Here is a 138,675-nt window from a genome sequence, read left to right as displayed (position 1 = left end):
TTCGCGCTTTTTTTCAAACTTGGGTGTTCGCAGGCTTTTTCAGCTTTCCCTGATAGGCTCCCTTTTGTTTGCTAGGCGTATATTGATTGGCTGGCTCCAGGTGGCCTGATAATCATGTTACCCCGGGAAACCAGGCCTACTCCTAATCTAGGCTGCCTGTCATGGCGCAGCCTCACAGTGGTCTGCCAGTTAGCACTCTGCTGGTTAGTGGCATGCCGGTTAGCACTCTGCTGGTTAGTGCTCTGTGAGTTAGCACTCTGCTGGTTAGTGGCATGCCGGTTAGCACTCTGCTGGTTAGTGCTCTGTGAGTTAGCACTCTGCTGGTTAGTGGCATGCCGGTTAGACTCTGCTGGTTAGTGCTCTGTGAGTTAGCGTTCTGCCGGTTAGTGGTCTGCCGGTTAGCGCTCTGCTGGTTAGTGCTCTGTGAGTTAGCGTTCTGCCGGTTAGTGGTCTGCCGGTTAGCACTCTGCTGGTTAGTGCTCTGTGAGTTAGCGTTCTGCCGGTTAGTGGTCTGCTGGTTAGAGCTCTGCTGGTTAGTGCTCTGTGAGTTAGCGTTCTGCCGGTTAGTGGTCTGCCGGTTAGCGCTCTGCTGGTTAGTGCTCTGTGAGTTAGCGTTCTGCTGGTTAGTGGTCTGCCGGTTAGCGCTCTGCTAGTTAGTGCTCTGTGAGTTAGTGCTCTGTGAGTTAGCGTTCTGCCGGTTAGTGGTCTGCCGGTTAGTGCTCTGCTGGTTAGTGCTCTGTGAGTTAGCGTTCTGCCGGTTAGTGGTCTGCTGGTTAGCGCTCTGCTAGTTAGTGCTCTGTGAGTTAGCGTTCTGCCGGTTAGTGGTCTGCCGGTTAGCGCTCTGCTGGTTAGTGCTCTGTGAGTTAGCGTTCTGCTGGTTAGTGGTCTGCCGGTTAGCGCTCTGCTGGTTAGTACTCTGTGAGTTAGCGTTCTGCCGGTTAGTGGTCTGCCGGTTAGCGCTCTGCTAGTTAGTGCTCTGTTAGTTAGTGCTCTGTGAGTTAGTGCTCTGTGAGTTAGCGTTCTGCCGGTTAGTGGTCTGCCGGTTAGTGCTCTGTGAGTTAGTGCTCTGTGAGTTAGCATTCTGCCGGTTAGTGGTCTGCCGGTTAGTGCTCTGCTGGTTAGTGCTCTGTGAGTTAGCGTTCTGCCGGTTAGTGGTCTGCCGGTTAGCGCTCTGCTGGTTAGTGCTCTGTGAGTTAGCGTTCTGCTGGTTAGTGGTCTGCCAGTTAGCGCTCTGCTAGTTAGTGCTCTGTGAGTTAGTGCTCTGTGAGTTAGTGCTCTGTGAGTTAGCGTTCTGCCGGTTAGTGGTCTGCCGGTTAGTGCTCTGCTGGTTAGTGCTCTGTGAGTTAGCGTTCTGCCGGTTAGTGGTCTGCCGGTTAGCGCTCTGCTGGTTAGTGCTCTGTGAGTTAGCGTTCTGCTGGTTAGTGGTCTGCCGGTTAGCGCTCTGCTAGTTAGTGCTCTGTGAGTTAGTGCTCTGTGAGTTAGTGCTCTGTGAGTTAGCGTTCTGCCGGTTAGTGGTCTGCCGGTTAGTGCTCTGCTGGTTAGTGCTCTGTGAGTTAGCGTTCTGCCGGTTAGTGGTCTGCCGGTTAGCGCTCTGCTAGTTAGTGCTCTGTGAGTTAGCGTTCTGCCGGTTAGTGGTCTGCCGGTTAGCGCTCTGCTGGTTAGTGCTCTGTGAGTTAGCGTTCTGCTGGTTAGTGGTCTGCCGGTTAGCGCTCTGCTGGTTAGTACTCTGTGAGTTAGCGTTCTGCCGGTTAGTGGTCTGCCGGTTAGCGCTCTGCTAGTTAGTGCTCTGCTGGTTAGTGCTCTGTGAGTTAGCGTTCTGCCGGTTAGTGGTCTGCCGGTTAGTGCTCTGTGAGTTAGTGCTCTGTGAGTTAGCGTTCTGCCGGTTAGTGGTCTGCCGGTTAGTGCTCTCCTGGTTAGTGCTCTGTGAGTTAGCGTTCTGCCGGTTAGTGGTCTGCCGGTTAGTGCTCTGCTAGTTAGTGCTCTGTGAGTTAGCGTTCTGCCGGTTAGTGGTCTGCCGGTTAGTGCTCTGCTAGTTAGTGCTCTGTGAGTTAGTGCTCTGTGAGTTAGCGTTCTGCCGGTTAGTGGTCTGCCGGTTAGTGCTCTGCTGGTTAGTGCTCTGTGAGTTAGTGCTCTGTTAGCGTTCTGCCGGTTAGTGCTCTGCCGGTTAGTGCTCTGCTGGTTAGTGCTCTGTGAGTTAGCGTTCTGCCGGTTAGTGGTCTGCCGGTTAGCGCTCTGCTGGTTAGTGCTCTGTGAGTTAGTGCTCTGTGAGTTAGCGTTCTGCCGGTTAGTGGTCTGCCGGTTAGCGCTCTGCTGGTTAGTGCTCTGTGAGTTAGCGTTCTGCCGGTTAGTGGTCTGCCGGTTAGTGCTCTGCTGGTTAGTGCTCTGTGAGTTAGCATTCTGCCGGTTAGTGGTCTGCCGGTTAGCGCTCTGCTAGTTAGTGCTCTGTGAGTTAGCGTTCTGCCGGTTAGTGGTCTGCCGGTTAGTGCTCTGCTAGTTAGTGCTCTGCTAGTTAGTGCTCTGTGAGTTAGCGTTCTGCTGGTTAGTGGTCTGCCGGTTAGTGCTCTGCTGGTTAGTGCTCTGTGAGTTAGCGTTCTGCCGGTTAGTGGTCTGCCGGTTAGCGCTCTGCTAGTTAGTGCTCTGTGAGTTAGCGTTCTGCCGGTTAGTGGTCTGCCGGTTAGCGCTCTGCTGGTTAGTGCTCTGTGAGTTAGCGTTCTGCCGGTTAGTGGTCTGCCGGTTAGTGCTCTGCTGGTTAGTGCTCTGTGAGTTAGCGTTCTGCCGGTTAGTGGTCTGCCGGTTAGCGCTCTGCTAGTTAGTGCTCTGTGAGTTAGCGTTCTGCCGGTTAGTGGTCTGCCGGTTAGCGCTCTGCTGGTTAGTGCTCTGTGAGTTAGCGTTCTGCCGGTTAGTGGTCTGCCGGTTAGTGCTCTGCTGGTTAGTGCTCTGTGAGTTAGCGTTCTGCCGGTTAGTGGTCTGCCGGTTAGCGCTCTGCTAGTTAGTGCTCTGCTGGTTAGTGCTCTGTGAGTTAGCGTTCTGCCGGTTAGTGGTCTGCCGGTTAGTGCTCTGTGAGTTAGTGCTCTGTGAGTTAGCGTTCTGCCGGTTAGTGGTCTGCCGGTTAGTGCTCTCCTGGTTAGTGCTCTGTGAGTTAGCGTTCTGCCGGTTAGTGGTCTGCCGGTTAGTGCTCTGCTAGTTAGTGCTCTGTGAGTTAGCGTTCTGCCGGTTAGTGGTCTGCCGGTTAGTGCTCTGCTAGTTAGTGCTCTGTGAGTTAGTGCTCTGTGAGTTAGCGTTCTGCCGGTTAGTGGTCTGCCGGTTAGTGCTCTGCTGGTTAGTGCTCTGTGAGTTAGTGCTCTGTTAGCGTTCTGCCGGTTAGTGCTCTGCCGGTTAGTGCTCTGCTGGTTAGTGCTCTGTGAGTTAGCGTTCTGCCGGTTAGTGGTCTGCCGGTTAGCGCTCTGCTGGTTAGTGCTCTGTGAGTTAGTGCTCTGTGAGTTAGCGTTCTGCCGGTTAGTGGTCTGCCGGTTAGCGCTCTGCTGGTTAGTGCTCTGTGAGTTAGCGTTCTGCCGGTTAGTGGTCTGCCGGTTAGTGCTCTGCTGGTTAGTGCTCTGTGAGTTAGCATTCTGCCGGTTAGTGGTCTGCCGGTTAGCGCTCTGCTAGTTAGTGCTCTGTGAGTTAGCGTTCTGCCGGTTAGTGGTCTGCCGGTTAGTGCTCTGCTAGTTAGTGCTCTGCTAGTTAGTGCTCTGTGAGTTAGCGTTCTGCTGGTTAGTGGTCTGCCGGTTAGTGCTCTGCTGGTTAGTGCTCTGTGAGTTAGCGTTCTGCCGGTTAGTGGTCTGCCGGTTAGCGCTCTGCTAGTTAGTGCTCTGTGAGTTAGCGTTCTGCCGGTTAGTGGTCTGCCGGTTAGCGCTCTGCTGGTTAGTGCTCTGTGAGTTAGCGTTCTGCCGGTTAGTGGTCTGCCGGTTAGTGCTCTGCTGGTTAGTGCTCTGTGAGTTAGCGTTCTGCCGGTTAGTGGTCTGCCGGTTAGCGCTCTGCTAGTTAGTGCTCTGTGAGTTAGCGTTCTGCCGGTTAGTGGTCTGCCGGTTAGCGCTCTGCTGGTTAGTGCTCTGTGAGTTAGCGTTCTGCCGGTTAGTGGTCTGCCGGTTAGTGCTCTGCTGGTTAGTGCTCTGTGAGTTAGCGTTCTGCCGGTTAGTGGTCTGCCGGTTAGCGCTCTGCTGGTTAGTGCTCTGTGAGTTAGCGTTCTGCCGGTTAGTGGTCTGCCGGTTAGCGCTCTGCTAGTTAGTGCTCTGTGAGTTAGCGTTCTGCCGGTTAGTGGTCTGCCGGTTAGCGCTCTGCTAGTTAGTGCTCTGTGAGTTAGCATTCTGCCGGTTAGTGGTCTGCCGGTTAGCGCTCTGCTAGTTAGTGCTCTGTGAGTTAGCGTTCTGCCGGTTAGTGGTCTGCCGGTTAGCGCTCTGCTGGTTAGTGCTCTGTGAGTTAGCATTCTGCCGGTTAGTGGTCTGTCGGTTAGCGCTCTGCTGGTTAGTGCTCTGTGAGTTAGCGTTCTGCCGGTTAGTGGTCTGCCGGTTAGCGCTCTGCTAGTTAGTGCTCTGTGAGTTAGCGTTCTGCCGGTTAGTGGTCTGCCGGTTAGTGCTCTGCTAGGTAGTGCTCTGTGAGTTAGTGCTCTGTGAGTTAGCGTTCTGCCGGTTAGTGGTCTGCCGGTTAGTGCTCTGCTGGTTAGTGCTCTGTGAGTTAGTGCTCTGTTAGCGTTCTGCCGGTTAGTGCTCTGCTGGTTAGTGCTCTGTGAGTTAGCGTTCTGCCGGTTAGTGGTCTGCCGGTTAGCGCTCTGCTGGTTAGTGCTCTGTGAGTTAGTGCTCTGTGAGTTAGCGTTCTGCCGGTTAGTGGTCTGCCGGTTAGCACTCTGCTGGTTAGTGCTCTGTGAGTTAGCGTTCTGCCGGTTAGTGGTCTGCCGGTTAGTGCTCTGCTAGTTAGTGCTCTGTGAGTTAGCATTCTGCCGGTTAGTGGTCTGCCGGTTAGCGCTCTGCTAGTTAGTGCTCTGTGAGTTAGCGTTCTGCCGGTTAGTGGTCTGCCAGTTAGTGCTCTGCTAGTTAGTGCTCTGCTAGTTAGTGCTCTGTGAGTTAGCGTTCTGCTGGTTAGTGGTCTGCCGGTTAGTGCTCTGCTGGTTAGTGCTCTGTGAGTTAGCGTTCTGCCGGTTAGTGGTCTGCCGGTTAGCGCTCTGCTAGTTAGTGCTCTGTGAGTTAGCGTTCTGCCGGTTAATGGTCTGCCTGTTAGCGCTCTGCTGGATAGTGCTCTGTGAGTTAGCGTTCTGCCGGTTAGTGGTCTGCCGGTTAGTGCTCTGCTGGTTAGTGCTCTGTGAGTTAGCGTTCTGCCGGTTAGTGGTCTGCCGGTTAGTGCTCTGCTGGTTAGTGCTCTGTGAGTTAGCATTCTGCCGGTTAGTGGTCTGCCGGTTAGTGCTCTGCTAGTTAGTGCTCTGTGAGTTAGCGTTCTGCCGGTTAGTGGTCTGCCGATTAGCGCTCTGCTAGTTAGTGCTCTGTGAGTTAGTGCTCTGTGAGTTAGCGTTCTGCTGGTTAGTGGTCTGCCGGTTAGCGCTCTGCTAGTTAGTGCTCTGTGAGTTAGCGTTCTGCCGGTTAGTGGTCTGCCAGTTAGTGCTCTGCTAGTTAGTGCTCTGCTAGTTAGTGCTCTGTGAGTTAGCGTTCTGCTGGTTAGTGGTCTGCCGGTTAGTGCTCTGCTGGTTAGTGCTCTGTGAGTTAGCGTTCTGCCGGTTAGTGGTCTGCCAGTTAGTGCTCTGCTAGTTAGTGCTCTGCTAGTTAGTGCTCTGTGAGTTAGCGTTCTGCTGGTTAGTGGTCTGCCGGTTAGTGCTCTGCTGGTTAGTGCTCTGTGAGTTAGCGTTCTGCCGGTTAGTGGTCTGCCGGTTAGCGCTCTGCTAGTTAGTGCTCTGTGAGTTAGCGTTCTGCCGGTTAGTGGTCTGCCGGTTAGCGCTCTGCTGGATAGTGCTCTGTGAGTTAGCGTTCTGCCGGTTAGTGGTCTGCCGGTTAGTGCTCTGCTGGTTAGTGCTCTGTGAGTTAGCGTTCTGCCGGTTAGTGGTCTGCCGGTTAGTGCTCTGCTGGTTAGTGCTCTGTGAGTTAGCATTCTGCCGGTTAGTGGTCTGCCGGTTAGTGCTCTGCTAGTTAGTGCTCTGTGAGTTAGCGTTCTGCCGGTTAGTGGTCTGCCGATTAGCGCTCTGCTAGTTAGTGCTCTGTGAGTTAGTGCTCTGTGAGTTAGCGTTCTGCCGGTTAGTGGTCTGCCGGTTAGCGCTCTGCTAGTTAGCGCTCTGTGAGTTAGTGCTCTGTGAGTTAGCGTTCTGCCGGTTAGTGGTCTGCCGGTTAGTGCTCTGCCGGTTAGTGCTCTGCTGGTTAGTGCTCTGTGAGTTAGCGTTCTGCCGGTTAGTGGTCTGCCGGTTAGTGCTCTGCCGGTTAGTGCTCTGCTGGTTAGTGCTCTGTGAGTTAGCGTTCTGCCGGTTAGTGGTCTGCCGGTTAGTGCTCTGCTGGTTAGTGCTCTGTGAGTTAGCGTTCTGCCGGTTAGTGGTCTGCCGGTTAGCGCTCTGCTAGTTAGCGCTCTGTGAGTTAGTGCTCTGTGAGTTAGCATTCTGCCGGTTAGTGGTCTGCCGGTTAGTGCTCTGCCGGTTAGTGCTCTGCTGGTTAGTGCTCTGTGAGTTAGCGTTCTGCCGGTTAGTGGTCTGCCGGTTAGTGCTCTGCTGGTTAGTGCTCTGTGAGTTAGCGTTCTGCCGGTTAGTGGTCTGCCGGTTAGTGCTCTGCCGGTTAGTGCTCTGCTGGTTAGTGCTCTGTGAGTTAGCGTTCTGCCGGTTAGTGGTCTGCCGGTTAGCGCTCTGCTGGTTAGTGCTCTGTGAGTTAGCGTTCTGCCGGTTAGTGGTCTGCCGGTTAGCGCTCTGCTGGTTAGTGCTCTGTGAGTTAGCGTTCTGCCGGTTAGTGGTCTGCCGGTTAGCGCTCTGCTGGTTAGTGCTCTGTGAGTTAGCGTTCTGCCGGTTAGTGGTCTGCCGGTTAGCACTCTGCTGGTTAGTGCTCTGTGAGTTAGCGTTCTGCCGGTTAGTGGTCTGCCGGTTAGCGCTCTGCTGGTTAGTGCTCTGTGAGTTAGCGTTCTGCTGGTTAGTGGTCTGCCGGTTAGCACTCTACTGGTCAGCGCTCTGCTGGTTAGTGGCACGCTGGTTAGCACTCTGCTGGTTAATGCTCTGTGAGCTGGCATTCTTCTAGTTAGTGCTCTGCTGGTTAGCACTCTGCTGGTTAGTGGCATGCCGGTTAGCACTCTGTTGCTTAGAGCTCTCCCCGTTAGCGCTTGGCCGGTTAGTGCTCTGGTAGTAAGTCTTTTCCTTTCTCACAAGTTGCTTTGAAAGACAATTAAGAAATGAAGTTTTTGTTACGAGAAACAGATTTTGGCAAATAATCCACACTCCTTTGTCTCCCTGAGACAAAGAGTCAAAGGTCCGTTTCCCCGCTGATTCTAGGCTTGGCCATGTAAATTGGTTTGACCACTGGGATACAAGCACGGGCTTGAAATGTGCACAGATCCTGGAGTTTGCTGCGCATGCTGTGGGAAACCCCTTGATGCTGAGCTAACAAGGCTGGTTTGCTGCCGTGAGAATGAGTGATCAAATGTGGGGAAACAAGGCCACCCCTGCACTGGCAAATGAGGCCACCCTAGAGCACCCGTCCCACCACCAGGAGAACTGCCCACCAACCCCAGAACCAGAGGGTGGTGCCACTTTAAGCCACAAGGTGTCTGTTTGATGGTTGCTATATAACCGACAGAAATGTTGCTACATGTTAGTTCAGTTCAGTTGCTCAGTCGTGTCCGACTCTTTGCGACCCCATGAATCGCAGCACGCCAGGCCTCCCTGTCCATCACCAACTCCTGGAGTTTACTCAAACTCAAGTTCATCAAGTCGGTGATGCCATCCAGCAATCTGATCTTCTGTCGCCCCCTTCTCCTCCTGCCCCCAATCCCTCCCAGCATCAGGGTCTTTTCCAATGAGTTAACTCTTCGCATGAGGTGGCCAAAGTATTGGAGTTTCAGCTTCAGCATCAGTCCTTCCAATGAACACCCAGGACTGATCTCCTTTAGGATGGACTGGTTGGATCTCCTTGCAGTCCAAGGGACTCTCGAGAGTCTTCTCCAACACCACAGTTCAAAAGCATCAATTCTTCGGTGCTCAGCTTTCTTCACAGTCCAACTCTCACATCCATACATGACCACTGGAAACACCATAGCCTTGACCAGACGGACCTTTGTTGACAAAGTAATGTCTCTGCTTTTTAATATGCTATCTAGGTTGGTCATAACTTTCCTTCTAAGGAGTAAGCGTCTTTTAATTTCATGGCTGCAATCACCATCTGTAGTGATTTTGGAGCCCCCCAAAAATAAAGTCTGACGCTGTTTCCACTGTTTCCCCATCTATTTCCCATGAAGTGACGGGACCAGATGCCATGATCTTAGTTTTCGGAATGTTAGTAGATGTAGCTAAAGCTGCTTCATGCATAAAATGAAGATATGGAAATGAACCTATGCACTATATTAGAAAAGAACATAACACTTTATAAAGTTCAGAGCTGAGACCTAAAGAAGTGAAGTATATAAAATTCATCTTTAGTTTAGATGCACAATGGCTGAAAGTTTTTTCCCCTATTTGAATGGTTACTTCTTTCAAAGTTCCTCTTTATAAGAGAAAACTTCTTGTAAACAAATCCAGATTAGGTGTTTTGAGGCTTGTTCTGTGATCTTGCTGATGTGTTTACTCCTCAGGAGGACGTCTTCCAGGAACGCACCGCGAGCTAGTCACAGAACCCCACCCCTGGGGGGCTTTGGTCGGGGTCGCAGAGGGCCATCACAGGCTCCCCGGACACTCCAGTTTTAACTGGAGTCCTAAGGACCCCCTTTGTCTAGGGCAGACTGGGGCTGCTGGCTACTCTTTTCCAGAAACAACAGTGCAGCATCCTTCAGGATCAGAGGAAAGGCCAATTCTGGGCCTGCCTTGAACTGCTGAGTCAGAACCTCAGGATGGTTCTGCTTTTAAAAAGCAGCTACTTTTAATGGGCCCCTCAGGTCGTGCTGATGGTATGAACTGGCTCTGGGAGAGGCGAGGCCCAGGTTTGTCTGGTGGAGGCCCAGAGAGGCTTGTTTAACAGAGGAACCTTAGGATCCCAGTGGCTGGGGAAGATCTGGAGGAAGTCCAGTCAGCAGAGGACCTGTGGTCTGACCACCGACCCTCAGCAGCCCCACAAGTGCTGACAGGCTCCTGGGTTTGCCCAATGGCTCCAGGCCACGTTCCAGGAGTCCTTGTCACTTGGGGACATTGTCGATGTTTCCAGCAGGTGGCACATGCTAATCACCCCTTCAGAAATCTGAGTAAACCCAGCAGTTGACTTAGCTGCTGAATCAGACGTCTCACTCACAACGCACGCACGGTCAATCATGCCATCAGCAGTGATAAAGAGAAATGTATAATTGGCGTTATTAAGCACTTCAGGATCGTTGTGTGCGATGAAAAAGAACACTCTTTCGGCTCTAGTCACACTGAGGCTGGTAAGCACAGACTTCTAAGGAAAAGAATAAAGGATGATGCTCTGAATTTCAGCCCCTGTTCACTTAAACACATCTTAGCTTTCACTGTGCTTTGTAGGTGACGTGGCAATGTTGCCAGTTCTGGTAAAAATCTATGGGAGAGAAGAAAGTAAGATGGTTTAGCAATGTGTGTGACCAAAGATGCAATCGTGTTTTTATTTCCTAAGGAGGAAGTTGGGCAAAGATAATAGTTCTATAAATTTTTGTACTATTCCCATTGCTTCACAGTTGGCTTAAAATAAAAATCATCTAGTGTAGGTTATTTCTGTTACCTGAGAAGTCACCCCATGTCACAGTGATTTTGGTGACTGATGTCTACATGTGGTTGTCTGCCGTCTAGGCGTGGCACCCCCTGCCACGGCCGCAGAGGAAATTTGGTGGGTCCCAGCAGCCCACTGGGGCCACAGTAGGGATGTGGCTGAGAAACTCAGTGACAGGTGTGCATGGAAGATTCTGGGAGAAAAGTTAGCTTTGGCATCAGCTGTGACATCGGCCTTCTGAGTTTTGAATAGACAGTCTGGTGACCTAACCAGGGATTGAGCATTTCAGCACGGTGCTGAGGAGGCAGATGTGGCTGGCGACGCTTGACGTTCTGGGCTGAGCTGGGCTCTGCTGACTGGCTCTGAAAGGCTCAAAGAGAAATCAAGCCATCAAGGGTGTTATGCACAAGCCGGGAGTTTGTAAAAACTTGTTAGTACAAAAGCCTCTGAATATCTGAGTCCGTCTTGAGAGAGCCTCGTGCTGGTGATTACACAATGTTGTCTATCTATATATAGAGCAGATGCTGGCATCCAGTTTAGAGAACAAAATACTGTGAAAGCAAAGATGAAACAAAAGTACAAGGTCCCTTCCAAAAAGAAGAACAAAACCCAGTCCTTTCAAACAAAGATTTCGAAATACCATGCAGCCATCTTTTTGTTTTTTTTGTATTTCTGATTATTTTATGGGGAGACTGATACACATGTGAAATTAACACACACCTAGCAGCTGAGGCTAAAGCCAAGAAACAGCGGGTCAAAGCTCGATTCTCATCATGAGCTGGGACAGTTGTTTCTGCTTCCTTTTCTCAACTCTTTGCCTTAACCCCACTTAAGAGTTAAAGAAATTAGATCTGTGTGTGCTTCTGGCCCTGGGACTTCTCAGCTGCCTTTGTAAACTCAGCATTGAGGGCTAGAAAGGAATTCGGGGAAACCCGCCGACAAGGCGCGCTGGCTTGCTTGGCGGTCCCGAAGTCCTGCTGGCCGTTTCCCATCTGGACACCTGATGGGGCCCAGCAAACCTCAACTCCTGGGTCCTTGAAAGTCAGAACGGTGGCCACATCAGAAACATCTTCAGTTACAACAACAAAGATGATGACGCCACAGATCCTATTTCTCTTGTTAATCCACCTTTTAAATTCCCTCCAGGCTGAGTAACATGTGTATGAGGGGAGATCGGACCAGGGCACAGGCCACAGGTCCAGCAGGAGACCTGGTCACAGTCTGCGCGGGCTGTGGGGAGCTGGCGGCAGTGATTCTCGCCTCCTTGTGGGAAGGCCCCCTCCAGGAGCAGGAAGGAAGTGACTGGTGGGGAGTGAGTCACCGACTCCAGCTGAGAATCCTCCGGCAAGAGTGTGGATTAGCTCTGGAGGCTGGACAGATTTGACCACCCCTGGGCCTCAGCCCCCACCCCCCAGCCATCATAAAATGTAATGCACACGGTTTAGACACAGCAGTGGATGGGGTTCGGGGTGCCCGACAGACAATCACGGATTAGCCAACTCCTGGGGTGCTGCCTGGCCCGCTTCCACTGGGACGTTAGCTGTAAAATGAACACGTGAGTCTTAGGAGAGGCACTTTTAAAAGGTAACTTTCTATTTTACCTGTTAGGAATTGGGGGTGAAGTAGAGCATGGTCGCTGAGATCCCCCTGCATAAACACCTATTCCTCACTTGGCCGTGAGAGCGACCCCCTGGAAGCTGACTCATCACTGCTGCTCTGTGCAGACCCCGGGCTGGGGGCCCCGTCATCTCAGGCCCAATGTGGTCAGGTGCTGTTCCTGCTGCCCTGGCCTCCGGGCTCCTAGCTCTTCCATCCGGCAGCCACATACATTGTGTTCTGAGTCCTTTCCACCAAGTGAGCTGGAATTATGAGACCAGACCAGCTGCGAGCAATGTGGCTTCCTGCCTGCCTGGCCCCCAAACGTGGAGCTTCAGCCCAAAGCCCCTGCCAGTCCCCGGCTCCTCCTGTGGCCTCTCCCTCCTTCTGCTTTGGGAAGCTGCTCTACTGTTTGGCGGGGTGGGGGAACAGTGAAGGGGGGACCTCGGGGACCTCTGGGCACTCGGGGGCTCACTGGCGCTCAGGCCCAGGGCTGTGCGGGGCCCTCCTGCTACCTTGTCACGCGCGCAGCCCTGCCACCCCCTTCCCTGGCCCCTGACGACCACAGTCGGTTCTCCGTCTCTACAGTTTCTTGTTTTTAAGTCGTGTGAGTGGCCTCGTGAGGTGAGTGTGGCAGGCTCTCCTCCTTCTTAAGGTCGCCCAGCTCTGGCACCAGCTCAGCCATCTGCTCCTTTTTGCTGCTGAGCAGTGTCGGTTTAAGATCCACCCGCGGAAGGATGGGTGGAGGTTGTCTCTGGTTTGGGTGTCAGTGAACAGTGTGGTTTTGTGAGCGTCCTGTCTTCTGAAGATTTCTTCCTCCAGGGGAGGGTCTGGGGTGAGTGCGAGGCCTTTGTCTGCACTGGATGCAGGCTCATCCTGGGAGGCCGCGGCAGGGAGAGCTGACTCCTCGGGGCGGGTACCTGCGGGGGCTGCGACCCGAGGTCCCAGGGCGGAGCGGCTGACCGCCTCCCCCAGGTCTCCCAGGTCTGGTGCGGGTGCTGTGGGACAGCAGGTGTCTCCCAGGTGCTGGGGCGGGTGGGGGAGGAGAGGAAAGTGCCCCACCCTCACCCTGAAACCGCCAAATTGTCCTGAGTACCGAACGCCAGCAAAACCCCTCGTGGTCCTCAGAGCCTCTCTCTGGGAGGGCAGTGTTGGCCCATTTTCACAGACCAAAAAACTTAGAGATAGTGAGGGGAGAAGAGTTCTGTTCACATCAAACCATTTGGAAGGGATAGAAGGTAACTGAAGAGGGTGTCAGGGCCCCGTGTTAATATAAGCAGCATCCGCCCCTCACAGTCACACAAAGTTGACGGACTTGGGTTCATGCTCCCAGATGCCACACTTGCTCCTGACCCTGCCTGCTCTCCCTGCCTCTATGGGATGCACGATCTGGCCAGTGGCCCCCGTCCGCTCCCTTCTGTGCCGCCTGAGGCCCTGAAGCTGGGAGTGATGACCTCTGTGATGGGTGAGAGGCAGTTCCGGCTGGGCCGGCCACCGAGCGAGAACAACCTCAGAAACGGGCTTCCAGTCTTCACCAAGTGCTGGCACTGTGATCACAGCTTCGAGGCCATGTCCACCTCCGGGGTCACCTCCTCTGCTCGCTTCCCCCACCTCTCCAGGCTGAGCCTGCCCAAGGGGTGCCCAAGGCAGCAGGCAGCCACCTGCCTGGGGCAATGGGTGTAGCTCCTGCTCTTCCCGCGGGACCCGCGGCCTCCAGACACAGGCCCTGTGCCCAGTAAAGGAATCTCTAAACAGTAAATACTCGTGCAAAACTGCACAGCACTGTGTGAGACTGCCTGTAAATAACAATAAAACCTTGAAGGAAGTATAATGGGCACGCAGGTGCCCGTTTTGCTCCTTTCAAGTTTCTTTACTACGATGTTGCGTCTTCCAATCCAGTGTTTCACAAAAGCTCCTTCTGACCACTGATGAAGTCTGTTTTGCTCGATTGTTAACAACCTACAGAGCATTTTGGGCTGAGGCTGCTTTATTGCTGGATTTCTGCAGCCCAGCTCTCTATATGGGAAGAGTCTGTGGTCAGAGGCAAGGGTTTCCAGAGCTCCTGGGATCTCTCCTTTGCAGCCTGTGCTGTGGTTCTATTGTGAGGAAACATCGACAGCAAGTCTCCACCCCAAGTGGTCTGTGCCAGGTACCCACACCTCTCCTTTTAGCTTCTTCTGGGATGCTTTGATGAAGATTTTAGAGGAAAAAAAAACTCATACCCTCCTGCCATAGCTAAGAAGGCAAAGCTTGGGGCCTAGTTAGCTGCTGATTTCAGGGGTTTCCTCAAAGAATTTCTTGATATTTGGCAAATTAGGTAAAAAAAATAACAAGTTAAACTTTTTTATGATAAAAGCATAGATATCTTGAGCAAATATTCTTCGTAATACGCAATCATGGCATTACCTAACTCTATATAACAGGCAAATTTATTAGATACCTGCAGTTACACTTTACTGTTACTCAAATTGACAGGTGCGTTGATATTGATCAACAGCATCCCACGTAAACTGTTAGGGTTTCTGCTCATGAGGCTGGGCCAGGCCTGGGCTGCCCCGGTGACCCCTAAATCTCGCTGGCTTTACACAACAGGCAATGTTTCCCACAGCTGCTCACCAAGGCGGCTCCAGGGCAGCTGTCTCCCCACAGGGACAGGCAGCCCCGGCCACTTCCATCTTATGTCTGAGGCTCAAAGCGAGGCCTCCCGCTCACTGCGGAGGGAGAAGAGAAGGACAGAGCTGATCGGCGGCTTTTCCCAGCTTCCAACCAGAGGTGCTGTGGCTTTTTGGGCACTGGACCCTGCGACGAGCTGCCAGGATGGGAGGCAGCGTGGACCCCCTCCCAGGAGCAGCTCCCGGGCCGGCAGTGGCCCAGCCCTGCTCTCCTCGCAGGCGGCCGAGCCGGGCCCCCCCTCCACCAGCAACTCAGGACACCTGGGCTTGGAGCATCTGACAGGAAGCTCAGTGCAGACACCTTTGCTCGACGCTGTTCTCCTTGGTGTGGGGCAAACAACAAATGCTAGAGGAAGATTATTCAAGGGTGTTATTCCTCTTTTCTCTGGATTCTCCAAATGCTTTCTCTTGCACCTATCAGGCCACCAGAGACACTTCCTTTGACTCCTAAGAGCCTGAGTAAACTACCAGAGAATTAGGCTGAACATTATGAAATTTGGAAAGCTCAGCAGTGGCCACAGGACTGGAAAAGGTCAGTTTTCATTCCAATCCCAAAGACAGGCAATGCCAAAAATGTTCAGACTACCGCACAATTGCACTTATCTCACACACTAGCAAAGTAATGCTCAAAATTCTCCAAGCCAGGCTTCAACAGGACATGAACTGAGAACTTCCAGATGTTCAAGCTGGATTTAGAAAAGGCAGAGGAACCAGAGATCAAATTGCCAATGTCTGTTGGATCATCAAAAAAGCAAGAGAATCCCACGAAAATATCTACTTCTGCTTTATTGATTACACTGAAGCCTTTGACTATGTGGAACACAACAAACTGTTGAAAATTCTTCAAGAGATGGGAATACCAGACCACCTGACCTGCCTCCTGAGAAATCTGTTTACAGGTCAAGAAGCAACAGTTAGGACTGGATGTGGAAGTTATGGTACATATACACAATGGAATATTACTCAGCCATTAAAAAGAATTCATTTGAATCAGTTCTAATGAGATGGATGAAACTGGAGCCCATTATACAGAGTGAAGTAAGCCAGAAAGATAAAGACCAATACAGTATACTAATGCATATATATGGAATTTAAAAAGATGGTAAGTAACGATAACCCTATATGCAAAACAGAAAAAGAGACACAGATGTATAGAACAAACTTTTGGACTCTGTGGGAGAAGACGAGAGTGGGATATTCTGAGAGAATAGCATTGAAACAAGTATACTATCAAGGGTGAAACAGACCACCAGCCCAGGTTGGATGCATGAGACAAGTGCTCGGGGCTGGTGCACTGGCAAGACCCAAAGGGATGGGATGGGGAGGGAGGCGGAAGGGGGGATCGGGATGGGGCACACATGTAAATCCATGGCTGATTCATGTCAACGTATGGCAAAAACCACTACAATATTGTAAAGCAATTAGCCTCCAACTAATAAAAATAAATGGAAAAAAAAAGAACTGGACGTGGGACAATGAACTGGTTCCAAATTGGGAAAGGAGTACATCAAGGCTGTATATGGTCACCCTGCTTATTTAACTTATATGCAGAGTACATGATGCAAAATGGCAGTCTAGATGAAGCACAAGCTGGAATCAAGATTGCTGGGAGAAACATCAATAACCTCAGCTATGCAGATGACACCACCCTTATGGCAGAAAGCAAAGAAGAACTAAAGAGCCTCTTGATAAAAGTGAAAGAGGAGAGTGAAAAAGCTGGCTTAAAGCTCAACATTCAAAAAACTAAGGTCATGGCATCGGGTCCCATCACTTCATGGCAAATAGATGGAGAAACAATGGAAACAGTGACAGATTTTATTTTCTTGGGCTCCAAAATCACTGCAGATGGTGACTGCAGCCATAAAATTAAGAGACTCTTGCTCTTTGGAAGAAAAGCTATGACCAACCTGGACAACATATTAAAAAGTAGAGACGTTACTTTGCCAACAAAGGTCCATCTAGTCAAAACTCTGGTTTTTCCGGTAGTCATGTATGGATGTGAGAGTTAGACTATAATCTGGACTATAAGAAAGCTGAGCGCCAAAGAATTGATGCTTTTGAACTGTGGTGTTGGAGAAGACTCTTGAGAGTCACTTGGACTATAAGGAGATCAAACCAGGCAATCCTAAAGGAAATCAATCCTGAATATTCATTGGAAGGACTGATGCTGAAGTTGAAGCTCCAAGATGTTGGCCACCTGATGTGAAGAGCTCACTCATTAGAAAAGACCCTGATGCTGGGAAAGATTGAAGGCAGAAGGAGAAGGGTATGACAGGGGATGAGATGGTTGGATGGCATCAGCAACATAATGGACAAGAGTTTCAGCAAGCTCTGGGAGATAGTGAAGGACAGAGAAGCCTGGTGTGCTGCAGTCTATGGGATTGCAAAGAATCGGACATGACTGAGCAACTGAAAAAAAATTATGTTCCCAATTTTTTTTCATGTGACAGTGGAAGGAACTATTACAGTCATTCAACAAGTACCAGTTGGGCTTTTACTATGTTCCAGACACTGTTATGAGCAAAGCAGCAAACTCCATTGTTAAAGATGGAAAGTCACTCCCTGACTCACTGAATATCCCTTATGGAAAAAAATTATCTTAAAAATTCCTCCAAAATGTTGTCTTTTCTGAAAAATGAGCACACTTCCTTTCATGAGGTAACAGAGCTTACATGAGATAGTGCGTTCCATCTTTCCCTTTTCACCTTGACTGTCAGGAAACTCAGAGCTGAGCTCTACGTTCATTGCAGTAGCTGCTTTCACTACACAAGTTAGAAACAACAATTTCTTCCTTCAATACATTTTTGATACCCTTTTAATTATGCATTATATACTGGTCATTCATTTTATGTCACTTCAAATCCTTTGAAAGTAGATTGAGAAGATATGAAAATAAATTAATTATGCTATTTTGTGTGTGTGTATGTTAGTCACTCAGTCATGTCTGACTCTTTGTGACCCCATGGACTGTGGCCCACCAGGCTCCTCTGTCCCTGGGATTCTCCAGGCAAGAATACTAGAGTGAGTAGCCATTCCCTTCTCCAGAGGATCTTCCTGACCCAGGGATCAAATTCAGGTCTCCTGCCTTGCAGGCAGATTCTTCACTGTCTGAGCTACAGGGAAGATCCACAATGCTATTTTAGCCATACACAAATATCCATTTGTTGATAGATTGGTGCTTCGCAGTAAATATTTTGGTCGGGTGCAATAGAGGGCTCTATGGAAGAGGGAACATGGCAACAGTGAGTCATAAACAGAAGAGAGCACAGGTGTTTTCTGTGATTCATCACTTCTCCCTTTGATCCCTCTTTGTCTTCTTGTCTCTTACAAGCACAGGTACAAGGGAACAGATTCTAGTTTAGGAAAGAAGGATCAATCCCTTTGGGCAGAACACAGATCTGAGGAGGCATGGTACTTGCATGGTCTGTGGGGGCGAGTCTTCTCAGAGAAGGAGTCAAGAAAGGATGGTGTATGCATCTCCATGCTTCTTGGATGGAAAGTGAGGTGCTCAACAACATCTGGCCCCACGGATGTGGGAACCCCTGCATCTCCAATAAACTTATTTCTGACGCTCTGAGCACATGTGTCTCAGAGCACACATATCTTCTGATGAACTGCCAACTTCTTGCTCCTCTGATCTGATTAAAGTGATGTCATCAGTATGGCAAACCAAACTGATGCTGTGCAGCCCGCCCAGATCTCTTTGGGCTCTGTTACAACAGAGACCAGGAAAGCCTGAGGATACAGAGACAGTCCAGGGTGTGCTAGAGTCTGTGCCATGTGATATAACCTGCTTCTGATTCTCCCCCTTGTTTGGGGTCAGAAGAGGGCTTCCCCAGCCCTGAGGCCACGCACCACAGTTCAGAGGTCTGGCTGGGCACCACCTCTGGCCCAGCAGTTGCAACCATGTGGGGTGACCGTGTGCTAGAGATTTTGGTAGTTCAGTGTCATTGTCTGGAACCTGTCTGACTTCAGACATGGGACTGTGAACTAAACGATCCATCAGGTCTTTTCTCCGTGTTCCCTCCAGCATGTGTCATCATTTTTGATCTCCCATCTTGGCCTTCTTGCTGGGATAGCTCTTAACCCGCACAACAAGGAGCCAAGGTGGGTGCTCTGACAACTGTCACAAACATCCCTACCAGTCCCTCATCTGTCGTGTGGGGAAATGATTGCCTGGGGGCTCGCTGCGAGCTGCTCCTGGCCCCAGGCTCCATGTTATCCTGGGCCTCACAGACTTCACTCTAACAGGGGCGCGACGATCTTTCAACTCAGAACCCAGCTCAGCAGCTCTTCAAACATCTAGGTGTTTCCCTCTCCAAGTGGAGTTACTGGCATAAATGGCCACAGGCCCCTCTAGGGGAAGTCCCGGGGGATGGAGTCCTCTCCTCAAGTCAGCAGTCCCTGGGATAAGAACGGGCTCACGCCTGGAAGCTGGGTAAGGGGCTGTGACATTTTACTGAAGCAACTTTCCTGGGCCCCCGAGCTCTGACTTCAGCTTTATCTGGTTGCGTACACTGCGTAGTTCTCCGGCTGGCTGGCTTCTGTCCTGCCCCTGATGCCATGTCCGACTGACCGTCACTGTGGTTCTTCCAGCTCAGCACGTCAGGGCCGCCACTGCAGTCTCGCTGCAGTAACTGCCCGCAGTTACTTCTGAAGTTAAAGTCGCCATCTGGCCTCTATCATGTTGCCGCCTCGCCATGCTCACTGCTATTAGGGAGCCCAGTGCTCCCTGTAATGACGTCTCCGCCCTCCACCCCATCCTGCACAGCCAGCACGGCCCTCATCGCGTTTGGAAATGGAGGGTCTCCTGGGCTTTCCTAGGCACTGACTAGGTTTTCTGGGCTCCTGGAGCTTATCTCCTCTCCTGTTCCACGACTCTAAGCACCGGGATGCTGTTCCCAGCTGTCTGCCACAACCATTGGGCATTTCCACTTCACTTCATGTGGGATGCTGCTCTTTACAAGCTTGCAAAGGCGCTACAAGCAGTCTGGGGTCCTGGCCAGGGTGCTGAATCCTGTATCATGGTTCAGTGACGCTGTGTCAGGGGACTCTAACCTGGTCTCCCGTGATGGCAGTCCTCTCCTGGGTCCAGCGTTCTTTGGCTCTGCTCCTGATTTTGCTCCCCTGGTCCCTCCAGCATGTTTCCCATGTTTGCAGATCCAGCACTTTCCCAGCTGGGAGATGCTGCTGTGCTGGGGAGTGGAGATGGATGCACAGCACAGGCACCATCCCACAATCATCTCCAAGCACAGAGGGTGTATTCGCCTGTGACAGGGGAAGACAGGGGAAGGGGCACACCTCTTCAAGTGCAAAAGATTTAGGAAGGCTGGGATTCAAGGTTCTGAGTGCATTAATCCAGATGACACTCCCCCAAACCTCTGGATCACAGCAACCTTCCTTGGGTTGGGCCTGCAGGTGGACCTGGAGCACCGCGACTTTTGTGATTAAGTCCTCACTCTGATCCACAGCTTTTTTTTGGTTCTCTGGCGGTAGGAGAGTTATATGGTGACAAAGAAACCTTTTTGTCACATTTTCCGTAAATGGGTGATCTTCTCTTTACCTTGCCCTCAGCAAGAACCTTCTGGTTCCAAAGCCCAGGTGATTCCTGCTTTTCCCAACCTCCCTAGTGCCTGAAACACTGCATCCACTGTGCCCCCCATGCTCAGCTCGGCCCCAGTCACTGGCAGGTAGGGGGCTCCCAGCTCTCAAACCCCATCACAGAGGCCACTCCTAGAACACTCCTGGCCCCAACTGTCTTATGCTGGTTTCTCTGGAAACAGACTCTGAAGCAGAGATCAGAGTGTACAGGCCTTTTTTCGAAGTGTTCTCAGAAGGGGAGTCCTGAGAGGGAGTGAGGGAAGGAAGACTGCATTGGCGAGCAGCTTGTCATCAAGGCATCTACTCCCGGGGCTCAAGCAGATCCTCTGAGAAACTTGGGAGGAGGCAAAGCCCTCCCAGGTCAGATCAAAAGAAGGCTGGCTTACTGCAGGAGCCCCCAAGGTCTGGAGTAGGATGCAGCAGCTATCACTGGGGGTTGGACCAAGGAGGGGCTGCTGCCCTAACCTTCCTGTTAAACCCCAGTAAACACCTCCTGTGAAGGTCTTGAGAAGATAAACTCCAGGAGATGACTGAGGACCTGGAAGGAGGCTCGAGTAGTCTGGGTGAAGAGGGTCATTAACTTTTCTCAATACACACGTCAACATTTCTTTAAGGAAGTGAGGAAAAGTAACAAAGAGAACAGGCCTCTCTCTTTATTATGCTTGTATTCTGGTGTGTGTATGTGCTTGTGTGGTGCTGGGCGCTCTGAAGCCAGAGGAAGGGAAGAGGATGTGAAGTTAGTAGACACAGAAGATGCTCTGAGGATGGTAGCCTGGGGGCAGGGAGGGCAGACAGGAGTGCACTTGGCCTTGTGAGAAGCTAGGAGCCAGGGTGGCCGAGGTCTGGGACCAGCAGGTTGGCAGCTGGAGGGATTGGGTCTCACCAGGACTGCCCGCCCCTCCAGATCCCAGGTCCCCTGCAGAGCCTACACTGAGGGGGCTGAGTTGGGCCAGGGAGTTCTTTTCCTTTTCCATCTTTAGCTTTGCGTTTCTTAAATCCCTGTGCATGTGTCTTCCCTCCCACGCCCCCGCCTGGTCCCCACACCCAGCACTCGCCGCCCCCCGCACACCCGGCTGCTCGGCCTGGTTCCCCTGCAGCAACCATCCCGGTCGCCCCTCCGGTTGCTTCCCAATGGACTCCCTTCCTGCTCCCGCCGCCGGCCTGTACCCCGCACTCCCCGCCGGTTCCTCCCTGCCCGGCCAGGAGTCCGGTGCGGTCCCTGGGATGCTTCGCGGATACAGAACCTGCCCCTCGGGCCTGGGATGTGGGCGGAGGCCCCCCGCCCTCTTCGCCCTGAACCAATGGGCGGCTGGGATCGCGCCTATGGCCGGACGGTGACGCCTCCGCCCCGCGGCGGGCTTTGGGCGACCGGGGCAGGGGGCGTGGCCTCCCCGCCCCCGCCAGCTTCCCCGGCCAATGGGCGGGGTGTGGGCGGGGCCGGAGGCGGAGCGCAGCGGGCGCGCGGGCGCGGGGTCTGGCCCGGAGCGCGGGGACTGCGCCGCCGCTCGGGCTCCGGCTGCTCCGCGGGGCTCGGCTCGCGGATCCCGGCGGACCCAGCATGGCGGTGGAGGAAGAGGGGCTCCGGGTCTTCCAGAGCGTGAAGATCAAGATCGGTGAGCTCCCAGGAACAGGCGGGGCGGCGGAGTCTTCGGAGGGCTCGCGGCGGGCTCCCCCGGTCCCCAACCCCTTCGCTGGGGTCTACGGCCCTGGCGCTTCCCGGCGATGCGCGCTCCCCGGTTGCGGCCCCCTCCTCACCCCGGGAGAGCCTACCCGCGGCCCCCTCCCCAGCACCAGAGACGCCCAGAGGCGGCCCTCTCCCCGCCTGCCCCGAGGGCGGCCTGGGCCGAGGGGGCCGGTGGCCCTGGGGGACTCAGCTCCCCGCCGCTGGCGTCCCCTAGTCCCCGGAGGCAGGGTCGACTGCAGCAGGGGGAGGTGCTCCGCCGGACCTGGGTCTGGTCCCCAGGGACTGCGTATCTGCGTGTGCACGAGCGCGCGCACGGGGGCTCTCCGGATGCGAGAATCTTAGGTGCCAGAAACACCCAGCTTGGGGTTCCGCGCCTCGCTGAGTGCGGCACCCAGACACTTCCTTTGCTGGGGACGTGGGAGCTCTTTCACCTTCCCTCCGGGGCGAGGGGCCGAGCGGGTGGCTGACCGGAGCCTGGGTGTGCGGGCGGCTGTGTAGGTGGATGTGTCTGTGTGTGTGTCTGCCTGTGACTGTGTGCCGGCGCTCTGGGCCAGGGCTCCCTCAGGGCAGGGCGCCAGGACAGCCACCCCCTCCCCCTTCCATTGAGAACTGGCGGAGGGAGCTCTTGGCCACCAGGGCCTGCCATTCAGGTCGTGTCCCCAGAGCCGCCAGCCGCTCACTGGACCCAGGAGCTGGGGGAGGGGCTGGGAGGCTGTGTCTGGACTTCCTGGGTTTATGTGGAGAGACTTGCTTTTTCTGACTGGGAAGGGTGATGTACAAGCTCCCCCAAAACAAGACCGGTGCCTGGAGTGACCGTTACCCGTCATTGCCATCGGCGTGCCAGCTGAGAGGACAGCTCTCGCTGGAGAGAGCTTCTAAGGCCCACCAGAGCTGCCCTCTCAGGGTCCTTCTTGCTCACTGAACCCCCGGGTCCTCCACATTCCCATGTGAAAAAGGGCCTCTGGGAACCATGCCAGGCCCACAGTGACTGCTGGAGCGTCAGTTGTTGATGACATCTGATGCTGCTTAGGAATTCCAGCCACCCCAAATCAGCGTGTTGTTTCCTGTCTGCTTTATTTTGGTTTATGGATCATCGCTGAGACGCTGTTGATATTTGGCTCAGAAGCACTGCAGATTGGATGGGGCCACACTTCAGCCCTGAGGAGCTTGCCTGGAGAGGGTTTCTCTTGTTTACTTGGTTAAAATTTGCTGTCACTTTCTGCCGAGAGGTTCAGCATGGCCCTCCACCTGAAGTGAGGCAGGGAAAGTGCCTCTCAGGCCCAGGGCCAGTGAGCATGAGGGGGATTCACACCAGAGGCCTTGAGCTGCTTCCTTAATCAGGGGACAGGAAGGGGTGGGGCACGGCCGTGGGGGTGTGCCAGGCTTCTGGGTGCAGCAGGCAGGAGGGGGTCTGGGGACTTTGGAGTTCAAGCCCCGCACGGCCAGCCTGGACTTGTGTCAGGAAGCCGAGAAAATTGACTTCTTTCCAGAATGGCCCAGTCTGAGAAGCAGAGGGTGAGCAGGCCCCCGCAGGTCCAGGAGAGGGACTCTGCTGGCCTGGCAGGACGCCCTCGGGGAGGCTCTGGACCCACACAGATGGGCCAGGCCTGGAGGGAAGGGGCTTGGAGATGCTGCTTGGTTAAGCTCTCTCTCTTCTGTGTGTGTCACTTTAAACAAGTGAGAGGAGCGCCCGGCTCAGTGGGGGGTTAGTGCAGCCACTGAACATCTGCTGCTCCAACCCACTGGGGACTGGTATTATTAGAGCTGTTGGAGACCCCCCTCCCTGATGTTTGGGGATTGCAGCAGACAGGATGAGCAGAAACGCCTGTCCATAGTGGTCCCGATCCCTGGGCATGGTTTCAGTTCTCAGAAGCCCCTGCCTTCTCCTGCCTTTGAGGGTCTTCACCCGCCGTGTAGGGTTGTCCCCTTTGTCGCTGGGGCTTGCAGGGAGCACAGGTAGGGCCTCCTCCTGTGCTGGAGCGAAGAGGCGGTCTGGGCCTTGCCGCTGACTTCGAACCTGGGCCTGGCCCCAGAGGGGGAGTGCAGGAGCTGGTCAAGGGGCTTAGTCTCGTTCCACTGTGAGTAGGAGAGCCTGGCGGGCGGTGCCCCGAGCTTTCCACTTCTTTCCTGCTTCCCCTGCTGTGGCCAGTCTTGACTCTGACTTGCCTGAGTGCTGGGCCATGGAGGCAGGCCGGTGAGGAGGGACACCAGCATTGACCCGGAGGAGGGGCGGCTATGCAGGCAGACCCGCCTCCTGGCTCTGGGGGACCCTGGCCGATCTGCCATTCATTCTGAACCCTGTCTTGGGGCTGGCTGGCAGCATGCCCCAGTCTGCTGGTGGCCTGCTGGCTGGAAGAAGCAGGGCAAGCACCCCCCACCCCCCCCCACCCCCCGCCCCTTTCATGGCCTCATTTTTCCATTTGCAAAATGCCGACAGTCATTGTCTGCAGCATCCTGTGGGAGCTTCCCTACCCCACCCCCGCCCCCCCAGAAGGAGACTGAGGAATTCTCCCTCCAGTTATACCGTCAGCAACATCACTTTTCCTAGTGCTGAGAGGAAAGGCAGAATGTTTTGGGGAGCTGAAGAGCTTTTCGGGGTGGAGCTGTAGTCCTCAGTCTGGAATATGTAGTGGTGCTTGGTCATTGAGAGGCTAACTATGGGGAAAATGGGAAGAATCTCTTCCTTTTTTCCTCTTCCCCTTTCTTTTTCCTTCCACCTTTTGCAAATGAGATAATACATGAGAAAGTGCTGGGAAAAAGTAAGGTATTTTTATTGTAACTATTTCAAGTCCTTGTCTTAAAGAACCTGTGTCTTTCCCCACTTAAATCTCGCAGTTATTTTGGATGGTTCTTCTGCACACTTGGCTATCTTACCCATGGTCTATCTTTGGTAACAGCAGTGTCTCATGTCAAGTAAGACTGAGCACACTTCCTATGAGGCTACTTTGAGGAAGTGTGCTCTTCTGACTTTCCGTGAGTCAGGGCTTTAGCCCTGGGAGGGAAGCGACTGCGGGCAGGATGGGTGTAGACCCCCATCGGGAGCCCCCTGCCCCGCGCTACCGTTTGTGCCTGGCGCTCTTCTGGGACTTGTGACACGACTTGACTTTCCAGTGATGTTTCCCTTTTCCGTGATAGCTACTCCTTGTTTTTAAAAGTGTCGTCTCAATAAATGTGTTCAGTTAAAAGCAATACAGAGGGGTTTCTCTCAAGCTAAAAAACAGATAATCCTGGCCTTGCACTTGAGGATAAGAAAAGCCCCCTTAGCCCAGCCTGTGGTTGGACTGTTGTTGGGTTTGAGGGCATCTGGGATCTGTGGTGAGTGTCAGGTTTGAGGGCATCTAGGATCTGTGGTGAGTCCTGAGTGAGGCCACGGGAAGGCCTTCCTTCTTGGGTCCAGAAGTGGCCCCCTTCTCCCAGGCGCTTAGAGCACCCGCCCCTGTTCCTTCTCCATCTCCTGTCTCCTCGGTGACAGCTGAGGCCCTGTCACCGCCAAGGGCAAGGGCGGCCTGGGTGCAGCACGGGCGTAGCAGGGAACCTCCGCGCCTCCTTGGCTGGCTGTGGGCCTGCCCACCGGCAAATACATCCTCCGAGAAGCAGGAGTCCCCTTGGGCCAGGAGGGAGCGGGGAGGGACCCTGGGTGGCCTGGCGAAGAAGCCCTGGACCCCAGGGGTTGAGAGTTCAGGATTCCAGGTCTAAGAGTGACTTTCAACCTGATTTCCACCGTGGGAAGCAGTGGTATGCCCATCACAGGGTCTGCGAGGCTCAGATGAGGGCTTGTAATTTGAAATGGTTTTTAATAGAAGGGCTTCACAGGGCTCAGTCGGAGGACACGGTCTGTGAACATGATGGGTGATGTCACAGTGTGTGTGTGTGTGTGTGTGTGTGTGTGTGTGTGTGTGTGATAGAGAGAGAGAGAGACAGTGGGAGGAGGGGCTGTGCTGGCCACACACGGTTCTTGGCGTCGGGGGTTTTATATTCTCCGGAGCTCTCTGATTCTAAAATTAACCTGGATATTCTATTAACCGAGCTAGGCTCTCAAGCTATTTTCAGCCCCTGAGGACCAGTGTGCAGGCTGGCTCTGCCTGGGGCAGTGAGGTCGGTCCTAACCCAGCCTGTGGCTCTGGGCTTCCCAGGAAGGGGAGTGTGCTGGCGTGTGGGTTGGGGCGGGGTGCACACCTCAGGGTCTGGGGTGCACGTTCTCTCGCTTCACCTGTGTTCTCACAAGCCCGCGGTGTTGCTGTTGCCACCAAGGGAGGGAGGTGAAGTCACCCACCACAGTCCCAGCCTGCCAGCTAGTGGGGGCCCTGTGCTGCCTCCTCGCCGTGCAGTGAGCCTGGACAGCAGGGCCACCCATTCCCACCGGAGGGGACAGGCCTGTGTGAGGACGGGGCGCGAGGTCCCTGGGCGCAGGCGCTGGGACAAAGGTGGGGGACAGAACTCGTGCAGGTGGGGTTGGACAGGAGCAGGGACCGAGTCGGCCGCCCCCATGGAGCCCGGCTCGCAGGGAGCAGGGCCTCGGGGGCAGGGCCCTGGGGACGGGGTCGGCACTTGGCAGGAAATGTCTGGACTTCTCCTCTCAAGCTAACGAGGCGCATGCTCGAGTCCACACTCGCACCCTCCCGAGGGCATTTGGGAGTCAGCGCATCACACTATGGAAACAACCCGAGTGGGAGCAGCGAAGCTGAGAAGCGGCGCTTGGAAGTCGCACCTGAAAGTGGAGGCTGCAGGCACCCCTCCTGCTTCCAAGGGAGGAGGGTCCACTGGGTTCTGGTGGCTCAGGAAGGGCGGGCGGCCAGAGACGGAGTACTGGGCAGTTGCTGGCTGACTGCAGCTTCAGGCACGGCCAGGCGGGCTCAGCATCCGCCTGCTCTGCCGCAGGGAGAGGAGGAGCGGCCCCGGGCACGGCCCTTTGTGTGCTGCTCAGTGAGCCAGTGTGAACAAAGGCGCCTGCGGTGCTCTGGTCTTGATGGCGAGGTGTCAGCTGGTGCAATTGGAAGCTGCTTGTTCAGTCAGTCCTGTAACAGGTTAGGGCTCCTGCCGAGTCAGGAGAGGAAGGCGAGGTGGGGAGGTGGGGTCCTTGCCAGCTGCCTGTCCTCTGCACCCTACCGTCAGGATGGGGGTCTGTGTTCCAGCTGCTGTCGGTTGCTGGTGATGCTCAGAGGACTGAGAAATGCCAGTTGAAGGGGTGATTACATGATGAGCCAGGAGGGTTCTGCAGCTTTCAGAGAAATGAGCTGGAGCCCAGCTGGGCCATGTGACCTGCAGAAAGCCACGGGTGCGACTGGACAGACAGCGGCGTGAAGAGCCCGCTCGCCTCTGACGGTCCCCCAGAAGAGCAGGGAGACAAACACCTGTGGAAACGACCCCACGCACGTCTGTCCACTGGACCCCAGCTGGGGTGTGTGGAGACACATCTGTAGGAAGAGAAAATAGATCTGTTGGAAGAAGCAAGACCATTACTGTTGTGTATATAGATGGCTAAACGAAGAGTTAAAAATCACAGCCACTTAAAATGTGAAGGGAACAATGCTCTGCGGAGGATACCAGGGCCCAGGAAGATGACTTCCTGGACTGCAGAGGCTCACGCAGGCAGGACAGGTGGGGGGCAGCCACCTAGCACAGGGTGCATGAGGCAGGGGCCTCGAATGGACGCGGACACGCAGGTATCTTGGGCTGCAGCCCTGTGGTTAGGAAACTCTAACCCGGATGACAGGGAACTTGGAGTCCCGCCGTCCACACAGAGAACCCTGTGCTTTTCTTTAAGTGTGAGGCAGCTTCCAAAATTCAACAGCTTTACACATTCAGGTTGCAGGGTAATCGCACGCTCTGTGATCAAGTCTCCCGACTCCATGTGCAGCTCGTGCCAGGGGTGGACCCACATGTATTCCCACACGGTGCTGCTGGGGGGCTCAGAGCGGCTCGGCATCAGTGTCCAGGACGCTTCTCTGCTGGATGTGATGGATCAACAGGAGAATGGGGACCAGGTGGTGGCCCTAGTCCTCTGAGTGTCTGCAATCACTCGTGTGTTTCTGTACACAGGGTGGCTCCCGGCCGGCCAGGTCTGTCCTAGGATTTGGCCTTGTCCGTTTTGGTCTTTGAGCAAGCCTGTAGCCTGTAGCGGGAATGGTCAGTATCCCACAAGGACCCCTTCAGTGAGGCTGCCTGTCTACCCTGAGGCCCGCCTGCTCTGGGGGTCTGGAACCCCCCTCAGGTTCGATCTGCACTGTGCCCTTCACCCCTAAGTCAGACCAGGGGTGTCTCTGGGGCCTGTGTTTTCCTCTGCATAGTTTCTGCTCCTGTTAACTGAATGGTTTCCAAAGCGTAAGAAGTGGCTGTCTCAGCCCCATTGCCAGCAGGATGGAACCCGAAGGTACACAAAGTCGCCGCAAAGGACTCAGGGTGACTGGGCGTCTGGAGCCTCAATCAGTCGGGGCTGTGCTCCGCTAGCCTTGCTGCCCCGGCGCTGCTCCAGAGACAGTCCCGCTCTCTTGGTGGCCGCTGGTTCCTCCACAGGACCAGGACCAGGACCAGGACCAGGGCCTGGGCGCCAGCTTCTCCTGGGACTGGTTCCCCTTCGGCCGCTCGCCAGAGCTGGTGGGATCCCAGGAAGGGGCCTGGGCTTCTGGATTTTCAGCACATTTGAGGGAGGGATGCTGACAATTAACCTTGTCTGGAGCTTTGTTTTGAACTTGACAGTGGATCCGGTTGGGTATGATCTGTGTGTAGAGTCAGTTCAGTTCAGTTCAGTTGCTCAGTCATGTCCGACTCTTTGCGACCCCATGGACTGCAGCACACCAGGCCTCCCTGTCCATCACTAACTCCCGGAGCTTGCTCAAACTCATGTCCATCGAGTCAGTGATGCCATCCAACCATCTCATTCTCTGTCGTCCCCTTCGCCTCCCACCTTCAATCTTTCCCAGCATCAGGGTCTTTTCCAATGAGTCAGTTCTTCGCATGAGGTGGCCAAAGTATTGGAGTTTCAGCTTCAGCATCAGTCCTTCCAATGAACACCCAGGACTGATTTCCTTTAGGATGGACTGGTTGGATCTCCTTGCAGTCCAAGGGACTCTCAAGAGTCTTCTCCAACACCACAGTTCAAAAGCATCAATTCTTTGGCGCTCAGTTTTCTTTATGGTCCAACTCTCACATCCATACGTGACTACTGGAAAAACCGTAGCCTTGACTAGGTGGACCTTTGTTGGCAGAGTAATGTCTCTGCTTTTTAATATACTGTCTAGGTTGGTCATAACTTTTCTTCCAAGGAGCAAGTGTCTTTTAATTTCATGGCTGCAGTCACCATCTGCAGTGATTTTGGAGCCCAAAAAAATAAAGTCTCTCAGTGTTTCTATTGTTTCCCCATCTATTTCCCATGAAGGGATGGGACCGGATGCCATGATCTTTGTTTTTTGAATGTTGAGTTTTAAGCCAACTTTTTCACTGTCCTCTTTTACTTTCATCAAGAGGCTTAGTTCCTCTTTGCTTTCTGCCATAAGGGTGGTGTCATCTGCATATCTGAGGTTACTGATGTTTCTCCCAGCAATCTTGATTCCAGCTTGTGCTTCATCCAGCCCAGCATTTCACATGATGTACTCTGCATATAAGTTAAATAAGCAGGGTGACAATATACAGCCTTGATGTACTCCTTTTCCTGTTTGGAACCAGTCCATTGTTCCATGTCCAGTTCTAACTGTTGCTTCTTGACCGGCATACAGATTTCTCAGGAGGCAGGTCAGGTGGTCTGGTATTCCTATCTCTTGAAGAATTTTCCACAATATGTTGTGATCCACACAGTCAAAGACTTTGGCGTAGTCAATAAAGCAGAAGTAGATTTTTTTTAGAACTCTCTTGCTTTTTCAATGATCCAACGGATGTTGGCAATTTGATCTCTAGTTCCTCTGCCTTTTATAAATCCAACTTGAATATCTGGAAGTTCACAATTCATATATTGTTGAAGCCTGGCTTGGAGAATTTTGAACTTTACTTTGCTAGTGTGTGAGATGAGTGCAATTGTGCGGTAGTTTGAACATTCTTTAGCATTGCCTTTCTTTAGGATTGGGATGAAAACTGACCTTTTCCAGTCCTGTGGCCACTGCTGAGTTTTCCAAGTTTGCTGGAATATTGAATGCAGCACTTTCACAGCAGAGTCAGGGCCTTTATTTCTGTGTGACTCTCCTGTCCAGAGGCCACACAGAGTGGTCCCCCAGGACCTCCTCACACTGGTGGCTGAGGATAGCTGCTTGTGCCCCTGGGTCTTCTTGTAGCTTTGTCTCGTGTTTTTTTCTTTTAAGGAAAAGATGTCATTTTCCTTTTTCACTCTGTGGGAGGGACTGGAACGACCAGTTGACCTGAGTTTGTGCTCCGGCCTTTTTCACGCTGCTGGACCTGCCTGCAGGGCCCTGGACATGCCGGGGAGCAGCAGGTGTCCTTGTGGACACGGTCGCGTCCAAGTCTGGTCGCGACTCTGTGCCGTGTGCAAGCACATGTTTTCTCTGGCCCCTCCCCCAAGGCTCAGAGAGGCCAGGTCACTTTCCCAAAGTCACACAGTGAGAGAGGGGACTGCCTCAGTTGTCTGATGATGAACTTGTAATTACCCAGGTCAATGAGGAACAGCCTCTAGGGTGTGTTGTCAAGTCACTTCCTCAGCAGACAGCTGACTTCCCTCCAGGGCCTCCCCTTCCCTGAGAATCTTGGAAAGAGCATTTGGGGACATTCTCAGCCAAGCGACACCTGTGAGGTCAGGACAGCGAGGTCAGGGCCTGCTGACCACCTCCCAGCCAAGGTGCTGGACAACTGAGCAACTTCACCTGAGATCACGCTTCAGATGCGGGACTGGGCTCCGCGGGGACAGAGCCGGGGGCTGGGCTCCGCGGGGACAGAGCCGGGGGCTGGGCTCCGCGGGGACAGAGCCGGGGGCTGGGCTCCCCGTGGACAACCTGCAGGCTGCTGTGTGGTGAGAGCAGCACTGTTTCTTCCCGACGCCTGCCCTCTGGCTTCTGACCATCCCTTCCTCCTGCTGGCTCAGGGGTGGCCTCGTGCAGGAAAAGCTCCCAGACTGGGTAGGCAACAAGTGGTGGCCAGGGCGGGGGGTGGGGGGGAGGGGGGCGGGGCTGTTGAACTTGGGGGTGGGGGTGGGGGAGGAAGTTCCGTCCCAGCCTCGAGCCACTGGACCTCTGGTTGTTTGGGCCCAGCTGAATGGGGGCTTTCCAGGGAGAGCTCAGATGGAGCACAGAGCTGTCAGCAGAAATGCAGGAGCACGACCTGGTTCCAGGAATCCCGCCAGTGTGCAGACCCCAGGGGCTGCTGCTGCACCGACTCCTTGTGGAAGACTGCAGTGGGCTGCTGTGATGGGTGGGTTTTCCCATGGCCTCTGGGGTGCGGGCGGGCTGGGGATTTCCAGATCGTTCAGGCCTGTGGCTGGCAAGCTCAGCCTCCTCCGACCGCCCTGCTGGCCTGTCCTGGGGCTGACCGCCATAAACAGTTTTTAACTTAAGATCAGACAATTGGGTATTTTATCTGCTTTGTAGGGGTGACTTTCAAGGGCAGAGAGCTCTTTGTATATGATGTTCACATAGAGGACACACCCCACCCAGGTGCAGCGTGTCCAGGGCCTTCTGGCAGCGTGCAGGGTCCCAAGGCTCCCCCAGAGAGGGCTATGCCCCTGAGGCCAAGGGCTTGGCTGGGAGCAGGAATTGTTTGCCTTTAGCACCTCACGGGGGCTCCTCTTGTCAGAGCATGATTGTGCGTGCGCACACACCCGGGGGCTGTCTGGGGGCAGTGGCACCAGGGAAGCAGCCTTGTCTGTGCAGCAGGTGCGTGAAGTTTAGAAAAGGTTCCAGTTCCTCAAGCAATTCTCACTCTTGTTTCTTCCGCCGGGCGTGGTGACGGCTGCAGACAGGGCTCATGTGGGCCGAACCCGGGGGTCTGTGGGGGGTGTGCTTGGGGGCACCTGCCATCTGAGAGCCCTGAGGGTAGCTTGGCCAGGTCCCAGCCTGCTGGGACCTCGCTACTGGGACACCTGCCTTTGCCGTTTCTGTGACTTGAGTGTTTTTTCAGCAGTTGTTTTTGATTTCTTCATGTTTTGTGTTTGTATCAGAAACCGTTGGCATTTTTGGTCTACAAGCCAGGCTCTTCCTGTAGCTTCTTTACTGCCTGTGTCTGGCTGCTCTCTCTCCTGGCTCTGCTCAGGTGGGAGCCCCCAGCCCTTGGCGAGCTCCTAGGACTCCGGGCAGGGCCGGGCTGCCAGGAGACCACGGGATCAAGTGAGAGGACTTGGTTAAGGCGAGGGAAGCACCGTGAGCAGGGCGCATGAGCCGTGGTGGGTGGGGAGCTGGGGCTCCCCAGTGTGAGGCTCCTGTTTCCTGCCTGCCTGCCCTCGTGCGGAGCCCAGCTCCCTGGAAGCGGGCACCCTGCCTGGTGGGATCCGAGCCCCAAGCTGGGTGGGCTGCAGCTGCCTGACCACCCCGGCTCTCCTGGCTGTGCCCTGAGACCTGGCGACTCCTCTGTGATGCCTCCCAGGCATCGGGAGGGGCGGCCAGAGGACCCTGCGCCTCCTGAGCCCAGCTGGCCCCATCCGTCTGGAGTCCATGGCTTTCCTTTTTCTGTTCATCATTTCCTGCTCCGCTCGGCTCCGCCTCCGTATCTGGAGAAGGAGTTTCTCAGCGTTTGGACCCGAGCATGTGCTTGTGCGCGTCCTGACCGGAAGGAAAGGATCTCGGGGGCAGAAAACCCCTGTGCCCGTGGTTTTCTTCAGTCTCCTGACTTTCTGTTTGCTCGTTTCGTGGCGGGTGTTCCGGCCTTCTCCGCAGGGCCTTTCCCTCTCCGCCAGCGTCTTTCCCAACAGGCCAGCCTTCCCGGCAGGAGTGACGAGGAGGGGCAGGCCGAGCTGCCCGAGTGGGAGCTTCTGCGTCTTTTTCGCCGGCACCTGATTCAGTGTGATTGTGACAACTTAGGTCTGTCTGTTCCGAAAGCGCTCCTGCCGGCCAAGCTGACTCTGCTACGGCTAACTGGGTTAGGACCCCAGTCTGGTTTCATGAAGTAGGAGTTTCTGCGGCCAGAAGGAGCTGTTGGCCCGAGCACATGGATCGCTTCAGCCCCCTCGTGCTGGAGGCCAGTCTGGATTTAGTCCAGATTTAGTGTAACAGGGCCTGAAAGTGATCAAGGCGTCCTTTTGGACAGAAGATATCAGGACAGCTGGGAAGTTGCTGCGTGTCTGATCTGGGACATGTTAGAGGCCTGAATACACGTGCTGGTTCTGAGTCAGGGATGGGGTGGCTTGGTGGGCAGCACGTGGAGGTCAGTGTAAGGCACTGGCTTTTCAGGGTCACTCCCAAGCAGCAGCGGGAACTTTGAGCTTGGCCTGATGTAATCACAAGGACTGGTTGCGGGAAAATTAGTTTTCAGGATCTCTTTTCCCTGCACATGGTGCTCAGAGGTTGTCTCAGGGGTGATTCCGAATCCCCTGGACTGACCTTTAGGTGAAGTTGGCCCAAAGGGTGGGGTGACATTTGCCTCCCTGCCTGTCCCACAGTAGCTGGACACCACCTTCACACAGGCCTGTGGAGTCATAAACCGGGCATTTCTCAGGCCTTGCCTTCCAAGGGTTTACAGACTGAATGGTAAATGAGACAAACCCATCTGCACACTCATGCGTTCTGGGAGTAACAGTAAATGGGGTTTTCAGGCCTTGGGGGGCACTGAGGAAGACTGGAGGGATCTGCCTGCTCCTCCTGTTCCCCCAGGAATGGGCGCCTAGGTGTGCACACACATGCACGAGCGCACACACAGACCCGTGAGATGTGTGCACGGCACGCACTGCACACAGCATGCTTTCCAAACCTGGAGAATTCTCAGAAATGATAGAAACTGTGTGCACAAAGATTTCTAAAGACAGTGACCCCCGTGGAACAAGAGCAGTGCCTACTTTTGTCATTAAGAATATGCTAAATGTCAGCACATTGCCTTCTGTTGTAAGGCGCGGCTTGTCCGAAGGTGTCCCTGCCCTGGACCCACAGCCCCGGGGGGTGCTCCCCACGGCAGACGGGCAGACGACAGAGCTGTCTCGTCCCGGAGGCGTCTAAGGCTCCTTGCAGAGCAGAGGCCGGAGGGCAGCGGGACAGGATACTGCTTGTAGGTCCCCTTTAGTGCGTCTGTGTTTCCAAGGTGCGAGCCTCCTCAGGTAAAGTAGAGCCTGGACGGGGAGCCTGCTCGGGACCCGGCTGTGGTCCCACACTTTGGTCTTCTGTCTCTTCCTCCTCAGGGTCCCTCGTCACCTGTGCGGTCCTCGTAGCGAGGGCGCAGGGTGGGGGACAGAAGAGGAATGGCCGTGGAGAACACGAGTTGCAGGTGAGGCTCTTGACGGGGGCAACGTGAGGGATCGGTCTTCTGGGAGGCCCCTACCTGGGGCGTTGCCTGGCTCAGGGAGCTGAGTGACTCAGACGACACCCAGGAGCAGGGCGGAACCAGCAGGAGGCCCGCTTGTTCCTGCCTCGAGAGCAGACATCTGGGGATGGGCGATAGCCTCCCGTCAGTGCTCCGAGGGACCGCTGCAGGCTCATGGTCCCCACGGGTGCCTGGGCCAGTGTGTCTAGACCTTCTGCTTTCCTTCAGAGCCCAGTTCTAGCCAGGCAACCACCCCATGGGGACAGGTGGCTATGCTCAGGGACTTTTTGTTCGTCACGCTGGTGGACCCGGTGGGTGGAGGCCCTCCCCTGCAGTGCAGCGCCTGACTGTGCATGGGCGAGTCCAGGAGAAGGGGATGTGGTGGACCCCCGTGAACACCCGGTGGGTCCTTCACACTCTCCACCTCGCCTCAGGAGTGTGGGGGCAAGGAGCAGCTAGATCCCGTGCTTGCCTGATGGAGAGACGCCCGCAGTTGGACCAGCAGGTGCTGCCTGATGGCTCGGGGTGTGGGTGAGGAGGGCAGGGCCCTGGGTCCTGGGTCCTCCCCTGGGGCAGGGACCCTGTGGCCAGGCAGCTGGGGACACTTCTACTCTGTATCCTATGGCAAGTCATGACCTCTGTGTGCCTCGGCTTTAGCGTCTAAAATGAGGGCACTAAAAGCTATTTCACAGGATTGTTACAGGGTTGAGTGTAACTGTCATCTCTTTCCCCTCCCTCCCTTCACTGGGAGGAGAGGACTCAGAAGGGTTCAGACCTGTTGGAATCACAGCATTGGGTTCTTGAGCCAAAGGTGTTTTCGTGAGCAGTAGACACAGGGCTGGGCTGCGGATTCTGGGGGCAGATGTGGCCACGTTGGGAGGGCCGGGCTGGAGAGGGTGGGCTCGTGTCTGCACAGGGGCCTGGCCACACCTCCCCAGCCGCGTGGCGCCCCCACGAGGGAACCCCAGGGTGCCATCAGCTCGGCCGTGGTCCTGGGCCCGCGCGTTCTCTTTGGAGTGCGGGTGCTTCTGTGGGCCGCCAACTGTGACTTCAAGGCGAAGAGCCCCCTGAGGAGCACAAGCTCACAGTCGGCTAGGACCCGCGGGAGCTGGTGCTGCGGCATCGCCAGGAGGCGGTTTCCGAGGCGGCAGCGGCCGGAGGAAGTGGGATGGGCTTCTGACTTCTGAGTGTGTCCCGGGGCACTTGGTGTGGTCGGAAGGTTCACACGAGGCTGCGTGTGTTTGGGGAGAAACAGGAAGAACAGTCCCCGTTAGGGACTTTAGGTGACAGTTGATGTTATTTACCATGTGTGGAATTCTGTAACTTTTTTTCTGGATCATTCTGTGGTTTTATCTCTGTGGCTCGATGTTCTCATGACGAGAAGTGGGTGTTAATGACTCAGTTAGCTATTTTGTAAACCTGGGGTGCTGTCTGCGGTCTCTGCAGCCCCCGCTGGGTGTGGACGGTGGCCCCCGTGCTGACTCTGCCCGGAGATGCTGGGACGCTGCCCTGTCTCTCGTCTCACATGGGGACGAGGTGAAGGCGTCACCCACCAGCGAGGGGAGCCCTCGGTGGGCTGGGGCGTTCTGCTGTCGCTGAGCCCCTGCAATCACGGCCTCTCCACGGGCTGGGCTCCTCTGTGCAGGTGGACACTGGCCAAGGGGGCGTCCAGCTTCAGTCTCCAGTCCTTGGTGAGTGGGGGTCATTCGCGGGTGACTTCGGGGGATCTGCTTCTCTTGCACTTGGAAATGGGACTACTGAGGCGTCAACACCAGACAGGGTGGAGGACGTGTTCAACCCCCTCTCAGCTCATTCCAGAAACTTGCCCCAACTTTATTAATGGGTAAGAGAAAACAAAGGCTAGTGAAGAGTGAAGCAAAACAAGTTGCTTTGATAAATATAACCAAATGTATAATAAGGTTCCACTCATTTGGGCCATGAAGTTTGAAGACCAACCAAGAGCAAGGCATTTTTTAGAGGTGGGATGAGGCCCTGGCCCGTTGTGCAGCATAAGCTGTTTTGTGGCCCTTCCCCGAGGGCCCCAGAGTGGGACACGCCCACTTCCACGGTTCCTCTGCCTTTAACTGTCCTCCCTTATATGAGAAAGGCTGAGGTGACCCAGAGTCCTTTCCAAGATAGACGTGGGCTCAAGTCTAATAAAGGAAACCCCAGGAAATCCAGAACAGACGTCAGCACGTGATCAGGGGAAATTGATTTTAAGCTCCTCAGATAAACTGCGGTTTGGCCTCCTCGTGCGGTAGCAAACGGCAAGTCATGCAGAGTCCCCAGGCCTCGGTGTCTGCTGGGCGTCTTGGGTAAGTTCAGGAATAGCGTGCTAGCCAGCAAGTCTCTAGTAGACAATCGTAGTCCTGAATTGTGGGCGACACGGGCTACAACCTGGCTTTCTCACTCGTCTATTTCTCTCTTGGAAGTTTGTTAAAAGCAACGTGGTTTTTCCCGATGGGCGGCAGGGATTCTGGTGTCTTTCAGGCTGGTTTGATGTTCCTTTCGTTTGTCACCCCTCAGCAGATGGAGGGAAGGTGCTGGGGCTTTGAGGGGACACCGCCTAGCCATAGCTGCTGGGTAGAGTGTGGGGAATGAGGCGAGGCTGTTGAGGGGGAGACCCCCTTAGGAGACCTGACGCTGAATAAGCCCCACCTATGCACTGCAGCGCGTGGGACGCACAGCCTCTGGGTCCTGTGGGTGTACCATCCAAGCCAGTGCTGCTCAGCCCGCTGCCCAGGACCACGGTCAGGAGAGGCTTCTCAGGGCCTCCAGCTTCTGTCGGCCTCTGGCCCTGGTGCCCCTGCTCTCTGCCACCCCTGCCCATCCACCTGCCGTGTCCCCTTGCACGCCCTGCCCCGAGGCGAACCTCTGCCTCCCCAAGGGGCAGGGCCGCCTTTTGAAACCCTTTGCTCTGAGACCCTCAGCCTCTGCTGCCCCCAAGGATGAGAAGGCTCCGGGCCCCCTGGAGGTGGGAGAAGACAGGGACCTTCACCCGCTCCTCCAGTTTCTGCCCCTCGACCCGCGTGGATCCACGCAGGGCAGTGGCTCCGGAATGGGGCCCCGTGGTCGTGTTTTGAGGGTCCCAAGGCCTGAGATTTGCTCACTTCCTTGGTCAAAGCTGAGCCGGCCCCCGCGGTGCGCCCTGCACGGTCGTCTGCAGGCCGGCTGCCCTCAGCACTGGGGGGCAGCTGTCCTCCTCCCCCGCAGCCAGGCTCCTGAGGGTCAGAGGCTGTCACTCTCCAGGCGGAGTCCCCCCGCCCTGCTGCAGCCCACAGCATGGAGCTGACGCCCAGGAGACACGGGGTGCCCCCCTGTATTTGCACCAGCTAGTCCTATCCCGCAGAGGCACCCCATCCACGGAAGCCGGGACCCCAGGAGCTGGTCTCTCTTGGCTTCTGCGGCTTCCACACTCCCACCCCCCACTTTGGAATTGGAGGGAGGGGGAGTCTGTCAGCAGAAGTGAGGCCAGGCGTGTTCTGTGTTGAGTCACCGCTACTGCACGAAGTGACCTGGCCATAGCTCCCCGGGGTCGACAGCCCCCAGACTGCCCCAGGGAGGCCCTGATGCCCGGCCAGGCACGGAGGCTCAGCACACTCTGCTGTTAGTTCGGAGGGGCTTTGAGCAGCTTGTGTGGTTACAGGCCACTTTGGGAAGGAGCGTGTCACGTATGTACTTGAAGTGCTGAGTCTTTTTATGGTGTTGCTGGGAGGCCGGTCCTGCGTGCAGGCGTGGGGACGGGCCGTGCAGCCGCATCTTTCCTGGAGACACCAGCCCCCTGGAATTTTCCCCAAGCACATTGGTGGCATCCACAGGGTTCTGTAGTTCTAGCTGTTCCACCTGGAGCAGCCATAAGTGGGGACAATGTCAGCCCCGTGTCCTTGGGCCCACACGCCTAGAGGTTGAGAGTCAGTGAGGAGCCCCGTGCAGACAGGCTGAGCTCTGAGAGAGTCAAGACAGAGGTGGCTGTGAACGAGCCATGAGGGCCTGGCCTGGCCTGGTGTCCAGGCTGATGGGAGGAGCCTGTAATGAGTGGGGTGGGGCAGTGGACAGAGAGCAAGGTGGCAGCACTGCAGAGCGCCTGCTGTCTACCCAGACCTCGGCGCTGCAGAGCGCCTGCTGTCTACCCAGACCTCGGCGCTGCAGAGCGCCTGCTGTCTACCCAGACCTCGGCGCTGCAGAGCGCCTGCTGTCTACCCAGACCTCGGCGCTGCAGAGCGCCTGCTGTCTACCCAGACCTCGGCGCTGCAGAGCGCCAGCTGTCTACCCAGACCTCGGCGCTGCAGAGCGCCTGCTGTCTACCCAGACCTCGGCGCTGCAGAGCGCCTGCTGTCTACCCAGACCTCGGCGCTGCAGAGCGCCTGCTGTCTACCCAGACCTCGGCGCTGCAGAGCGCCAGCTGTCTACCCAGACCTCGGCGCTGCAGAGCGCCTGCTGTCTACCCAGACCTCGGCGCTGCAGAGCGCCTGCTGTCTACCCAGACCTCGGCGCTGCAGAGCGCCTGCTGTCTACCCAGACCTCTGCGCTGCAGAGCGCCTGCTGTCTACCGAGACCTCGGCGCTGCAGAGCGCCTGCTGTCTACCCAGACCTCTGCGCTGCAGAGCGCCTGCTGTCTACCGAGACCTCGGCGCTGCAGAGCGCCTGCTGTCTACCCAGACCTCAGTGCTGGAGGTTTGGACCAAAGAGAAGCCGCCAGACGTCCTGCGGCCACTCACAGAGCCAGGAGTCTGGCCGGCCATGGGCTCTGCAGAGGCATGTCCCTGGGAGCGCCCTGGGATTCTGACCCTGTCAGGCTGTGGGCGCCATGCTCCGCGTCTGAATCCGGGTCTGCCCTGACCATACATGCAGCTCTGAAGGCAATGGTGACCTGCCCACTCGCTGCCGCTTCAGTGTGCTGGACGCCTCCCTGTGATGGAGTGGACCTTCCCTGTGATGATTGTGGAACCAGGATTTTGTGCAAGGACTCTGACTTACATCGGACCTTTGGGGTGGCTCAGGAATGCACACGCTGAAGGGCTTTCATTGTCACTGGGGGTCATGACACCCGCTGTGGACCCAGTGGGAGTGGACGCTCGGCAGGCGCCTCTCCCCGAGGTTCCAGCCCCAGGAGAGCCATGGTGTGGTGACCATGTCAGCCCCCACGTTGGGAGGGCTGAGCGGGAGCAAGAGGCTCAGGTGGCATGCAGGCGACAGGAGCCAGCATCTTGCGGGTGGCGGGTACCGGCTTCCCGACGGGGATGCGGGGTGGCAGCACCTGAACTCTGACCTGGCACTTGGGGTCCCCAGGAGGGTGAGGGTGGGGCCTCCAGGGACAGGAGTGGGGACCCTTCCACGGGCAGTGACGGGCTTGGCGGTGGCACGAGGGCCGCTCGGGGAGGGGGCACGGGACAAGCCGCCAGGTCTGCCAGGCTCCGCTGTGGGTGCTCGGGATGTGCGTGGGCCGTGGGCTTCTGCTTCTTTGGCGCCCTTTCTCTGTGTTTCAGGAGTTCTGGGTGGTCGTTCTGCTGTTTTGACAGCTCACACCATGCTAGCTGCTTCCTGTGTTATTAATTCAGGGACATGCCCTCTGCCCTCTGCCTTCCCAGCCTTCATCCCCGTCTCCCTGCCTGGCCTGACCTCTGCGCTCTCTGGTCTTCTGGCCCGGTCCCCAGCCCTGTGGCTGGAAGCACCCCACCTTTCTCAGAAGCGGTGATGGGTGTTAGGCAGGGCTCTTCTGTGAATGCAGGTCATTTCAATTCATGAAAAGTGGTGAATTGGGCCATGGTTGATTAGCAAGCAGGCAGGCTAGGCCAGCCAAGGGCTCAGATTCTGGAGCTAAAAATATGAGTGCTGAGAGGAGTGGCTCCAGGGACGGGGGGTTGGTGCTGGGCCTGGATGGCACGCGGCCGGCCAGTGGCATGGCCGGAGGAGTTTCTGTAAAGTCCCGTGTTTTGCTCGGGCACAGTACACCGTGAATGGGCAGTGGGTGGTTTAATTCAGATAAGAATAAATTAAAGAGTAAATGTGGAGCATTCAGTTTATTAGGTGTCGTGAGATTTAAGCCGGGAAAGACTGTGTAGGAGGTGAAGGGCTGTGTGCCTGCTGTCTGCATGGAGGCCCTGTTCTCTGGGGTGGGCGAGCTGTGCGTGGAAGTGAGTCATGGAAGTGTGCTGTCCCCTTGGGTGGATGAGGGGTGGAAGTGTTAGCTTGCGTGTGTGTCTCCTTTAGTGGACAGATGTGATCGACTCTAAAATGTTGGGTAGATATTCCTAGGTTCCTAATAGATAAGACAGTATTGCAGAGGACATGGAGCAAATCAGAACACATATGAGCACCTAATTCATAACAGACACACTGTGGTTCCCTGGAGAATGTGACGTTGCCTTCTTTGGCCGTCTGGCTTGAAATAAGTTACATCCTAACTCTAACCATAATAGACAAATTCCGGATGGATTATAAAGCTGCTGTGGGTCTAGGCACGACACAGCCGTCCTCCACGGAGTGTGCACCTGCTCCACATGGGCACAGGGCTGAGGACTCACCCCGCACCCCACCCCCTCTCCCAGCTGCCGGGCGTGAGGAAAATTTTGGAAACTATTGTAAATAACCTGCAGAATGCGGGAGGACTTCTAAGCTGTCAGTGAACTAAACAAACGACAGATGTGATTATGTACGAACACTGATCTCTGTCTGAGTGACGGCGGCTGCGTGCTCGCGCCCTGGACAGCCAGCAGGCCTTCGCTGCTGGAGGCACAGCCATGCCGCCCTCTCTGACGTGGAACCTGATCTCGCTCTTGGCTGGTCTTTCCAGTAATGAATGAGAAAGGAAAAACCAAAGTCTTAAATTTACTGTTTCCTCCTGTCCTAAAACTGCCACGAAGACTCAGACCCGGTGGCTGGCTTGGGCTTGGCTTGCGGCTCTCTGCAAGCAGCAGATTACAGGCCGTCTCTGCGGGTGGGTCGCTGGAGTGGGCACGGCACTCCTGGAGGTTGCCAGCATCCCCGACGGCCGGGGTCCAGGGAGGCGCTTCTGCGAGGCTCTCAGCCTGTGCTCACGGAAGCTGGGCGGGCAGCAGGTGGGCCCGGGGTTCTGAGGCTGCACTGTGGGGCTCCTGGCCCATCTTGGCTGCATGTGGCAGGAGCCCACCCCTGGGCTGGGTCCGTGAGCCCAGCTCCCATGGGAGAAGCGAGGTCTTTGGAACAGACCTACCGGGCCTGGATCCCGGGATTCTTCGTGCTTGTTGGCGCCTGCAGGCCTCTCAGACCCTCACGCTCTGATGGGATGAGAACCACCTGGAGGAGGCCTCGGTTCTGGACACACCCCCGCCCAGCACTCAGCCTGCAGCCTGGTCGGTGCCCAGGGACAGAGCAGGGGCCACGACCTGGGGCCTGGGTCCTGCTGCATGTGCGCTGGTCAGCCTGCTCTGCACCTGCTGGCTCCCGCAGCGGTGGGCACGCTGATTGGTGAGCTCTGCGGGGCCCTGACCCGGCCGCTGCTCTGGGCAGGGCCGTTGACCCGTGATGACCCGGAGCCGCATACACCTTCTGGGCAGCCAGTCCACAGCCTTGCCCTCTGCTGTCTGTGTGTTTCTCGGGACCTCTAGTCATCCACAGAGACTCTGCTCCCCGAACCAAAAGGGATGACGACGGGGCTTCTCGGGGGAGCGGCTGTGTCAGGCCTCCGGGGCGCTGCATGGAGCCCTGAGGGCAAGAATGAGGGTGAGTCCCTGGCAGGCTCCACCCCTGCTGCGGCCAGCGCCTGTCCGTCCCCGGTGACTGGCGAACCTGCAGTGGGAGTGACCGGGCTCGGGAGCTGCACTGCGGAGGCTCGGCCCGGCATGGAGCTCAGCATCCTGGCCTGGAGGCCTGCCCTGCTGGTCGGGGATGCCGCCGTGATCGGGACCGTCCTGGACCTCGCTTCGGTGGCCTCTCGTGCCCAGGGGCGCACACTGGGCTCTTTCTCGGGAAGCCTCCACCAGCCGGCGAGCAGCCGTTGTCAGAGGAATGGAGTCACATCGGAAAGCCCCGGCTTGGCAGCCACTGCCCGGAAGACGCTGAGTACCCAGTCCTCCAGCTCCAGAGGAGGTGGACTCAGCTCGCGTCTCAGACACGCGGCCTTCTGACTAAGAGGCACCTGCAACGTGGGCAGCAGCCCAGACGTCCCTTGGTTCAAATCTACCTGGTGGCTCTGGGCCTTGGTTCCCTGGCAAGTGGGTGTTGGGTGGCTGCGCCCGGAGAGGCTGTGAGGCAGGCAGTGGCTATCAGGTCATTTGACTCTGCTGGTCAGTGATGGATCCTCCAACCCCCGAGGCACACGGGCCCCCTTCCCCACCCTGGGGGCACACACACACTCACCCCCTCCCCTCTTGCCAGGGGACACGTGGTCCCAGCTGGCTGGTGGGTCTCGGACCCTGCTGCTGCCCTCCCGCCCAGGAGACACTTCCTGCCCAGGAGACACTCGTGTGGATGAATCACGGCTGAGCACAGAGCCTGCAACCCTTTAGAAGTAGTTCTGAAGCTTTTATTACTTCATTCTGTGAACCCCTGGCGAGGTCCCGCCTCCCCCGCCCCTGACCTGTGTGTCTTCCAGCTGCTTCCCTTCTTGTGGCCTCAGGCACAGTGAAGCCTGTGTTCCGGAATGTTCCCTGGGGTGTCCCGCCTCCTCTGGCTCAGCCAGCCTCCAGCCTCTCCTGGCCTGCTCCTCCTGCGCCCCTCGCCGCCTGCAGGGGTCCCGCCTCCGGGGCGCCCTCTGCCTCCCAGCCTTCCCACCTCCATGGCTCCAAGGAGCTGCCCCCTGGTCTCTGGGTGCGGAGCCCCGGCTGCAGTCCAGCTGCCTCTTCCCGCTTTCAGGGTGCCCTCTTCCGCCTCCTGATTCCTCTGCGAGGCGGTGCATGTGGCTGGCCACAGGGATCCCGCTCATCCAAGAAAAGACGGGTAATGAGCCCAAGGTCCTCCTGCAGGCCCAGGCCCCCTGACCTCTGAGTGGGCCCATTAGTATCAAGCATATTCCTTGCTCGCCTGTTTGCTGAGAGTCGCCTGGCGTCTTGACAGGTGCCCTCCGTGAAATGGCAGAGGCTTGAGGACCAGGGCTGTGGGCCTCAGGAGTCCTCAGGGGCCCAGCTGAGGGCTGTGCCTCGTTGCGGCAGGTCTGCTGTGAGAACGAGACGCCTGCCAGGGTTCTGGTCAGTGCTGCTCCTGTGGAGCTGCCGCGGCCAGCGTGCAACACGTGCGCTCACGCAGGTCCCGCGTGCCTGCTGGAGGTCACGCGAGTGAGCAGACCGGCTGTGTCGTGGCTGTCGTCCTTCCCAGAGACGTCCCAACTGGAACAGGAGCTGCTGCGGATGCGGGGGGTGGGGTGTGCTGAGCGCAGAGGGTGTGGGGTTCAGGCCCTCCACAGCCCCCACACTCCGGAGGTAAGCAGAGAGACAGCTGACCTGGGTGAGGTCTGGCCGGTGTCTCGGACCTCGGGGTCCCCCTGTCTGAAAGGGTCTGGGCAGTGGCCCCCCCAGGCTAGGCTCAAAGGGTGAAGGAACACCTTGCACTTAAAATTCTTTCCAAAACTTTGTGTTTTATACCAGATGTACTAGTGCAAGTTCTGAATTTATAAGAAAGAAAATAGTTTTTCTAATCTTTTGTTAACATCTAAGAACTTTTCTTTCTCAACTTCTAGCCAGGACTATTTCAGAGAAAGGTGTGGGAAAAAAAGAAAAGCAAAAGTAGCACCAGAGTAGACACGGTGGGGTCATCTTTGGATCACTTCTGGAAAACAAACCTGGATCCTCCCTCTGCGGATGGAGGCCAGGTGCCCGCCCCTGCTTGCCGAGCCTGGCGGGCCCACGGCCACAGTGCCCTTGGCGACTTTCCCCAAAATCATATTTTCCAGATTGTCTTCCCTCCTGGAATCCAAAATAACGCTAATGCCAACTTTTAGGAATGTTCTGGTGTCAGAATCCAGGAACCTGCACCCCGGCTGGCGGACCACTGGCAGCTTCTGGCCGTGGGGTCCTCAGCCCCTCCGGGCCGCACCCCACAGGGTGTTGGAGCTAGTCAGGAGCGTAGGTGCATACACACTTGGAAAGGTCAGAACTTGACAGCCGAGATCTCAGCTCCCTGCACCTCGTCTTCACGGTTCCGTCAGAATTGGGGTGCCAGCTCAGCAGGGTGGGTGTGGGGGAACTTGTCCTGCTGAGGAGGGGGAAGAGGGACAGGAGAGAGGCTGGGAGCGGCTTTGAGCCCCGAATAAATGGAATGGAATCGGGTCCTACAATAAGAGCCTTTTGTAACAAATGGACAGCAGAGCGCACAGCATTTTTACCTCTCAGACTGGACAGGTGCACAGTTTTGATGACTTGGTTCTAGCAAGAATCTGGGAAGGAGCGTTTTCAAATGCAGTGGTCGGCCTGGCAGTTCGATAGATGTGTGTGAAAGTTACAAACTGTGGACCAGTGAACACACTTGAGCAGTGAAAATGGGATGGGACCTGCTGATGTGAGGGGGGGACTTGAGCCCTGAACTGACACCCAGTCAGACCACAGGGGCCCCTGGGCAGAACAAAGTTGCCTGGACCGGGGTAGGGGGAGGGAGGGGGTGTGAGGGGTGACTTGCTTAGTTGCTCAGTCATGTCTGACTCTTTGCACCCCGTGGACTGAAGCCCACCAGGCTCCTCTGTCCATGAGATTTTCCAGGCAAGGATACTGGAGTGGGTTGCCATTTCCTTCTCCAGAGGATCTTCCTAACCCAGGGATCAAATCCAGGTCTCCTGCACTGCAGTCAGATTCTTTACCGACTGAGCTAGTTGCACACAAACCTGTGAATGTGCTAGAAACATTAAATCGTTCATTTTAAATGGGTGAATTTTGTGGTCTGTTGACCCTATCTCAATACATTTTTCTGTTAAAAAACAAAAATCAAAGCATGCAGGTACACACCTGTAGACCCTCGCACCTGTAAGACGGCTGTGGGGGGACGGCCAGCTGTGGGGTGTCTCGTCCGTGTCCACTGCCAGGCGTTGGACCCCTTTCCTGGCTCTTCTTGGGTCCCCTCCCCGTCTGAGGTCGTGGAGGCCTGTCTTGTGGACTGTTTTCTGTTCTGCACTGTCTGTGTCCCGGCACCTCCTGATCCTGCCCAGAGGCTCAGGAACCCCAGGGGGTGGCCTCCCTGCCCTTGGGGAGCTCGAGTCCAGGAGGCCTCATTCTTCCGGAAGTTTCCATGCTGTCTTCATCTTAGTTTGTTGCATTAAAACAGCATCTTGTGATACCCCTGCCATCTCTTTTATCTCCTTCTCCCTCTCAGCTACCTTGACTCCTTATCCCATGCCATTTCCTTATAACCTCCTGGAAATCCCCGTGCAGTTAGTAACGCATGAAGGACTAGAGGGTGGAGGGTCTGTGGAGCCGAGCTGGGGGGCCCTGACTTGGGATGAAGCTGCAACAATCTGGCTTCAACTCCTGTTTCAGTTGTCACGGTGTCTCACATAAGGGCATTCTCGACCCTATTGACTTAAGTAGCTTCCTTAGTTTGTTTTCCAGAAGCTTCTTTTTGAGCTTGGTATGTGAAAATTAATTGGGGGATTTGCAGTTTACAGATGTGTTCAGGCCTGTCGAAGCAGGCGGTCACAGTACGCGGTTTCTGGGAGGACACCCAGCTATTGCAGTCCCTGCTCCTTCTTTGAGGGGCCCAGATGAGGCGTGGGTGCCAGGGATGCCAGTGACGGGTGTCACTCGCTGAGGCTGGTCCAGGCCAGGGTGTGGGCGGAGGCCCCCGTGTGACCCCCACACCTGTCAGATGGTGTGGGAGGATGTGGGGGCCTGTGACAGGGCTGTGGCCTGACTGAGCATATGTGCCAGCCCTCTCCCGTGTGTCCTGCCCCCGAGGGACCCTGAAGGGCGGGGCCCGCGTGCCCCCACGCCCCTCACATGCCTGCTGGGCTCCTGATGCCCGACGGCAGGTCCAGCTCCAGGTCCCGTCATCCGGGCAGGCTCGTCAGGAGGCTGCCCAGGTGTGTCCCCAGGCTGGGGAGACAGCCATAAACACCCTCCTCTTTGCTGGTCTTAGCAGCCCTTAGAAATGCAGCATTAGGTGAAAAAGTATTTCCTAAACAGAGGCACAAAATTTCAGTTTCCAGGGAGTCAGAAATACCTGTTCACCACAACGTTATAAAATAAAGGAGATGCGTGGTTTCTTTTTCCCCTGACTTAATTTCACAGCTTTTATTTCAGGACTGAGTTGTTGTCCAAGAACACTATTTTTATTTCTGGCTTAATTAGAAAAGCACAAGAAAATAATAGCGTACCCTTTTTTTTCTCATTGGGAAAAGACCAGCATCTAAGCGAAAGCAAAGTTACCTAACATTTTGTGTTTCAGGTGCTGAATATGTTGAATTCAGTTCAGATAGAAGATCTAAGTGATTCTGGGGGTGTGTTGTCCACAAAACCGGCCTGAGCGTGACCCCCACCCAGCTACTTTGTGCCTGTGGCTCTTTTCCTCCGGAGCCTCAGTGACACTTGCCTTTTGACCCCGAGGCCCCCTTGCCGGCAGCCCAGAGAGAGCAGCGCTCAGGGTGGGCAGGTGGTCTGCGGGCTCTTCCAGGAGTGGCTACGTGAGGTGCTTCGAAGGGCAGCAGGGTGGGGGGCCCTCACCCGCCCCTGCAGCCCATGTGTTCCCGCTGGCTCAGACGCTGGGGGCTTCTGCAGGTGTGGGGGCACTGGGCCGGGGAGCCTGGAGGGTGGTGCCCGCTCCGCACCCTGTACTTGCAGGGGTGCGCGGACCTGTGCCCCAGATTCCCCTCCCTCGGCCCCACGGGACCGTCTATTCAGCCGGAGATGCCCAGCACTCAAGGTGACCCGTGCCTGGGCCATGGGGGAGACGGAAGCTTCTGGGGTGGGAGGAGGCCTCAGGCAGGAGGGGCGCCCCCACATGGCCTGGGCTCGTGCTTGTACTTGGGTGATGCTTCCGCAAGGCCTAGGTGGTGATGAGATAAACTCCGCTGGTCTCAGCACAGGAGGGCAGGCAGGGCCCCTGGGCGGGGCCGCCCCGACCTGGCCGGTGACCATCATGGTGGAGACGTGGCCCAGCACGACTGACCTTCTGAGTTCGCAAAAGGCGTGAGAGTTGGGAATTAGAAACGTGTGAAACCACCAGTGTTAAACAGCGTCAGGTAATTCAGAATTGAAGTCACCGCGTGGGGACAGCCGGCCCGAGGGTCGCCCACTGCAGTGTGCCCATGCCCTGGCCCAGCTGCCCATGGCCCGCTGGAGCCCTCGTTTCCCCGCCGCACGGTCATCATTCTCAAGTCGGAGGGCCTTTGCGTCAGAGTCAGATGCACCAGGAGCGCAGGGCAGGGTCTCCTCACCTGGGGGGACGCCCAGGGCCTCCTGGGTGCACTGCAGCCGGCGCATCGCACCTTTGGGTCGTCACCGTGGGTGGGGTGGGGAGGTGCCACTTTGCCCGAGCACCTGAGCATCTGAGCGCTGCACCATCACCTCTCAGGACGTCAGGGCAGCGTACGGGCTGGACATGCAGCCGGGAGGGAGCTCTGGTGGGCAGCTGGTGGGCAGGCTGCCCTGCGGGCTCTTGAAGCCTCTGTCACCGTGTGGGGTGCTGGAAGGTCAGGCCAGCCAGGGCTTCCTGGGTCACCTGCATGGTAGCGGGGCCTGGCCTGTGGCTCCAGGCACAGAGCACCAGGGTCCAGCGGCCAGGGTGGAGGCTCGTGGCTCTGACCTTCCCCAGGAAGCCCTGCAGCTGCCACTGGTCTGTCAGGGCCCTGAGGCCAGCCCAGACCAGAGGAAGGGACATGGGAGTCCCCCCAGGAGGGGCGGCACAGGAGCTATGACGCCCCGTGCTGTGTGTCTGGGGAGAGGCTGCCGCGTGGTCAGTGCCCAGCAGACCAGGTCATCACGGGTTCGCTCCTTGACTCACTGGAACACAGGTTTCGGGAGTGCTCCCCATCTGCCCAGCCGTGCTGGATGCAGAGAGGAAGTGGGAGCAGGCGTGACTGTGGCTCACGGTGAGGAGCGGGTGACCAGAGGCTCTGGGGTCCCTCTGCCTCGTGGCCCAGAGTCCAAGGGGCGACTCTGTGGTGTCCGTGCAGGGAACAGAGCCCCGTCGGTCTCTTCCCGGGGCCCCTGGCTGCCTGGGGGGCCGTCACTGGCCCCTCCTGTGCTGCGTGCTCGTCACAGGTCGTCACTTGCGTCCCCACACGAGTGCAGAGAAGAGCCCCGGAGGGCGTTTCTGCATCTTCTATAACAGTTTCTCGGAAGACATGCCTGCCTGTCTTTTCATAGTGTTTCCTCTTGGAGAGCTGGTGTGTTTCATTTTTAGGTAAATCTTGAGAATTGTGTGTTCTGCCGTTTCCACGTGTTCATTAGCTCCTGGGGACTCAGCGCCCGGGTGTGTCTTTGACCCACTCACAGTGGGCTGGAAGGTGTAGCTCTCCTCTCTCCTACCATATGTTAGACTTTAATTTCCTTCTAGCAGCCTTATTTTATTCTTGTCTTTCATGTTGTCACCGGTTCTTTTTGGAAATTGGGGGAGATCTGAGATGCAGGTTTGCAAGGCTTCCTGCGTCCTGGATATGCCCCCCCACCCCAGTACCTGGAGCTGACCTTGCTGCTCTGGGTCAGCACCTTGGTCGTGTGCTCTGGGTTAGGCAGCTCAGCCCGGAGCCCTCCTGGCTGGTAAATCAGTCTGCACTAGAGGAGGCTGCCTGTAGCTTGATTCAGAAATCTAGCCTCATCTGATTGTGGGGATGTTCGTTCTTTTAATGTGTGTGTGTGCTTGGTCGCCCAGTCATCCAACTCTTTGCGACCCCATGGACTGTGGCCCACCAGGCTCTTCTGTCCATGGAGTATCCCAGGCAGGAATACTGGAGTGGGGGCTGTTTCCTCCTCCAGGGCATCTTCCTGACCCAGGGACCAACCTGCGTCTGTTGTGTGTGTCTACTGCGTTGGCAGGCGGGGTCTTTTTACCCCTGAACCATCTGAGAAGCTGTTCTATTTAATATCAAGTGTTAAAAGAAAATAGCAAGGCAGTTAAAAACATATTCAAGGAAAGAGAATGAAACTGATCTCTGGCGGGAAATGGGCTTTTATGTAGTTACAACGAGCTACACTGGCCACCAGACTCCGCAGCCCCATAGGTACTTGGAGAGAGAGACGGGAGCCTGGGGGCTGTGTCTCCCTCACCGGGTCCTGCCCCTGTGCATGGGGAGGGCTGGGGAGGGCTGTCTCCAAACGACAAGGGTCTGGGGCTCCTGTGGCTGGTCACGTGTGGTTACAGACTTTGGCCTGTAGCTGAGCTGAGGACCAGCCTGCGTAGTAGGGCAGAGCAGAGGTCCCGTGCTTCGTGGACACGGCAGATCTGAGGCCCCGGCTCACTGCTGGGCGTCTTCCCGGGGGCGGGTGAGGGCAGCAGCCGAGGTCAGAGCCGCTCGGAGGGGAGCCTGTGGACGTGGGGGCTGGGCCGGCTGGACCAGCAACAGTCTCTTGGGGTGCAGACCACACTGCTGCCCCTGCAGGGCAGTGGGCTTCCTGGTCTGGGTTGAACCTGGTGGAGCTGTGGAGACCACCCACGGCCCACAGGAGGCCCGCCCCTCTGCCAGGTCAAGCTGGAGACTAGTGGTCTGCGGGGCTGGGTCTTTCTGGCTGTGATCACCTGGAGTGTGCGGGGAGCGTGGCCAGCAGTGGCCAGGAACCACGGCCTGATGCCTTAATTAGAAACAGGTTTGCTGCTTCAGCGCTGATTTATTACTGGCTTTTAGGTGCCGCCTTTTATGTCTGTCAGTAAATTCAGCATTCAGAGATGATACTTGGCACAAATTTGCTGTCTGGATCAAAGCCACCAGCAGACAGTCATTCTGGGTGAACAGTATACATTTTGGAGTCGTGGTTAACAGGAGGAACACGTTTGGTAATGTGACTTATTTGGCTCTTAGAATGAAACCAGAGTTTACTTTCCTTTTTCTTTGCAGGCATTTATCCATCCATTCATTTATCAAATAGTCAGCACCTACTGAATACCAGGAGTGGCTTTGCCTTCTTAGGCAAACAGCTCCACACATGAGAAAAAAGAACACATCTATCTTCTCATTTGAGGGGCGAAAAGGCCCCATAATCTGTAGTCAGGAGGAAAACGACCTCCAGCCTGTGGTATAAGGGACGCACGTGGAAGAGACCTCCTCTGATCCAGTGAGGCCGGGACCCGCCCCTGCCCTGTGGCCATGGCAGGGTCCCCAGGTGCAGGGCCAGGCGGACGACGTGGCCAGACGGGGTACGGGCCTCCTCCCAGCCCTCCTGGCCTGAGTCACTTGTTAACATTGGCTCAGGTGCCTGGCTGGTCTCTGATGTTGCCATCGTCATAGCAACCAGGATGTTTCTGTAACCATGGGGGTGGGAGGCCATGTTCAGCATCTCACCGTTTTAACTGGTTGTTCAGAGAAGGCACTTCCATCTCTTCTGTTCTTGAAGAGAAGCGTCAACTGCTGCTGCTTGTGTTTTGAGGTTCTTAGGAGAATAAACAGGAAAAATCCCCACCCTGTGTTTTCCACTAGAGGCCATCTCCAGTAAAACTTTTTAAAAAAGATTTAATTCTACTTTTAAGAAACACAGGCACTTGCAGCTAAATATCTCATTTCTTGCAAAAAAAAAAAAAAAATTCCAACAGGAAGTGCAGTCACATCCTAGCAGTGTCAGCAGGGAAGTCAGAGTGGTTTCAGGGGAAGGTTTGTGAGCACCAGTTCGGGAAGCGGGCAGGAAGTCTATGGGCCCCTTCGGATGCGTTTCGTCACGGTCTGCATGCACCTGCGTGAGTACATGTGAGTGCTTGCGTCTGCTGGGAGCCTATGGAAAATCTGTCTCTAGACACTTCATGACGGGGCTGGAAGCTGCCTGGAATCACGCGCCCTTCTCAGCTTGTCTGTGTTTCTATGCCCAACTCCCCTAGAGTGGCCTGGTGTCCAGGGCCTTGCAGCATTGAGGTGTCATGGGGGTAATCATAGGAAAACATTCATTGGTTATTTCTTTTTCTTCACCATCTGAGTCACTGATGATTCCCTGACGATTCCCACAGGAAAACCCCACAGAAGCTTTTGAGTTAGAGGAACCTGGGACGTGTGTCCTCACGCCTCATGGTTGAGAAGCTGAGGCCCAGAGGGGAGGCCTGGGGTCCCAGGCACGTGTGTGGCAGGTCCCGGAGTGCAGCAGGTGTGTGTGTTCAGGTTGCAGCCGGGGCTGCTAGGAAGCCTCAGAACACTCGATTTATTGGCACAGAAAACATCCACTTGGTTATTGCATGACTTCTTTACCCTGTTGCTCTCCTCCGTCCCAAGTGATGACATTAATGAGAAGCTTGAAAGAGAGGCTTCGGGCTCGCAAACTCGCCTCTGCCCGTCAGAGGCTGCGGCAGGAAGCTGCAAACTGCGTGTTTCCCCGAGAGCAGAGTCAAGTGTGTTTGTGGGGTGTAGGTGTGGCCGTTCTGGGTGCCGAGCTCTGAGGAACTTCTGCTCTGGTTTCGGTTTGGTTTCTGTTGTTGTTGTTTTTCCTTCAGCTCTAACCAGGGGTGGGCGTGCGGCCCCTGGGTGGTGCTGGCAGGTGTCGCCGCCTGGGACTGCTCCGGTGGTGCTGGGTGCTCAGACCCAGCCCCCTTCCTGGCCCTGCATCTGGGGAACAGGAGGCCCCTGGGAGGCAGGAGCTCCTTGAGGGGCTTCCTTCCTTCTTACCTAGGAGGAGAAGCCCCCTCTGCTCCCACCTGGTCCACAAGCAAAGGGCTGCGGTGGCCCGCAGCAAGCTCACCCCGGCTCCTGGCAGAGGGCCCAGCAGGTGGGACTTTGCCAGCGGTCTCCAGTCAGACCCAGGGTCAAAGGCACCATGGGCTGATGGCACCAGGCTGCCTGCAGCTCATGCCTTTTCTCCCAGCACGCAGGGGAGGCAGGGGCACAGCTGGTCCCCTGGACTTCTCGCTGGCGCTGTTGTTTGTGTGTGCACGCCGAGTTACTTCAGTCGTTCCCGACTCTGTGATCCTTGGTTATTGCCCCAACTTTGACCTAATACTATCAAATTAATCAGAATAAAAAGAGACCTGGGGATTAATAGATAAGCAAAGTGTCAGCCTCGAATACTGAGTCAGGCCAGGACGTGGGTGAGCCTTGAGGACCTGGCACTGAGTGACATTAGCTGGACCCAGAAGGGCAAACATGGTAATCCTACTTCTGTGAGGTCCCTGGATCGTCAGGGTCACAGAGACATAAGCTGGAAGGTGGGCTGCAGGAGGGGAAATGGGGCTTGTTGTCTCATGGATGAAGAGTTTCAGTTTTGTGAGATGAAAGAGTTCTTGAGGTTGATTGTGCAAGTGTGCTGTAGTTAACGGAGGATGCTGCTGAGCTGTATTCTTAAAGGTGACTGAAATTTTAAAATTTCTGAGTATCTTAATAATTTAAGGTCTTCCCTGGTGGCTCAGATGGTAAAGAATCTGCCTGCAATGCAGGAGATGCAGGTTCAATCCCTGGGTTGGGAAGATCCCCTGGAGAAGGAAATGGCAACCCACTCCACTATTCTTGCCTGGAGAATTCCATAGACAGAGGAGCCTGGTTGGCTACAGTCCATGTGGTCGCAAAGAGTTGGACACGACTGAGTGATTAACACACACAATGATTTAAACATTAAAAATATTAAAGGGACTAATCACTGATTCAATGGATATGAGTTTGAGTAAACTCCGGGAATTGGTGATGGACAGGGAGGCCTGGCATGCTGCAAGAGAGTTGGACACGACTGAGCGACTGAACTGAACTGACTGAATGTGGGTAAAAGGAAGCAATCGTTAATTTCTGATGGATCCCTACTTTTACAGGAATCCATTGTTTTAGAGGTTAATGTATGTCACCTTCATGTAACAGTACAAATGGTTTTTTCTTCAGCACTTTGACTGGTGGTGACAAGAAAATGTACAGAATATACAGAAGTGAGCAGGTGCCTTGCTGTGGAATAAACCCATCATTGGGAAAGATGTCTGAGATTAACTAGGAGACTAAGTAATTCCATGCAAAACTGATGGTAGATTTACATTTACTTTTAGGTGAAGCCAAAAATCTTCCCACATACCCGGGGCCAAACAAGATGCGTGATTGTTACTGCACCGTGAACCTAGACCAGGAGGAGGTTTTCAGGACCAAAATCGTGGAGAAATCACTCTGGTAATGTTTGCTGCTGCTCTGTTTCATGCTGATGATCCCTCATCTTACGTCTCCTTGTCTCTTGGCTCGCTGGGCGGTTATGATGATGGTCCCTGAATGCTTCTAGTGTCCAGTACTGGGTGGGAGGATGGATCAGAGGCTGTTTGTCTGCTGGGAGGTGGGTAGGAACTTCCTAAGTCCAGATGAACTGGTGCAATAAGAGGGCAGATTAAGGATTTCAGAGCATAAACATTTGGGAAGCTTTTTTAACCATCTTCCTTTTCCTAAAGAGGCTCAAGATGAGTGTAGAAGTCACTGCCCACAGAGATCAGAGGCCTCGAGAGCATTTGCTGATGGAATTTGAGGTAGGGGGAGGTGAGAAAGGGAGCATTCAGGCCTGGAGACAGAGGAGTTTGCAGCAGAAGAAACAGGTCAGCTTGTGTAGGAATCCCCCGAGAGCCTGTTCAAGCCCCGTTGGTTCCCCGTTGGTTGGTTCTGGTGAGGTGTGATTCGCATTTCCCACCAGCTCCAGGCCCCCTGGCCCTAACCCCACCCTAGGGACCCCACCCTAGGGTAGGAAGTGTAACGCCTGTGGTCACAGCATGCTGGGGGCGGTGCCTTGCTGCCCCGCAGGTGGGTGGGGCAGGGGTGTGGGTCTGGAGAAACAGCAGAGCCGGGTGGGGTCCTGATTAGCACAAGAGAGAGGTTCTGGCTGCGGCCCCACCCTTGGGCTTAGAACTGTGGGTTGTGTGGGTCCATCCACAGAGCTATTTTGGGCTTGAGAACATTTTTAGCGGATGAATTATATCCTTGCTTATTGCTGCTTCTAAGTGGGAACAAACAGCACGTTCTGATGACTTAATGAACCTAAGTTTTAGAAACCACTCAGATCTCCTGCCCCCGAATGTGGAGACTCTTCCCTTCACCATCTGCCCTGTCGCTGCCCACACTGGCAGGGCGGCTCCCGAGGCCCTGTGTTATTTCAGTCCACACTCCAGATCCTCTGAAGGAATTTGTTGAAGCAAAAGAAGACTGAGGAATTTGTCAAGAGTCAAGTGTGGCTTTGGGATAACCTGCAAGGGTTATTTCCGTGAGCTCCCCAGAAGAGGAGTCCTTCTGTGTTTAAATAGTCTCTGTTAGAGGATCATAAACCTAGAGAATTAGCATCGATCCCTGTGAAACTGAGCTCCCTGCAGACCTGCTGGGTGAGGGTCTCTGGGAAGCGAATCTGTTGAGGAACCTCTGCCTCAGGTGAGGGCGAGAAGTGAGGACCAGTCCTAAAAATATTTCTTATGGGTTTAGAAATAGAAACCATACTTTCTGGTTTTAGTGGCACAAGACACTGTGCTCTGGGGGCAGAGAGGGGAGACTGCGGGCTGCACAGAAGCCGGGCTGCGGCGGTGTCGTCCGGGTGGTGCGGCCAGAACCAGGGCAGCCCTGGAAGCTGGCCCAGGGGCCGGGTAGCTCAGGAGGGCCGGGTAGCTCAGGAGGGCCGGGTAGCTCAGGAGGGCCGGGTAGCTCCAGGAGGGCCGGGTACCTCAGGAGGGCCAGGTAACTCCAGGGGGCCTGGGTAGCTCCAGGAGGGCCAGGTAACTCCAGGGGGGCCTGGGTAAATCCAGGGGGGCTGGGTAGCTCCAGGAGGGCCCAGAGCACACGCTCCTTCTGACCCTCACTCACCATTCATGCTTCCCGCACAGGCAGTGTTAATATGCTAGCTTTTAAGGTTAATGTATTCATTAGCTCAAGTAATATTTATTGAGTGCTGATCTAATATACAAGATAAGGCCAGGAGTGCTGAAAGCAGAAAGTTAAAGCTGATAGCAAATAGACACATTTGCGCAAAATAATTCCAAGAGCCTAAAAATATACGAAACAATAAGCAAATGGGACCTAACTAAAGTTAAACACTTTTGCATAGTTTTTGATTCCTTTTTTAAGGAAACCATAAGCAAAATGAAAAGACAACTTATGGAATTAAGAGAAAGTATTTGCAAATGACACTACTGACAAATGATTCATTTCCAGAATATATAAACAGCTCATATAGCTTAATATCAAAAAACCAAATAACCCAATCAGAAAATGGGCAGAAGACCTAGACATTTCTCCAAAGACATACAGATAGCCAACAGGCACATGAAAAGATGTTCAACATTGCTAATTATTAGAGGAAAGCAAATCAAAACTAAACTATGCAAGACACAAGTTGTTTTTTTAGTTAAAAAACTAAAAACAGAACTACTGTGTGATCCAGTAGGCCCAGTCCTGAGTGTCTATCCAGAGAAAGCCATAGTTCAATAAGATGCATGCATGCCAGTCTTCACTGCAGCTCTGTTTACAATAGTAAAAACGTCCAGACAACCGAAATGTGCATCAACAGATAAATAAAGAAGGTGTGGTACACACACACACACACACACACACACACGCGCGCGCGCGTGCAATGAGATACTACTCAGCCATAAAAAAGAATGAAAGAATGCCATTTGCAGCAACATGGATGGACCGAGAGATTGTCACACTGAGTGACGTCAGTCAGACAGAAAAATGAATATCATGTGGTATTGCTGACATGTGGAATCTTAAAAAAAAAAGATACAAATGAACTTACTTACAAACCAGAAATAGACAGATAGAAAACAAGCTGATGGTTACCAAAGGGCATGACAGGGGAGGGCAGAGAGGGATTAACATATACACACCACTATATGTAAAACAGATAAACAGCAAAGATCTCTTGTAAGCACAGAGAACTATATTCAATATCTTGCAATAGCCTATAATGGGAGAAAATCTGAAAAAGAATATGTGTGTGTGTGTGTGTGTGTGTGTGTGTGTGTGTGAATCACTTTGCTGTGAACCTGAAACTAACACGTTGTCAATTAACTATACTTCAGTTTAAAAAATGGTTTATAATATGACTGTGTTTAGCATTGAGGCAAAAATCTTATTCACACTGGTGGGGGCCAAGCTGGTCTCCCCAGACCTTGATTCTGCAGTGTGAGGGCAAAAGCAAGTAACCTGCTCTATTAAAGAAGTTAGCAAGGGAAACTGCCTCCACTCGGTGCCCAACGCTTGAAATCAGAGCTGGCTCTTGTGAGTGTGTAGCCTGAATCCATACCACATCTGTGGTCTGGAAACCACAGTCCACGCATGTATATTAATACAGTCCAGGGTTAGTGGCTTGTAACACCCGCTGAGGCAATGATGAGCCAGTCGAAAGCAAATCCAGTCTTCTCCTTCAACCCACGTCTCCGGATTCTGCAGTATAACGTTCCAGGGAATTTGTGCTCAGAGGAGAAAATGCACAGAGGACACAGGAATAAAGCATCATGTGCATTTCCCAAGAGAAGCAATAGATAGCAGAAATAGACTTGCAGAGTTTGCAGAATGTCAGCTAGCAAAGTTTAGCGAACACAGATACCTGGACTCACATGTCCTGGGGGACTCTCAGGGTCGGATGCCTCGGGGGAAACCAGCCTCTGTCCATCCCGGGCCACCTCCAGCAGGTGATTCGGGAATAGTTTCTGTCCTCCCAAGCGCAGCATCTTCCTGATGTTGCAAGTGGACTGATTCACATTTAACTTCTTACAGCCATACTTTTTAATCATTTAAATGACAAATCATCATTTATTTACCTTTAATTTAAATGTTAAGGCTCTATGAACCTTGGCCGTCAGGGTTGGGGCTGGATGGCTCCCTGCTTGGGGCCATGGTGTGCCTGCAGAGGCATCCTGGGGTCCCCGGGCTGGGGCAGATGGGACTGAAGGCTGCCCGTGGAGGAACCCATCACCTTATCCAGTAAAAGGAGCATGTTGATACCACGGGCACACACACAAAGTAAAACAGAACTCTTGAGGGTCTTCCCTCATAGCCCAGTTGGTAAAGAATCCGCCTACAATGCGGGAGACCCGGGTCTGAACCCTGGGTTGGGAAGATCCCTTGAAAAAGGGAAAGGCTACGCACTCCAGTATTCTGGCCTGGAGAATTCCATGAACGGTGTAGTCCATGCGGTTGCAAAGAGTCGGCCACGACCGCGCAACTCTCACTTCAGTGCTGGGTTGGTCTAGTCCTTTGCAGGAGTATTCCACAAAGTGGCAGATCTTTATTTCCATTGGTCCACATAAGTGATCATTTTGAGGATGTCGCTGTCCGCTTTTCCCCAGGGCGGGTCGGAAGGGGCTCCTGCTCCGACCCTCGCCTCCCCCAGGGGCGCCTGTGTTAGGTGTGCTGTGCCTCCTCGCCCATCCCTCCAGGCCTCGGCTGTGTGACCTTGTGGGCCTGCAGCCCTGACCCCGGGCCCTGCCGAGTGCAAGGCGGGCACATCCTGCCCCCATGTTTGGTTGTGTCTGTCAAGCAAGGAAGGCAGGTTACAAAGTTGTGTTAATAGTAAGAGGCCTTTTTGCTTAAACCTTGGGATGCTCTAAAAATGGCCTGGAGTGTGAGGAGGTAAAGGCCAGTGTGGTTATCGTTTCTGAGTAGTGGGATCACAGGTGGTGTTTTGTTCTTTTGTTTGTAGGTATTGTCCATTTACGTAATTAGAAGTTTCTTAAATAACCGCTTTCTGGACCGCAGGGAGGAGGAGCTAGAGCATCGATTGGGCTGTAATTACAGAATCTCGGTCGGCCGCTCTTGCCAAGGACTTTCCCAAATGAAAGGCTGTTCCCTAGTGGATGGGCGCGAGCTTCCGGTTTGCAGCCAGAGGGAGCATGAGGGTCAGTGACTTGAGAGGGTCCTTCTGTTCCTTCCAAGAGATGCAAATTGCTCGGAAAATAGAGCTTTGTGTGATGGGAGTGACTAGACCCAGAAAGGCCTCCGCAGTCTTCCGAGGGAGAAGCTGTTTGGGGTTAGGGTGTGACAGGGGAGAGGAAGTCTGTGGTTTGAGGGGAAAGACGTCATTTTCTCAGATGTTTTTAATGAAAACCAAGTTGTTGACTAGAAAACAGCAACTGACATTATGAGACTGTACAAATAGCATCTTCTTTGCTTACATTTTTCTCTCTAATTTCTCAAGTTAAAGCTTAAAATATTTTTGACATCAATGCAGGTCTCAGGTCCAGACGTTCCATATCACCTGGAGTGGGTATACCCCCCACAGTCCCGAGAGCTCTGAGAGGACCCTCCTCCCACAGTCCCAGGGGCTCTAGGGGGACCCTCCCCACCATCCGAGGACTCTGAGGGGACCCCCCCCACAGTCCTGGGGCCTCTGAGGGGGACCCTCCCCCCACAGTCCCGGGGGCTCTAGGGGGACCCTCCCCTTGTGGTCCTGGGGGCTGTCTGGTCCAGGGCGGGCCTGCAGCTCAGAGCATCCCCCAGCAGCTTCTCCACCCTCCCTGAGCCCCTGAGTCTCAGGGTGGGGGACTTCTCTCTGAGCTCCCGGATGCCTTGCTGACCACGGTGTCCAGGCTCCAACCAGGCCAGGACCCTGCAGGAGAGACCGTGGCTGGACCCCATCCATCCCTCTGAGGGGTCAGTCTGTCCCCGTGGGCCTGCAGGCCGGGCAGTCTGGGCGTCAGTTAATGGGACCCCTGGGCTCCCCCAGGGCTTCCCAGGCTGCTGCCCCCTCGCCCTCAGGGGTCTCGCCGATACCCTCCTTCCCTCGGGGCCTTTCTGAAGCTTCTGGGGTCTGGTGGCTTCAGTTGCTTTAGGGAAGAGGGCCATCCAGGTGTGACTTGTTGGTGAGGAGACATGATTTCCCTGGGGGGTGTGGGGGGCCCCTTGTGGAGTGTGAGCTGGGTGGTAGACCCCACGTGAGCAGGGGCTTCCAGGCGGGAAGACAGTGTGGGAGGGGAGAGGAGCTGCCCTGGCCACGGGCCCTGCCCACAGTCTCATGCAGATGTGAGCGGTGGCCAGAGAGATGCGGCTGACTGTCCACACCCTTGTGTGGATGGAGCGGCTTTCTCTCCGGAAGCTGGCCTGCCCTGCGCTCTGGCCGTGACCCCTGACTGGGGGAACCTGAGCTTCTGGAGAGGATCTGGTAGCCTCAAACAGAAGCTGTCATAATGCAGGCTCACAGGCGCCGAGGGCCATGCTGCCTGGTGATTTTAAAGGAGTTTAAAACCGTTTAGAGGAAGTGCGAGAGGGACTCTGAAGAAGCTAGAAGGGGTTTCTGCTGCCTCTGGGAGCTGAGCAAGATCATGCCCGGGGTGGCCGGGTGTCCCAGCCCTGGGGCGGCTGTGGGTGAGGTGAGACCACCCCCCGTAGCACTGGCCCTGTGGATGCAGGCCCCGCCCTTCTTGACCCGTCTCCTGTGGACGCTTAGATACGGTGTTTGGCTTAATGAATTTCACTCCAGGTTTTAGGGAATGGCTTAACCAACGTGCAGTTATTAGCCAGACGCTGAGCTGTTTGATCTGGCCGGCGCCCTTTCTGGAGGCCTGGCCCTGCCTGCCTGGCCTCCGGCTCTCACTGCGCTGCAGCGTGGTCCTGAGCCCACTTCTGGACCCCGGGCTCTGTGTGGGCTGCCCTGTGGCACATCTGGGGCTCATGGGAGGCTCCCCTCTATTCCGTGGCTCCTGCCCTCCCCTCCCTGAGACCTGGGAAACCGATGCCCGTGTTTGGACATAGGACAGCAAGAAAGGGGAAAACCGGGTTCTTTTTTCAAGGCTGGCCCTGGTGGGGGCGGGGCGGTGCCAGCCTGGCATGGTGTTGGAGGGTGGGGAGTGGGAAATGACTGCTGGCAGAGGGAGGTGTTTGCACATCTAGGCTCAGGGAAAGGGGAATCTGCTTTTGAACTTCTCCCTTTAATTAGCAAGGAAGGCCCTCTGGCTGACCTCAGGGCAGGGCACTGCTGGTATTAAACCCTTGTCATACAGCTGTAGTTCAGGCCAGCTGGTCCCTGGGCTGCATGTTCCCTTTATCTGGAGAAGCCTGCAACCGTGCCTCTATGAACTGTGTGTAGAGATGCCTGGGCAAAGGTGCCAACAGGGGGGGCTGGAGCTGTGTGGCCCCCCTGGGTCCCCCAGAAAGGAGAGACCGTCTGACAGGCACATGAGGGAGTCTCACCCTGCTCCCCACCATCCACAGCTTCCTTTATCTTGGAAAAATGCTTCCGACTCTGTCCCCATGAAGAGACACTGTGGGCTTTCCCTTGACCAAGAGGGAGTGGCCTGGACCGTGATGGCCCAACCTTGTGCTCCCCCCGCCGAGGACTGATCTCCCTAGGATGGCACCCCCAGGACTGACACCCCCAGGGCTGGTCCCTTCCAGGACTGACACCCCCAGGGCTGACACCCCCAGGACTAGTCCCCTCCAGGACTGACACCCCAGGATGGTCTCCCCCAGCCCCGGTACCCCCCAGGACTGGGGACGTGGCTCACAGAGTCTAACAGTGTCCCTCTGTCTCTGTCTAGCCCCTTCTATGGAGAGGACTTCTACTGCGAGATTCCGCGGAGTTTCCGTCACCTGTCCTTTTATATTTTTGATCGAGACGTTTTCCGGAGGGATTCCATCATAGGTAGGTCCCGACCAACCAGCCAGGTGTATTCTTCATTTTCTCTGCCTCTTCTGAATGGGGACTTGTTCTGGAGGAACTGGGGCATCTCCTGGACATCCCATCTGAGCCAGAGAACTGCACCAGCGTCTCACCTGCCCTTGCTGGCTGTCCCCGGCTGGCCGTCAGCGGGTGCGGGGCAACACCCCACGAGCTCATGGAAACACACCCGGAGCCGTCCCTCAGGGCTAGAGTGGGGTCCCTGGACCTGCCCCCAGATGATTCCCAAGGGCTCCTCCAACGACCCCAGCCCCTGCCTCTCCCTGACGCCCAGCACCCACCTATGGGGGGCTGTTGTCAAGGTGTTGGGTGCTCTCAGAGGTGTTAGGGTGCTCTCAGGGGTGTGGGGTGCTCTCAGAGATGTGGGGTGTTCTCAGGTGTTGGGGTGCTCTCAGAGGTGTTGGGGTGCTCTCAGGGGTGTTGGGGTGTTCTCAGAGGTGTGGGGTGCTCTCAGAGGTGTGGGGTGCTCTCAGGGGTGTTGGGGTGCTCTCAGGGGTGTTGGGTGTTCTCAGAGGTGTGGGGTGCTCTCAGGGGTGTTGGGGTGCTCTCAGGGGTGTTGGGTGTTCTCAGAGGTGTGGGGTGCTCTCAGGGGTGTTGGGGTGCTCTCAGAGGAGTTGGGGTGTTCTCAGAGGTGTGGGGTGCTCTCAGAGGTGTGGGGTGCTCTCAGGGGTGTGGGGTGCTCTCAGGGGTGTTGGGGTGCTCTCAGAGGTGTTGGGTGCTCTCAGAGGTATTGGGGTGCTCAGTGGTGTTGGGGTGCTCTCAGAGGTGTTGCGTGTTCTCAGAGGTGTTGGGGTCCTCTCAGTGCTGTTGGGTGCTCCCAGGGGTGTTGGGGTGCTCTCAGAGGTATTGGGGTGCTCAGTGGTGTTGGGGTGCTCTCAGAGGTGTTGCGTGTTCTCAGAGGTGTTGGGGTCCTCTCAGTGCTGTTGGGTGCTCCCAGGGGTGTTGGGGTGCTCTCAGAGGTGTTGGGGTGCTCTCAGATGTGTTGAGGTGCTCTCAGAGGTGTGGGGTGCTCTCAGAGGTATTGGGGTGCTCAGTGGTATTGGGGTGCTCTCAGAGGTGTTGCGTGCTCTCAGACGTGTTGGGGTGCTCTCAGAGGTGTGGGGTGCTCCCAGGGGTGTTGGGGTGCTCTCAGAGGTGTTGGGGTGCTCTCAGAGGTATTGGGGTGCTCAGTGGTGTTGGGGTGCTCTCAGGGGTGTTGAGGTGCTCTCATAGGTGTTGGGGTGCTCTCAGGGGGTGTTGGGGACTCTCAAAGATGTTCAGGCACTCTCAGAGGTGTCAGAGCCCCAGATGCGCCAGCGTCCTGGAGAGAGTGAAGCCCACCTTAAAGGGCAGCGGCCCAGAGCTGCCCTTTGGTGGGTGCACCTTTGTCCCAGCAAAGCCCCATCAGTTCCCTTGGCCCCAGAGACCCAAGCCCCCAAAACGGGCTCAGCTGTAGCCTCGGGATCCAGCTGATCGTTGGTGGCCTGGCTGCTCCTGGCGGGAGCAGTCTCAGTCCTTGCTCTGGGGCAGAGCAGTTGACTCTGACAGCCCCTGACCCTGCAGCCTCCCACCCACTCCTGGGGCGTCTGGCTCACTCCACTTACCACTCACACGTGACTGGTCAAGGGTGTTTGTGTCCAGGCCAGCAGCCCTCAGAAAAAGTCTGAAGGCAGTGCTGGCGCTGAGGTCCTTTGAGGAAGCGTCTAGCAGAGTTCCCAGCACATGGATCAGAGGTTCCCACACTTGTCAAGATGCAGATGCTGGTTGCTGGGTCTGGACAACAAGTAGCATTCTTGGAAACTGCTGAGTTTTAAGTAGAGGTCACCAGGGTTTGTTTGACAAGTGCATGGCCTGGATCACACAGGAACTCAGGCAATTCATAACTTGACTTGTTTAAGATGGAGCTGTGGTTGGGCTGCCAGCGGGACCTTTAACTCTCGATCCGGAAGGTTTTCCATGTGGGGGAGGCGGGGGACACTTTCATGCCACTCACCCTGTAGGCCTGGCCACCTTTGCCCTCAGGATGGTGCCCGAACGAACCCTTAGCAGCTGTCAAGCCCTGGTGATTCCTCCTCGAGGCCAGACATGGGCTCCAGCCTCTACTGAGAGGCGCCTTTGTCTGGTGCCTCCCGACCTGGAGCCCACCTCAGGCCCTTCCGTGTGGCCACCACCGTTGGCCAAGACCCTGGTCAGCAAGAGGCTGCCCCTCAGTGCATGCTATGTTCACCGTCACTGTGGGAGCGGCTCTTTTGTGTCCACTGGACCTCACTTCCCGTGGCCTTGGGCTCCCTGCGCAGTGCCGAGGGTGTCTCTGTCCAGCTGATGCTGGACACACCAGGGTTTGTTCAAGGAGCAAAGCGAACAGAGCAGTGGGTTTGGAATGTGACGTGTTACCTGATGGAGCAAAATGCCAGGCTGGATGAAGCACAATCTGGAATCAGGTTTGGTGGGAGAAACATCAATAACCTCAGGTATGCAGTAACACACCCTTATTCCAGAAAGCAAAGAGGGACGAGAGAGCCTCTTGATGAAAGTGAAAGAGGAGGGTGAAAAAGCTGGCTTAAAATTCAGCAAATTCAAAAAACAAAGATCATGGCATCACTTCGTGGCAAATAGATGGGGAAACAATGGAAACAGTGACAGACTATTTTCTTGGGGTCCAAAATCACTGCAGATGGTGACTGCAGCCATGAAATTAAAAGACACTTGCTCCTTGGAAGAAAAGCTATGGCCAATCTAGACAGCATATTAAAAAGCAGAGACATTACTTTGCCAACAAAGTTCTAGCTAGTCAAAGCTATGGATTTTCCTGTAGTCATGTATGGATGTGAGAGTTGGACCATAAAGAAGGCTGAGTGTCAAAGAATTGATGCTTTTGAACTGTGGTGTTGGAGAAGACTCTTGAGAGTCCCTTGGACTGCAAGAAGATCCAACCAGTCCATCCTAAAGGAAATCAGTTCTGAATGTTCATTGGAAGGACTGATGCTGAAGTGGAAACTCCAATACTTTGGTCACCTGATGCAAAGAATTGACTCATTGGGAAAGACCCTGACGCTGGGAAAGATTGAAGGCAGGAGGAGAAAGGGACAACAGAGGACGAGATGGTTGGATGGCATCACCGACTCGATGGACATGAGCTTGAGCAAGCTCCGGGAGACAGCGAAGGACAGAGAAGCCTGGCGTGCTGCAGTCCATATGGTCACAAAGAGTTAGACATGACTGAGTGAGTTGAACAACAAAGATGTTTATTAATCATTCTGTTTAAGGCACCTGCTATTTTTAAAGATAACTAGCAAAATCATGGTTTAGCAATTCCTGGTGGCTTTAAAATTGGGATGTGTCAGGGTGCAACCAGATTTAGAGTTTTCAAAATCGTTCTCACAGCCATAAAAATAAGAGGCTGTCTGATCTCCAGGGGTAATTTAAAGTTATGACTAGCAATTATGTTGTTACCAGGACGAGAAACCACATTCTAGGGTATAAATTTGTGTCACAGAAACAAGCACAGTGTCACCGGCTTCTCACGTCTGCCGTGTGATCTGATGGCACGGCGCCCGGTTCTGCCCGTGCGGCCCCCATGTGGGCCCCCCCACTGGCCGGGTTCCAGGTGCCCAGGGAGGCTGCAGAGATGCTCGTGCCAGTGTGGTCAGGGCCGCCGGCTCTGGCAGGGTGGCTGGTGGGGCTGGCCGTGCTGGGCCGGGCTCCTCCCACCATCCCCCACTTTTGTCAGGATGGGAGGGGCATCCTGCAGTTTCTCTGAAAGGCGGGGGCTTGCTGTGAGTCCTTGGGCCCCTTGTCTGCAGGCCGGTTTATTGAGCTGCAGTCTGTGCACTGTGCTCGTCGCAGGGAAGTCCGCTTCTGCCCACTCATCACCAGATGGGGGTGGGGTTGCGTCCCGTTTTTTGTGACTGTAAACAAAGCTGCCCTCAACTTTCTTGTCTAGGTGTTTGTGTTGACAAATGGTTTTATTTCTCTTAGAAAATACCTAGAAGTGAGATTGCTGGGGCATTCTGTAGGCTTTAGAAGACAGCAGAATTTGCCATCTCGAATAGGCCATTTTGGTATAAGGAATTGTTTGAGCTGAAGGAGTTGAGAAGAAGCGGACACATGGAAATCTCTCTGCCCTGCAACCCGGGACAACTCTAGACCCTGATCAGCCTGGAAGCGACCCCCGAGGAGCCCACGTAGCGAGCCCTCTGGACCTCTCGTTCCCTGAAGCTCTTCCTCTGTGTCATCACTCCTCTGAAAATCCGTGACTGTTGTTTTAGGTGGAGATGCTCTGAGTTGCTGCTGCCTCCTGGAGTTACTCATCGTCAGGATTCCCCTCATGTATCTGAGATACATGTTAATAACCCTGTCTGTTTTCCCTTGTTAATTTTTCTTTCGTTACAGAGGCCAGAGACCCTGAGAGAGTAGGAGGAGAAAGATTTTCATGCCCTGCAGTGTGTTTCCCTCTGTTAGAAACTGACTCTGCTTTCCTAATGCGCCATCTTCAGTTCTTTCCAGCACTGTGTCATCTTCCTTTATTTTCAGTTCGGTTTTGCCATTCTGATGTGTGTGTAGTATCTTACTGTCGTTTTTACTGTTTTTTCATAATGAAGAATTATTTGGGCATCTTTTCATGTGCTGATTTACCATCTATATCTCTCCTTTGGTAAATTGTTCACATCTTTGCCCTTCTAACTGGGCTCTTGCTGAGATTTTCAAAGTTTTTAAACTGTATTCTGGATACAAGTCCTTTATCAGATGTGTATTTGCAGATATTTTCTTCTAGCTTGTGGCTTGTCTTTTCATTTTCTTACTAGTGTCTTTTAAAGAGCAGAAGTTTTTAATTTTGATGAACTCCACTTTATAAAAACATTTTTATAGTTTGTATTTTTGGTGTCATATCTAAGAATTCTTTTCCTACCGCAGGGTTATGAAGATCTTCTGTTTTTTTCTTCTAGAAAGTTTTTGTTTTTAGTTCTTATATTTAGATCTATTTCAAGTATATTTTACATATAACAAGATTTGTTTTTCTCCTTATAGATGTCCAGTTGAATTTCCGTAGCATCTTTTGAGAATCAGTTGACTTTACACGCGTGGGTCTGCCTGTGGCTTCTGTGTTCTGTTCCCCTGATGTGCACTCCTTTCCTCACACCAACATCACACTGTCTCAATTCCTGTATTTTCACAGTAAGTCTTAAATCAGTCCTCTGAGCTCATCAGCTTTGTCCTTTTCCAAACTTGTTTTGCTATTTTAGGTCCTTTGAATTGTCATTTACATTTTTGATCTGCTTCTCAATTTCCAAGATAATTGAGATTACATTGATCTGTAGATTAATTTGGGGAGAATTAACACTTTAAGAAAATTGAGTCTCAGACCATCCAGCATGGCATGTCTCTCCACGTCCTTGGGTCTTTAATTTCTTTCATCAGGATTTTGTGATGTGTTTTCAGCATACACATCTTGCATGCACACACACATATATTGGGGAGTGTGTGTGTATGTACATGTGTGTGTGTATATTTATATGTACATATATTCCTATATTTATGTTTATACATATGTGTGTGTATATTTATATATACATGTATCCCTATATTTATGTTTTTGATGCTGTAGACAAAGATTTCTCATGTAGTACACCAAAAGCTCAAGCCATAAAACCATCACTTTATGGGTGTGTGTTAGTGTCTTTTCAATTTCAGTTTCCACTGCCATTGCTTCTGTGCACAAATAACACTTGATTTTTATGTACTGACTTTGTATTCTGTGGTTTGCTGAACACAGCTACTCTACCAGCTTTTCCTGTAGATTCTGTAAGTAAAGGCTTATTTCTTCCCTTCGAGTCTGCAGGCCCTTGTTTCTCTCTCTGCCTCCGTGCACCTGCTGGACGCCAGGGTAACAAGAGTGCCGAGTGTCTCTGCCCCCGCCTGTCTTGGGGGGGCGTCCAGCTGTCCTTCCTTAGCTGCCATCCTGAAGGTGTCACCCTTGGCTGCCCCCTTCCCCCGCCCTTGTGCTGTACCTGCCCCCGTCACATGCCGCTTCTTGAACCACCTGACACGCTGTCTCTTCTGAGTAGATCCCAGCAGGTATAGTACCACCAGAGGAAGTAACACATGGGACTTTTAGTGGTGGGACGGCTGTGCGCCTTTCCTCCTGAGTGGGTCCTGAGTCTGTCCTCCTGAGTGGGTGAGGCCCAGGGGACATAGTGACCTGATGTCACCCAGATCAATCAGGGAAGCGACGGATTATGACACGCTGGGCACATTTAAGTGGTTTGCAGGTCAGTGCTCCCCAGGACAGCCTGTGGAAGCACTGCCTCTCACATGTAAAGAGTGCACGTCCATATGTTGTTGACGTGGTCAGCCTCTAGAAGGACAGGCTGGCAACTGGTGACAGAGGTGACCCCAAGGTGGAATCTCTGTAGCAGGGGAGAGACAGACTTATTCTTGGCTGTATTTTATATCCTTTTGGGTGTTTCAGATTTTATTCTCTGTTTCTGTATTACCCACTTAAATTTGAATTAAGTACTTCCAAAAATAGAGTAGTACTGATGTGTAAGTTGTAGAAGTCGTTTGAGTATTAAATATGTGACTCCTCCCTACTCCGGTAAAAAAAATCCTGAAAACACTGTGGTTACTTAAAATCTCAAACTTCAAATGTAGCCCTCCTATCCAGCTGAACTAATCATGGAGTCAGAAAATTTCTTTATCCCTTTTCAATGAAATGTGTTGCCCAATTCAGTTCCAAGAAATGTTTGTTTCTTGTGGCTTTATGCCTGCAAGACTCAAAGTCATATTCCCATCAGGGAAAAGGGTAGAGTTTTGTAGGAGCCAAGCAGAGAAGCAGCAGTCTTCTCCTGGGGGCTCTGCCTGCTGACAGGAGGTCAGAGGTGGGGGAGCCCACGTCAGGCCCTGGCGAGATGCCCCCCGAAACCAGGCGTGGTGGTGGGGGAGGAGCCTGAGTGGGTCGCTGGTGCTGACTGGAGGAAGGCCCTCCTGGCTGTGACCGGTTCCTCTGCCCTCCTGCGGCCTGTTCTCTGCGGCAGCCTGTGCTGCTGTGTGACAGGCGCCCTCTGCCTCCTCGCTGGCACGGGCTCTGCATCTGACCCTGTGTGCTGTGCCCTGTGAGGCCCATGGTGGGCAGGATTCGGCTCTGCATGGCCAGAGCTGAGCCAACGAGGTCGACGTGAGCAGGGTTGGGGCTGACCCTTGGAGCCAGGTGTGGTGCGTCCACTGTGCACAGAGGCTGGCCTTGAGCCACCGCGTGTGACGGTGGGAGGTGAGCGGAGGCCTGTGGTGGACGTGCCGACGTGCTTCAGGGACAGCGGGCAGGGGAACGAAGGTGAGGCAGGGGACGGCACCGCAGCCCCCAGCTCTCGGGATGGCATGTCCCTGTTTCATTTCTAACTTCCCACTGTGCCCGGCAGGTGCATCTGTCGAAGTCTGGAGTCCAGGGTGTGAAAACTGCAGGGCAGAGACCTTGTCTCACCCACCTGGGTACTCCAACTGCCCTTGCAAAACTAGACAGAAGACAGACTAACAAGAAGAAACAAGCATTTTCAATTCCTCTTAAAGCACATGTGGCGGGGAGATACCTCAGCAATGAGGAGGAGCTGGTGACGTGGGTTAGCAGCGCATCTTAGTGAAGGGACAGCAGGTTTCGGAGGAGGGTCGAGACAAAGGAGGGGCTGGAGGGTGCGGGTTGTGCGGGGCCCTCGGGGCTGATGCCTGCTCACTGCTGGGCTCTGATATCACCGCCTGTCTTGTGGGTGCGTGTCCTGAGCCCCCGGAGCCAGCAGCAGGGCATCCTTCTCCTCAAACCTCCCCACTCCTGGCAGACAGGGCCAGGCCCCAGCGAGGCCGCCTGCAGGTCCCAGGGTAGCCATAGAGGGGGGTGCATCGTGGGAAAGCCTGGTGGGACAGCGTCTGGGAGAAGCACGAGGCAGAAAGACAGGAAGGGAAGGTGCCTGATGAGGCAGGAGACCCAGAGCCTCCCAGGACAGGCCATCTGTTCAGCGACCTGCCGCCTGCCCCCAGACGGCTGCTGGATGAAGTGAGAGGACAGAAGGTTTGGGGACCCGCGGGGCAGGCCTCCCTGTGAGGCTGCCAGTGCTCCTGTCTCGTGGGAGCCGGCATGTACCTTTGCGGAAGCCCAAGATGGAGCACTCCTCCTGGGAGAGGAGGACTGTATGTCCTGGGTGAGGCCCCGCTAGCTCCGGGCTCTTCACTAGTGTTGCCTGTGGTGACGAGACTGTGGTCCTGAGTTAGACTATGTGTTCTGAGCTCCAAAAGGAAACAACTGAATTTAAAAAGCGTGTAATCGTATGTTGTCCTTTCTTGTTCCCATTTCTGCATGTGATTTACTGTGTGTTTAAGACGCGTGTACATGTGTATCATGTGCACTCACACGTGTACAGGGGTGCCTACATGGCCAGGCTCCCACCTCCCCTCCCGTGGTGGGCAGTGTGGTCCCCATGCTCGAGGCCACGGAGTGTGGGGACATGTGGGCAGCCTGGTGTCCTCTGTCCCCCCAAGCCATAGGCATGCATCTGCTAAGTGCCCATGTGCTTTTTTGGAAAGAAAAAGGTGAATGAACGATGCATGATGGTTGTAGATATATATTTAAATACTCAATTCTGTGCCAGGTAATATACATCACACACGTGTATTTATGTATATGTTTTCACTGACGTTCCGACTCCTCAGTACCAAGCCTGCGTCAGGAATGTAAAACTGTTGAGAGTGGGCATCCTCAAACTTTGGGACCCCAGGAGTTCCCTGGGGACTTTGTGGAAATGCAGATTCCAGGAGGAATTCCTCTGGAGATTGCTCCACCCCGGAAGCTGCTTTCTCATCTGGAACAAGCCCGGGAACTTGCATTAGGAAGCCCTGCAGCTGTTTCAATGCAGGGGGCCCATGATCACATGTCGAGAAACACTGATTCATAGACCCAGTAGGGTGATAACCAGCTCATCCCGCAGGCCTGACAGGAACATGTGTGCACGCATGCTATATAAGCTAAATGCACACACGTGCACAGTGTGTGAACCAACTGTGCATGCTCCCATGAGCTAGGTGTGCACACGCATGAGTTCTCAGCTGTGGCTCAGGCAAGCACACACACTAGGTGTGCACACGTGTGAGTTCTCAGCCGTGGCTCAGGCAAGCACACACACTAGGTGTGCACACATGTGAGTTCTCAGCCGTGGCTCACGCAAGCACACACACACTAGGTGTGCACACGCGTGAGTTCTCAGCCATGGCTCACGCAAGCACACACACACTAGGTGTGCACACGCGTGAGTTCTCAGCCATGGCTCAGGCAAGCACACACACTAGGTGTGCACACGCGTGAGTTCTCAGCCGTGGCTCAGGCAAGCACACACAGTAGGTGTGCACACGCGTGAGTTCTCAGCTGTGGCTCAGGCAAGCACACACAGTAGGTGTGCACACACGTGAGTTCTCAGCCGTGTCTCAGGCAAGCACACACACTAGGTGTGCACACGCGTGAGTTCTCAGCCGTGGCTCGGGCAAGCACACACATTTCCAGGGGATGTGCGCTAAAGTCCTCAACAGACACCACCCACCATGTGCCACAGCATGGATGTTGGGGCAGGAGGGGCTGTGACGTGGCTGTCTTGGGTTCCTGCCCCCTCACGCCATCCCACACATCCCGCCCCAGGCCCAGGCAGCACTCCTGGCAGAGCCGCCCCTCCGATCTGTAGGATTTCCACCAGGTGCCCCTGAGCCACAGTCTGGGTGACATGGGATGAGGAGCCTGCCCAGGTTCAGGCTGTGGACGCCATGGCAGTGACAGGCTGTGTTTGGGTGGATGTGGCACTTCCAAGACAAAATGTGGCCTCTGTGACCTTACTGCATTGTCCATCTCCCGATGCACTATTCTGGGTTTCCATCTGAGATGACTGACGCTGACTGTGGAGATCCCGCTGGCAGGTAAGGTTGGGTGGGCAGATCGGCCCCTCGTGACTGGTCTCCTCTGCGTTGGTCTTCCAGGAAAGGTGGCCATCCAGAAGGAAGACCTGCAGAAGTACCACAACAGGGACACGTGGTTCCAGCTGCAGCACGTGGATGCCGACTCCGAAGTGCAGGTGAGGCTCGCGGAGTCCACGGGACCAGGTGCCTCGGGTGGAGGCGATTGTGGCCAGAGAAACAGACGCAGGATTCTGGTCTTCAGCGGAAACAAGGGTTAGCAGACTGCCCCCTTGGCGTGTCCTTCTGGGTGGTTCATTTTGTTTGTTCATCAGTTGCTGTCAGACTTGGTTGTGTAGCTTAAAAATGTAAAATGCAAAAGACCGTAACAGATAATTGAAGATAAAAAGAGAATAAGGTGAGAAAACCTAGGGCTGTGGGCCTCTGTCTCCTGGAGGCACCCGCGCGTGTTCCTGGCTCCCTGCCCCAGGAAGGACTGAAGGGGTGATGAGGGCCCATGCCCTGAGTGTCCCGAGGGCCCACCCAGTGCCCCAGCCATGTGTTAACTGGGAGTGCCACCTTGACCAGGCCCGAGGCTTCTCCCCCAGCAGGGCCACTGCCCGGGCCCAGGGTCCAGGAGACGCTCGTCGGGGGGACTGCTTGCGTCTTCTCTTCCCCGGTGACCCTGCCTGTGCTCCTTGTCAGCCTGTCCCCGAGCCCAGGCTGTGCCTGGAGTTCCAGGACCAGAGCCTCTGCAGGCAGTGTGGCAGCCCTGGGCCAGTGCTGCGCTCAGGGGAGCGTGGCCCTGGTGCTTTAGGCCTTGGCATCCTCACCATAATGCAGGGTTTTGTAAGCAGCAGGGTCACAGGCCACATCCTCTAGGGGGCCCCACGAGGCCTTCCCGGGGGTCAAACAGCAGGGTCACGGACCACATCCTCTAGGGGGCCCCACGAGGCCTTCCCAGAGTTCAGACAGCAGGGTCATGGACCACATCCTCTAGGGGGCCCCACGAGGCCTTCCCAGAGTTCAAACAGCAGGGTCATGGACCACATCCTCTAGGGGGCCCCACGAGGCCTTCCCAGAGTTCAGACAGCAGGGTCATGGACCACATCCTCTAGGGGGGCCCACGAGGCCTTCCCAGAGTTCAAACAGCAGGGTCATGGACCGAATCCTCTAGGGGGGCCCACGAGGCCTTCCCAGAGTTCAAACAGCAGGGTCATGGACCACATCCTCTAGGGGGCCCCACGAGGCCTTCCCAGAGTTCAAACAGCAGGGTCATGGACCACATCCTCTAGGGGGGCCCACGAGGCCTTCCCAGAGTTCAGACAGCAGGGTCATGGACCACATCCTCTAGGGGGGCCCACGAGGCCTTCCCGGGGGTCAAACAGCAGGGTCATGGACCACATCCTCTAGGGGGGCCCACGAGGCCTTCCCGGGGGTCAAACAGCAGGGTCATGGACCACATCCTCTAGGGGGCCCCACAAGGCCTTCCCAGAGTTCAAACAGCAGGGTCATGGACCGAATCCTCTAGGGGGGCCCACGAGGCCTTCCCGAAGTTCAAACAGCAGGGTCATGGTCTGAATCCTCTGGGGGCCCAGGAGGCCTTCCCAGAGTTCAAACAGCAGGGTCACGGACCGAATCCTCTAGGGGGGCTCACGAGACCTTCCCGGGGGTCAAACAGCAGGGTCAAGGACCACATCCTCTAGGGGGGCCCACGAGGCCTTCCCAGGGGTCAAACAGCAGGGTCATGGACCACATCCTCTAGGGGACCCCACGAGGCCTTCCCAGAGTTCAGACAGCAGGGTCATGGACCGAATCCTCTAGGGGGGCCCACAAAGCCTTCCCGGGGGTCAAACAGCAGGGTCACGGACCACATCCTCTAGGGGGGCCCACGAGGCCTTCCCGGGGGTCAAACAGCAGGGTCATGGACCGAATCCTCTAGGGGGGCCCACAAGGCCTTCCCGGGGGTCAAACAGCAGGGTCATGGACCACATCCTCTAGGGGGCCCCACGAGGCCTTCCCAGAGTTCAAACAGCAGGGTCACGGACCGAATCCTCTAGGGGGGCTCACGAGACCTTCCCGGGGGTCAAACAGCAGGGTCACGGACCACATCCTCTAGGGGGGCCCACAAGGCCTTCCCAGGGGTCAAACAGCAGGGTCATGGACCACATCCTCTAGGGGGCCCCACGAGACCTTCCCAGGGGTCAAACAGCAGGGTCACGGACCGAATCCTCTAGGGGGGCTCACGAGACCTTCCCGGGGGTCAAACAGCAGGGTCACGGACCACATCCTCTAGGGGGGCCCACGAGGCCTTCCCAGGGGTCAAACAGCAGGGTCACGGACCGAATCCTCTAGGGGGGCTCACGAGACCTTCCCGGGGGTCAAACAGCAGGGTCACGGACCACATCCTCTAGGGGGGCCCACGAGGCCTTCCCAGGGGTCAAACAGCAGGGTCACGGACCGAATCCTCTAGGGGGGCTCACGAGACCTTCCCGGGGGTCAAACAGCAGGGTCATGGACCAAATCCTCTAGGGGGGGCCCACGAGGCCTTCCCAGGGGTCAAACAACAGAGTCATGGACTGAATCCTCTAGGAGGGCCCACGAGGCCTTCCTGGGCTCCTGGCCCAGTGTCCACATGCCTCCTCGTGGGCCCAAGGCCTCCGCTCAGCTTGCAGCTGCGTGCTGGGGCTCAGGATTTCTGCTGCGGACGCCTCGTGGCCGCTGGGGCAATGCCCAGACTGTGACAAGGAAATGGCACACAGGTGCGTTGAGACGCCCAAGGTGTGGTGAGGGTGCTCACGCTTGGTCGATCTGACTGAGGCCCATGTGCTGCGGGAAGCGGAGGGGCCTGTGATCACTCAGAACGAGGGGTGGTGCCCGAGTCCAGGGGCAGTCCTGACTGTGACGCCGATGCTGGTGGAGGACAGAGGCCGCTGCTGCTCGGGTGCCCAGGAGGCCCCTCCTCAGGAGGGTTCAGACGCGTGTGCTGCATGAGCTTCACTCTCATCCCCGCTGTTCTGAAGAGACTCCACCTGCAGCCGCGACAGACCCACTGCTTAGTCCCCAGACTTAATGCTGCTCTGGTGGCGAGTGCAGGTTTCCCTTATTCTTGCCTTTTTGAAAAAGCTTAGCTTTTAGTTCTGAAGGTGTTATCGAGTCGTAGGAAGTCACAGGAAATGCTGCCCAGGACGTGCTGGTTAGCCTGTTTACACTCAGAGACACATTGAGACGAGGCCCTGTCCCTCCCCAGACCCCGCCTGGCGACGTCTGTGCACCTGGGCAGGGCCCCCGACACCACTCGGGTCCCGCCAGTCCTGGGTGTGCCTGCGTGTGCCCTCGTGGGCTGACGTGAGCACGCGTGGCACCTTCTGAGGATCTCAGCCACACTATCTGAACCACAGCTGGTTTCCTGGAGCCAGCAGCGATGCCTCACTTTCATTTCTGGTTTTAGTAACTTGTATCTTCTTTCTCTTTTTTTAGCATGGCTAGAAGTTTACCAATTTTACTGTTGTTTTTTTAAAATCACTTTGGTTTATGTATTTTCTCTATTGATTTCCTGTTTTCAGTTTCATTGATTGCTGCTTTGATTCAAGTTATTTGTTTTCTTCTGGCACTTTAGATTTAATTTCTCTTCTCTATCCTAGTTTCCTAAGGTGGAAGCTTAGATTATTGATTTTTAGACCTTCCATCTTTTCCAATATCTGGATTCACTGCTTTGAATTTCCCGCTAAATGTTGCTTTGGCTACATCTCATAAATCTTGATGCTTTATTTCATGTCAACTTATGAAAAGAAACAAATTCAGTGTTTTTTTTCCTGAAACTTCTGCTTTGGCCTTCTTGTTATTTGGAAATGTGTTGTTTAATCTCCATATATTTTGTTATTTTTAGCTATCTATCAGTGAGTTCTAGTTCAGCTTCCAGTGTGGTCTGAGAGTGGCTGTGATGCTTTCTAGACTAGCTAACGTGTATTTAAAGCCAGGTTGGTCTGTCCCAGTGGACGTTTCGTGTGGGTCTGTGATGCTGTTCAGTCATTATTCCCCTTAAGTAAGACTGGGAAGTCTATGAAGTCAGCATTTTCAACGCTCTGCCCTGAGTCTCTCTTCTCTCAGACCAGCATAACGCAAGAACCCTTGCCGAAGTCTTAGTACGTCTTGCCTGGGCTCACAGCTAATTAGCAGGATTCAGCTGACCCTCCTGTGGGAGGGGGACCACCCCAGCCCTCAGCCTGGCAGGGGTTCTGGAGCCACCTCCCTGGAGAGGTGAGGGCCTGGCTCCCGTTGGGGTCAGAGCAAGCCCAGGGGACACTTGCATGTGCCCCCAAGCAGCCAGTGGCCCCTGTGTCTGTGGGAGGTTTTGGAAAGGAACTTGGAGACAGTGACCCAGTGCCGCTGTCTTCTAAGGAGAGCCAGTCTAGTTTAACGTCACGCTCACTCCCAGAAGCACCCGCACCGCACTCCTCCTGTTGGACTTTTGGTGACTGGTCTTACCCGCTCTGTCTGCAGCCCTGATAATGCCCTGGCTGTGTCCACCTGTCCGTCCTGCCCACTTGCTGTTCTCAGCCAGGGGCCTTTTGCACACACAGCCCCAGCCCAGCTGCGTTCCTCCAGCCTGCCCCCTCCTCCCAGAGCATCCGTGAGCCCTGACTTCATTCCTGAAGAGCAGGGCTGAGGCTCCTGACCTCTGACCAGCCTCGCGGCAGACACCAAGATGGCAGCAGGGCTGCCCTTGCTGCCCACGGCCCCCAACGTGCCGTGAGCTCAGCCCAAGCGGCAGCCGGACATGCTGCAGACACTGCGCCCTCAGGGCCTTTCCTTTTCTTTCTTCTGAAGCAGCGCTTGCTGTTAGCAGCCTGCCCAACATAAAGCAGGAGGGCTGGAGGAGTAAACTCTGGGATCTGAGCTGGGCAGGTAGACGGGCCGTGGATGCCTTGCAGGGTCAGGTGTCAGGTGTCGCCAGTCCTTGATGGGAGCCTGCGAGCTCCCGCTGCTTATGGCCCCTGTGACCCCTGTCCTTGTGCCTTCCAGGGCAAGGTCCACCTGGAGCTGAGGCTGAGTGAGGTCATCACCGATTCGGGCGTCGTCTGCCACAAGCTGGCCACGCGGTAAGACCCGGGACGGCCCCACGGCCAGTCTGCTCGGCCCTGAACCTGACCGCTGGCAGTGGGTCAGGATTCCCAGAAGCGGGGCTTCCCCAGAGACGGTCTGAACATCCTCGCGAGGCACATGCTTACCCTGGGGGCGGGTAAGCATGTTTGGTTTTTGCAAATAACCAGTCACTCAGGGTGACGTTTAGCAGAGGTTGGGGTCACGCCCCTGGCTTTATACCCAAGGAAATGGTGAGTTGGGGGCAGAGTTGAGGTTTGACCTCTGACCTCAACCCCCATATCTCAGCTGCTTCTACCCATAATGTTTGGTGAGTGTGCATGTGTGCATGTGTGCATCTCTTTGTGTGCAGGTGTGTAGGAATGAGTGTGCACACCTGTGTGATTGTGTGCATGCAAATGTGTAGGAGTGAGTGTGCACCTGTCAGTTTGTGCTTGCAGGTGTGTAGTGGTGAGTGTATACACTTGTGTGAGTGTGTGTGCAAGTGTGAAGGCATGTGCACCTGTGGGTGTGTGCCTGCAAGTGTGCAGGAGTGAGTGTGCACCTGTTGGGTCTGTGCCTGCAGGTCTGTAGGGGTGAGTGTGCATGTGTGTGTACAAGTGTGCAGGAGTGAGTGTGCACCCGTGGGTGTGTGCCTGCAGGTCTGTAGGGGTGAGTGTGCACCCGTGGGTGTGTGCCTGCAGGTCTGTAGGGGTGAGTGTGCACCTGCGTGTGTGGGGTCAGCTCAGGCGCATACCCCAGTGGGAATGTACCTTTTCCACTAAGACGGGCTCTGGGCAGATGGGCTCTGAACAGGCTCGAGCGCCAGGTTGTGCAGTGATGTCCCTGGGAGGAGGGCTGATGAGCCCACGACGCATCTCCCGTGTGCATGTTGCATCCTGGGAGGCAGCATGTCAGGTTTCCTTGTTCTCTGAGATGTTTGGGTGGCTGCAGTCAGGCTGGTCCCTTGCTGCTTGGAGCCTTCCGAGTGCTGGTCAGTGAGGAGGGGCGGAGCCGGCTGGCAAGTGGCTGTCTGGCGAGCGGCTGTCCCGGCGTCCAGACACATCTCCAAGACGCCAGGTGTGGGAGGAACTGCTCCCTGACTAAGCTGCTGCCAGGAAACCTTTGTCCCTGAGGCTCCAAAGTGAACCTACCATCCTGCCTTCTTCCTGATTTACAACTGGATGTGATAAAAATCCTTTAGCCTTGAACTTGGGCCTTTGGCAGAGTGTGGGGCAAGTGAGTCCCTCCTCCTGCTTCCAGCCCCAGGGCCGCAGCTCCCCGCCCCCCCGACTGAGGACCTCCTCCCACCCTCCCACCCGGCGGATCACCCTGTGTGCTCCTCCCAGGGAGGCGCACCCACTGTCCCCCTGCGGCTGCTGGGCTACCGAGCCCCCTGCTTCTCAGGGTGTCAGCCCCTCACACAAGCCCCTCCCCAGGCCTTTAGGGGTGTCAGCCTCATAGAAGCCCCCTCCACGAGCCTCTCGGGGTGTCAGCCCCTCACACAAACCCCCTCCCCGGGCCTCTCGGGGTATCAGCCCCTAACACAAACCCCCTCATCAGGCCTCTTGGGGTGTCAACCCCTCACACAAACCCCTCCCCGGGGCTCTCGGGGTGTCAGCCCCTCACACAAGCCCATCCCCAGGCCTTTAGGGGTGTCAGCCCCTCACACAAACACATCCCCAGACCTTTAGGGGTGTCAGCCTCACACAAACCCCTCCCCGGGCCTCTCACAGGAGCCCTTGACTAGCTCACGGCTTCACGCCCATCCCTGGAAATGTGCCTGAGAGCCTTGTTTAGTGAGAAGTTAGTTCACGGAGGCAGGAGGATGACCCCAGACCAGGTCTGTAGCAGGGAGAGAAGTGAGACATTCCAGAAGAAGCATGGAAGGGAAAGACCTGAAGGCTCTCGCTGATGTTCCTAAGGCCCAGCCTGTCCAGTGGGCAGAGGAACGGAGAGAGGCCGCCACTTGCAGAGCGGGAACAGAGGAGCTCTGACCGGAGAGAGGCGGTCCCGTAAAGGGTCAGGACCGCCAGGCCCCTCGAGGGGCAGAAGCCACCCAGGTGCCCACCTGCAGGAGTGAGCGGAACCTCGGTCTCCCCGAGGCAGGAAGGTGGGACACTCAGACCCTCGGCGTCTGAGTGGGGTTAGGGCTCTGCTTCCAGCCAGAATGGGACGGTGGGACGTGTGCCCTCTCTCACCTCAAAGGACCAAAGAGCTGACGCCATCTGCACCAGGGGGACGGGGGCGGCCCCCACAGGAGGAAGCAGACGAGGTCACCGCAGGCCCACTCTTGTCCTGGACGTGCGTTGGTGACGCACGCGAGCTCCCCCAGCAGAGCCCAAGGCGAGTGAGAAGAGACGCGGGGCAGGGCGCTTGGTGGCCCTCCCTGGACCTGCATGAATGGGCAGGGTGGAGCCCCTCAGGGCCAGGTGGGCACGAGGGCTGAGGGCAAAGGGGCCGCAGAGCTGGGGGTCATTCAAGTCTCCCAGCCCAGTGGAGAGCACGCTCTCACTCAGACACTCAGCAGACTCGGGGCCACGCCGGGCAGTGGGGCCAGACTGTCCCCAGACGAGGCCACCAGTGCCTCCCGGACAGAGCTGCAGAGCAGTCTCTCCAAACAAGAGACCACAACCTCTGACGGCACAGAGGAGCGCAGAACCGGGCACCGACAGTGTGAGGTTCACAGCATCCAGCATCCGGCCAGGAGCTCAAACAGAAGCAAGGCCTGCCCCGCAGCAGAGCCGGGTGACAGGTGATGGACAAGGGCGGTCCAAGAGCTGGTGTGACCACGATCCAGACCCAAAGGGAGCCAGGAGCCAGGGCACTTGATGGAGCAAAGCCCGAGATGGGGTTTCCCTGTCCGAGGAGCACGCTGGAGGCAGCACACGGGCCAGGGCTGGGAGCCCCTGCTGTGCTGGGCCCTCAGGCCCCCCGAGAGCACAGACCGAGTCCCGCTTCCTGCCTGACAGGGCTGCATAGACCTCTCGAGCTCCTGGGGATGGAAGGCAGGGGCTTCGCTCAGGGAACTCGGCGCTGTGGACAAAGGACGTCACCTGCCGTACTGTAAACAGAGGGCCTTGCACCGCCAAGCCAGCAGCCACTGCAGCCGCCCCCAGCAGCGCCCCCACCCCGAGGGTCTCAGGGTGGACAGTCCAGGGCTCTGGCCTCAGGGAGCCGAGGTGCCCATCAGAGGGATAATGTCAGTGAGCCCAGACTCCCGCCCGTATCTTCCCATGTGTGGAAAAGCACTAAACTCCTTAACCCAAGGTGTCTGGGTTTAATTATCAGTGACCTTTTGATGTTCCGACCACTGGTCTTTGTTGCAGGAACTCCTTTGTACCCTGGCACCTCTCACCTGTTCAGAGCCATCTGAGAGGCTGCCTCCTGGGTCAGGTCCTCAGAAAGTTCCACGTAAACATGACCCTCAGCCCTTACACTGTGCCGTTTTCAGCCAACACTGGAAGCATGTCTGTCCTTCCCGTGGGTGCACACACACCTCCTCTTGCCCCCAGGTGTTTGCTGCCCGCTGACCAGGGTGTCCATCTCTGTTCACTAGATGGAAGCCCAGGGAGCGCTTTGCAGGGACTTGTGGCTCTTGGCCTGAGCTACTGAGACATCTGCCCTCGCAGACCTCAGGGCGGCTGTGAGAGACGGCCCCTGGGCCTCAGGCGCCCTCCTGACCCCCGCTTCTCTCCTCAGCATCCGCGAGTGCCAGGGCCTCCCCATCGTGAATGGGCAGTGTGACCCCTACGCCACAGTGACCCTGGCGGGACCGTGCAGGCAAGTACCGCCTTGGCTACAGGGTGGGCGAGGTCACTGAGGCGGGGCTTTCCTCAGAAAGCAGGTGGGCCAGGCAGGCTGTGTAGGTCTCACTTCCTTCTGTTTCCTTCATGGCCTAAAGTTTGTAAGAAGAAAGCCTTCCTGTTCTTCACGTGGGTGTCTCTGGCTCAGTAAAGGGTCCTGATTTGCATACCATCAGGTGCTGGAGACACAACCGCGTGTGGTCTGTGCCCTGGAGGGCCGGGTGGCCTGTGCCCTGGAGGGCCCAGCCTTGGTGGAATCAGCATCAAGTGTTTTCCATCCGATCCTTCTCCTCAAACGCAGGTCAGAAGCGAAGAAGACGAAGGTGAAGAAGAAGACCAACAACCCGCAGTTTGACGAAGTGTTTTACTTTGAGGTCAGTGTTTCAGTGGCACAAACACGATCGATACCCACAGCCCAGGGTCTTTGGCAAAAGGGCCCTCGGTCACTGCTGCAGAGAGTTCTGGGGTGCTGTCCCTCATCTGGAGTCCCTCCCACCCTGCAGTGTGAACTCCCAGGAGCTCCTTCCTTCCCTGGGCAGAAAGGCTGTTTGCTGCTTCCAGCTTGACCTGGTTTTGTGTTGAATGATGACAAATCAATACTTTCCAAATTACCAAGACTTTGGGGTTTTTTGGCTGGCTTGGTTTGGGTTTTTTTTGCTCCACCCAGTCTCCCTTGAGCAGCAGAGGGAAACTTGTTTCACCACAAGTAGTGAGGGTTTTGGGGTGGAAGTAGTGCATTCAAACGAGAGCCCCCAACTGCCCCTTAGAACCAGAACCACCAGTTGGCTGGTGGGTGAGGGCCAGACTGACACAGAACTGCCAACCACTGGCTCAGAGGTGCCAGCCCCAGTAACGCTCAAGGGGCCATTGTCCCCCCACAAAGGTCACCATAGGTGAGCGTGAGGATCTCACTGCCATCTCCGTGGTTCACTGCCCAGCGCAGAGAGGGCGGAGCAGCCGTGCCCTCATGCGGCGATATGGCATCGGGGCTCCCGGAGCAGAGTGGCTGCACCACCGTCCAAGGGGCAGTGGGCAGGGCTTCCGGAGTGGGGCTTGGAAAGTGCGTGGAGCACTGGAGCTGTAGGAAACTGGAGACGCTAGGGTGGGAAGGTGGAAGGGGACTTTGCAAATGAACTTGGAGGGGTGGGTCAGGATGTGCAGGGGTCACTGGCCTCTTCCGCCTGGGCCCTCAAGAGGATGGGCAATGTTGGCCTCATTGGGTGCCTGTTGGGGGCTAGGGGCACAGCCTGAAAGCCTGGATGAAGAACCAGTGCCATCCTGGGATGCGCTTGTTGTAGCCAGGAGAAGGTGGCCAGCCCTCCCTCACGGGGTGCATGTGCAGGGGTGAGCAGGGGGCCAGGGGCAGGGAGGCCTGACGTGCTCTCGTCCCCACAGGTGACCAGGCCCTGCAGCTACAGCCGCAAGTCCCACTTCGACTTTGAGGATGAGGACGTGGACAAGCTGGAGATCCGGTGAGTGGGGGTTCGGGGCTGTTTCCCAGGCGGTGTGCCTGGGCTGCTGTCTCCTGGATCCCTGTTCTGTCTATAGAAACTGGGCAACATCTGTGATACCTTATGGTGAACCATGTTGGATCGCAACCTCCAAAGATTTAGCTTCGGGCCAGGGGCCAGGCTTGATCACTCTGCCCCTTGTGTGGCAGAAGTTTTATTACAGTGAAAAAGGAGAGAGAAAGCTTCTGACACAGACATCAGAAGGGGAATGGGGAGTGCCCCCCTCACTAGTCTGAGCAAGGCTTTATGTACTTTTGCCAGACCCACTCCCACAGCATACTCTTAAGATAGCAAGGTTAGTCAGAGGGTTCCTGTTAAGAGGAAAAAACGTGTCCTTGAGCAAGATATTGTTATATAATCATTAGTACAGAGCTTTAGGGAAAACATACCCTGGAGCAAGATGAATTGTTTTGTTGTATTGTTGTGTAATCATTAGCTCTAGGCTTAAAGAAAGTTAGTCTTAAAGACTGTTGTTATAACAACTCAGAGTTTAAGATAAAATGTCTTAGTTACTAAGATAAAGCAATGTAGGAAAAAATGTTTGTCCCTTTCTCCTCCTAGAAGGCCCTGGACTCCTTATCAACCTACCTAAGATTTAACTCTCTCATCTATAGATAGGAACATCAGTTTTCTGGATCATTTTAACACGAGGATGCCAGGTGGTGGCTGGAGGCCACATGGTCTGTGTTCACCTTGCAGTGTCTTCCCAGACGCAGAGCAAAGGTTCCTAGTCCCTCTGTGTGTGAGGCCTGGCCTGGCACACGGTTCCACTGCTTCGGGGCCCCGCGGTGGGGCCTCTAGTGCACAGCCCAGCATCCCTCTGGGCCTCGCCAGCCCTCTTGCCTCCCTGGCTGCCGCACCACCCCCGTGTCTGGGGACAGATCATAAGCCTGAGTCTGGGGTGGCCACAGTGGGTCTGACCACCATGCTCGTGAGAACCATAGGGCTTCTCCAGATGTGACACCGTGTAAGCTTGCACTCCTGTTGGTCAGGATTTCCCTTGAAGCCCGAGGTTCTGACACTCAGTCGGGGACAGGCTGGGGCCTGTCCTGCTCCAGCTCTGGGCTTCGGGGTTCCAGTTGCCTGGCCACCTGGTCAGAGGCCTCATGCTTTCTGCCTTCCAGGGTGGACCTGTGGAACGCCAGCAACCTGAAGTTTGGGGATGAGTTCCTCGGGGAGCTGAGGGTCCCGCTGAAGGTGCTGCGGCAGTCCAGCCCCCACGAAGCCTGGTGAGGTCCCCGCTGTCTGGCAGCGTCTGTGCTCATGGCCCTGGGTGCCAGCAGGCGGGCCCTCAGGTGTCCTGAGACCAGGACCCCGCCCCCTGCCTCCTGCCTAGACTCCAGGCTCCTGGGCCCACGGGTTGCGTCACCATGTCACAGGGAGGGAGCAGACCCCAGGTTCGCAGGCTGAGCCCTGACAGTGGCTTCCCCGCCCCGGCCCACCACTGGGGTGGGGGCAGGCGTAGATCACTCGCCTCACGCCTCACCCCAGAGCCTACTCACCTGCCAACACGTGGGCAGACGTTGGTGCTGTGCCCCAGGGAGCGTCCGCCCCAGGAAACTGGAATTCCTATTTCAGTTCCCAGGCAGCCCTGCTTGAACAACATCCTGCCCTTGGGATGGGGCTGGACGGGAGGCCAGCAGACGGTCAGTGCCTCAGTTGCTCGTACCTCAGGCTGCCTGGCATGGGAGCTCAGGGCAGCTGGGTGCTGCAAGGCCATGGGTGGACCGGGAGTGCAAGGGTGTCCGTCAGGAGCACCGCTGGGTGCCCTGTGCCTGGGGCCACCCAGCCCATAGTACGAGCCCTTCCTCCCCACTAATGTCCATTTCTGAGCATCTTTCCACCCGGCGCTGCTCAGGGATGGCTGTTCTCAGGGGTCATTCTCCAGGGTAAATGGTTTTACTGCAGAGTCTCCTGCACTGCTCATGGCCATGTCTGTTCCTCCCACCCCACACCCCTGCTTCTGAGTCTGTGGCTCTGTGATCAGCCCAAAGTGAGCGACCGTGGGGGCCACCCCCAATACAGACCCTTTGGGGGGATCGGGTGGGGGCCGCCCCAGGTGCAGGGACTCTGTGGGAGGGGTCGGGGTGGCTCCTGGGAGGTGGGTCCTGCAGTATCTGCGAGCCCTCTCGCCTCAGACGCTGACCCAGCCCATGTCAGGAGGACCACTGCAACAGGGTCCCTGGGGAGCGGCAGCCTCATGCCACCCGTCTGTGTGTCCTGCACCAGGTACTTCCTTCAGCCTCGGGACAGTGGCAGCAAGAGCTTGAAGCCAGGGGATCTGGGCTCCCTGCGCTTGAATGTGGTCTACACGGAAGACCACGTTTTCTCCTCTGACTACTACAGCCCCCTGCGGGACCTGCTGCTGAGGTCTGCGGACGTGGAGGTACCTGCGTGGCCCCCATGGCCCTGCCCACCTCCACCCGGCACCTGGCAGCCTGCCCCCACTCCCAGCCCTCAGCCCGGATCTCCCAGCCTGCCTAGTGCTCAGGACTGTCTGTGTCTCCCTTTACTGGGGGTGGGGACCCCACAGCCCTACAGGAGAGCCACGGGAACCCCAAAACCCCACAGGAGAGCCACGGGAACCCCCATAGTCCACAGGAGAGCCTTGGGAACCCCCACACCTACAGGACAGCCTCGGGAACCCCCACACCCCACAGGACAATCACAGGAACCCCCACACCCCACAGGACATCCACGGGAACCCCCACACCACACACGAGAGCCACGGGAACCCACACACCCCGCAGGACAGCCACGGGAACCCTCACACCCCACAGGACAGCCTCGGGAACCCCCACACCCCACAGGAGAGCCACGGGAACCCCCACACCCCGCAGGACAGCCACGGGAACCCCCACACCCCGCAGGACAGCCTCGGGAACCCCCACACCCCGCAGGACAGCCACAGGAACCCACACACCCCACAGGACAGCCACGGGAACCCCCACACCCCGCAGGACAGCCACGGGAACCCTCACACCCCACAGGACAGCCTCGGGAACCCACACACCCCACAGGACAGCCACGGGAACCCCCACACCCCACAGGACAGCCTCGGGAACCCCCACACCCCGCAGGACAGCCACGGGAACCCACACACCCTGCAGGACAGCCACGGGAACCCTCACACCCCGCAGGACAGCCACGGGAACCCTCCCACCCCACAGGAGAGCCACGGGAACCCCCATACCACACACGAGAGCCACGGGAACCCCCACACCCCACAGGACAGCCACGGGAACCCCCACACCCCGCAGGACAGCCTCGAGAACCCCCACACCCCGCAGGACAGCCACAGGAACCCACACACCCCACAGGACAGCCACGGCAACCCCCACACCCCGCAGGACAGCCACGGGAACCCTCACACCCCGCAGGACAGCCTCGGGAACCCACACACCCCACAGGACAGCCACGGGAACCCCCACACCCCACAGGACAGCCTCGGGAACCCCCACACCCCACAGGAGAGCCACGGGAACCCCACACCCCACAGGAGAGTCACGGGAACCCAGCAGGCCAGGTGTCTCTGACTGTGGCCCCAGGGTCGCGGGTGGGCCCTCTGCACAGCGGCTGGTACTGCTGTGGGCAGTGGGCGGGGCACCGGGAGCGGGCTGGGCGGGCGGGGGCTCACTTCCCGCACCCTGCCCCAGCCTGTCTCCGCGTCGGCGGCTCACATCCTGGGCGAGGTCTGCAGGGAGAAGCAGGAGGCGGCCATCCCGCTGGTGCGGCTCTTCCTGCACTACGGCCGGGTGGTGCCGTTCATCAGTGCCATCGCCAGCGCCGAGGTCCGCAGGACCCAGTGAGTGCCAGCCGGGCCCGAGGCCCTCTGGGGTCCCGGCCTGATGCGGGGCTGGGCGGGGCCCAGGCAGCTGCAGGCAGCCACGCGGACTTCACCAACACGCTGGCTCTTCTAAAACTTTGCCTCTTCTCCTGGAAACGAGTTGGGGGGGCAGGAGAGCGGGGAGCCGGGTGCCTGGGGGCAGCTCAGTTCTGAGGTTGGGACTGCAGGGTGAGCAAGAAGCCCGGGTCAGGGGCCAGGTCCCTGCTCCCCAGGGCCTGCAGCTGTTCTAGGAGGCGGGCTCTGCTGGGACCAACGTCTCAGAAAGACCCACACGTGTCTGTGGCGTTGTGGCAAGGCCACCCTCTGCCCCTGGTGCTGTCCTGTGTCCCTAAAGACCAGATGCGGCTCTTGAAGTGCAGGGCCCGGGGGGCCCCGTGGTGGCCCTAGTGGTGGGGGGTTAGTTACACAGCAGGCAGGCCTGGACCCCTGGCTGCTGCAAGGTGTTCATTGGTCAGGGCAGCCCCCCACTCCCTGGACGCCTCCCTATCCGTGCTGTTTTCTAGGGACCCCAACACCATCTTCCGAGGAAACTCGCTGACATCCAAGTGCATCGATGAGACGATGAAGCTGGCGGGCATGCAGTACCTACACGTCACCCTGAAACCCACCATAGAGGAGGTGAGGGCCAGCGGGAGGGGAGGCCGGGCGCCCCCGGAGCCCAGAGCTGTTGCCGCCGCGCCGGCCTCCCCCGCCTCCCAAGGGGGCCTTTGAGCATCCCAGAGCCTCCCTCATTTTCTCAAATTGGAAAAATACTTCCGAAAGTCCATCATTCCGCTCAGACAGGAGGGCGCTCGGGAGGACGCCCCCTTCCCCAGTCCTAGAGGCCGCTCCTCCGGGCCCCCTTTCCCGGACGGGCGTTTCCTCAGAACCGCTTCACAGGAAACGGGTCCTTTGCCGTTGCCAGGACTGAGACTAGATTCCGGTTTGCTCTGTGAGCCGAGCCCTGTGGGTGCCTTGGGGTGACCCGGGAGTGAGCCCCGGGAGCTCACCGCCGTGAGCCGGCGCTCCGTGGCCTGGCCAGGCCTGCCGGGACCGCCGCCCGCCTGGGCCCCAGGTCAGCTCACGCGTGGCTTGCCCAAACGCTCTTTGTAGATTTGCCAGAGTCACAAGCCCTGTGAGATCGACCCCGTGAGGCTGAAGGACGGTGACAGCCTGGAGAGCAACATGGTGAGGCCCGTGCGCCCTGCGCGCGCTCGGGACGGGCAGGGCGTGGGGCCAGGGCGCCCGGCCTGCAGCGCTGCGGGGGCCACTCAGCCGCCAGCCGCCACACTGCTGCAGGCCCGGCCCGCGGCTCACGCCGTCTGTGCCTCTGAAGAGCCCAGAGGGGCCCTGGCCTTGGAGGTCACATCCCGTGGCCATCTATGGGCCCTTGGTCTGCAGGGGAGGGGCCACAACGTGCCCCTCCGCCCTCCCTGGCTGGATGCAGGGTCTGGACTCCACAGCACGCTGGTCCTGACCCGTGACGGGAAGTCTTGCCTGAGGGTCCCGGGGGCCGCGGGGCTCTGAGCAGCCAGCTCCGCAGCCCCGGGATGGCTGGGTGCAGCCGGCACTGCCCTGTGCCTTTGCAGGAGAACCTGCGGCAGTTCGTGGACCGCGTGTTCAGCGTCATCACCAAATCGGGGGTGAGCTGCCCCACCGTCATGTGTGACATCTTCTTCTCCTTGCGGGAGGCGGCCGCCAAGCGCTTCCAGGGTGAGTGCTCGTGGGCCCCTCACGGAGAGGCCTCCAGGCCCCGTCAGGGTTAGGGCTCCGGCTGTTGCTGCTGGGAGGGGTCGGGCACCAGCGTGGAGGGCCCCCTGTTTGCACCCCCAGCTCTCCCCCCGCTGTCTACTCTCCCCTGTCTATACCCGCCCCTGGGGGAGTCAGACCCCAGCCCGGCCCAGGGAGTCGCAGCTCTCAGCCGAGCTTTGTCCCCGTGGCTCCTGTTTTCTTCCCCGCCCTGGTTTCTCCCTGTGGCTCCAGAAGCCCAGGCAAGTCTGTCTGTCTGTCTCCACCACAGATGACCTGGATGTACGGTACACAGCTGTGAGCAGCTTCATTTTCCTGCGGTTCTTCGCTCCAGCCATCCTGTCCCCCAACCTCTTCCAGCTCACGCCCCACCACACGGTGAGGCTCAGGCACAGCACACGGGGACTAGTCAACCAGACCCGTCCAGCCGCCCTGACCCGCCCAGCCCTCCTGACCCGCCCAGCTGCCCTGACCCACCCAGCTGCCCTGACCCACCCAGCCGCCCTGACCCGTCCAGCCGCCCTGACCCACCCAGCTGCCCTGACCCGCCCAACTTCCCTGACCCGTCCAGCTGCCCTGACCCGCCCAGCCCTCCTGACCCATCCAGCCCTCCTGACCCGTCCAGCCCCCTGGACCCACAGGGGTTAGGGAAGGTGCTGCTAGCCGAGTTGGGGAAGGTGCCGAGTTGGGGAAGGTGCAGAGACAGCTCCACGTGGTAACTGAGTTATGGATGAGCCACAGGCCCTCAAGTCCTTATCTCCGGAAGGTGCTGAGACATTCTGATCTAAGTCATGTCATTAAAACCGTCGGATGGTGTGACCAGGGCTTCAGCTGAGGGCTGACGCCACCCCACCCACCATGGGAAGACAGAGTGTCCCTGACCTTGGGCATATTCAGTCATATTCAGGCCAGGTGGTCAGCATGGACTTTTGGTGAGCATGTGCACTCCCGCCATGACCCTGAGCGAGGCCCACATCCTCATGCACAATGTGCCAGGCGGCCCCAGTGCTTGGTGGAAAGCCCAGGATGGTGGCCCATTCCTGGGTTTGAGTTCAGCCTGTGAGCGGTGTGGAGGGCGAGGGGCCCCTGGGCAGGTCCTGGGAGATGTGGCCAGAGACCGGCCCCTTGGCTGGCAGCGCTGGGCGTGAGTGGCCCGAGGGCCCGCCTTTTCAGCAGTTTCCAGCTGTACAGGTGGAGGGTCTGCAGGGACCTGTGAATCCAGCAAGCTTGTGTTTAGCTGCTCCCTCACGGATGACAGGCGTGACGGGACCACTTTTAGGGGTGCGCTTTCTTTTATTGGTGGCAGTGCTGGGCTCAGCACAACTCGTCTGAGAGACCGTCACCTTCTCGTCTCTGGCAGGACCCACAGACATCGAGGACGCTGACACTTGTTTCGAAGACCATTCAGACTCTAGGCAGTCTGTCCAAGTCCAAGTCTGTGAGTCACTGACTTTAATTCTCTTTTCAATACAAAGGAGGACGTGGAATAACAGGATGAGGAGAGTCACCACCTGGCCTCCCCATATGAGGCTGTAAGAGCGCCTTTTGGGAGGAACAGAGTAACAGCAGGTGGTGGTGGCATCCCCTGAAGGTGTGACGTCACCCATGGGTGGTGATGTCATGTCACCTATACACGGTGACTGTCCCGTTGGGCAGTGATGTCACCTGTACATGGCGACTGTCCCTGCAGGTGGTGACATCTCTCATGGGTGGTGACATCACCTGTACGTGGCGACTGTCCCTGCAGGTGGTGACTGTCCCCCATGGGCCGTGATGTCACCTGTACATGGCGACTGTCCCTGCAGGTGGTGACGTCCTCCATGGGTGGTGACATCACCTGTACGTGGCGACTGTCCCTGTAGGTGGTGACATCCCTCATGGGTGGGGATATCACCTGTACGTGGCGACTGTCCCTACAGGTTGTGATGTTGCCCGTGGGTGGTGATGTCTCCTGTGCATGATGACTGTCCCTGTAGGTGGTGACATCACCTGTATGTGGTGCCTGTCCCTGTAGGTGGTGACCGTCCCCCATGGGCCATGATGTCACCTGTACGTCAAGACTGTCCCTGTAGGTGGTGACATCCCTCATGGGTGGTGACATCACCTGTACGTGGTGACTGTCCCTGTAGGTGGTGACATCCCTCATGGGTGGGGACATCACCTGTACATGGCGACTATCCCTGCAGGTCGTGACGTCCTCCATGGGTGGTGATATCACCTGTATATGGCGACTGTCCCTGTAGGTGGTGACATCCCTCCTGGGTGGTGACATCACCTGTATGTGGTGACTGTCCCTCTAGGTGGTGACCAAACCCCATGGACCATGATGTCTCCTGTACATGGTGACTGTCCCTGTAGGTGGTGACATCCCTCATGAGTGGGGACATCTCACCTGTACGTGGCGACTGTCCCTGCAGGTGGTGACATCCCTCATGGGTGGGGACATCACCTGTACGTGGTGACTGTCCCTGCAGGTGGTGACATCCCTCATGGGTGGGGACATCACCTTCTACGTGGCGCCTGTCCCTGCAGGTGGTGACATCCCTCATGGGTGGCGACATCACCTGTATGTGGCGCCTGTCCCTGCAGGTGGTGACATCCCTCATGGGTGGGGACATCACCTGTACGTGGCGACTGTCCCTGCAGGTGGTGACATCCCTCATGGGTGGGGACATCACCTGTACGTGGCGACTGTCCCTGCAGGTGGTGACATCCCTCATGGGTGGGGACATCACCTGTACGTGGCGACTGTCCCTGCAGGTGGTGACATCCCTCATGGGTGGGGACATCACCTGTACGTGGCGACTGTCCCTGCAGGTGGTGACATCCCTCATGAATGGTGACATCACCTGTACATGGTGACTGTCCCTACAGGTTGTGATGTTGCCCGTGGGTGGTGATGTCTCTTGTGCATGATGACTGTCCCTGTAGGTGGTGACATCACCTGTACGTGGCGACTGTCCCTGTAGGTGGTGACATCCCTCATGGGTGGGGACATCACCTGTACGTGCTGACTGTCCCTGTAGTTGGTGACCGTCCCCTGTGGACTGTGGTGTCGCCTGTGCATGGTAACTGTCCCCTGTAAGTGGCTGGCACTTCCACTGCTGTATGTGGATCCGCAGACGTGAGCCCTTGGCGGCAGACACTACCCAGCCCCACTGCACAGCTGGGCATTCTCAGCCTGAGCACTTTAAGGAAGTTGAGGCGCCGCCAGTGACCAAAGCCTTCACACACAGCCAGAGGCAGCCCCTCCTTCCCCAGGCCCGAGCTCATTTGTCTCCCCTTCACGGGGGCTCCTTGAGACTGACTGCGGGGCCCTGAGGTCCACACATGAAGGCCGTGGTGTGGGTGCTGGGTCCTCCATGCATGGGCTGTGACGTGGCCTGCTCCTCAGAGGTGGGCCCATCAGGCTTTGTCGGGAAAAGGTAGAGCCGCGACCCACAGGGGCCCCCGCCCCTGCCCTTCTCCTATGTCCACAGCCCCGCGTGACCCCAGCCCCCAGCCCTGCAGACAGTGGCCCCTGCCCCCCTACTGTGTTCATAGCCCCACGTGCCCCACCCCAGCCCTGCAGACAGCAGCCCCTGCAGGCCAAATGCTCAGCTTTCTCAGAACCTAAGTGACACACACAGAAGCAGGCCCAAGCCCCATGCTCCGTCTGTCCATCAGCCCAGCATCTGTCAGCCGAAGCAATGAGCGGGCCCCTGACGGGCTGAGGTCCACACAGATCCCCTTGTAATAAAGTGACTCATGTGGACAGAGACCCCCAGGTTCCTCCTGCCGTTGACCTGACTCCTGAAAGTGAGGACCCCCCCATCCCAGCAACGCATCTGGGAGCCACATGCCTGCGAAGGGTGTTGAATCGTGCGTGACAGGTCTCACCCAGGACCAGGACCCTGTGTAGTTGGCATTTTAAGCACAGCTTGAGTGGAGCCCCTCCTGTGGCGTGCGGCAGGCCTCTGCAGCAGGGGCGTGCCTGCGCTCCGCACTGCTGGAAAGAGATGCCGGCCTCTTGTTCTCAGCCCCGAGCTGAGGCTTGTTGCGTCCACACTCCAGGTCTTTCAGGCTTGGGCCAAGCGACCTCAGGCTTCGTTTAAGTGACCTTTTCTGTTTTAGGCCAGTTTTAAGGAGTCCTACATGGCTGCGTTCTACGAATTCTTCAATGAGCAGAAGTACGCTGACGCGGTGAAAAACGTAAGTCTCAGCATCAGTTACACAGACTCCCAGAGGCGGAGGTGGGTGACTGGTGGGAGGCTGAGCTGAGCGGGGAGGCCGTGAGGGGCCAAACCTGGAGGTGGGGAGCTGGGAGGGAGCTGGGGTGGCTTCGAGCTCCGGGAAAGGGGAGGGTGAACCTCCACGAGTCACCTGGGGCCTGGCGGCTCTCAGGAGCAGGAGCAGCTCTGGGTGCAGAGAGACCTTCCCGGGAGGGGCAGGCTCAGGTGGGGCCCAGCCTCTGCGGTTCCTTGAGGGGCTCTGCCTGCACCTGTGCTCAGACCCGCCTCTCCTGTGGCTGCAGGAGACGTAGGGTGCCCAGGCAGTTCTTGCAGTTTCCCCATAACTGTCTGCTTTCCATCCCACTTCAGTTCCTGGATTTGATCTCATCCTCCGGGAGAAGAGACCCCAAGAGCGTGCAGCAGCCCATCCTGCTTAAGGAAGGGTGAGGCAGCAGGAAGGAGGCTCGGGGCCAGGGGGCCTGCCCGCGGGGCCAGGGGTGTCCAGAGCTGCCTGGGGCTTTGGTCTGTGGCTCTGAGACACCTCAGAGCTGCACCCCTGTGCTTGTTCTCTGCTGAGGCTGCAAGGGGAGAAACACCCATCTGCAGGGCGGGGGTTGGGGGGAGACTGAATGGCCCCCAAGTAGTCAGAGGCTTCTGCCTGGTGGCTCCCTCAGCAGAGTGAGGGCCCCTGCCCTCCATCAGCCCCCCATGCAGGAGCGTCCCCCGCCGGGGCCAGAGCGCAGGACGCAGCCCAGAGCCCCTGGCTTCCTACTGTCTTTGCCTCCAGTACATGCTTACAGGGCCGGGACCTACTGCCGCACTGGCTCTGGGAGCACCTTCAGCCCACGTTTTGAGGGCAGGAGGTGGGCTCCTTGTTGGAGCTCTGGGAGACCAGGGTTGTCAGCAACTTGCAACCTGAGGTTGACAGTTGACACCAGCCCAGGGGCTAAATTTTTCACAAGTAGAGGCCTTCATCTTTTGATTGTTAAATCCTGTCCCTTGGAAATAAGATACTGAAACCCCATAATCCGTATCAAATGTCACAGGAGTGGAAGTGGCGAGCTATTCTGATTTTGTGACTCTGGCCTGCGGGGGTGGGCAGGCAGGTGCCCTGGCCCCAGCCCTCGGCCACTCACCCACCAAACTGGCCTGTTCACGGCAGGTTCATGATTAAGAGGGCACAAGGGAGAAAACGATTTGGGATGAAGAATTTTAAGAAAAGATGGTTCCGCCTGACAAACCATGAATTTACCTACCAGAAAAGCAAAGGTAACAAGACAAGGTCACTTTTTACTTGTTTTCACATATTTTATTCCAAGGGATCAGAGCCTCACCTTGGGCCCCGTGGGGCTCCAGGTTGCTTTTGGGGTGAGCACTTCCTTACATGGGAGGTGGTGGCTCTGAGAGGGTGGCCTGGGTGGCGTGTCTTGGGCTGGACACCCTTGTCCCGTATGGGTGGCCTGGTCTGGATGGTGGGCATCCCCAGGGGGACTCGAGGCCCGTGGGAGCCTGCGGGGGCGCTCATGGCGTGCTCTGCCGCAGGGGACCTGCCTCTCTACAGTATCCCCATCGAGAACATCCTGGCCGTGGAGCCGCTGGAGGAGGAGTCCTTCAAGATGAAGAATGTGAGTCCCGCACCCACCCCACCCCACCCCAGGCCCTGGTCTGCTCCTGGACCTGTGAAGCAGAGAGCCCACCCTGCCCATCGGGTCGGCCAGGACCCATGGGGTTTCCCCCAAAGTCAGCTTTGGGCAGAGGCTGTGGGGCCCTCCATCCTGATGGGCCTCCCACAGGCCCACCTCTGCTGACCATCCGGGCGCTGGCACACAGCTTGGGGACCCCCGCTTTGCCTTTGCTCCCCTGACACTGTGGGGACCGTGGGGGTGGAGGACAGTGCCTGGCTTCTGCCTGGCGAGCAGCGCCACACGCTGGGGAGGAGGAAACACGGCCACCCTGCCCCTCCTGTCCCCCTGCAAGCTCCGAGGGGGTCACAGGGGCCACACTGGGCGCCAGGACGACCCGCTTTCCGAGGGGCTCGTCTCCGGGCGGCAGGTCCCTGCAGCCTCGTGTGGGCACCGTGGGGTCCTGGCCCTGCATCCCACCTCCCTCAGCTGTCTTCCCAGAGCCCGATCCGAGGGCTTTTCTGGGTTGTCTGTTTTTCTCAGAAAATCTGCGCACTTAGGTCCTGTTTATCCTGAGTCTGCTGCCATTTCTCTTTTCTAATTCTGTTTCTAATTTTTAAAATATTTTTTATATTTTTTCAGTTTCATTAGATGCATTTTGTGTAAGTCATGTGCAGTCTTTTTTGAAGGCAGATGGGGTGTAAATACTGATAGATAAAACTTGAAATCCTACACACGGTTCACTGGTCTTCCTAAGAGACCCTGACTGTGACCGGGAGGGTGGCGGACAGCGTGGGCCCCGCTGTCCAGCCGTCAGTGGGCGAAGCCCCGTCGGGAGTGTAGGCATCTGCTCAGCGGCCCCAGACTGAGCCTCTCTTCTCTGTGGCTTGTCTCCGTGTCCCGAGGGCTGGGTGGAAGGAGAGATGGCCCCACTGGGTCTCCCTGAGGACGGTGGTGGCCAGGACACCCCTTCATCAGGTGGATGGAGCGGGCAGGAACCACCTGGCCAGGCGGTCAGCGCCTTGTGCTCTCCTCTGCCAGACAGTCGTCATCCTCAGGGTGCTCACAGGCCAAGTGGATGGCAAGCGGAGCTCAGCAAGGGGCCTCCGCATAGTCGGTTCCTCTTTATGTGTTGAGTCGTCATGGTTTATGATTCTGGGGATGTTCCAGTTGAGCAGGATCCTGAGGAGGCCTGACTGAGGATGGTCATCTGGAGCCCTTTGCACAAGGGACCCTCCCGTGAGGAGGGGTTTCATTTCAGTGTTCAGACAAGTTGCCTCCCATGCCCTTCGGGGCTCAGCGGGGTGCCCTCTAGGCTCTGGGCATCTGCGTCCTGTGTCCTCCGAGGTCACTGAGCACCCTCGTGTCTCGGGACCACTCCCCCATGACCATGCCAAGGAGGAGGACCTGGAGCTGGCTGGGAGCTGACCCCCTTGCGTGGGGGCAGGACCGGCCTGGGCCGACCGCGGCGCCCCAGACCCGCCTCCCCGCCTCCCCATTGTTGCCCCAAGCTGCTGCTGCAGCCCCTCCAGGCCCGAGCGTCCAGTGTCCACCAGTCCCTCTCCCGGCTTAGAGACCCCGGCCAAGTCTGGTCCTCCCACCCCACGTCTGTCTGCCCCCCACGCTGGACCCCTGCAGGAGGTCTGGTTTGCGTAGCTGCCTCCAGCTGCACGGGGTGGGTCTGCCTGGCCTCTGTCTGGTCTGAGGCCAGCCCCGTGGCCACAGAGGGTTAGTGCTGGCTAGGCGGATGGTCAGAGGCAGCTGCCCTCATCCCGCGCTGGCTCCTGACCTTGGCTTCCTCCCTGCCCCCAGGGCGATCTGAGGTGATGTCTTGGGCTGGGAGGTGGCCCCGTGGCAGGTGCGAGGGTGGTCCGCGCCCTTGTCCTGCCCTGTGTGTGTCTGCACAGCATCGCGGCACCCCCCCAGGCCGGTGACAGGTGCCCCCAGGATGGGGCTGGGGGCAGCCCACTCCCAACGACCAGGGAGGGACATGGTGTGGAACCGTACCCTGAAGCAGCCAGAGTCGCTCATTCTATCAGGTGTAGAGTGATTCCTTAATGATAATAATTAGAAGAATTAGTGTGAGAAGTATTAGAGGAAATTCCTAATTTCAGAGTTCTTTTCTCTTGCTGCCTCCCCAGAGGTGTTCCCACGAGCTAACTGTAGGCCAGCGTCCTCCTCCACTTGCGAGACGTTTTCGAAGGCCTGGGGAGTGCAGGCCCTGTCGGAGGGCCCAGCCCATGGGGGGATTGGAACAGAGTGCCTTCCTCCAGGGTGTTGCCTCTGTCCAGCTGTACACAGATTGTGCAGTCTGCGGCCTGTGCAACAGTGCTTGTGTGGGTAGGGCCGGCCAGAGGAGCCTTGGCTATTCTCTCAGGAAGCTGAACTCCAGCTCCTCCGGGAATCCTTCAAATCCTGTTCTGTCTTTCCTCTCTGAGCACACCTCCCCACCTTGCAAAGGCCACCTTGGACTTTGACACCCTAACTCTTGGCCCCCGGCGCCGTCTGACAAGTCCAGCCTGACAGCCCTCCCGGGGCCAAGCCTGCTGACCTCCCTGCTCTTCTGTGGGCGGCCTGGCTGTGTCTGCTGGGAGTGCCCAGCCCTGGCTGCCCCAGGGCCTTTGCCCCTGCTGCACACTGCCCCCACTCAGCTCAGTTAACTCCAGGTGGCCCATCCGATCGCAGCTGGAGGACCATTTACCTAGAGGTTCTCTCCTGACCCTCGCTAGCCCTCCTCCCTCACACAGCCCCTGTGCCCTGGGTTCACTCTTGTCTTTGGCTGGCTAGACGCTCACAAGAGCAGAAACTCCGTTTGGGCAACTGAGTCCCCAGAGCTTTGGACAATGCCTTGGACGCAGGAGTGTTTGTTGAGTGAATAATAAACAGCAAAGGCAACAGAGGCTCTGAGAAGCCTCAGGGGGGACATAGCATCTGCCTGGAGGGCAGAGGAGGGGCCCCTGGCATGGCAGGCTGAGAGGGGCACCTCTCAGATGGACAACAGCACGTGCACCAGTCCTGAAGCCGGTCTGGGGATGCAGATAGGAGGCTGGACAGGTCTGCTGGGGCATGTCTTGCACAAAGTCCGTCTCACTCAAGGAAGAAGGAGGCCCAGGGAAGCTGGCACTTTTGTGTAACGGCCACGTCCACTTCGGCCATCCTGGGGGCAGGCTGGCGGTGCACCTGGGGCCCAGGAAAGGCAGCGCCCGACCCAGCTGAGCAGGGCTGAGCCAGCCAAGCCTTGCCGCCTCACCGTGCCCCCGCGCAGCCCGGACAGGTTGGCATGGCCAGCGGCGGCCCTCGTGGTGCAGGCCGGGGGCTCTGCCGTGCGCCCCCCTGAGCCCTCCTGCTCTCAGATGTTCCAGGTCATCCAGCCTGAGCGGGCGCTGTACATCCAGGCCAACAACTGCGTGGAGGCCAGAGCCTGGACTGACATCCTCACCAAGGTGAGCCAGCGCAACCAGAAGCGCCTGGCCGTCTACCACCCGTCGGCCTACCTGAACGGCCACTGGCTGTGCTGCAGGGCCTCCTCGGACACGGCCGCGGGCTGCTCCCCCTGCACTGGGTAGGTCGTGACCAGTCAGCGCCCCAGCCCCAGCAGGGGTCAGTGAGGGGCCGGGTCCTCCATCCTTAGGGGCCGCTAAGTGACCGACATCACAACTGACCCTCCTCCTCTCCACCGCTCTCATGTGTCTGTGCAGCGGCCTCCCAGCAAACATCCAGCTGGACATCGACGGGGACCGAGAGACCGAACGTATCTACTCCCTCTTCAGCTCGTACATGAGCAAACTCGAGAAGATGCAAGGTGAGGCGGGGCTGGGGGGAGCCAGCGTTACAGCGCTGGAGTGGAGGAGGCTTCTGCAGGCTGGTGGCTGTTCTGGAAAGTTACTTTAGTAACAGTTTCTGTGGGTAATTTTAAGATGGGATTTAGCTTGCAGCCTCTGAACTGCAAAATTCTTGAGAAGGTCCTATGTCTTAGTAACTCCCATGCCCCCAGAGGGTTTCATTTTCCAGAGAGACATGAGCATGTGTGTGTGTGTGTGTGCATGAGTATGGACCTTTTATGTTGTGTGCATAAGTGTGGACACTTGTGAGCGCATGTGTACATGAATGGACTGTGAATGGACAGTTGTGAGTGTGTGTATACATGTGTGTGGACCTGTGTGAGTGTGTGCACATGAGTGTGGACCCGTGTGTGAGCGTGTGTGCATGAATGGACAGTTGTGAGTGTGTGTATACATGTGTGTGGACCCATGTGAGTGTGTGCACATGAGTGTGGACCCGTGTGTGAGCGAGTGTGCCTGCCCAGCAGCTCCAGGCGTGTCGATGCAGCTGCGTCTCTCTGGGTGTTTGTTGCTCTTCTTGCCCTACTGAACTAAGCAGTGTAGGGGGGACAAGTCAGGAGGCCCAGGGGCTTGGCTGGGCTGCATCATGAGAGGCAGATGCAGGACGGATCCCCCAGCCATGCCCCGGGGCCGGTGCTTCTCAGAGCTGGGGTCGGACAGTCTGAAGTGGGCCCTGAAGCCCCCCAGAAGGAGCCTGCAAACAAGACTGTCAGACTCTTGTTGTCCGCTGGTCTGGCCTGCAATTGTCCGTGTGGCCTGCTTTGACAGGCATGCAGCTGCCTGTCCGTGAGCTCCGCCTGCTGTTCTTAGGCCCACCTCCCTCTATGCACAGCGCCACACAGCGACCCCTGTGCCCTTGCCCCTGACGCACCCACAGTCTCACACCCCCGTGGCCTGCAGGTTCCCCTCCGCCCAACAGCCTGTGCTCGCCTCTGTCTTTGCGATGATAGTCGTCTCAGAGCACTTCACCTGTGATGCACATGAGCCTTGAGAAGCAAGTCTGGTGTGACTCATCCCCACACCCGGAACTCAGGAGGCACTCGGCATCTGTTTGCTGGACGGGTGGATGGACGTCCAGCAGAGGGAAAGGGGTCTTGAGCACCTCGCCTCCCTCCTGGGTAGCAGTGATCTTGACAAGCAGGGTACACAGGATGTCAGTAGGATTGGGGACCGTGTCCCCCACTTCACAGAGGCACCGAAGCACTGAGTCACTTTCCACAGTCTTCAGGCCTCTGCCTGGAACCTCAGTGCTTCCTTGAGGCCGACAGTCTGCCTTCAGAGGCTCTCATCCCTTTGGGATCTTGTCTGTGTTCGCCAGACTGCCCTGAGCACTCAGCCTGTGGGCTCCTGTCGTACCAAGGCCGCTCCCCTGGAGAAGCAGCCTCTCGGGGCTTGGAGGTGGCTGTGTCGCTGTCACCCGTCCCCAACCCTCACGCACGGACCCTGCTCAGTGCTCCCCGGGAGCTTGGTGATGGTGCAGCTGGGGCCTCGGGCGGGCGGGCCCAGAGCAGGGCTGGAAGGATCCCTGCGGAGGGGCTGGCGTGGGGCCCCGGCTGCCATCAGAGCCGTGCAGCCGGGGTCCTGGTGATGGTGACTGGCCACCCTTTCTGTGCCCCGGGCACAGACCCGGTCATCTGGGCCTGGGGAGGGCTCGGAGTGACTCCAGACGCAAAGCAGCGCTGCACGCAGGCCCAGGGCCGCCGTCCGCCCTGCGATCGGGTGGGCCTGACCTTCCGTCTCGGGGTGCAGACACTGATTTGTGGCTGGGCCTGTGGGTCTTTGTGTCCTGCATCACCTGGCCCTTGGGTGTCCTCCCGACTTCGAGTACCTTACCTCCGTTGTCACCTGGCAGAGTCCACCTCGCCGCCCTCTGGTCCTCAGGATGTGGCTGGCCCATCGGCAAGTCCGCAAGTCGACCTGTCCATGTCTGCCCTGTGCTTCTCCTTGTTCCTGGAGCTGTTTCATAAAACCATGCCCGCTGCCGGCGGGCATCAGCACGAAATCCAGCACTGCCAGGCTCGCTTTTGGGAGCCTGTTAAAGAGGAGTGGGTGAGCTTCCTGGCCTCCGGATGCTCGGGGTCTGTTTTTGGTCCAGTCACAAGTCTGGTGTCTGACATCGGGCTCAGAATTAAGACCTGCTCCCCCAGCCTAATCTTGGGCCCTCCTCCCAGCCTCTCCCAGCGTGCTCCCGTCACCCTGGCCGTGCTCCCTGACGCCCTGGGACGGTGCACGGCGCTGCCGCTGCCGCTCCATCACTTGAATCGTGTCTGACTCTGGGCGACCCCGAGGACTGCAGCCCGCCAGGCCCCTCTGTCCGTGGGAGTCTCTAGGCAAGAATACTGGAGTGGGCTGCCATGCCCTCCTCCAGGGAATCTTCCCGACCCAGGGGTCGAGCCTGAGTCCTCTGCACTGCAGGCAGGTTCTTTATCGCTGAGCCACCCGGGGAGCCCCGATGCTCAGCACACAGACCCTAATTCAGAGCCACGTTGGCATCCCCTGCGAGACCAGCTGGCACATCACCCACCAGGCAGCGCCGACTTCCTCCTCCAGGAAGAGGCCCACCGACCACCCTGTGAAGCAGTTCACGCAGCCCCATCCTAAAGCAGCCTGGGTCTCCCTGCCTGCGCCCTGTCCCCACCCCCGCCCCCCACCCTCGGGTCTCCCTGCCTGCACCCTGTCTCCACCCCGTCCACCTCCCCAGTGTGGTCCTTCCGTGATTCCCATCCTGCTCTCAGCAGCCCCGTCTCCCAACGGGGCTCACTGAGGCTCGGCGCTTCAGTGACTTGCTCCAGGCCAAGCAGTTAGCACAGCAGGGCTTCGGGGAACAGATGCAGGCTGACGCAGGCTCGTCAGCCGGTGTGTCCCCCCAACCGTGGTGCCCCCAGGTCTCTCCTTCTTTATCTCTTACGTGTGGAACCGTCATCTTCCTCACACCGTGTTCCCTTTTCCCTTGAAAGTTTAAATCTCAGTTTCCCTTTGCACAGACTCGTGGTTTTTCAGTAAGAATTAGGAGATTCCTTCTGAGTCAGTAAAGGCAGTGAAGCTTTCTGTGACAATGGTGATGACAGTAATGGTGATGATGGAGGTGGTGATGGTGATGTGATGGTAATGAAGGTGATGGTGGTGATGAGGGTGACGATGGTGATGATGTTGGCGATGGAAGAGATGAGGTGATGAGGGTGATGATGCTGGTGATGAGGAGATGAGGTGATGAGGGTGATGATGCTGGTGATGATGAGATGAGGTGATGAGGGTGATGATGCTGGTGATGAGGAGATGAGGTGATGAGGGTGATGATGCTGGTGATGAGGAGATGAGGTGATGAGGGTGATGATGCTGGTGATGAGATGAGACGATGAGGGTGACAGTGGTGGTGATGATGGTGATGTTGATGATGAAGTTTATGATGGTGCTATCAGTGGTGATGATGATGATGGTGGTGATGCTCTGCATCCCAGACCAGGGTGAGGGGCCTCATGCTGGCTCACCTGGGCCAAGCAGCGGGAGTGTAGGACTCAGCTCAGGTGTCTGGGGTCAGATGGGGTCCTGGAGGCCACAGTGTGGTCTTCAGCAGGAGTGAGGTGGTGTTAGAAGTTACCTGTTGAGCAGGTGGGGCAGTGTTTCCTAGAAAGCTGCCAGCAGCAGGCTCTCCTGACCGCCCTGGGGCTTGTGCGTGCCCCTCGTGGGGCATCCTCGTAAAAGGGGGTGGAACCCAGCACCCCTCCTCAGGTGGGGCTTCCTTGAGCACATCTCCCCAGACTAACCGACCCTGGCTGGCCCAGGCTAGGACAGAGCCAGCTCGCCCCAGAGAGGGTCTGGGGCCTGGTACTCAGCGTCGGACCCTCGGGCTGAGGTCCCTGGCTGCTTCCAGCCCACGGGCGTCTCCGAAGTTCAGGGGCGACCTGGCTCTTGGCAGCTTCTGTTTCGTGTGCATTTGCACGAGCGGTTGGTCCTTCCTGACGTGCTCCAGGGGTGGCGTGTCTGGGCCCCCCACACTGACCTCAGCCCTCCCTGGTGCTGCAGAGGCCTGCGGAAGCAGATCCGTGTACGACGGGCCAGAGCAGGAGGAGTACTCCACGTTCATCATCGACGACCCCCAGGAGACCTACAAGACGCTGAAGCAGGTCATCGCCGGGGTCGGGGCCCTGGAGCAAGAGCATGCCCAGTACAAAAGGGACAAGTTCAAGAAGACCAAGTACGGAAGCCAGTGAGTATGGGGTCTCGGTGGTGCGGGGAGCCCGGGGGCGCTGCCTTGGACCACCTGCCTGTGGGCAGGGCAGGCTTCCTGCCTCCTTCAGAGCAGGTCCCTCTGGACTGTGTCCCAGAGCAGTGCCTTCTACCCCCACCCACAGACCCTCAGGCCCCCAGACCCCCTGCCTCCTGAACCATTTGCTTCTGAAGTTAGGCTTCCTTGGGCCAGCGGCCCTGCCTCCAGGAGCCACCTTCAGCCTCTCTCCAGGCTGGCCGTGGACCCCACCCCACATCCTGGAAGGGACGGACGGCAGAGATGCAGACTGAGCCAGGGCACCTGCGCTCCGCGCCACTGGCTGCAGGCGGCTCAGCCAAGGGTCCCTGTCCTCCTGCTCTGAGTGTGCGGTGATGAGAGTCCATAAGCATTGGAGCCCACAGACCCATGCAGAACTCACCCAGCACACACCTGGCATGGGCCCAGCCCCCCTCCCTGCTCCCCCTTCCTTCCAGGGAGCGCGTGGGTTTGGTTTGGGAAGGGAAGGGGGCCTCTGGAAGAGACCCCAACTCTGGCCAGGCTGCGAGGGTGCCCAGCGTCTCCGGGGATGCCGACCGTGTCTGCTCCCTGCTCCACAGACACTTGCATCACCTTCCAGGCCCTCTAACACCCTCTGTCAGAGCCCATGCCAGCCGTGTGAAGATGCTGCCTTTTCCTAAACGTGGCAGACCTGCCATGTTGGAAACAGCCGTGACTCACAGCTGTGCCAGCATCCGTAGCCAACGGGGCGCGGCACCGCATGGCCGCTCCCAGAGCTCACAGTCCGCACACGCCTGCACGACAAGCCCCACCCTCTGGGACTGGGCTCACGGTGGGCGCGTCCCTGGGTGGTTTCAGGCTGATCGCTTCCCTTGCTGGTCTGCATTTTCTGTGCATGTTACGAGGGTTGTGCATCACAAGCCAAGGTAGGAGCAGGCAGTGAGAGCTCAGAAGTATGCACGGGGCGGCCTGTGCTCATGCTCCCGTCCCCACACCCTGTAGGGAGCATCCCATTGGAGACAAGAGCTTCCAGAGCTACATCAGGCAGCAGTCTGAGACCCCTGCCCATTCCATGTGAAGTCTCTGCACAAGCTCTCCCAGGATGGCCCTGAGCTGCACCGAAAGAGCCTTGCTGGGGGAGGAGAGAACCAGACCAGAGGGCAGCTCGTCGGACGTCCAGCTCACAAACTCCTGAGGCTCCCGGGCCACTTCCGGGCGGCCGCGCACTTTGTCACGTCGGTGGCAGGTGAGCTGGCCCTCCCGGAACACGGTGCTGACAACACCACAGCCTGCAAGGCGCGTGCCCGGGTCACACGCACGCTTGTCTCTGTGGCACTAAGGCTCTGCTTCGCCGGAGCAGGGACGTCCTGAACATTACTCTCCTGCGAGCCTGTGTCCGGGCGGCCACCAGCACAAGGCCTCCTGGTTTCAGTTTTGACGTTGGTGCCACCCCTGGCCGGAGGGTCAGAGCCACACGGAGATACCGGCTGGAGGATGGCCTTGATCTTTGGGAGCAGGAGTCCTCTTGCAGAGATTTCCTGGGGGTCCCAGCCTTCATTCCCACCTTGCTGCTGAAATGCATCCACCCAACTGCCGCATCAAGGAGAGCTGTGTTGTTTGCTGTCAGTGGGACTTAAAGCAGAATGCCACCCTGGTGGGAGTTTGGGGAAGTTTGTAAAAATTGAAATGTGCAGTATTTTCAAGCTGTTTTTCTTAATATTTTTAAAGAACCGTTTTAAATTAGCTCTTTGATATAAAGTATTACTAACTTGGAACATCCAAGCCTCTACCATTCAAGGGAGGTGCCACCTGAGGACAAAAAAGGGAATGGGTGTGTCTCATGGGTGACAAGGCCTCCTGGTTTCAGCTTTGACGTTGGTATCACCCCTGTTCAGAGGGTCAGAACCACACGGAGATCCCAGTTTGAGGATGGCCTCGATCTTTGGGGGCAGGGGTTCTCTTGCAGAAATTTGGTGACAATGGGTGACAAAAAAGGGAATGGGCATGTCTCACAGCGGCCAAGTCAAGTCCCCGAGAGAAAAGGAAGGGGGAACCGCTGGGCCAGCGCTGGGCGGCCTCGGGAGCAGATGCCAGGCCCAGGCAGAGCTGCTGCCTCTGATGCCCTCAGGTCAGCCAGGCTGAGCCTGAATTTGGAAAGCCCCATTCAGACCCCTGGGACCTGGTACCCTGTGCCGTCTGTCACTGGAGATCCAGATGCAGATAGAAATGTTAGCAGTTGTCACAAATGGTGGAAGAAAATGTTGCAAAAAAGAAACTTGCATCACACAACTATTAGGCTGCTCCAAACTGCAATTTTTAACATGAATTTGTAACTTAATGTTTCTAAGATACTAATGATGTGCGATGTATTTTACTGGCTAATTAAAACAGACCTTTTATTCTTTCTGAGACTGACTTGGTTTCACAGGAGCACCCACTGATAATATGCACCTGTGGAGATGGGGGTGGGTGGTGGAGCGGGGCAGGAAGGAGTTTAATGCCACTCACGTGATGGCAGGTGAGGTTCCCCTGATGACCAGTGGGGTCCTCATGATGATGGGTGGGATCCTTCTCATGACAGGTAAGGTCCTCTGACAGCAAATGAGGCCCCCCTGACGACAGGTGAGGTGCCTCTGATGACAGGTGAGGCCCCCCTGACAACAGGTGAGGTTTCTCTGAGGACAGGTGAGGCCCCCCTGACGACAGGTGGGGTCCCTTGAGGACAGGTGAGGCCCCCCCAGTGACAGGTGGGGTCCCTTGAGGACAGGTGAGGCCCCCCTGATGACAGGTGAGGCCCCCCGAGGACAGGTGAGGCCCCCCAGTGACAGGCGGGGTTGGCTGGCGGGTCCCAGGCCTCCTGTGAGCTACGGTGCTGTGAGATGTTCAGGGATGGATGTGGGAAATGGGGATCAGTCACTTTGGCTTCATTCTGAACACTGACAACACACAGTGCTGCTGGCCGGGTGCTCAAGGAACCTCTGCTGTGACTTGTCCCCCATGGTCCCAGAGGAGAAAAGTCCGTGCTGAATAGATCATCAGAGCCTTTCTGTTAGACTGTGTTACAGGCTGAACTGTGCCCCACACAGTGCGAAATCCTGACCCCCAGGACCTCACAAAGTGACTGCATTTGAGACAGGCCTTTAAAGAGGTGACGAAGGTCACCTGAGGTCCCTCAGGGGCCCTGGTTCAGTCTGACTGATGTCCTTTTATGAAGAGGTGATTAGGACCGAGACACACACAGGGGATGACCCCGTGAGGCCGTGGTGAGGAGACGGCGTCCACACTCCAAGGAAAGAGGCCTCCGGAGAGCAGCCCAGCCACGCCTGGACGTCTGACCCCTGGCTCCAGACCCAGAGTGTCTGCTGTGGACACTGCCCAAGCCCTGGTTATGGACACGCCAGCAAAAGGCCCCACTTAAAAGGCAGGGAAGGTTTTCATCAGCACAGTTCTGAGGATCCTGTCCCCAGGTGGCGACCCACCCCCTCGATGTCACATTTGAGTGAATCTCCCCTCGTCTGGCGTGGGGAGGACACAGGATGCCACCAGGGCCCAGACTGCCAGCCAAGTAGCGTCACCACCGCCCCCCAAGTCCTTCGTCCCTGCGAAGAGTCAAAGGATTCGCTGAAGGCTCGGCAGACGTGGCTCCAGGAGCCCCGGGAGCCGCGTGCTGGCCCCGACCGCTGGCCCTCTGCCTCTGCTGCGGCTGGGCGCCTGGGGAGGCCGCTTGGAGCCACATCCTGGGTGGCCTCTGCCCCTGCAGTGATGTCACAGGGGCCCCCTAGCAACAGGGCCGGTGCCCGTGGGCAGCTCCCTGTGGGGCGAAGCCATGTGCTCCAGCTGAGGGCCACTCGGGAGCGCCACCCCCCACTCTGCTGTGGCCAGAAGGCGGGGAGGATGGACAAGGACGGCATGGCCGCCCACAGGAGGCACCGGCCCGGCCCCGGCGCCCCTCCCACGGGCCTGGGCACCGCACACCTCAAGGCGGCCAGCGAGATGGCCGAGTTGCAGCGGAGCCGGAGTGTGGGCGGCCTGCTCCAGAAGGGGGACCCGCCGAGCTGCATCAAGAAGCTGTGCAAGGAGCTAGGTGGGGGCAGGCGGCTCACCCAGAGCTAACGTGGGTCCCTGATCCCTGCACGTGGGGCTGTGGGGGCCCATCCTAAGGGCCCGGGGCTGTGGGGGCCCATCCTAAGGGCCAGGGGCTTCGGGGGCCCATCCTGGGGGCCGGCCCGGGGCTTCTGGGGGGCCTGCTGTAAGTTCTGCTGAGGGCAGGAGGAAAGGGTGAGGACAGAGACCTGGCCCCTGTGGCCTGTGAAGGCATCGAGTACTTTGGGAACACCTCTGGCTCTTGAGGTGGCGTGGAAAGTGTCTCGGGTTCATAGTGAGGCTCCAGGGCAAGCCTCGATTCCACTGTGGGAACCAGGGGCCTCACAGGGGCAGCGGGGAACCTGTGGGGCTGGAGCCGCCCACCATACATGGCACAAATGAGACTCTTACATTGTGAACTGTGCACATTTGCATCTTATGTTGTCTGTTTCCCACTCCAGCGTGTTGCTAACCCCGCAAGCGGGCAGTGGTGTGCCCAAGGTGGGGATGGGTGCTCGAAATGCACTGGTGCTGACGTGGACCTGCCCCTCGAGGGTCAGCTACCCCGGGGCAGCAGGCCCTGAGCTCGTGGAGAGACGGGGAGCTGCCAGTCATGGGTGGGACCCCTAGGTCGTGGTTCTGAGAAGGCCACGCCAGCAAGCGCCCTTTGCCAAGACCGTCATTCAGGCCCAGGAAAAGAAACAGTGAACAGGAATGCGACTGGCCGCTCAAGCCCTAGGAGTGCCATTAAGAGGCCGTGGTGTAAAAATACTTGTTTTCTCAGCTTAAAAATCCAAAGCTGTGTCAGAGGAGGAGGTCACCGCACAGAGGCCACTCCATCCCCCCACCCGCCATCCAGCACGGCCGCTCTGTGTAGGGATCTCAGGAGGGCTGAGTCCCTGAGAGGAGACCAACCCATAGCCTGCTCAGAAGCACTGCAGGTGGCTGTGGGGTCTCCCAGTAACACTGGCCTCAGACCTTCCTGTCCAGCACCGCGTGGTTTCCCGAAGTTGGACGGCCGGGCGTGCCGAGCTGAGCCTCGTCCTGCCCTGTGCCCACCTGCCCCGAGGCTCCAGGCCCAGGAGGTCCCGGACAGTTCAGAGGGGCTGGAACACAGCGGGCCTTGCTGCCCACGTGGTCAAATGGAACAAGACATGGCCCCCCTGAGGGAGGGTCAGAGACCCACCCGGCCTTGACGCTCGCATGCAGGGATCACGGGGGAGGAGGCTGGTGCTGCCTGACCTGTGGCTGTCAAGACCACAGGGTCGCAGACAGGGGGGCGCCGCAGACATACCAGCCGGAAGGTGCAGAAGCCGCTGGAAGCCGCAGAGCCGTGCCTGCACTCTGAGCGCCTCGCCTGGGACCCGCACCCTGGCAACAGGCTCGCCGCACAGAACCTGCCCCGGGGCCGCCGACCAGCCCCTGCAGGGCGTGTCCAGGAGGAGGAGGGCCGTTCGGAGGGTGGGCTCCGGGCCTCGGGCTGCTCCACGTGGCGGGACCCGCTGAGATCCACGGGCCGGAGGAGGCTCTCCTGCTGTGAAGGGAGTGAGGGGCGCCCTCGCTGCAAGGCAGTGTCGGTGTGGTCGTGCAGAGGGTTCTGCAATGTCAGCCCCTCACCACCTGGCCTGCCCACCCTACACGCTCATCCCAGACCTATGGGGGCGACTCAAGCTCAGACAGTGACCTGTGAGTGGTATGAGGGTTGCTTAGAGCCCAGCTGAAGGGAGGCAGCAAAGGGGGGCTCTACCTCCAGGCCAACTCCCGACCCTCTGCGCCCCCTCCTGACGCTGCTCATGGGGCCCAGGGGAGCAGCCCTCCCGTCTGCCTGGAGATCATTACAGACCCTGCAGACATGCCCAGAACCTGCGTGAATGCAGGATCTTCCTTAGAAGGCAGACGGGGGACCCACCAACACGAGTGTTTCCCTTTCTGACAATGCTGCGCTGGAGGAAAAGGCGGTTGCTCATTCTGCGGCCGTGGCGGAGCAGAGAAGAACCAGCTCTTCCTGCTGATGCTTCCTCTCCTGTCAGTCCACGCAAGAGGAGGGAGCTGTGGAGAGTATGTGGGCCAGCCCATGCACAGACACGTGTGCACACACTCACACACACAGGGATAGGGTGCCAGCACACACGCATGCACACACTTGCACACACAGGGACATGTGTGCTGACATACACGTGCACACGCCCGCACGCCCAGACATGTGCCACACAGGCACACGCACCAGCACACACGTGTGCAAACTTGTACACCCACAGGCATGTGCGCCAGCACAAAGGCACACACGTGTGCAAGCAGTCAGGGGCTGCTGAAGATTTTCCAGAAGTCACCTTGGAGCACTGCCTGCAAACAGCGGCTCCTGACTGTCCGGGCCCTTCCTGCTGAGAGCAGTGGAGCTCTGAAACGACCTCTGAAGGCCTGCTGCGGCTGCACCCCTGGCCTTCAAGACTTTGTCTCCGGGTGGCCAGGGCCTGCCTGGGGACAGCACAGCACAGGTCAGCAGGCGCCCTGGAGCCTGTGCGGGTGCTGGAAACGGAGGAGGACACACAGCACCCAGTTCTTACCTGCAGGGGACTCAGCCCAGAGGCGGGGAAGGTCCACGAATGACCCAGCCCGGGGCGTGGGTGCCGAGTACCAGGGAGGCCAGGCCTGGCAGAAAACTCCCCCCACGGAAGGTCACTTAACCCTGGGCAGGGGGCCCAGGTCCCCATGAAGGACGACGCTGGAGGATGTCAGGAGCCAGGGACACAGGCTCAGGGCTTTGGGAGGAACAGCGTGCGAGGTGGCAAGGGCCAGCGGATGAAGTGGCACAGCTGGCAGGGCGCCCACAAGGGGCTGGCCCTGACCCCATCCCTGGCGGTGCCCCAGCCCCGAGGCCTGCGAACTGAAAAGACCCTGAGTAGCCAGTCTGGCCACCAGATTCTGTAGGAGACCCTCCAGAACCATGGCCGCCAGAGGCGCCCTGCCGGGCGTCCTGCCGAGAGCGCTTCTTAAAGCTGGGAGCCTCCTAGACTGTGCCAGCTGCAGGACCAGGGCCCAGGGTGTGTTTCAGGCTGGGGTGGGAACCAGGCTATCAGGGGCAGGGGGTTCTGGAGCAGCCACGGGGCGCCTCAGGCTCAGGGGGGTTGAGAGGTTGTGGGGCTGGAGCGCAGCAACCTCGGGGCCCCTCCGAGGGTCCTCTGAGGCCCCGGGGCCTGTGGGAACCCCCACTGTGAGCTCCAAGCTATGGAGCGAAGAGCCTGCATCTCACCAGGAAGCCACAGCCTCCTGCTCGGAGCTCAGGGCTCACACTGCCCCATGAGGCCCTGAGACGCGGCCCCCTTGCTCCCCATATGTGAGGCGCCCTCCTCTGCTCATGGACAGACCCCACAGCCAAGAACCCGCCCCCGCAGTGCCCTGGGCCGCTGATGCTCAGATGCCGCCTCCAGGGGGACACAGACCGAGTTCCCCCCGCCCCCACCGCTGCTGCCTCCAGGAGAACACAGCAACGCCACAGGCTCCCCAAGTTCCACTGAGAGGGCAAGGCCCCACAGGGACCCCCTCGGCCCAGCTGCGACCGCTCAGGGCCCCTCACTAGCCTGCAAATTGCTGATGGGGACGTCAGGGCCAGCGGCCTCCCGGGCGAGGATGCCGGGGGACTTGGGTCCAAACAGGGGCAGCAGAGCCAGGCTCCCTGTGGGTGGCCGTCAGCATCCTTGCAGACTGACCGCAGCTCTGCTGCCCCTCCTCAGAGTCCGAAGACCAGGGGAAGGACGTCAGGAGCGAAGCAGAAGATGCCAGCTGGTGAGCGGCCTCGGCACAGCGGAGGCAGCCATGCAGATGCGTGCGGGGACGTGGGAGGCGGGGCGGGAGCCAGGCCTGGAGGCCCTGAAGGAGGGCAGCAGGGTCCAGGGAGGCTCAGAGGGGCGGGCCACCCAGCAAACAGCAGCGCGGCTTAGCCCGGCCCAGCACCTCAGCGCTGGCACCTCTCTGGCGTCCTTCCCCGGGATCTCCAGAAAGAAAGCTTGCCCTCCGGGAGGCTGCCAGGGCCCCGGAGCAACCCTCGCGCTGGGCAGGTCTGGGTCAGGATGGCCCCTCGGAGCCCTGCGTCGCTGCCTCCGCACCTCCTCTCCCCCCAGGGCCTGCCTTGCCCACCGCCCCCACCCCTCTGCCAACGCAGGGGCACCGCACAGGCTCCCAGGGTTAGGGTTAGGGTTAGGACGAAGCTGTCCAACTGTCTCCACCCCCTGCAGCCAGGCCAGCCTGGAGGACAAGCAGGACGGGGCCCAGGATGCCCGCGGGCAGGCGCCGGAGGACGCAAAGGTGGAGGAGGCCAGCACCCGCCGCGAGCAGCCGGCCGGAGGGGAGGGCGCAGACGAGTGCACCCCGGAGGCCAAGGTGAGCCATGCCCCCCACCCGCGCGGCCAGCCCCCGGCTCAGCCCTGCCCATTTACCTGGCCTGTCCCGCCGCCTCCTCACAGGAACAGGAGCCCGAGTCCATCAAGCTAGACGACCTTCTGGAGAAAGAGGCAAGACAGTCCTGCTTCAGTAGTGGAATCAGGCGGGGAGACCGCGGGGCGTGGTCCTGCTGTGGACGCCGGTCAGTCCCCCGGGCGGAGCAGGGCTTGCGTGGACCGGCCCTGAGCGCCCTTGGCACCGGGCTCTGTGCTCCGCCCTGGGGCACCTTAACCCCAGCTCGCAAAGCAGCACCACACTCAGGGGTCAGGGAGTCCTGACCGAGACACCCTCAGCTCAGCCTTGTGGGGAGACCCAGCCCAGCCCGCAGCCCGGGGTAGAGCCCTCCCTGGACGCCGCCCACCCCCAGGCTCGTGGGGGTGGAGAGGAGCTGGGCGGTCTTGTCAGGGTTTACACCGGTGGCCCTGGGCCCGTGTCCGGGGGTTCTGGGGTTCCCTCCACTCCCAGAAACACTTCTCCCGGTGTCGACCAAAGCGCTACCACAGGAGCACTTTCGGGGCTAAGCCAAGGAGCCTGAGGGGCAGAGACGTGGGGCAACCGCCACACAGACCCCAGGCCCTCAGGCCCTGTGTGCGTCCGCACCAGGCGGAGGGCCGCCTGCAGACGGAGCCCAGGAGAGCATGTGGGCATGCAGCGTCCGCCCAGCTCTTGGCGTGCCTGCTCACCCAGGCTCTGGTTCTCAGCAGGTAAAGGTGGGGGGCCCCTCTGGGTCATCAGGGACCTGATATGAGGTGACTGAGGGTGCTGGGGAGGCCAGACCTCCCCGCCCTCTGCCAGAGCTGCCGTGGAGGCCTCGCCAGCCCCGCTGCCAGGAGCTCCCACCACACACAGCCAGGGTGTGGTGACCCCGGGGTAATGAATGCCCATATCTGAGCACCACGGGGCCTCGAGCTCACGCCCCTCCCAGGAAGCTGCACTCCTCGCCCCTCCTCAGCCACACCCGTCATCCATGTGTCTCTGATTTCCCTCCACAGAAACCATCTGTGTTTGTGGACATTGACCTGGGAGACCGTGCTGAGGAGGTAAAGCACCAGAGCCGAGAAAGCCGGGCCACCCACAGGGAGGCAGCAAGCTCGGGGCCCACAGCGGTCCCGGGAACGTGCCCGAGCAGGGTGTGCTGGCCGCTGAGGAGAGACAGGGCCTGGGGTTTGAGGGCTGGCCTGGGGACCAGAGGGCACCCGGGCCTCTTTCTCACTCCCTCACGCCAACCCACACGCGTTTCTGCACCACCAGCAACACCAGGGCCTGGGTCAACACTCGAGGTGCCTGGGGCCCTCGAGAACCTCTTGTGGGATTGTGGTCCAAGCCAGGAGCTGGAAGATTTAGTCTCCACATGCAGGGAAGGCTCACACAAGTCACCATGCCTTTCCATGACTCAGTTTTATCATCTGCAAAATGGGAATCTTAATACCTGCAGCCCAGCATTGTTCTGTAGCACCCTCAGAACACTGCCTGGTGCCCAGAGAGCCCCTGTATCAGGTACTATCTTCCCCACCACCACCATCGTCCCTGTCTCCACCATCATCAAGACTACCACCCCACTCACTGTCTCCATCAGCATCAGCCTCACCGCACCACCTCCAACACCACCACCATTTCAGCACCACTCTCTGTAAATGGAAGTGGTTGACCCAGTGGCCTGACTGGGTCTTTCCAACACAAATATTCTCTGTTTCTGTTGTAGTGAGTAGCCGTCTCTTTGGAAGCTTTCTCTAATTCGCCCCTGCCTCGGGGCTGCTCCTTTCCAGGCGGTACTTCCTAGCTCTTTGCCCTCAGAACACGATGCACGGTGAAGAGAGTCGGTGACTGGCTCACCCCAAGGTTACCGTGGCTCGAGAAGGTTCAGCCAGGGGCACAGCTGGGACTGAGGGACCAGGCCTTCTGACTTGCATTCCAGGGTCAAGGGCATGGCTCCTTGGTCTGGGTCCCCTAGCTAGAAATCCCTGCCTGATGGGGCCTGCTGCATGGGAGGACGCTCAGGGCTGTCTCCATGGCCCCATCTTGTTCTCAGCGGGTCCAACAGGTCCAGCCTTGGTCCCTAATGCCTCCCACCCCGTCCCCTCAACTGCTCCCGCCCCACAGGTGATCACGTGCATCACGAAAGAAGAGAAGCGGTCCCAGAAGGACATGGGGGATGTGTCAGAGGACGAGTGAGTGAGGAGTCCACTCAGGGGAGGTGGGCTGGGGTCAGGGGAGTGTTTGTCCCAACGCCTCCACCCTCTGGGGCAGAGATCATGAGGCTCTGGAGCCAGGAGGAGGTGTGATGCTCGCCCGAGGGCTGTGGGTCGATGGTATGTTAATCGGTACAGAGAAGCACAAAGAAGAAAATAGCTATTCCTCCACTTCTCACCTGAATTAATTGTATTAATATCTCAGCTGATTTGCTTGCACAGTTTTAAAAAGAAAAATTTCTCTGTTCACCTTGTAAAACTGATATTTAAAATAAATGAAGTCTCATGAAATAGCACAACAGAGAGGAAAAGTTTAAAATACCCAAGTGCCACCAACTGGAAACAGTGGGGGCATCTGGGAGCCTGGGCCTCGAGGGACCAGGAGCAGAGGCTGGAGCGTGGGCGAGCTGGGGCGGGGGGCCCCAGGCCACACTCCTGTGCTTCCAGACGTGCTTGGCCGCAGCGTCCCGGCCCTTTGCGACTTGGCGGTGGCTGTTACTGCCTTTCCTCGGGTTGGGTTCCGGGGGGACAGTGTCCCTGTGAGGAGGTGTCACCCCCAAGTCTGTTCTGATCTCTGCTCACACGGCCAGGCACACAGCTTTTACCAAGGTGTCAGGACTGCCTGGCATAGCCTCAGATCTAGGCTTGCCAGGAAAGTCTTCCTTAAGCTAATGTCTGCTTTTCTCATCGTTTCTTACTGGATGTGGTGATGGACTTGGTCACCCTGGACACAACCTGGCAGCTCCTTTTCTGCCCCAGGCCAGGCGGGCCCAGGCCCACCTCTCAGCCTCCGGGTCTGGCTCCCACACTCTGTGCTCAGCGGCCCCAGAGAACCTGTGGATGGGCCATGCCTAGGAACCAGGCCTCAGCGGCCGGCAGCTGCTCGGCCGACAGGATCGGGTCTGCTCATAGGGGGTGCCTGGATATGCGCCAGGGAGGCGGGGTCACCTGCCTGCTCACCCGCAGCCTCAGTCCGTCCAGTCGGCCCCCTCGGGCACCCAGGTGCCTGTTAGGGGCCCATTGGGGCACTTTGGCCCAGAGCCATGGAGGTCCCTGTGAAGAGGAGTGCCATCTGACCCCAGAGACAGCCTTGGTTGGAAGTGGAACCCCAAGAGTCCCCCCCAGCAGGAATAGGCACAGGCCACAGTGCTCTGGAAACTCTGGGCTGGGGTGGGCACTGTCCACCCGTGATGCCTCTTCACGGCTGGCTGTGGATGGACGGGGCAGCAGGCTCAGTGGGCCTTCAAGGCCTCTCGTGCTCAAGGGGCTCCTGTTGGGCTGGAGAAGCCGAGGCAGCAGAGGGGAGGGCCCCGAGGGGCCTGGGAGCTGTCTCTGGCTGGCGAGCTTACCCACGCGGAGTTGGTGGGAGGGGGCAGGGTGCCTCTCACACCCTCCCCTCGGTCTCCAGGTCCAGGACCAGCTGGGTGTGCTGCATCCCATACTCCACCAGGAAGAAGGTGAAGGAGAGCGCGTAGGCTGGAGGAGGTAACTCAGGCTCAGGGAGGGGCCGGGCGGAGGGCAGGCTGCCTCCCGGGTCCTAACCCAGACCTGCCCCTCTGGCCAGTAACTGGGCTTCCACTTGGCTCCTGGGCCAGCCAGACCGGGAGGGGCAAGGATGCAGACAGCTGTCCTGAAACACCAGAGGAGCCTGCTTCAGAGGCGACGTGACTGCTTCACACACGATGATCCATCACTGGGAAGCGATGAGGCCATCTTTTAAAGACGCAATAAAAAGTGGATGAAAGATGTTGTACCTCTCAAGGGCCCCATCCCTTCTTGCCACGAATCTTGTCCCACAAAATGTACATCAGGGAGGAGAAGCAGCTCAGGGACTTATCTCCCAGGTCACGTGGTCACACCTCCCGGGTCACGTGGTCACACCTCCCCTCCCAGGTCACGTGGTCACACCTCCCGGGTCACTTGGTCACACCTCCCCTCCCAGGTCATGTGGTCACACCTCTCAGGTCATGCGGTCACGCCTCCCAGGTCACGTGGTCACACCTCCCCTCCCAGGTCACGGGGTCCTGCAGCACCACACTTAGCCCCAGACCCCCCAGGGGCCTGGCCCCAACCACAGCTGCCACCAGGGCACAGCGGGACCTGGGCATTGGTCCCTGAAGACCAAGGGGCGGGCATTCCTACAGCTGGACTGGGAGCCCTAAGGACCACACGGAGGAGCTGCAGCCACAGGGAGATGCTGCCTGCAAGGGGAGGGATACAGGACTTGGAGGGGAGCCGCACCAGGGAGATCCCACGAGATCTGCGGCTCCTTTGTCCAACCAGCTGGGGCTTGGCAACCTGCCTCTGGCCATGTGTCTGACTCAGCCCAAGACTGAGGACACGGTATCACAGCGCTTCCTGAGGACGCGTCCGTGGCCTCCACCAGCAGGCACAGCCTCCCAAGCAAGTGTCCCCATCATCCCTGCCCCTGGGTGGCAGCTCCCAGCTCTGGCACCTGGTCACCAAGATGGACACCGAGAGAAGCTTCCAGAGAATTGGCCAGAGGAGGCCACAAGCCAGGAGTGTGACTGGTCCCCAACCAACACTCGCCCTTGTCCATCCCTGGCCACCACGGACAGCTGGCCTGGTTCAGAGCCACGGAAGGGCCGGGCACAGGGCAGCCCCACACATGAGCATGTCTGGCTGCAGGTGGTGACCTTCGCCTCCTGGGTCAGCTGGGGCGCCTGCAGGGAGCCAGTCGGGTGGCCCGTGAGAACCGGCAGGGCAGTGTGGGTGTGGAGGTAGCTCCTGCCCACCGGCCAGGCTCTAGAAAGGCAGGTGGACCCTGCCTGGGAGCCTTCGATCTGACCCCCAGGCCCACTGAGGCCACAGAGAGACCCCTACCTGGGGAGCTGGGCCACAGCCAGCGGAGGCAGTACCGTGACCTGGGTCACCCTTGATGAGCGTGGAGCCCTAAAGTCACTGCTGGTGGCGGGATCGCTCGCTCCGGTGAAGGAGGGAGGCTGAGCCCCCACCCTTGCTGCCTGGGGGCCGTGGAGCTCTCTGTCCGTCTCGGTGCTCGGAGCCCCACCCCCATGGACTGCAGGCGGGAGGTGGGCATTTACCCCCGGGAGGGCCCCAGTCCTCAGGGCCCCTGACTCAGCCTGCAAGTTTGGGCCCCTGGCCTGACCCAGCTCCCTCCCCGGCCCCCACTGGCCCACAGCTGCTCAGACCAGTGAATTTAAGGCCGCAGGGCCCCCAGGGCGGGCCCAGGCCAGTGGCTCTGGTGGACACAGTGCCCCTGGGGGCCTGTCCCTGCCGCCAGCCTGTTCCTCCCAGGGTTGCTAGTCTTCCCCAAATCACACATGCACTTTCACTGTGGGCAACGTGGGACCTGGCAGAAAGCGTGTAACCTGTCCCCTTGTGACCTTCATACAACCACTGATTGGATTTCTGTTTCTCCCTCAAATACATAGAGAGCGCTGTATATGGAAATAGGTAAACAGCTTTTTTACAAAATTGACACCACATGGCACTAGTTTTGGGGTTTTATTTTGTTTGTTTGTTTTGTTTTGCTTTTACAATTTTTCCTTCTATGCTCATAAACCATTTCCCACTATTGTTGGTCAGTGTTTGCCAAAAGCTTGCCTTGTGCCAAGTGATACTCAGGGGACACATGGTGGTTGAACAAACCCTGGGCTCTCAGAGCCTCCATTCTTGGGGGAGACAAGCGTGGATGCCCAGCGCGTCCTGACTTACCGCTCGCTGCCCAACAGATGTCAGCTGCATCTCCTGGAAAGCGGAGCTTCACGGCCGCTCCGCCCAGCACAGGCACCTGCCGACAGGCTGGTAGATTAGGAGGAAACGCAGGTGGTGGGCTGGGCGGGGAAGGGGCCTGGGGAGGACGAGCTGATGGTGGCGCTCGTGGCCACAGCAACGGACCCTCAAGGGCGGGTGTTTGCTCTGCACCCCGTGACCTGCCCTGCACGGACTGGTATCTTTCACGTCTACACGGCGGGCCCTGTTATTCCCCCTGCTTTTGCAGCAGGAAGGCGGAGTGGTGGCGAGGGATCACTAGCAGGGCACCCCCACCCAGGCAGCTGCCCTCAGGAGCCACAGTGCCCCAACATCAGCTAGTCTCTTCCTGCCGCTCCAAGGAAATGGATGTGCAAGGGCCATGTCCGCGGCCCGTTCTCTCTGCTCCCGCCGGGAGGGCGGCTGCGCTTGACTTGAGCGCCCCCTGGTGGCGGGCCGGCCCTCCAGCCTCCCTCTGACGCCCAGCCGGAGTCACGCTCCCAGACCTTTCAGGGGAGGCGAGCTGACATCTCCTAACCTTACACACCTTTCACCAGGAGGCGAGCTGACATCTCACCTTACAGACATGAAATCTCCTCTGCTCAGTAACGAAGCAGCCGGAAGGAGGCTGTGTCGGTGGCCAGCGGCGGGCGGGCGGAGGGGCCTGACCCAGGCACACTGTGCGGAGCTGCCCTGCTCTTGTGTCCAGGGCGCGGAGGTCAAGGGCCCTGGACCCCGGTCCTCCCTGTGCCGTGACCTCGAGACCCACAGTCCTGGGAGCTACGGAGGACGGATGGACAGACTTGCCCTCTGTCTAGAGTCCTGGGCACCTCCAGGGGTGGACGACACTTGGCGCGTGTGGGACCCAGGCCCCAAAGAGAGGCTCCCGGTGCTGTTCTGACGTACTTCACGCGACGAGACAAAATGCAGAGCTCGCTCACCAGGGCACCACACTCAGAGGCCTGTCCCCAGTGTCCCCACTGTGTCCCCATGTCCCCACAGTGTCCCCAGTGTCCCCTGTGTCCCCAGTGTCCCCACAGTGTCCCCAGTGTCCCCTGTGTCCCCAGTGTCCCCACAGTGTCCCCTGTGTCCCCAGTGTCCCCACAGTGTCCCTAGTGTCCCCTGTGTCCCCACAGTGTCCCCAGTGTCCCCACAGTGTCCCCAGTGTCGCCAGTGTCCCCAGTGTCCACGGTGTCCACAGGGTCCCCACAGTGTCCCCACTGTGTCCCCAGGTGCCCCTACAGTGTCCCCACAGTGTCCCCAGTGTCCCCACAGTGTCCCCAGTGTCCCCTGTGTCCCCAGTGTCCCCACAGTGTCCCCTGTGTCCCCAGTGTCCCCACAGTGTCCCCAGTGTCCCCACAGTGTCCCCACAGTGTCCCCATGTCCCCACAGTGTCCCCACAGTGTCCCCAGTGTCCCCACTGTCCCCACAGTGTCCCCAGTGTCCCCACAGTGTCCCCACAGTGTCCCCAGTGTCCCCACAGTGTCCCCACAGTGCCCCAGTGTCCCCAGTGTCCCCACAGTGTCCCCAGTGTCCCCTGTGTCCCCAGTGTCCCCACAGTGTCCCCTGTGTCCCCAGTGTCCCCACAGTGTCCCCAGTGTCCCCACAGTGTCCCCACAGTGTCCCCATGTCCCCACAGTGTCCCCACAGTGTCCCCAGTGTCCCCACAGTGTCCCCACAGTGTCCCCATGTCCCCACAGTGTCCCCACAGTGTCCCCAGTGTCCCCAGTGTCCCCACAGTGTCCCCAGTGTCCCCACAGTGTCCCCAGTGTCCCCAGTGTCCCCACTGTGTCCCCAGTGTCCCCACAGACTCCCCATGTCCCCACAGTGTCCCCACAGTGCCCCAGTGTCCCCAGTGTCCCCACAGTATCCCCACAGTGTCCCCACAGTGTCCCCAGTGTCCACAGTGTCCCCACAGTGTCCCCACAGTGTCCCCAGTGTCCCCACAGTGTCCCCACAGTGTCCCCAGAGTCCCCATGTCCCCACAGTGTCCCCACAGTGTCCCCAGGCACCCTGAGCCTGTCCAGACACCCTGCTGTCCAGGCTGGAGGGCCTGTCTGGGACAAGGGTGGAGCTGAGCCATGCCAGCCTGGCCACAGTGGGGAGCTGCTGAGGCCTTGGGAGGTGAGGGGCAACCCTCAGAGGTGGGGAGCAGCAGCCCAGGCCACACGAGGGGAAGAACGCCTTCTGTGCGTGAGTTGTCCTTCTGCAAGCACAGCCTGCCTGAGGACTCCTCTGAGGCCTCACGCGGAGCCCACCGAGCCCGGCCCAGGGCTGGTGCCGCTCTCTGGGGCGTCCCAGGTCCCAGGGCCTGCCTGACGTGGGCTCCTGGAAAGGGCAGGTCAGCAGTCAGTGCTGACGGCCGGAACCATGGGCCAGAGAGTGGGCCAGGAAAGCTCAAAGTGTCCCCACCTGTCCCTCCTCGGGAGGAAAGCGGGGCGAGCACGGTCTCCAAGGGGCTGTCCGGGGCAGGGGACACGGACCCGAGACCCCCAGGGCAACAGCAGTGCCCACCTGCTCGTCTGCCTGACCGTGTGTCGAGGGCTGCTCCTCTCAGCCGCAAACACCCTCCATGGGCCCGAGAAGTGGGAGCCAGAGACGGGGCGTGGGCGGCCGAGACGCAGAGAGTCCTCAGCCCACAGGTGCGGGGCGCTGGGGCAGAGACCTCCCCTCTCCGGCTCATCTGGGCCCGGCCCCTGCCGGCTCCTCCCAGGCCCTCCCTGGCTGCAGGCAGCTGCCCTCGCCTCAGTCCACACCTTGGCTCATCCTGGACTCCATGCGCTTCGGAGAGTGAACAGGGCCCTCAGACCTGGGTCCGTGCTTCCCGAGGAGCCTGGCGACCACGTGGGCCAGGAGTAAGACTCCAGCATCTTCAGTGACCAGTACTGACCGCCACCCCGGGGCTGCACTGCTGGGCCCCCACGCCAGCCCGTGTGCAAGCCCTGCTCAGGCTCCACGCCCACCGGCCCCAGCCCTACAAGCAGGCCTGCCTCGCAGCTCTCCTGGAACAAAAGGGTCTCACCCAGACCCTCCTCCAGGTGTGAGCTCGGACCTCATTCCCCAGGGCTTCTGGGGATGTGTGCCCCAGTCAGTGTCCAGCGGCCTGAGGGCCCCCCACAGGGTCCTTGCCCCCAGGCCTGGAACACCAGCCCTGGCTCCTCTGTTCCCACCGGAATCATTGAGGGTCCTGCCAGGGCAGCTCCGGCGTCACCCGGGCCACAGAGTGGCGGGCGGGGAGGGGCACTGGGTGTTGGTCTGACGGGCAGCCAGCAGCCCAGCTGCTGACACACGCGGTCCTGGCCCTGTTATACCTCCACCCCGACAGGACAGGACAGGATGAAGCAGGGCAGCTCAGACACTGCGGCCCCTGCAGGGGTGATCACTTAACCTGAGCCGACTCAGCCAACCACTTGACCACGCTAATAACCTAACCCACCTTACTTCTCAACCCAGCGGACTGTCTACCCAGCTGACCATGTTCGATACCTACTACCTAGCCCTTCTAACTACTTAACCCAGCTGACCGCCAATCCAGCTCACCACCTGCCCAGCTGACCATCTGCCCAGTCCCTCTAGACCGGCGGCTGGCTCCCTGGGTGAGGGTTCTGCTTGTCACAGGGACAGTCCTTGGGCAGCCCCCACCACGCTCAGACACCCCTGTGGAGAACAAGCCAGATGCATTGTGGACATGAAGACTGCCGTGGGAGCCACGCCGATGCTCTGAAGCGACTCCGGAGGGGCGTGCAAGGCTCTGCGTGCCTGTGGACGTCTGTCCTCTTGCTCTGTGATCCTCCGCAGCTGGAGTGAGCTCACCCAGACGGCCTTCTCGTTCCCTGTTTCCCTGTCACCTGTCGAGGGGAGGTTTCCTGAGAGCAGCGCTGGCCTCACCCCTGTGCGCGCATGTCTGCAGGTGGCTGTGTCCGTCAGCCTGGCTCGCACACTCCGGGCGACAGTGCCCCAGCCTGAGTCTGCTGCTCACGGCGTCCGTCTGTGGCTGCTGGCAGCACTCCCAGGGCGTGCCCTGTGTCTGCTACAGGCTCTTACTTTCCTAATTAATTAAATTGGGGAACATTTCCTGGCTTTCTGGCCCCCAAAGATATTCTAGGCTCAGCTTGTGTTTTCCCTGACCCAGTGGGGAGTGGGACGGGTCTGGGGCACCCATTCAAAAACGAGAGCTCACAGGGGATATTCCAGGCATCACTGAGAAAGCTGAAAGGATGTTCTAATAGGAACATCGATATGATGGTCAAGAGCAAGGGTGATCTCTCCCCAGGGAGGAGCTAGGGGCCTCCAGGCCGGCCAGCAGGCAGCTGCGGGTCCAGGTGGGGGCCCCACTGTGACCCTGAGGAAGGAAGGAAGGGCAGGCAAGCTTCCAGGGGCCTGAGGCTTCAGCTCAGACTTCCCCTCACAGGGGGAGCAGGTGGGCAGCAGGCCCTGTGCCCCAAGTCTGTGACATCCTCAGCTCCTGGGTGTCCTGGGCGAGTCCAGAACACACAGCCACTTGCCTGGAAGGTGGCTCCCCCCTAGAGCCTGAAAACGTTCTTCCTGAGAAATCCGGCCCAGCCTCCCCAACCTGGCCTCCCACACCTGGCCTCTCCGCCTGGCGTCTCACACCTGGCCTCCCCACCTGGCCTCTCCGCCTGGCTTCCCACACCTGGCCTCCCCACCTGGCCTCTCCGCCTGGCTTCCCACACCTGGCCTCCCCACCTGGCCTCCCTGCCTGGCCTCCCCACCTGGCTCTGCCTGGCCTCCCCGCCTGGCCTCTCCACCTGGCCTCCCTGCCTGGCCTCCCCGCCTGGCCTCCCCACCTGGCTCTGCCTGGCCTCCCCACCTGGCCTCCTCACCTGGCCTCCCTGCCTGGCCTCCCCACCTGGCCTCCCTGCCTGGCCTCCTCGCCTGGCCTCCCCTCCTGGCCTCCCCGCCTGGCTTCCCACACCTGGCCTCCCCACCTGGCCTCTCTGCCTGGCTTCCCACACCTGGCTTCTCCGCCAGGCGTCTCACACCTGGCCTCCCCGCCTGGCCTCCCCGCCTGGCTTCCCACACCTGGCCTCCCCACCTGGCCTCCCCTCCTGGCTTCTCACACCTGGCCTCCCCACCTGGCCTCCCCTCCTGGCTTCCCACACCTGGCCTCTCTGCCTGGCTTCCCACACCTGGCCTCCCCACCTGGCCTCTCTGCCTGGCTTCCCACACCTGGCCTCCCCGCCTGGCCTCTCCACCTGGCCTCTCCGCCTGGCCTCCCCACCTGGCCCTGCCTGGCTTCCCACACCTGGCCTCCCCGCCTGGCCTCTCCACCTGGCCTCTCTGCCTGGCCTCCCCACCTGGCCCTGCCTGGCTTCCCACACCTGGCCTCCCCGCCTGGCCTCTCTGCCTGGCTTCCCACACCTGGCCTCTCCGCCTGGCGTCTCACACCTGGCCTCCCCTCCTGGCTTCCCACACCTGGCCTCCTCTCCTGGCCTCCCCGCCTAGCCTCTCTGCCTGGCTTCCCACACCTGGCCTCTCCACCTGGCCCTGCTCCTTGAGACCCTGGCCTCCCGCCTGGCCTCCCCGCCTGGCCTCCCCGCCTGGCCTCCCGCCTGGCCTCCCCGCTTGGCCTCCCGCCTGGCCTCTCCACCTGGCCCTGCTCCTTGAGACCCTGGCCTCCCCGCCTGGCCTCCCGCCTGGCCTCCCCGCCTGGCCTCTCCACCTGGCCCTGCTCCTTGAGACTCTGGCCTCCCCGCCTGGCCTCCCGCCTGGCCTCCCCGCCTGGCCTCTCCACCTGGCCCTGCTCCTTGAGACCCTGGCCTCCCGCCTGGCCTCTCCACCTGGCCCTGCTCCTTGAGACCCTGGCCTCCCCGCCTGGCCTCTCCACCTGGCCCTGCTCCTTGAGACCCTGGCCTCCCGCCTGGCCTCTCCACCTGGCCCTGCTCCTTGAGACCCTGGCCTCCCGCCTGGCCTCTCCACCTGGCCCTGCTCCTTGAGACCCTGGCCTCCCACCTGGCCTCTCCACCTGGCCCTGCTCCTTGAGACCCTGGCCTCCCACCTGGCCTCTCCACCTGGCCCTGCTCCTTGAGACTCTGGCCTCCCCTCCTGGCCTCCCTCCTGGCCTCCCCGCCTGGCCTCTCCACCTGGCCCTGCTCCTTGAGACCCTGGCCTCCCCGCCTGGCCTCTCCACCTGGCCCTGCTCCTTGAGACCCTGGCCTCCCCGCCTGGCCTCTCCACCTGGCCCTGCTCCTTGAGACCCTGGCCTCCCCGCCTGGCCTCTCCACCTGGCCCTGCTCCTTGAGACCCTGGCCTCCCCGCCTGGCCTCCCCTCCTGGCCTCCCCGCCTGGCCTCCTGCCTGGCCTCTCCACCTGGCCCTGCTCCTTGAGACTCTGGCCTCCCCGCCTGGCCTCCCCTCCTGGCCTCCCTCCTGGCCTCCCCGCCTGGCCTCTCCACCTGGCCCTGCTCCTTGAGACCCTGGCCTCCCCGCCTGGCCTCCCCTCCTGGCCTCCCTCCTGGCCTCCCCGCCTGGCCTCTCCACCTGGCCCTGCTCCTTGAGACCCTGGCCTCCCGCCTGGCCTCTCCACCTGGCCCTGCTCCTTGAGACCCTGGCCTCCCGCCTGGCCTCTCCACCTGGCCCTGCTCCTTGAGACCCTGGCCTCCCGCCTGGCCCTGCCCCTTAGGCCCTGCCCTCCCCACAGTGACGCCCGCCTGACCCGGGGTGGCCCATCCGGCCCTCGTGTGGCACTTCCGGAACAGGCACTGCCATTCTCTCTGTCCTGCTGATGGCGGCCGGGCCATGGAGAGGTCAGCACCCCGGCCGGGGCCGGTGGCTGTAAGGTCGGCCGGGGCCTGTGCCCTGCCTCCGTCTTGGGCACACAGGCGCAAGGCCGGGGCTGGGTTGTGTTCAGGAAGGCTCCGCTGTAGGGCAGCTGAGCATCCAGAAGGGACGGGGTGGCAGGTGAGGGCCCCCGGGAAGGTGCTGGCCGCGGGGCTGGCTGAGCCAGGACAGAGGTAGGAGGGGAGACTGCATTCCTGGAGCGAGAGTGTCAAGGTGGGCCGCGTGGAGACCCCGCCCCCGAGGCAGCTGTGTCTGAGCCCGTGGACCAAGGGGGACGTCACCTCACTGGGGACAAGGACTTGGCGGTGGGCTTAAGGCGGGGCTCCTGCTCTGTGGAAGCGGGCCTCTGTGCCAGCTGGCTGAAAGGAAGGCAGGGGGAGGCTGGGCTCAGAGGCAGGCGGGGCTGGAGATGCTGTGCTGCTCGGTTTGGGCCCCCAGGTCCGGCCACCCATGCTGGGAAGAGGGGGCCCCCGGAGGTGGCCCTGCAGCCCTCGGAGCCCGGCACGGCCTCAACTGACCCCCAGCTGCTGACGGGGGGGCGCCGAGCCGGCAGGGGCTTGAGCTGTGAAGCCTGTGATCAGCCAGAGCTGCTCTCTTGGGGTCAAGCCGTCACCCTGGGGCCTGGCCAGCTGCGAGGAGAATGCAGAGTCCGGAGCCGCAGTCCGAGCCAGGACCCTGCAGCCTGCCTGGCAGCTCAGGCTGAGACACGCTGGACTCTGGCCTGGACAAACACGGGCTCTGCAAGCAGCAGGGGCTGAGCGCAGGACCGGGAGCCCGACCATCAACCCTGCTTCCCTTCCCGCTCACCGCCCCGCCCCCACTCCCCACCCCAACCCCCAAACCCCCAACTCCCCAGCCCTGCTGGGGGCTGGTCCCTCATGGACCCACACTTCCTGGCACTGAAGTTGTGTCTGTCTTTTCCAACTCTGGGCTCTTGAAAAATCCTCTGATGAAAACCTATTGCATGTGGATGTCTTCTCCACAAGCACTAAGGAGCTTCTCGCTGGCTGCAGTCCTGCCTTCACCAGCTCAGTCCCACCCAGCCCTGCTGGGTTTTAGGAAGCTAGTCATTTGTGCAAATTCCATGCAGCAAGGGGCTTTTCCAATCGCGATCACAGTTAGCGAAGTTGCTGGGTTTCAGCCGACCTCTGGCGCCGGGCCTGGCGTGGAGAGGGCGCTCCACGGCTGTGTGCACACTTGTGAAGCCGAGGCGCAGCTCCTCCGTGCCAGGCACTTCTCCGGGGAAGCAAAGAGAAGATGTGAAAACAAACGCACGTCCCAGCCTCCAGCGGCTCACAGCCAACAGGAGCCCCGAGCCTCCTGAATGCAGTTTACCCCAAACAGCAGTTGCCATGGCAACAGAAAGCCAGCGGCGGGGCCAACAGCACCCCCAGTTTGGCTGCTGAGAGACAGATGTCTGGGAGATCAGGCTACCAACCCTTTCCTCACTAAAGGGGAAGAAGCTGGATCTTCTGGGAGAGATTTAAGAGGACAGTCTGAAATCCAACAAAAGCAAGGGCTGCGGAAAGAGGCGGGCTGCTGGGCCAGAAGCCAGCCCCCCAAGGCTCTGTTTGTTCTGGCCTTGGCCAGGCCGCACTTCGCAGCAGGCAGACAGCGGCCAAACCTTTACTGGTCAAACAGCACACGGGGGCCAAGTTTGCTAGGAGAGCAAACAGTGGCCCGGGGCCAAAGGCGGCTTTGGGAGCTGTTTTCCACTTTTCCTCCAAGCAGCTGGAGGTCCTGGGGCGGAGGCTCCCAGTCGTGCCTGAGGACTGGGTCCTGACCCGGAGTTGAGACCCCAGGGAGGCGAGGACAGGCCTTCCCTTACTAGGACCCTGGGCAAGCCTGGGGGTTGGGGTCAGAGGACAGGGAGGCCCGCTGACTCCTGTGAGCAGGTGGGCGGCGAGCTGGGTGCCAGGCCCGCCCAGGACGCTCCTCTGTGGCCCTCACCTGCCCAGGCCCAGCGGCCCCATCCCGCGGCAGAGGGTGGGTCTCTTCTCGTACCTTCGCTCCGGATGGCTACAGGAGACCCTCCACCAAGGTGCCTGGCCAGGGGCACCATGGCTAAGCGGTCAGCACTTCACGAGTGGCCTGTCGGAACCATGAGCTTAACCAGGCCATCTGAGGCAGGCGCACCATGCAGAGGCCCAGGCCACGGTCCCCAGGGTCTCATGAGGGCTGCCCAGGTGCTGTGATGGGGGAGGACCCAGGCACTGCAGCCAGAGGTGGCCAGGCTGAGACCCGGGGAAGCTGAAGATATTGGGCTGAAGGGCCAGGTTGGCCCTGGGTTCCAGACAAGCAGGAGCGAGCCTCCCCACGCTGGGTGGGGGTGGGTGGGTGGAGTGGGTGACGTGCGGACATCTGAGGACAGAGTCCAGCACACGCCCAGGTAGCCACCCACGGCTCTGTGGGAACACTGCCTGTCCAGGACACCTGCAGAACAAGACGGGCAGGCGGGTCTGGCCCTGGGCCCTCTGTGGTTGCTTAGTTGTTCAGTCATGCCCACCTCCTTGCGACCCCATGACTGCAGCACGCCAGGCTTCCCTGTCTTCACCATCTCTTGGAGCTTGCTCAAACTCATGTCCATTGAGTCAGTGATGCCATCCAACCATCTCATCCTCTGTCACCCTCTTTTCTTCCTGGCTTCAATCCTTCACCGCATCAAGGTCTTTTCCAATGATTTGGCTCTTTGCATCAGGTGGCCAAAGTATTTGAGCTTCAGCTTCAGCATCAGTCCTTCCAGTGAATATTCAGGGTTGATTTCCTTTTGGATTGACTGGTGTGATCTCCTTGCAGTCCAAGGGACTCTCAAGAGTCTTCTCCAGCACCACAGTTCGAAAGCATCAGTTCTTCGGCACTCAGCCTTCTTTATGGTCCAACTCTCACATTCGTACAACTGCTAGAAAAACTATAGTTTGACTACATAGAACGTTGTCGGTACCTACTCACATTTCTTAAAGTATTTTTTTCATTGGTGTAAGATTATCGAATTCAAATTAAAGAGCAATAAACTGAATGCACCTGAAATGTGTAATTAGGTTGCGGTGTGCGTTTGAACCCAGAAACCTCACTGTGTCCATCACACCTCTCCAGGACATCCCGGAAGCCAGGTGTCTGCCTGCAGCTACAAGTTTTGTACGATCTGAACCACACATGTGGGCTCTTTCCAGCCCGGCTCCTTTCACTCAGCTTTGTGACTTTGAGACTCACCTGTCCGCACACATGTTTCTTCCCTTTCATTTCTGAGTAGCCCTGTGCTCCGTGAGGCAAACATGTCACCAGATGACAGACATGCCGTCTGTTCATGGCTTCAGTGATTCCAAAGGAAGCTTCACATTCACACCTTGGTGTGGACATAAGTTTTGTCTGCTGAGTAAACATCAAAGGGTGGGACGGATGGTTGGGTGGCAGCACTGTGTAGGTTTCTGTCATTTGTCTTTTTCTTAATAGGAGGAGTTTTTAATTGCAACGAAGTCCAATTGATCAATTTTTAAGATTATTTCATGCTTTCTGTGTTCTAAGAAATCTTTGTCTGTCTCCTGTGTTTCCTTGCAGAAGTTTCATGGTTTTAGAATTTACATTTACATGTAACCCATTTTGAGTTGTGTGTGTGTGTGTTGTAAGAGACAAGGGACATGTTTTCCTCCGTATAAGGACATTCAGTGGATCCAACACTATTTGTTGAAAAAGCTTTCTTTTCCCTTTGCGTTGTCTTAGCACCTTTGTTGAAAATTGATTTACCATATATAGTAGGTCTATTTCTTTTTAAAGATGGATTTTTGAAAGGAAAATTCCAAGACTCTTTTTTCTAAATTTGGTCCTACGTCCTCCCCCCACCCCCCCCCACATTTGACTCACCTCCATCCATTCTGTTTGTCTCAAAGTTTCCTTAAAAAGTTAAATATATATCTACCAGACAACCCAAAATTGCTCTCCGGGGTTATCCTGGAGAAACAAAAATTTGCATTCACAGAAAAGTCTGTATTCAAACGTTCGCAGCAGCCTTACCTGTGAGAGCTAAAGCCCAGAAACACCTACGTATCCTTCCGTGGTTAAACAAGCCCTGGCCCATCTTGGAAGCAGTGCATTGCAATTACATTATGCTCCTGAAATGACAAATTATCGTGAAGGAGAAGAAGCCAAGGGCTGGGGAGGGACAACATGAAGGAGTCCTCTGTGGGGATGGAAGAGTCTCATGTCTTGAACATGGCTTCAGGGTCTACACGTCGTGGGATCCCTGCACAAGACACCCCGGAGGGAACGTGTGAGCCTGCAAAGACTGGCCCAACCCTGTGAACTCCTTAGTCTAGTTAATGATGTTAACTGTCCTAACTAGCCTAGGTAACAGTGTTGGCTGGTTATTTAATGGTGTTACCTTGCTAACTTGTCTAGTTGATGGTGCTAACTAGTATAGTTACTGGTGTTACCTGTACTAACTAGTCTAGTTAACGATGTTAACTACATAAAGCTCCTGGTTTTGAACATTTACTCTTGTCAGGTAAGTTTCCACCACTTGCGGAAACCCAGCAGTGGGCATGTGGGACCTCTCTGTGCTATTGTGCGACTTCTTATGAAGCTGTAATTCATTCAAAAGGCAAAACTAGAAATATATATACTTAGAAATAAATCTGACAAAAGTTATACAAAAGACCCATAGGCTTAGAATGTAAAAACACTGTTGAGAGAAATTAAATGAATAAAGAAATAAATAAATATTTATTTAAATAAATAAACATTGAGTTCATGGAGTGGAAGATTCAATATTGTCAGAATCATCAAGAGGCCAATCTCCCCAAATTAATCTACATAATCAGCACAGTCCCAGCACTGTCCTAGCAGGTTTTTAGTAGAAATTAACATTCAAGCTAATTCTAAAATTTGTATAGAAATGTGTAGGACTTAAAGTAACCAGAGCAAGCAGGAAAAAGAACAAGGATGGAGAATTTATACTGCATGATTCCAAGATTATTTTAAGTAACGCTGATCAAGAGTGATATATCATCGTCATAACAGACCAACAGATGAACTGGATAGAGCAGATTCCAGAAACAGACCTGCTCAGGCGCAGTCAGCTGGCTTGGCAAAGGTGCTGATGCAATTCAAGGGGAAAAAACAGTCTTTCCAGAAATGACCCTGGGTCACCTGGATGTTCATCTGCAATAAAACAAAGAAAACCCCTTAAAACCCTTACCTCGTTGCAAAAAATATAATACAAAAATTCACATGAAATTAACAAATTTCAAAAATTAACCTAAAAGAGATCTTAAATCTTAATGTATGAGCTAAAGCAACAAAACTTCTAGAAGAAATATATAATAACATCATAGCAATCTTTCATTTGGGAAAGATTTTTTAAATATGATGCAAAAGTTTAAACTATATAGAAATTATCAATAAATTAAATTAAATTAACGTTTTTCCTTCAAAAGACAGTGAAGAAAATGAAAAGGCAAGCCACAGAATGGGAGGAAATATTTGCAAAACATCCAATGCACAGCTTTTATCTAGCACGTATAAAGAAGTATTACAACTAAATAATAAGAAGACAAACAACTAATTTAAAAGTGAGCAAAAGATTTGAAGAAACCTTCACCAAGGAAGATATCTGGATGGAAAAGATGCACAAAAAAGGCAGCAAACATCATCTAGTCAACAGAGAAATGCAGATTAAGAACATAACTAGACACCACTACAAATCTGACTCTTAGTGACCCCCATGGACTGCAGCCCACCAGGCTCCTCTGTCCATGGGATTCTCCAGGCAAGAATACTGGAGTGGGTTGCCATGCCCTCCTCCAGGGGATCTCCCCAACCCAGGGATCAAATCTGAGTCTCTTATGTCTCCTGCATTGGCAGGCGGGTTCTTTTACCAATAGCATCGCCCGGGAAGCCACAAAGCCACTAGGAAGGTGAAAATTAAGAAGACTGACGGCAGGTGGAAGTGAGGTGCGGGTCTGCCGGGCTCTGCAGACAGAGCGTGTCAGACGGAAAACGCCTCAGAAAGCAGTTTGGCAGTTTCTTAAAAAATCAAACCCAGACTTTCCATTTCCAGGTACGTCCATTACAATCTGGGAGCCACTTAGATGTCCGCTGGAGGGTGAGTGGATAAGTAATGACGTTCAAACAGCACTAACAAGGGACGACTGACTGGGTGCTCAGGGTGATCAAGGTCAGGCCGTAAACACACAGGCACGCCCCCTTCACTCACAGGGAAGCACACCAGCCTCCCGTGACGGGGAGGTCTGGGGTCCTTAGGCTGGAGGGGCAGGAAGGGCAGGCAGAGTCTGGGGTGACGGCTGCACTCCTGATCACCCCAGTTATGGCGACGGTCTTATGGTGTGTTTGGGCGTCAAAGCTTACCAAAGTGTGCGTCCTACGCATGTGAATTTATGTCAAATAGATCTCAGAAAAGCTGAAAAATGCACAATAAGTGGCATCCAGTTGTGATATAAGGGGTTTAGGTCAGTAGAAGGAAGAATCCCGCAACAGAGGCCATGGGTCTCCAGGGCCAGTCACACGACAGCACTCCGTGAGTCCTGCTCAGGGGCATCTGAAGGATGAGGCGTGGACATGGGGCACACTGGTGACCCGTGTCCGCCTCCTGGAAAGTAACATGGAAATAGCAGAACAGCATGATGTCCCATTTCGGAGTGTGTGCTCCCCAGTCTACAAGGAACTTTCCTCTCCCGACACCTGCCTCCCAAGTGGCTCTGCCTCCGCGTCTGTGTCTGCCTCCGCCTCCCGTCCGCCTCCCACTACCTTACCGTCCGCTTCCTGTCCTGTCCACCACCCGTCCGCCTCCCACTACCTCCCCATCCGCCCCACCATCTACCTCCCGTCCACCTGGCCTTCCCCTCTAGGAACAAAGCGTGCCCCCCACCCCCGCCTGCACAACTCCAGACCCACAGACTGTGCTCCCCCCAACAATGGACTTCTGTCCAACTCAGAAGCTACTGATGAAATAAAACTGCTGTTAGGGCAGGACAAGTAACTTCAGCACGAGGCTTTCTCTGCCCTGTAGCCGCTCTACGGGGCCCTTCAGAGTGCGTTGCACACGCATCACCCACGCTGGTGCCCCTTAGGAGATGCAGGAGTGCCTGCCTGCCCCCAGGAAAGAAAACCAGTCTCCTCCTGGCACTCGTGAGGTGACTCTTTAGGAGACGACATTCCTGTCCCAATCCTGTAAGGAGTCGCAAGACCCATCACTCACCTTGCTGGACGATGTGAACCATCAATACGTGATTTTGACGCAAGACCCTTTGTCTCGCTTATCTAGCTGTACTTCGACCTCTGAGGGGCAGAATGTCCTCAGAGATTCTGAAAGACTGTCTGCTGAGTTTTAATCCTCAGGTTGGCTCAGATAAAATTTTCCACTTCTTTTTTAGATTGACCACTGATTAGGGGAGCGGAGCCTGTAGGCCAGGGCCCCAAGTGTCTCTGCGGTCCAGGAGGGGGACTGAACCTCTCTCTTGGCTGAGACGCTACTGCTGGCTCTGCCTGCTGGAGCCCCTCCATCCCACTAGTGTGGCCAGGGCTTCGACTCTTCTGACCTTGGCCCAAACCCCAGCCTCCCAAGGTAGGGCTCTGGACATCTCCCTAATCAAACACAGCCGTCCCCTTGGCCTCAAGCCTTTTTCCTTCCTGGACAGAACAGTGGGGCATGGTGACCCAGGGGCGTGACAGTCAACACCAGCACCAGAGGTCCCAGAACCAAGTGGACCTGGGACCCTCAAGGGGCAGCTGGGCGTTGGGGCTCCCGAGAAAGGCGGGCAGGGGAGCTCACAATCACATCCTGGGGTCATGACCCATGGGGGTGCAGAGGCCGTCTGTGTCTGTCACAGGTGAGGAGGCACAGAGCCTGCCCGGTCCCCCTGGCCTCCGCCCCCCGGTCCCCCTCCTCCTGGGGACTCGGGTCCAGGCTCCGCCCTCAGCTCCAGCCTCTGTTCTCACTCAGCTGGACCCCCACCCCCCTTTGGATGCCCCCCAGGCCACCCCTCAGGTGGACGGCACCCGGCCCAGGCCACTCACGCTGCACAACAACCCCCCTTCCCCGGCTCAGTCCCTTGAACAAGCCTATAGAAGCCCCACACACAGGTCAGGGATGTGATCTTCCTCCCTGCGGTCTGCCCGGGATGCTGCTCCGTGAGGCCTTCTGGCTGGGAAGATGAGACACATGGTCAGCGAGTAAGAGGATACACAGAAATTCCACTTCTCTTCTCACTGCTGGGCCACATTTGGAGCGAGGGTTTCACAACAGCTGGAGGAACGCAGTGCTTCCTGTTCCGGGACCTCCAGGGTCTTGTGGGTTTTACCGCAGTCAGACATCCCTTTACCAGGAAGAGGAGTCTGTGTGGACATGCCAAGGGCCACCCGGGCCAGGGCTCAGGCTCCGGGACACTCGCTGGGGACCCGGGCTGGGATGCTGGCAGAGCGGGACCTGGAAGTGTCCACGTGTTGGACATGGAAGGCCACTGCCCACCAGAAATGAGGACAGAGGGCCAAGGGCTGGCTCCAGGGTCTGCTTGGCTGGGGTCTGCATGTGGTGCTGAGCTTGGCCTCAGGGACTGGAAACTCTGGCAAACGCAGACGTGACTGAATCTCCTTAGTCATCCCATGGTTGCTGCAGTCTCACTGGAGCAGGGACAGCCACGGCACGAGTGCTCCCCCAACGAGTGCTCCACAGCAGGAGTGCTCCCCAATGAGTGCTCCCCAGCAGGAGTGCTCCAACGAGTGCTCCCCCAATGAGTGCTCCTTGGCACGAGTGCTCCCTGGCACGAGTGCTTCCACAGGAAGCTTCCACAGCTTCCTGCTCCACAGCAGGAGTGCTCCCCAATGAGTGCTCCCCCAACAAGTGCTCCCCGGCATGAGTGCTTCCACAGCTCCCCGGCACGAGAGCTTACACAGGAAGCTTCCACAGCTTCCTGCTCCACAGCAGGAGTGCTCCCCCAGCGAGTGCTCCCCAGCATGAGTGCTCCCTCAATGAGTGCTCCTTGGCACGAGTGCTCCCCCAACGAGTGGCTGACCACCCTAAACAGGAGGGTTACGTGGTGGGGAGGGGCAGGATGGAGGACTTCCTCCAAGCTGGACTCCTGGGGGTGGAGTAGGAGGGGGTCCGGGGGAGAAGGCCCAGCTCTTGTCCAGGAGCTTAAGTCCAGATTCAAGAAACCCAAACCCTTGAAGGGAAGGGAAAGGAAGGGAAGGGTGCAGGCAGGTGGGGCGGAGGGACTGGGGTCTGGAGAGAGCTTGGCGGTTTCCTGCCTCTGCTGCCTCTGAGGCCCACTCAAGGACTCAAGGGCCCCCTCGTTGAGTGAAGCCCCAGGGCAGGGTCACCCCACAGGTGCAGCGCGCAGTGGCTGTCAGCCAGGACAGCCGGGTGCAGCAGAGCGAGCTCTAGCCTTGCTCTGACCGTTTTCCAGGAAGACGGAGGCTCAGAGGCAACTCCTGGGGAGACGCCAGGTGGTCTTCAGACTTGTAGGAGCAGATTCCACAGGCAGCATCTGCAAGAGCCTCAGCCTCTGGGGCTGATCTGGTCCCCAAAGACCCTGATACAGCAGCAAAACAAGAGCAAGGGCCGAACAAGATTTCATCTGTAAACTAAAAACCTCAGTAACTGCCATAGTGTAAGGACAAGCTCGCTCAGAAATACAACTCTTTCTTTTACGTGTATTTTATTGATGTAAAATGTACATAACACACAATTAACTACTTTAAAGTGTATAATCCAATGGTACTTAGTGCGTGTACAATGTCTATAACCACTACTTCTCTCCACTTCTCTCTAGTTCTAGAAATTTTTGAAAATGTTCACCCCAGAAAAACACTCTCAAACCATTAAGTAACCCCTGCCCCTCCCACCTGTTAGCCCCAGGCACCACCGTGCTGTGTCCCATCTCTAAGGTCTTTCCATCTCTAGACATTTCATGTAAAAGGAAGCTTACACCTTGTGAATGTTCATGTCTAAATCCTCTCACTGAGGATGTTCTCGGGGTTCGTACAGCCGCACTGTTTTTATATTCAGTGGAAACTGTACTTTGAGTTTTGAATTTTGACCTTCTCTGGGCTGGTGATGACTCGCTCTTGATGCTGGGCAGGGGCGAACGCCCCATTACCCCAAGGTCACGAGGGCAAATGGCCCGCACACTTGCTGCCACTCTGTACAGACGGCCACTCTGATTTTCACTTTCAGTACAGTGTCCAATAAATCACATGAACTCTTCAACACTTTGTTATGAAATAGACTTTAGTGTCCTGAGCATGTTTGAGGTAGGCCAGGCTAAGCTACCAAGTAGGTTAGGTGTATTAAATGCAATTTTGACTTAAATATTTTCACTCACGATAGGTTTATAGGGACACAATCCCCACTGTAAGTCAAGGAACAGCTGTGCATGTCTATATATATATATATACACACACATATACACTGCATTTCTTTATCCATTCAGCTAATGAAAAACATTTAAATTGTTTTCATGTATTGGGTATTTTAAATATGTTTCAATGAACATGGGGTTTCTTTTGAATTAATTTTATTTTTTCAATGTTGGTGTTTACAGCTAATAAATTTCCCTCTGAGCGCTATTATTGCTACACCCCTTAAGTTCTGCTATAGTGTGTTCCTTTTCCATTCTTCTCTAAGTATTTCCTTTCCAATACTTTGGCCACCTGATGCAGAGAGCTGACTCACTGGAAAAGACCCTGATGCTGGGAAAGATTGAGAGCAGGAGGAGAAGGGGGCGAAAGAGGATGAGATGGTTGGATGGCATCACCAACTCAGTGGACATGAGTTTGAGAAACTAGATAATGAAGGACAGGGAAGCCTGACACGCGGCAGTCCATGGGGTTGCAAACGGTCTGACATAACTGAGTGACTGAACAACAAGTATCTTCTCAGAGGAATTTTCCAGTTTTCCTCATGATTTCTTCTTTGATCCATTGACTGTTTATATTATTTAGTTTCTATGCATTTGCAAATATTCCTGTTTTCCTTCTGTTGTTGATTTACAGTTTCATTCGATTGTGACCAGAGAAGATAGTGTGTATGAGTTAAATTTTTTTAAACGTACTGAGAATCATCTTGGGGCCTGACCAGCATCTCTCCTGGGGACTGTCTCACAGGCAGCCCGTGTGTCTGGTTCCCTGCGGGCTCCTGTGGTCTGGTCCAGCTGGTTGACAGTGCGGTCAAAGTCCTCTGTTGCGCTTTTCCGGTAAGTGGCCTGAGCTGACCCCTAAAAATGGTGCGCTATTCACTCGACCCGGAAAACCCCACAAAATCATGCAAATCAAGAGGTTCAAATCTTCGTGTTCACTTTAAGAATACTCGTGAAACTGCCCAGGCCGTAAAGAGTATGCATATTCCAAAAGCCACCAAGTATCTGAGAGATGTCACTAAACAAGCAGTGTGTGCCACTCCGTCGTTACAACGGTGGAGTTGGTAGGTGTGCACAGGCCAAACAGTGGGGCTGGACGCAGGGTCGGTGGCCCAAAAAGAGTGCTGAATTTTTACTACACATGCTCAAAAATGCAGAGTAATTCTGAGCTTAAAGGCTTAGAGGTAGATTCTCTGGTCATTGAGCACATCCAAGTGAACAAAGCCCCCAAGATGCGGTGCAGGACTTACAGAGCTCACGGTGGGATCAACCCCTACATGAGCTCTCCCTGCCACACTGAGATGATCCTTACTGAAAAAGAACAGATTGTTCCTAAACCAGAAGAGGGGGTTGCACAGAAGAAAAAGATATCCCAGAAGAAACTGAAGAAACAAAAACTTATGGCCCGGGAATAAATGCTGCAGAAAATAAATGCAAATAAAAGTAAAAAAAAAAAAAAGTCTTCTGTTTCTTTCTTGATCTTCTTTCGAGTGTTCCTTCTATTACTGAAAGTGAATAATACTCTTGATCTATTTAACAAATGTTTGTCCATCAAACAGTTATCAATCCAGTAAACGAACTCGCAGTGAGTCACATGTATGGTCAGTGGAACATTCAGAGAGCAACTACTGATTCATCTATGTAACAATGTCTGTTGCCCACAATACAGCATGCAGGAAATACAAAAACAGATGACCTACTGCTCAGGCCAGTCAGCAGAGATGACCTGGGCACTGGCAGCTGTACCACAGAGCACAAGGTCCTAAGGGTTGTGAGACGCGCCAGTGACCAGCACTGCACGTTTAAGGGTCTTTCAAACCCAACAGGGGATCCCTTATGGTCGGGAGCAGATTCAGCTGAGAACTGGCCCTGAGCTGAGGGCGGGCAGTCTGCATGGACGTCAAGGACGGGTCCACGCTGGTGACGGAGGGCAGCTGTGCGGCTGAAGGGGAGCTGAGGGGACAGGGAGCTGTGCCGAGGCCTGCTGCGCCCCTCTGCTCCTGGGTTAGTCACACCTCCCGGAGGAGAGGACACGAACGTGCAGGTGGGGCACACATGGTGACCACAGGCTCCCTGCAGACAGCAGCTTCACCCGCAGCATCGCTGCTGCTCCGGTCTCAGGGCGGTCACTCCTGGCCTAGTGACTCCACTCCCACGGCGTGCTCTCCACCGACGCAGAGCCCGCCCCGCCTCTCCCTGGACACCTGTCTGCTGCCTCCTCGGCTCCCGGATCAGTGGTGCTGGGGCGGACCCAGGCCCACCTTGGTGGCCCCAGCCCAGCTGCAGGAGGGCAGGGCGCTCCTGCCTCCCGGCCTGGCCGCACCTCCCACACAGCACGGGGCAGCCCGGCGGGCGGGTGGAGACACACTCCTGGGTAAATGGCGGGTGGTGACCGCAGAGTCGCTCAGAGTCAGGATGTGTGGCTCACCACAGCAGAGCAGCCACAGGAACAAAGGGCCCAATGTCCCGAGGGAATTAGGGGACCTAATCCTGCCACATCCACCTAGGAATTAGCCCTTCACTGCTCACAGGGGCGACACCCGAGGCTGTGAAAGAAGTCACTTGTTTCCACACGTTAGTAACTCAGCTCCGGAGAACCCAGCTACCGACCCTCAGAGCAAGCTCGATAAAATGTTCCGACCCTGGCTGCATAACACAGGCTGAAATTACATACTTGTTTCCAGGCAAATCTAAAGAAAAGCCTCTAAGCCCATTTTAAGACCTCTAGAAGGAAGTTTGCTGGACACAACTCTGTGTATGAAGGCCAGGTGTTGACACGGAACAGGCCAAACACAAGCCCAGACCTGTCCCGCGAGGGCTGGGTGCAGCACCCAGGTGCGGGGACGGGCACCTGCCCTCGCTGACGTCCCCGGATGGAGCCAGCAGGACCAGCGTGAGAAGCGACGCAAAACCTTACCCAGGAATGAGTGAAAGGAAACCCACGAGCAGTTCCAAGTAAGCGTTCTGGTCCTATTGCATTTGACGCTGTGGTGTGTCACGTGTATACAACTATTTTAACTATGACTTAATGAGAAATAGTGAAGAATCTGCCTGTCATGTGGGAGACCCAGGTTTGATCCCTGGGTTGGGAAGATCCCCTGGAGAAGGAAATGGTTACCCATTCCAGTGTTCTTGCCTGGAGAATTCCATGGACAGAGGAGCCTGCTGGGCTAGTCCATGGGGTCGCAAAGAGTCTGACACCAGTGAGTAACTAACGCACTAATGAGATAATTAAATTACAAAAGATGATGTAACACTTCCCAGTTCCCCCATCAGTGGTGGTCTCACCCTAACCTGGCAAGCCTGCACTGTGGGGAGGGGTGCTGGGTCCTCCCTGAGCACAAAGGGCTGACGTGCAAAATTACGGGGGTGCACATAGCAGCCTGTGCAGGGACGACCAGGTCCTACTGAGGAGCCCCACGATGAGCTCGGGATCGCTGCCAGCGACCCCGGAAATGCACAGGAAACCGGGAGCTGCTCTACTTCCGGTCAACAGTTGAAGGAGAGGACTCGGGGCCAGGAACTGAGGTGCAGTGTGAGGCAGGAGACACTGGGACAGTGGGTCTTCTTCCTGCTCTGGGAAGGCAAGCTGGCAAGAAGTGAGGAGGGATGTAAAAACTCCGAGCCTCTCCACACATCAAACCCCATGAGGAAGTGGCTTAAAGGACAAATAATAAAGCTGTACGTTTGCAAACAGAAAACCACCCAAAATGTCTAGCGACAGGTAGTTCTAGGCGTATCTATTTTATGCTTCATTATCACTGACACTGGTAACATGCACATTTGTAAAAGTATGTGCAAAATACCTTATCTGAAGAAAATCAGAACACAAATAGTGTACGAGCAACACCAAAAGTGTGTAAATGTGTGTGTATATGTGGTTAAGTGTGCGAGAAACAGGAGAACCCAAAATAGGTAAGGCTGGTTTAAAAAAGTAAGCGACACTGTGTCTTTTAATATTTTCATAATAAAATAAAATTATCTTTTTTATTGACTTACAAGGTTAAAGTCAACGTTCACTTCATCTAGTCAATAACCCCATTTTTTAGAAGAGGAAACGTGTAGCTCAGACTGCAGATGGATGAGTCAGAGTGAAAACTCACGTCTGTAACTCAGCACCTTGATCAATTCACAAAGCACAGAAAACATGACCATCTCCACTCCCCAGGCTGAGGCCAGGTTCCGGTTCATTTAAGCCTCACACACCCCTAGTAACGAACACAGAATGTCACCTTCTGCAGCAGCAGCTGAGCTCCTAACTGTGTCAGCATCTTGGAATGGAGCCTCGTGTGGGGAAGAGCAAGAAGCCCAGTGGGGGAGGGGCTGCAGGTGGGGCCGCTTCTAACCACAGGGCCTCCCGTGCCCCAGGCTCTCTTTGCAGTGGGGTCACACCCCAAAACAGGGGAGGGACAGGTGGGTGGACGGGGGTGGAAGGCAGGGGCAAGGGTGGACGAGGTGGACAGGTGAGTGGACAGCTGGGTGCACGGGGTACCACCTGCAGCCAGAGGCCCCGCTCCTTCCTCGGTCTCCCTTGGGTCCCATGCCTGCATCACCCCCATCTCCCTTGCAGGAGAGAGAAACCCAGCACCCTCCTACCATCGAGTAGTCGGTCAGTACACATCAGTGGGTGAAATTCCACATTCACCCAAGAATAAAGACAGCGACAAAATGTCAGGTGGATTTACCACTCCAGGCTGGGCCTCTCTTGGTGAACTCCATCTGCAGGCTGGCTGACCACTGGCCGCGAGAGGTGGTGGTCACATGAAAGCGGCCACACGGAGACCTTAACAGACAGTGACGTGGGGCAGGCAGTCCCAGCAGGGCTGCAGAGGAGGCAGGGCCAGGCTCCTCCAGGAGGGGCCCGGGGGCTTCCTGGGGGAGGTGGCTGAGAAGATTGAGCGGGAGACTCATTGCATTTTGTGTTTTTTTTTTTTTAAAGCAGTAAAAACTAAAGGAGAAAAACTGTCACCTTCACGTCCGTGCCAGATAAAGCCTTTACTAAGCTGCGGCTGCACAACTCCACCCTTTGGAGCAGGGGAGAGAGGGAGGAGGAAAGGGCAGGGCACCCTGTGTGGGGGGTGGCCTCAGCGAGCAAAAGCGCAGACCTCCAGTCTGCTTACCTGGAGCGGGAGGGGGTGCGGGCAGTTTCCAGGCGGGAGGACACCGGCATGCCCGCCTTTTGGCGCAGGGTCAGTCAGTTCCGTCGCTCAGTCGCGTCCGAGTCTTTGCGACCCCATGGACGGCAGCACGCCAGGCCTCCCTGTCCACCACCAACTCCCGGAGTTTACTCAAACTCATGTCCACTGAGTTGGTGATGCCATCCAACCATCTTATCCTCTGTCGTCCCCTTCTCCTCCTGCTTTCAGTCTTTCCCAGCATCAGGGTCTTTTCCAATGAGTCAGTTCTTCAAATCAGGTGGCTACAGTACTGGAGTTTCAGCTTAAGCATCAGTCCTTCTAGTGAATATTCAGGATCAATTTCCTTTAGGATGGACTGGTTGGATCTCCTTGCTGACCCAGGGACTCTCAAGAGCCTTCTGCAACAGGTGCAGGGTCAGCCTCAGTCAAGCCCTGGACACAGGCACTCTAGCTGTGCAGTTTCAGTCTCGTCGCCCACCCACCACTGAGGACTGCTCGCAGCTCGGCTGGAGACCCCAGGCCTCCCCATGACAGGTGGAAGGGGGTTCACTGTCCTACAGGAACCCCTCAGGGTCGGCTCCCAGGCCCAAGTTTAAACCAAGGCAGAGGTGGGATTGGCTGCAGAGGCTCTAAGATGAACCAGATGCAGTCTTAAACACTCGGCCTCAGCAGCGCTAGAAATATTTGGGACGATCTCTGAAATTTATCAAGCACTTGCTACGAGCCAGGAACTAAACAAACACATTCCACACACTGCTCTGCTGGGCCACAATGACCCTGCAGAGCTCCGGAGGCCAGGGCGCATCCTCCGCCCACCTTGGTCACGAAAGGGTGAGCTGACAACAGCCCTGCAGAGCTCCGGAGGCCGGGGCACGCCCTCCAAGCCACGGCCAAAGTGGGTGCTGACCTGGAGGCCTTGGGGGCCGTTGTCTCTTAGGGCTCAGAGATGACCCTCCAGGAGGAGAAGGAGTGAGTTCAGGCACATCAGGATGGTCCTCGAAAGTCCGTGTGGGGGTTAATGACAATGCAGCACAGCCTGAACCAGCAGCTGCCACTGGAGAGTGCCCATCCGCGTGACAGGCGGTGGGCTGGACACCACACCCCTGTAAGCCCCACGCTGAGGCCCTGGGGCAGCTGGTCCTCCAGGTCTGGGCAGAAGCCAGTCTGCTCCAGCCTGGGGCCGAGAACTTCCGTCCACGCGCTTTTCTAGGACAGGCTTCCGCAGAGCTTCTGTCCTCAGGACACTCTGGGTGGAAGGTTCTCACCGCTGTGATTTCCGGGCCCTCCTGCATTCAGAGCCCATTTCCTGCCTGAATCCAAGCTGTGTCCACTGGGCCCTATCCCCCGCCCTGCTAAGCCCCAGGGCCGAGTGGGTGGTTACACTCCCAGCCACGTCCAAGGCAGCTTCTGCAGAGAAGGTCAGCACCTGCTGTGCTGGCCCAAGCTGCTTCCTCGGGGAGAAACTCCTGGGACTCCCCCAGGTGTGACGCCCACACTTACCTGTCCTCCAGGTGGTGGGATGATGCCCACCAGGCCGGGAGCTCTGCCCATGCTGCCCCTCCAGTCTCGCGTCTCGCTGGGCCCCCTTTTCTTCTCCTCCTTTTTCACCCCACACACTGGGACATCACTGTGGGGTGAGGTCTGCGCAGCCATCTGGTTCCTGGGGCGGCAGGGTGGAGAGACGGAACCAGGGTCAGCCTTGGCCACCGTGCCTCTAGAGGCAACAGATGGAGC

General features: G+C 57.2%; 2 protein-coding genes across 5 annotated transcripts; both read left to right on the top strand.

Annotated features, from left to right (window-relative positions):
- The first annotated feature begins 21,188 nt into the window (after positions 1-21,188).
- Positions 21,189-102,596, top strand: RASA3 (RAS p21 protein activator 3). Of its 2 annotated transcripts, XM_061133646.1 has the most exons (24): positions 21,189-21,333; positions 52,833-52,950; positions 60,282-60,385; positions 70,403-70,497; positions 75,344-75,420; positions 79,103-79,183; positions 79,508-79,580; positions 80,602-80,678; positions 81,842-81,946; positions 82,947-83,103; positions 84,374-84,522; positions 85,068-85,182; positions 85,657-85,731; positions 86,133-86,256; positions 86,564-86,670; positions 87,653-87,730; positions 90,406-90,483; positions 90,873-90,946; positions 91,666-91,772; positions 92,046-92,128; positions 95,479-95,687; positions 95,824-95,927; positions 99,991-100,174; positions 101,195-102,596. In XM_061133646.1, the coding sequence occupies exons 1-24, from the start codon at positions 21,279-21,281 to the stop codon at positions 101,268-101,270; spliced, it is 2,505 nt and encodes an 834-aa protein (XP_060989629.1). In that variant the 5' UTR covers positions 21,189-21,278; the 3' UTR covers positions 101,271-102,596. The 2 variants fall into 2 exon arrangements, with proteins under 2 accessions (XP_060989629.1, XP_060989630.1); XM_061133647.1 differs by lacking the exon at positions 52,833-52,950 and having other exon boundaries at positions 21,199-21,333.
- A 1,490-nt stretch (positions 102,597-104,086) lies between these two features.
- C30H13orf46 (chromosome 30 C13orf46 homolog) lies at positions 104,087-112,380 on the top strand. 3 transcript variants are annotated; one of them, XM_061133357.1, is made up of 7 exons: positions 104,087-104,276; positions 108,007-108,058; positions 108,508-108,652; positions 108,736-108,783; positions 109,705-109,752; positions 110,813-110,880; positions 112,310-112,380. In XM_061133357.1, exons 1-7 carry the CDS (start codon positions 104,087-104,089, stop codon positions 112,374-112,376), a joined length of 618 nt encoding a protein of 205 aa, XP_060989340.1. In that variant the 3' UTR covers positions 112,377-112,380. The 3 variants fall into 3 exon arrangements, with proteins under 3 accessions (XP_060989340.1, XP_060989339.1, XP_060989338.1); XM_061133356.1 differs by lacking the exon at positions 104,087-104,276 and adding an exon at positions 104,445-107,316; XM_061133355.1 differs by lacking the exons at positions 104,087-104,276; positions 112,310-112,380 and adding an exon at positions 104,445-107,316 and having other exon boundaries at positions 109,705-110,884.
- Positions 112,381-138,675: the final 26,295 nt, after the last annotated feature.

Source organism: Dama dama, chromosome 30 (assembly GCF_033118175.1).
Source record: "Dama dama isolate Ldn47 chromosome 30, ASM3311817v1, whole genome shotgun sequence".
Taxonomy (NCBI): Eukaryota; Metazoa; Chordata; class Mammalia; order Artiodactyla; family Cervidae; genus Dama; species Dama dama.
The sequence above is the reverse complement of the archived record's forward strand: the minus strand, read 5'-3'. Positions and strand labels throughout refer to the sequence as shown.

Bases quoted from the DNA above. Each gene is read 5' to 3' on its own strand.
- RASA3 (XM_061133646.1), top strand. From the start codon at position 21,279: ATGGCGGTGGAGGAAGAGGGGCTCCGGGTCTTCCAGAGCGTGAAGATC. The intron at 21,334-52,832 runs GTGAGCTCCCAG...ATTTACTTTTAG, and splicing joins GAGCGTGAAGATCAAGATCG to GTGAAGCCAAAAATCTTCCC. The intron at 85,732-86,132 runs GTGAGGCCCGTG...GTGCCTTTGCAG, and splicing joins ACAGCCTGGAGAGCAACATG to GAGAACCTGCGGCAGTTCGT.
- C30H13orf46 (XM_061133355.1), top strand. From the start codon at position 107,220: ATGGCCGCCAGAGGCGCCCTGCCGGGCGTCCTGCCGAGAGCGCTTCTT. The intron at 108,059-108,507 runs GTGAGCGGCCTC...CACCCCCTGCAG, and splicing joins GAAGCAGAAGATGCCAGCTG to CCAGGCCAGCCTGGAGGACA. The intron at 108,653-108,735 runs GTGAGCCATGCC...GCCTCCTCACAG, and splicing joins AGTGCACCCCGGAGGCCAAG to GAACAGGAGCCCGAGTCCAT.